The sequence below is a fragment of the Pogoniulus pusillus genome, chromosome 1 (genome assembly GCF_015220805.1).
Source record: "Pogoniulus pusillus isolate bPogPus1 chromosome 1, bPogPus1.pri, whole genome shotgun sequence".
Taxonomy (NCBI): Eukaryota; Metazoa; Chordata; class Aves; order Piciformes; family Lybiidae; genus Pogoniulus; species Pogoniulus pusillus.
This window is the reverse complement of record NC_087264.1, coordinates 45,918,946-46,053,647: the sequence shown is the minus strand read 5'-3', so window position 1 is coordinate 46,053,647 and position 134,702 is coordinate 45,918,946. Positions and strand designations below refer to the sequence as shown.

At 38.8% G+C, this 134,702-nt stretch overlaps 1 protein-coding gene and 4 long non-coding RNA genes across 7 annotated transcripts; 2 read left to right on the top strand and 3 right to left on the bottom strand.

Moving 5' to 3' along the window:
* Window positions 1–24,150: 24,150 nt before the first annotated feature.
* On the bottom strand, window positions 24,151–92,196 carry FLRT2 (fibronectin leucine rich transmembrane protein 2). The gene is made up of 2 exons (XM_064151204.1): window positions 92,111–92,196; window positions 24,151–33,815 (listed from the first exon to the last, which is right to left on the bottom strand). Exon 2 carries the CDS (start codon window positions 33,387–33,389, stop codon window positions 31,401–31,403), a length of 1,989 nt encoding a protein of 662 aa, XP_064007274.1. The 5' UTR covers window positions 33,390–33,815; window positions 92,111–92,196; the 3' UTR covers window positions 24,151–31,400.
* Window positions 43,093–49,656, bottom strand: LOC135180889 (uncharacterized). The gene is made up of 4 exons (XR_010304594.1): window positions 49,221–49,656; window positions 46,308–46,391; window positions 45,672–45,890; window positions 43,093–43,450 (listed from the first exon to the last, which is right to left on the bottom strand). It is a non-coding gene; the product is annotated as an uncharacterized LOC135180889 (long non-coding RNA).
* On the bottom strand, window positions 52,421–55,330 carry LOC135180888 (uncharacterized). The gene is made up of 3 exons (XR_010304593.1): window positions 55,277–55,330; window positions 54,944–54,994; window positions 52,421–52,953 (listed from the first exon to the last, which is right to left on the bottom strand). It is a non-coding gene; the product is annotated as an uncharacterized LOC135180888 (long non-coding RNA).
* LOC135180883 (uncharacterized) lies at window positions 70,333–87,368 on the top strand. The gene is made up of 2 exons (XR_010304592.1): window positions 70,333–70,436; window positions 86,571–87,368. It is a non-coding gene; the product is annotated as an uncharacterized LOC135180883 (long non-coding RNA).
* Window positions 92,197–92,544: 348 nt separating the features above from the next.
* On the top strand, window positions 92,545–94,984 carry LOC135179428 (uncharacterized). Of its 3 annotated transcripts, none has more exons than XR_010304004.1 (2): window positions 92,545–92,622; window positions 94,505–94,984. It is a non-coding gene; the product is annotated as an uncharacterized LOC135179428 (long non-coding RNA). The 3 variants fall into 3 exon arrangements; XR_010304002.1 differs by lacking the exon at window positions 92,545–92,622 and adding an exon at window positions 93,489–93,827; XR_010304003.1 differs by lacking the exon at window positions 92,545–92,622 and adding an exon at window positions 93,489–93,901.
* The last annotated feature ends 39,718 nt before the right edge of the window (window positions 94,985–134,702 follow it).

Sequence of the window (134,702 nt, the reverse complement as noted above, 5' to 3'; positions counted from 1 at the left end):
TACTAAGTGTTCTACAGTAACCATCTTCTCTGTTTTTGGTGGGTGCTTTCTCACTTTTTCTCTGTTCTTTGAAAACAGATCAGTTAAAAGTGGATTGTCCTAATGTACAACTTGTATTATTCCAAACAGTTTTATTCATACAACAGTAGAGCCGTATCTCATTGGCCACTAGCTATGTGACTCTCATCATCAGTACCATAACACTGTGTCATTGTCATAACTGGACATAGGTAGGGAAATACCTATATTTAGTGTCCAAACGTGGAGCTAGTTAGTGTAACTTGCAGAAAAGTGTTTAGGAAGAAAGAGTAATCATAGAATCATGGAATCATAGAATCAACCAGGTTGGAAGAGACCTCCAAGATCAGCCAGTCCAACCTAGCACCCAGCCCTAGCCAGTCAACTAGACCATGGCACTAAGTGCCTCAGCCAGTCTTTTCTTGAACACCCCCAGGGACGGTGCCTCCACCACCTCCCTGGGCAGCCCATTCCAATGGGAAATCACTCTCTCTGTGAAGAACTTCTTCCTAATATCCAGCCTATACCTACCCTGGCACAACTTGAGACTGTGTCCCCTTGTTCTATTGCTGGTTACCTGGGAGAAGAGGCCACCCCCCACCTGGCTACAATTTCCTTTCAGGTAGTTGTAGACAGTCAAAAACACTTCAGATCAATTTCTGTGGAAGTAAGTGTCAGGGATGGTCCTGACAAAAGATAACTCCAGCTAAAATAAAGTAGATGATGAAAATAATTCTGTTTGTTGGCTCAGTTGTTTCCAAACAGAATTTTTAGGTGTATTTTTCCTCTGAATGTAGGAAAAATCTTGACAAGTCTGTAAAACTCTGTCTTCTTTCTTTCACACACATATTCCCTGTTTGAAGGAAGAATTTTGATATAGTGGATTAAACAAAACCCCATACATAGACATTAAACTCAAAACAGACAAATACAGAAGAGAGTGGGGGAGACAATAGAAAACAGAAAAGCTACATAAATCTAAGAGTATTTGCATTTGAAATCTTATCTGTCTACATATACATGTGACAAACAACAAAACAGATGTAAAGAAGGGAGAGTAGTGCTCAAAAACACTTCAAAACTTAAGGCAGGAGACTGGATATTAGAATAGAATGATAGCGCTTTGGGCATGGCAGTCTCACCATTTAAAGCTCCTCTTCCTCTTTCATCTCTGTTCTTATTATAAAACCCAGTGAAATGGATCTTGGAAAATGTAAAGCTGAGTGCTAAATTGGTTTAGGGAGGAGGAGCCAGCAGTGTGCCCAGGTGGCCAAGAGAGCCAGGGGCATCCTGGCCTGCATCAGGAATGGTGTGGTCAGCAGGAGCAGGGAGGTCATTCTGCCCCTGTACTCTGCACTGGTTAGACCACACCTTGAGTACTGTGTTCAGTTCTGGGCCCCCCAGTTTAGCAGGGACATTGAGATGCTTGAGCATGTCCAGAGAAGGGCGATAAGGCTGGGGAGAGGCCTTGAGCACAGCCCTAGGAGGAGACGCTGAGGGAGCTGGGATTGGTTAGCCTGGAGAAGAGGAGGCTCAGGGGTGACCTTATTGCTGTCTACAACTACCTGAGGGGTGGTTGTGGCCAGGAGGAGGTTGCTCTCTTCTCTCAGGTGGCCAGCACCAGAACGAGAGGACACAGCCTCAGGGGAAATTTCGGCTCGAGGTGAGGAGAAAGTTCTTCACTGAGAGAGTCATTGGACACTGGAATGGGCTGCCCGGGGAAGTGGTGGAGTCGCCGTCCCTGGAGCTGTTCTAGGCAGGATTGGACGTGGCACTTGGTGCCATGGTCTAGCCTTGGGCTCTGTGGTAAAGGGTTGGACTTGATGATCTGTGAGGTCTCTTCCAACCTTGATGATACTGTGATACTGTGATACTGTGAATATTGTTACTGCTGCTCACTAATTCTCCCATCTTGCTCACTCAATGAGTCTTACATTTGGAATGTAAGAAAAACATTTCTCAGCCAGCATTAGATTGTATTTTTCACTAGCATTTGACTTTTTTGTGGCCTATGAACACAGTGGAATTTTCTCCTCAAAGAGATATCATCCCCACATAACGAAACCAGAGCTGAAAATCAGACTCAGGGAGAAGAACACCTAAACATATCTGACCACAGCTTTGCATCAGGAAGGGAGATGACCTGAGACTGCCAAACTAAAGGAGCAGGTCTACAAAGAAAGGACTCCCAACTGTGGTATAAATTACTTTGTTCACGATCTTTTATACAATTTGTGTGACCTCTAGTGGCCTTTGCTAACTTCTATGTCCCTGTGCTTTCAATTTGTGGAAGTCACCTGGACCTGCTGATGCAGCAGCACATGAATGTCATCTACCGCTGGATTTCTCTTGTGGAAGAGGTCGGTCAGGGATTATAGAGAGATATGCACACTTTTTTCCTCAGGTAAACACAGGAAAGAATAAATAAATGGAAACATGACATCTTTCTTTTCTACACAAGCAACATCTCCCAAGACAGAATTACAGAATGATTGAGTTTGGCTTAGTCCAACCCCCTGCTCAAAGAACTGTGTCTGATTGGGCTGTGAACATCCTAAAGCATAGAGACATCATAGCCTCTGAACAACCTGTTCAATCACCCTCACTGTAAAAACAAACCAAACCAAACCTCTCCTTTTTAATGTTTAAACAGGTTTGTTAATAAATTATCTCTTTTGCTTGTCTCACTGGATTCACCTGACAAGTCATAGTGCTTTTTCCCTTTTTTTTTGGTTAAGAATGTGAAGAACATATGATAATGCACAGTAGAGACAGATTTCAAAACTGTATGCACACAAATACCTTCTGCACAAGTATTTTTTTTCATCCTTTCTTTCTCTTACTGTAACATGATCCACACACTCCTATCTCCGTGTTTGACTACTCTCGGGAGTCTCCTCCTGCCTGCTCCTGCTGGATGTTCTCAGCTTGTCGTTCTTCTGCATTCCTGCTGACCTCTCACACTGTACCACTCACTTTCACAGGCATTTTTTCTCTTAAAAGGCATAAGGACACCCTCATGTCCAAAAGAGATCCATACTTTTGCAGCAAGGAGAAGTCAAACGGTTGATCTGTCACATTTCTTAATAGAACATAATAACATACTGTAGGAGAACAAATAAACCAGTACCTTCCATCACTGTTGTGTTTGCTGAGTGTTAGGTGTAGTTGGTAAATATCACTGCTAGCTTTCCAGCATGCTTGTGTGCTTAGATTAAACTGGGACTTTTTCCAAAACACCACATTAATTCAAATTAGAACAGTTTCTTTTACAGGGCTAGTACTGTATTATGCTGCAAGCAGCAGATAGTACAAGGTATACACAGACAGATGATGTAGTGAAGGTATATCCTTGGCCTAAAATAATTTGTGTTATAATTTAGATGTGAGTAAAGTTATATTGGCACTTGGTGCCATGGTCTAGCCTTGAGCTCTGTGGTAAAGGGTTGGACTTGATGATCTGTGAGGTCTCTCAACCCTGATGATACTGTGTGATACTGTGTGTGATATTTATAGGACTTTTACACTGCAAGTCACTGTTTCATCTCTATTTTGCAGAGGAAGTATCCAGTCAAAGACAATTAATAAAGACTGCTATGTGCTATTCCAGCAATACTTGATAATACACATAAATACTAGATTTTGTACTAGAGTAACAATTTGAGTCACTAAACCAACACAGGGTAAATGAAAAAGCAACAGGATCATAACCAAGCAAATTTTTTTTCCCTTTTACTTTTTATCTTGGTTTTAAACACCTGATCTGCATCTGTTAATAAAATATAGAAAAATTGAATCCATCCATGTACATTACTGTGCCATCAACCTTTATTGATTTTAAATAATGATGATGAAGGTGAGACAAGGATCCCTTTAAAACAACATCAGAAAAACTTAGATTAATTTATTTGGAATTGTAGAATCAACCAGGTTGGAAGAGACCTCCAAGATCATCCAGTCCAACCTAGCACCCAGCCCTAGCCAGTCAACTAGACCATGGCACTAAGTGCCTCATCCAGTCTCTTGAACACCTCCAGGGATGGTGCCTCCACCACCTCCCTGGGCAGCCCATTCCAATGGAAAGAATCATACTTTCCCCATGTGTATGAGCAGGAGAATTCCCTGTGTGCAGCAGTGTATCTGAAAGTAGAAAGTCATTTTCAATTACAGAAATGTTATACTAAAGCAATTAAAGAAATGGAAAAAAAAAACAACCAAATGTTCATCCTAATCATCAAAACATATTTCAAGCCACCAGCCATTGAGATAGCCTGGACATTTTTCAGCCTCAAGGGGTATTAGATTAGACCCTTTTGGCTTTTTAATTTAATAATTTTGTCATGATTGAATATTAATATTCAGGTGTCTGGAAGAGATAGCTAGTGCAGACCTGGCATTACTCAGGCTGAGTGAGTGGGATATGTTTTGTCTGGGAATAATTTGACTTTTCTTGCTAGTTATGTTTGCACTGTGCTGCAATGAAATAAACACAGTAAGTGTATACACCTAGAGGTTTTGTTTGTGTGTTTTGGTTTTTTTCTACTGGTGGTTTTCTTTTTCCTAAAGAAAGAATTGACTCTTCACGTGTTTGTGGGAGATAAGCTATAAAGTGCTGTTAAAATACAATTTTTATCTCTGCTCAGCAATAAAGATGGTTTATAAATGATATCTTTGCCATAAGGTAAGCAAAGATAATAGACCTGATTTGTACCCAGCATATGGGCCCTTATACCCAATTTTATATTATTGGATTTGCCTAAAGCCTGGGTCCTATTTGTTTACAGTTTAATCAAAAAATGAATTTTAAAGACATCTCTTCAAATTGTGTAGCCCCCTGGTTATTGACAAAATATAATCCAGGCATCTGTGAAATTTAAAGAGAGGGAGAAAACTAGCACAGTTCTAGCTAGTTGTGGTGTTAATCACACACTACAGAACTTCAGCATCTGCTCTTAATGGAAGTGTGTTCTTAATGACAAGTTTAAAAGTGGCTTCTAAAATTTAATCACTTACCTAGAGTGCAAATATGTTTTTGCTGTTACATAGACATTAAGCTGCATTTTGGATCACTTTGGCTTGCTGGGTTGTTTCATTTGTTTTGCTGTTTGTTTGTTGTTTGGGGTTTTGGGGGTTTTGTTTGTTTGTTTGTTTGGGATTTTGTTTGTTTTCTCATTTGGAGTTTGATTGCTTGCTTCTTTGGTTTTTTTTAATGACACTCTTTAATATGAATAAAGTTAAATTGGCATAGTTCAAAAAAACTACAAAATAGGCTCAAGTTCTGCTGGGGGAAGTATAGGCTGGATATTAGGAGGAAGTTATTCACAGAGAGAGTGATTGCCATTGGAATGGGCTGCCCAGGGAGGTGGTGGAGGCACCGTCCCTGGGGGTGTTCAAGAACAGACTGGATGAGGCACTGGGATACTTAAAATAATTTAAGCTGTAATGGCACTCAGGTACCTGTGAGAGGAGAAAAAAGGAATTAGAATTCCTCTTGGTAGATTCCTCTTGTGTTCAGTTCTGGGCCCCCCAGTTTAGGAGGGACATTGAGATGCTTGAGTGTGTCCAGAGAAGGGCAACGAGGCTGGAGAGAGGCCTTGAGCACAGCCCTACGAGGAGAGGCTGAGGGAGCTGGGATTGGTTAGCCTGGAGAAGAGGAGGCTCAGGGGTGACCTTATTGCTGTCTACAACTACCTGAGGGGTGGTTGTGGCCAGGAGGAGGTTGCTCTCTTCTCTCAGGTGGCCAGCGCCAGAACGAGAGGACACAGCCTCAGGCTGCGCCAGGGGAGATTTAGGCTTGAGGTGAGGAGAAAGTTCTTCACTGAGAGAGTCATTGGACACTGGAATGGGCTGCCCGGGGAGGTGGTGGAGTCGCCGTCTCTGGAGCTGTTCAAGGCAAGGTTGGACGTGGCACTTGGTGCCATGGTCTAGCCTTGAGCTCTGTGGTAAAGGGTTGGACTTGATGATCTGTGAGGTCTCTTCCAACCCTGATAATACTGTGATACTGTGATATATACTGTGGAAGTTGTACCTCATATTAAACTGATTCAATTCCACATATCTTCAAACTACAAGGTGGGAAAGGATAATTTGAGGATAGCAGAGCAATCAGTTTGCTTCCAATTACATTGATAGTGTGTCAGACAAATTAGATTTGTGAACACTTGGGGAAAACATTATGATGAATATTCACCAACTTTGGCCATCAAGCAGAAACAGTAACAAGACAATCTAATTTCTGTCTATGATATAGTAACACTCAATATAGATGGGGAAGCAGCAGAAGTCATGCAATTTGTTTTCTGTGGAGTTGTAGTCTTGCATGACATTTTCATTAACAAAGTAGGGAAATTTTGCATCTCTCTGTACAGGAAATGCACAACTGGCTTACACTCATAGTTATCAACAACTCACAGAGCACAAAAAATTATGAGGAACTTGCATGAATGCAATATTTCATTGTCTTATTCACATTTACAACAGAAAGATAAGAAGGATCAGAACATGTGAGTTCAGAAACTTCCTACAAACCACAAAACTTTCTTGAACTGAGCATTAAACTTGAGTTTTAGAATAAACAGATAAAATTAATATTAATAAATAGCCAATTCATGTAATATTAACTAATGAGAGAACAGCCAGGAAGAAAGGGACCTGGGGGTACTGGTAGATAGTAGGCTGAACGTGACCCAGTAGTGTGCCCAGGTGGCCAAGAGAGCCAATGGCTTTCTGGCGTGCATCAGGAACAGTGTGGCCAGTAGGACAAGGGAGGTTATTCTTCCCCTGTACTCAACACAGGTCAGGCCCACACCTTGAGTACTGTGTCCAGTTCTGGGCTCCTCAATTCAAGAGAGATGTTGAGGTGCTGGAACATGTCCAGAGAAGGGCAACAAGGCTGGTGAAAGGCCTGGAACACAAACCCTATGAGGAGAGGCTGAGGGAGCTGGAGTTGTTTAGCCTGGAGAAGAGGAGGCTCAGGGGTGACCTCAGTGCTGTCTACAACTACTTGAAGGGAGGTTGTAGCCAGGTGGGGGTTGGTCTCTTCTCTCAGGCAACCAGCAATAGAACAAGGGGACACAGTCTCAGGTTGTGCTGAGGGAAGTACAGGCTGGATGTTAGAAAGAAGTTCTTGGCAGAGAGAGTGATTTGCCCTTGGAATGGGCTGTCCAGGGAGGTGGTGGAGTCACCATCCCTGGAGGTGTTCAATAAAAGACTGGATGAGGCACTTAGTGCCATGGTCTAGGTGACTGGCTAGGGCTGGGTGCTAGGTTGGACTGGATGATCTTGGAGGTCTCTTCCAACCTGGTTGATTCTATGATTCTATGATTTTACAGAAGCACAGAAATCAAATTTCTGAAATGTAGTAAGAAGTCTAATATTTTTTAAAAGTGCTTCCCAGAGATGAATATAAATAGTTTTAAAAGGTATTTTTAGGTACTGCCACAGCAAAGCACCAACACATCTGGCTTCCATGCTGGAAGACAAAGTACAAAAATAAGGGAACTAATAGTGAATGTATTATCCATGAGAAGGTCAGTATAATTTCTGAAAATGAAATTCTGGGTCTCACAGAGCTGCCAGAGATCTTTTAAGGACTGCATAACATATGCATAGGGAGAGGATGTTATCACAAGCTGAACAAGAATCAAGAGCATAGTGATGTATTGTGAAAAACAAAATGCCAAACTGGAGAAACAGCTGTAAGAGTGGTATAATTCTGATTTCCTTTGGCACTGTTAGCATCTCAACATTATATATAGTTCTGTTGTGATGTACTTGAAAAAAAAAACAAACAAGTAGACTGCTTAGATGGATTCTTTAGGAAAGAAGGGAAAGAAAAGATCCTAGAAGCATGCATAATAGGAAATGACTCAAAGATGCAACCTTGTTTAGTCCAAAAAGACATAGCAGAGGTTAGAAAAACTGGTAGTTCTTAAAAATCACAAAGGTCATGTAGAAATAATAAAGGTTATTTCATTCTCCATGTCCAGAGCTAGTAGATTCATTGATAATGGCTTTAAATTTCTGGAAAAGCAGAGACAAGGTATTGTGAAACTTTAACTAAACTCCAGATGCTGTTCTCTGGACATAGCATTTACCATTAAACAGAAAGAGTTGAATAGACAACTATCAGGAATGCCATGAAGCAGAAGAGTGCAAAGAATTGCAGGGCTTAGAAAACCCTTCCCAGATCAATTTTCTATTATTCAAGAGTTATATCCACATGTTCCATGTTCTGTTTCAGGAATTTTAATCTAAGCATCTAATCTCTATAATTGTACAGTAGTTCAGTTATGACTTTAATTATAATCATTTCAACAAAACGTTTGTTTCATCATAGGAAAGCACTGATCCAGTGCTTGTTGAGAATTGCTATGGTATTTTGTTCTTCAAAGGCTAGTCTGGGCAACATTTATTCCAGGCCATTACAACTCCAAAGTTTAGTTAACGTCATACCTGTTCTCATTTAAGAGTCTGAAATGAATGGTAGGCAATTTTCCCATCTGTAACCTTGAATTAAGTATGTTTTCATGAGTTTACAGGTTGGTATCAAATGTGAAGTTTTGTACCTGAAGACATTTTACACTGGAATGCACACATTCAGAAATAAAATGGGGAAGAGAGCACCTTGCTACTAGAAGTCTCCAAGAAATGTTAACATGCAATTCTAGAACAGGTCACTTTGCATTTCCAAAGAATAAAAAACCCTCTGACTCATAATTTAATAGGAAGTATGTAAAAACTCATTACAGATGAACAAGCTTCAGGAAGAGAAAATTACTTGGGAAGGAAAGCCCTAGAGGATCCCAAGAAATTACAGACTTGAAGAGTTCTAAGGAAAGAGTTATGCTAAGAAAAGGAAAGCAAACAAGCTCAGCGTGGCTTAGAGAGAATGTCTGATTGTACAGGAGGAAGCCTTCAGAAAGTAGTTATGCAGTAAAATGGAGACCTATCTTGAATGAGAGATAGTCCATCTTAATACTGGTGACAAACAGAAAAACCTGATAGTATAGTTCATTAAAGTGGTGTCCTTTTGTTACCAGCCCTTCAAAGACTTCTGTAGCATTACTGTATATTTAAAGGTTTAAACAGCATTATTGGCACTTTACCATATAAAATACATAGTGTCAATAAAACTATTTATGGTCAAGTTTTAAATAGTTTTATTGGCACTTCACCATATAAAATATTATCAGTAAGTGATCTTAAATCAACAGACATGGTGATCCTCAAAATTGGATTCTCACAAGTTCACAATTTCCTAAATATTTATGCAAGAAATTAAAAAGGTTTTAAAAAAGTCTATTCTTCCATCTAAGATGCATGAATAAGAGGTATATCATAAGAGGTATATCATAAGAGTAAGAGAGAAAGAAATATTTTTCAGTAGTTATGACCCTGTAGTACACAGGGCAACTGAATCCTGAAGGTCTCAAGGGAATTCTTCAGAGTGCTGTAGCCCAGGTAGTTGTGTTCCTATTGTCCAGGCACTTGAATTTCAATCTATTAAACAAGCAAGGAGAACTGTTCTGAAAGTAATATCAGTGAAAGAGGCTCATTTTACTGAAAAGTAAGAGAAAAACAGTAAGGCTTAACCAATATATTTCTGCAGGAGTTTAAAAGATGATAAGGAATTTTCAGAAGAAAAATCCTTTCCATGACTAAGGCCTAAGAGAATGATCACAGACAGAGCTGTAACTGCACACAGAGGAAAAACTGATTCCATTTAATGGCAGGGAAGCAACACATAATGTGTCTATTGAGAAAATAGGCTGAGTATAGATTACAGGACTGTGAGGGGAAAAAAAGAAGAAAAAAAAAAAACTACAACAAGTTCCCCATGGCACAGCAATCACGGTATCACAGTATCACAGTATCATCAGGATTGGAAGAGACCTCACAGATCATCAAGTCCAACCCTTTACCACAGAGCTCAAGGCTAGACCATGGCACCAAGTGCCACATCCAACCTTGCCTTGAGCAGCTCCAGGGACAGCGACTCCACCACCTCCCCAGGCAGCCCATTCCAGTGTCCAATGACTCTCTCAGTGAAGAACTTTCACAATGTGCCCTTGTGGCCAAGGCCAATGGGATCCTGGGGTCTATTAGGAGGAGTGTGTCCAGTAGACCAAGGGAGGTTCTCCTCCCTCTCTACTCTGCTCTGCTGAGACCTCATCTGTGTTCAGTTTTGGGCTCTCCAGGTTAAGAGCGACAGGGAACTGTGGGAGAGGGTCCAGCAGAGGGCTATGAGGATGATTAGGGGACAGGAGGGCATGACTTATGTGGAGAGGCTGAGGGACGACCTGGGGCTGCTTAGTCTGGAGAAAAGAAGACTTAGAGGGGATTTGATGAACGTTTATAAGTATCTCAAGGGTGGCCAGGAAGGGGGGTGGGGGACGACATACAGGCTTTTTTCACTTGCTCCCTGTGATAGAACAAGGAGCCACAGGTGTAAGTTGCAGCAGAAGAGGTTGTGCCTCAACACAAGGGAGAAATTCTTTATTGTAAGGGTCCCAGAGCACTGGCACAGGCTGCCCAGAGAGGTCGTGGAGTCTCCTTCTCTGAAGACTTTCAAGGCCTGTCTGGATGTGTTCCTCTGTAATCTGTGCTAGATAGTATTGTCCTGCTCCAGCAGGGGAGTTGGACTCGATGATCTCTTTGGGTCCCTTCCAACTCCTAACATCCTATGATCCTATGATCCTGACGAAATATCCTGGAATATATAATAAAATACACAAGGAATGTTACTAAGACAATACACTTGGAGAAATCATCAATAGAAGAGTAGGAATTTATCCTTGAGTGAGAAAGTTCTTGGGTAAGATGGAGACCTCTCATTAGTAGGACTTGCTACTCATTTAAAGGCACAGTGAGCCAAATTATTATATTTCTTCTATCATAAATGTAGAATGGCTAAAACCAGAGAAGCTGTAGATGACAGCACAGACAAAGCCACAATTGCCAGCAAGCCAGAGGTAGCTAATGACTAGGATTCATGTACTGGCACAAATGATGGGAAGACAGAAGAGTTATAGGGTGAGGATCAGCTCTGCTGACTACCAGGGCCACACAATTTTATGTGTCAGAAAAGAAACTCACATAAAAGAACTTTTCTTTAAGTGTCATTACAAGCAAAACTTATGAAATAAATGCTTCATGGAAAATTGTGTCTATACAAAGAGATACCTCAAAGATGAGGGGCCTCATCTGAGACAGACCTATGCATTTAAAAGCACATCTTATACCTTTACATCTGGCATATTGCTATTCTCATTTAAAGCAAAAAATGTTCCCCAGGTGTTCATTAAACGATTCTTCTCCATCCAAACAGGCAGGGTGAGGTAAAAACTGCTGAGGCTTCTGTGACCAGACCTCAAAAGCAAAAAAGAATATTTGCTTCCAGGCAAATCCAACTAAGTTCCTTCTTTCAGAGGGTGGAATAGCCATTCTGAATGGCCTTTGTCACCATTGTGAGTGCACGTATGGATTAGGCTGGATGGAGAAAAATACTGTCTGTAATCTTGGTGAGAAATTTTGCTGCCTCATGTCTTAAAGCAAGAGCTTTGTCTTTTCAGATGACAATTGAAAACACAGCTTTTATCATCTTTTAAATAATTGCAAAAATGGTGGTGTTCATCTCCTGTTATCTAGAAATAAACTGTTTAATAGATGTTTTTGTCAAGTGCTTAAAGCTCTATTGAAAATAGGTGCAGCCAAAAAGATTGCAATGGCAGAATAGCATCACCTCGTTTACTCTCTGTCTACTACCACGTATTTAAGGACTCTGTGTGTTTCACCAGTTTATACAGAAATAAAAGAAGTAAATCTTCAGACCTCAATGAATATTTTTTGTGAGGTAGCAGTAGACTGAAGGAGGAACTTCATAAATTCAGAGTGCTACGTGGTAATTTAAAGTTCCCATTACATTTGATGAAATGAAACACGATCCAAGGACCTGGAAGAAGTTGTACAGCTGGAACAGTTGCAAGAACTCTTTTGAAGTGGAACACTTGGTGCTACTCTTAGACATTCAAAACTACATTTGGATGTGCATTTTTTCAGAGAGACATAATCAGCAAGATGAACAAATTAATGTATCTACCTGTAACGTCAGTAAATTACACAGGTTGTACCACAAACTGCATAAATTAATAGTTTGGAAGACTGTTGCAGATGTAAAAATGTCATAAACATGTTTTTTTATGAAAGATAAGATATTGCAAGACTATATATGTCTTCTGTGACATATATAGTTTGAGGCAAAAATTAAATAGCATTTGAGACACAGTAAGAATATTCTGAAAAATTGTTTTCTGTAAGACTGAGAAGAGTGACTACATTTGGGTTATTTTCTTTTTTTTCAAGGTAAATGGAAACTTTGAATTGTTTCAGCCAAATTTAAAATCATAGAATCATAGAATCAACCAGGTTGGAAGAGACCTCCAAGACCATCCAGTCCAACCTACCACCCAGCCCTATCCAGTCAACAAGACCATGGCACTAAGTGCCTCATCCAGTCTTTTATTGAACACCTCCAGGGATGGTGCCTCCACCACCTCCCTGGGCAGTCTGCAGGGCTCTCCTACCTTCCAACAGATCAACACCTGCTCCTAGCTCGGTGTCATCTGCAAATTTACTGATGCTGGACTCAATCCCCTCATCTAGATCATCAATACAGATGTTGAACAGGACTGGGCCCAGCACTGATCCCTGGGGAACACCACTAGTGACTGGATGCCAACTGGATGTGGCAGCATTCACCACCATTCTCTGGGCTCAGCCTTCCATCCAGTTCTTGACCCATATCAGAGTGAAAGTATTTGTGCAAAAAAAATCTGTCTAGTTCTCTCTAGTTACCAAATACTGCATAGCAAAAAGAAAACAAAGATCAAGCTAAATGTTGGTTGTTTTTTTTTAAAAAATTTCATTATCCCTATACTTATTTTGGATGTTTCATAGCTCAGTTCTTAAAATAAATGTGGCAACATTTCATTGAATCAGCTTATCCCATCCCAGATCAAGACACTCCAAGCTTTCTGATGCAATATAGTAGATATAAACTGCAATGTTGTTCCTTAAAACACATTAAAAAAAAAACAAACCATGATAAATTATATTATTAGATTGAAGTTTAAATACATTTTAAAAGAAAAACACAGATGTAAATGCATTCTGAAGCAGAGAAAGTGACCTTGCATTTAATGCAGTACAACACAATATAGCATAGTAAAGAGGCTTTCAGCAAAGCCTCAAATCAAGGCTTCCATTGAGAGGTCCCTTAAAGCATGAGTTAATTAAAACCTACATTTAAATCTTACTATTTGGGACATATCTGTTTTGTTTAACTTATGCTAAAGCACAGGCTATAATGTTTTTTTGCAGAGACACCATTTTAAATGCAAAAAGGTTTTCATGAATACTTTCTATCTCTTAGTGTTTTAACAAGAGAACAAGGTGATGCACTGACTAAATTACACTCTCTGATAGTACTTCATTTTATTCTCATCTTTTCTGGTTTTATAACTTTTTTTGTTTTGTCCCTAAGTGAGGCTTATGAAATCACCTTGTTTTTTTCTAAAACACAACTCTGAAATGTGTTTGATTTTGTTACTCTTTTATCATAGGAATATGTTGGTGTTCCCTATTCAGCTGGTCTACTATAATCTCTTCAATTATTTTCTTGTAGCATCACTTCATCATTTTTTTATTGCTTTATTTATGAAACAAACAGTCTGTATACTTTTTTGTCAGATTGTCAATGACATCTCTCTGGATTGGTTTGGGTTTTGTTTGTTTCATGTTGTGGGTTTGTTTTGTTTTGTTTATTTGTTGGTTGTTTTGAGCAAGTAGGAGAATAAAAGGTCTCAGAGGGTCTCAGAGACAGAGAGATGCTCTGAAATGTCTTTAAATTGCTGATGGATAAATTGCAAAGAGGTTGCAATTCATGTTCTCAGGAAAACCCAGACAGAGCTCAATCACCTGAGCAGCCCATAGCCCTGCACTGGCTTATCACTCCATGGCTGCATCACTACTCTTTCTCAGTCGCATATATCTTTTTCCTAATACCTAAATAGTACCACATTTAAGTGGGGATAATATGGAAGGAGTTGACAGCATTGTGCAGGCACAAATGGAGAGATAACATCAGAGATGGGCCCTGAGCCAAAAGAAGGGGCACAGTGGAAATGGAAGTGAAAAAGGAGGGAAGACAAGAATGGAGAATGATAAAGGCCATATGAAACAAATTCATAGATCAGTTTCATTACTTGCCTGTGCAATTATTTTATTGTGGAGGGAGATCCCTGAACGGGAACTATGCAGTAGCTTGAAGTACATTTTTGGGGAAGAAATCTGTGATGTGTTCACCTACAGAATCTAGAGAATCAGAATTAATTAAAAGCAATAAAGAACAAGTAAGATGAAGAATGAACAGAAGCATCCAGAGAAACTGGTAGACCGATAATACTTCTCTATACTTGGACTATCACATCTCACACATATAAACTGTATGAATGCAAAGCAGAAGGGAAATTATGGAACTGTTGAAAGGAAAACATCGCTAATAAACAGATTTTTCTTTGGAATGCTATGCAGTAACATAGCTGAAGACTAAGAAAAGCCTTAGAAAATAAACCACGAAATATCCTTGTCAGAAGAAACACTAAAATTATCTGATTGTGTGAGTGATCATATCAGCGTAGATTGGAAGAGCACAGAGGTGTGACTCTCACTAGTTAAATCAGAATTCTCCCCACTTAAAAATCCTGGGTTTGATCATATCTGGGCTGGAAAAGTAAGTCACATTCAAGAATGAAAGAGAAAAAGCTAATGAAGGACATCAGATGAGCAATGATCAGAGGCAAAACAACATATTCAGGAGATTGTTTTTGCTATGTTAAAAGTCTGTCTTGAAAACAACTTAGAATTGTTTTGTTTGATCATTTGAGCAATGAAAGTAACACTGTTAGGCTTTTCTATCTAATGATATTGGCTTTTTTTTATTCTTTAACTTTTGGGGGAAAAAAAAATCAACAGACAGAATTTTAGAGCTGAAGTACAAATATACCTTCAGATGTGTTAGCTGTTTGAAAATTCAACAGAAAATAGATGTTATGAAGGCTTGTTCATTTCAGCACTTTCTATTCAGTGATATTTTATTCAACAGCAGAAAGTCTGTGAATAAGTAGCAATAATGTAATAATATATAAAATGCTTTCTTTTGAGACAACTCCTATTCTATTCTATTCTATAAAAACTCAAACCAAAACAATAGAGAAACTATCCCGAAAAAACTCGAAGAAAAAGACTCAACAACCCAGGGCATGAGAACAACACCTTAGGATCTCATGAAAGTCTTAAAAGAAATGCAATCTCATTTGAGAAGTCAATCATCTTACTGAGAAGGATAGTGTCTTCTAAAGTGGAATTGACAGCTTATAAAGATTTCTCAGGAACAGATTTTCCCTGAGTTCAGGTTGCTGAATCACTGCAGAATCTATAGCCTGCTCTGACACAGGTTTCCACAGTGCATTCTTTTTCAGAAGGCTTTATTTAGACTACATCATAAACATTAAATTGTAGAGATGTAGAAGTGGAAAACTCAAAAACCCCCTCATTTTTTAACTTTAAGTACACAGGCCACTTTATAGTTACTCCTACATCTAAAATATTGCTTTTTACTCTTAAATAGATTCTCTCCTAAAAAACTCCATCTATTAGTCTCTAAATTAGGTAAGAGAGAATATACAGGAAGTCTATTACTACACTTTTAACATATGTGCTATCTGTTCTACCCTCAAGAATACAATATATTTGTACTGAGTTTATGGGAGCTCAGAACCACATTTTTTCAAGCATCTTTTATCTGATCTTGTCTTATTCTGCCTGGAACTTTGCTTTGACCTAGTTTAGCTCTAATGGTATTTTTCTCCCATAACCAGATAACCATTCTTAATGGGTTTTAACATCTCTTCTTATAGTATAAGCATAGTTATAGATATAATTGTAATAAATAGTTTTCTGTGTAGAATGAGATGTCTTATTTTACAAGCATAGTTATATATATAGTTGTAGTAAGTAGTTGTTCTGTGTAGCATGAGATGTTTGTGACTAATGTAACAAAGAATATCCACTCTAGTATGTTAGTGATGACACTGAGAGGAAGAGACACAGTACAGAGGAATGAAGGAATAAAAGATGGGTCACAGGCTGCACTGGAAAGCCCATGACTCACCGGTCAAAGAAATTGAGAGCTGGACAAAAATGGGTTTAGGGGTATCACAAGTACAGCATATGCAGTCAGTTTGGATCTAATGTGAACTTGCAGACCAATGGAGAAAAAGCAATATGTAGAAGACCATTAGCAGAATAAAGTTCACCCCAGCACACCCTAAAGTGTAGAAGATGCCAGCATCATAGTCTTTCTAGCAAGAGATTTGAGGTGTTAATGATTTACCACAACAGATGGAAGGATCCTGAGGGAGAGTGGAAGGATAAAAACAACACCAGAAAAAGAGCTAGCAGCCAAGATAGATTTGATACACTACTAAGTTCATTATTGAGGGAGATTTCTTGGCTCTGGGTTGGACTGGATTTTTTTGTGTGGTTTCTTATTTTCTTCTTTATTTTTTTTCTCATGTTACATTTAGATGTTAGCTAAGTATCTAATTAGACTGTTAAGATTTCAATTATACTAATAATGAACTTCTGGCTTATACATAATCATAATTTCATTTTCATTTGCAACTTTTTAAAGAGAAGTATGGCTATTATGATGATCTAATTGCATTGTATTTTGGATATCTTTATTGAAATCCATATACTAGTTTAAAGGAAGCTCTTCATTAAAATAATAAAGTATATTATTATTTTCTACTAAGATGCCTCTAGGTGAATCTACTGTTTTCAGTAGAGGTTGCAGATAATAAAACAATGCTTAGCTTTTCTATAGTGCTTATCCAAAGTAGGTCAGCAAAAGATTTATCATTTGTTCCATTGTAAGCAAAAAAGCAGCAGGCATGCAAACTTTGTATTGTTTGCATGTTGGTCTCAGAATTTCTATTCTCCATGCATTCTCTATGACACTGAATGTTAGGCATTTATTTGTGAGTCTACATGAGAAACCATAGCTTCCACAGTTATTATAATCTGACAGTGGATTTAGGTGTTTTGTTTTTTTTGCTAAATATATTCCTAAGGATTCAAAATTCAGTCCAGAACTTGTTGAAGTTGTTCCTGTGAAGTCTGCAAAAGCATCCAGCCATTTTAAACTCCCATGGACTCCACCTTTCACTAATATCTTTAACACTGCACTTGGGATGTGATTTAATGGCCATGGTGAAGTTCAGCTGGCTGTTGGACTTGATGAAAAGATCCATTTAAAAAAAGTATTACTCAATGATTCTGTGATTCTAAATAAAGAGGTATATTCAAGTACTCTTAAATGATGTGGTTCTCAAATTTAAAATATGAATGTCCATTATTCTACAATATGTAAAAGCTGGAGCTTTTGTCACTAGCTCTGAATTCACTGTAGGTTCCAAAATGTTGGGGTTTTGTCAGTTTGATTCATGGTCTCAACAATTTTCCAAGATTGTTGTGCATGTGGTTAATGAACAGAAACTGGAGAATATGGAACTAAACTCACAAACCAATCCCTTCTCTGCCACTCATGTTGCCCAAAGGACTCATAACACACTAGAGGTCATTTAGCAAAGATCCACTTGTTAGTGATGTAAGTACATTAGACTGAACGCTGGAGATGCGTGTAGCAAGTAGTCAGATGCAGTGAAGAGGTGACTGACATAGGGATAATCCATCACACTGTTGCTATCCTTCTACTTCCTAACACCTGCTGAGGGCTTTGTTTTATCTGTGCAGGTGGAACTGTCTGGCAAACTGCTCTTGGTTCACCATCAAAGGACTGAGAGAAGTTGTCCTATTTTGCCTTTTTCCTAGATGCCCTTAGGAAAACCTGCACATGGAAAAATATAGCATGCACTCCACATGCCTAACTATAGCCAGGGTAGTCACAGCAGGAAAAAACAAAGGGAAAAACCTGCAAGTGAATCCAAGAGAGCATTATGAAAGATCTGCCAGGGCTAGAAGCAGTTAATGCACGAGAGGACCGGTATCTACCATGGCTAAACTAACCTTCTGAAATGGATGGCTTCTGGAAAACTATTTTTTTAAATGATTGTGAGAAATATCCTGTGAATGAAATTTTGAAGGCTGTGACATTCATTAGAAAATAGGACTGGATTTTACAGCTAGTAGTACATTCTACCATAAGGAAACTCATGTTATTTCAGGCACATCATACTCCATACTCAACAAAGTAATGCTGTTACTTTTTATTCATAACTCTTGTATTTTCTATTCTTCATCAGCTGTCAAAATCTAAATCCAAATGAGTAGATGTCAACTTTTAGAATCAATGGAGAGAGGGCATGCATCTGACAGTGTATTTCTCTACGATTTCAAATTAAGATCAGCCTTTGAAACACACATAAATCTTGTCTACTGATCAAACTCTGTTTGCTGGATTATTGAGGCTTGCAGAAATTTATCTCTAAACAATTTGTCTTCTATAATAAGGTAAAGGAATGCTTGCTGCAAAGCTCTGTTTTCATTTGTTTTGTTTTAACTGACAAGCATGCAGCTTTCTAAATTCACTGCAACTTACCAGACATTGGTATCATGGGGCCGGGGGGGGTGGGGGTGGGGGGGAAAGTGGGGGGTAAAAAAATGGACTTATTCAAGTTTAAAAACCAAAACCAAACAAAAAAGTTGGCAAATGTATGTAACAGATATTTTTTCTCAACCTAGCTAAAAAAATTATCTGTGATCTATTAATTCAGACACTTAAAATAAGCAGGAGCCCTAATTAAATCCCCTAAATACAGAATTTTGTTCAGATAAAGCTTTGTATTTTTATATTTACAACAATTTTATCTATGTAACCCACATCTGAACAGAATTTTGATGGTTTTATTCATGTTTATTCAAATACATTTTATATTGCTACAATATCTGTCTTTGAATCCCTTTTTTTCCTCCATACCTGCCCCAAATAGTACATTAAGTGTGATGTTCAGAGCAGTCTGTTACAGAAACTTTAGAAACTAGAAGGAACTTCATTGTCTGCATCACTTAATTTTCTAGCAAAGATGAGCTCTAGCTGTAAAACAATATTTTACTAGAAAATTCTAGTGCAGTATGCTTTATGCTTTGGTATTTCTGAATATGAAAAGTATTTTCAGCAACGTGTACATAATACTATGTTTTAAAATCCATAATAGATCATGCTTTAAATTGCAAAGGAATGTATTTAAAAGAGGTCAATATCATGTTGATGAAAAAGTCTGCCCTGTTTCAATTCCATCCTAAACAATAAGGCAGAAGTCCTATAAATCATGGATTATGTGAACCAACAACTAAAAATGACAGTAACACAAAGGTACTGAATCTTTAAAACTGCATTACAGTGCTGGAGATGAGTAATTTCAAACTACAAAGCTAGGACATTTGGCAGAAGGAGAGTAGTTGCGGGTACTAGAAGGTGCTGAAGGTGTTACAAGGCATGAGGCCTGGTTAGCACAAGGGGTGAGCACATATTCAGTGGGACAGCCTGTTGCTACATTGTTCCATAGATGACTGTGCTGGTTTGAGACTAATTGGAACCTAGAACCTATAGAATCATAAAGTCGACCAGGTTGGAAGAGACCTCCAAGCTCATCCAGTCCAATCTAGCACCCAGCCCTAGCCAATCAACCAGACCATGGCACTAAGTGCCTCATCCAGTCTTTTCTTGAACACTTCCAGGTAATGACTTGCCCTTTTCTTGATAAATGGATGAAGAAATGTTTCTATTCCCCTCTTACTCACTTTGGGAGAAATAATATTATTACAATTCACAACCAGAGGTAGGGATGGATAGGTTTATAGATTTGAAAGCTGAGGACTTGGCTAGCAGGCTACCACTTGTCCAGGAACACATTTATGGTCGAGAGTTTCACAGGTCCTTCTCCAGGTCATTTAATTTGATGTACAATTATTTATGCATTTTAATTATGAAGTTGGGATACCTAAACCATGTATGAACAACAGAAGCAAATGGTGAGCTTTCTGTATTTCAGGTTGGCAACCAGATGCAAGTGGAATGTCAGGGAACAAAGGAAAAGACACTGCTGCAGCACTATTGATGTGACAGAGAAGGCTGCTGATGCATGTAAATTTCCTTGCATGTTAGTCACAAATAGAAAATCTTTAAAATAAAAAAATTAGATCAACTGTAATGTTACTGACATACAAGGACTTGATTTTTTCCATTCTTGTTTGTACTGAGCTTTACATGCTGTGTTTTCCAACATTCTCCTCTGTTTACAGTTTATTCAGCAAACACACAGAACAGTCCTGCTGTAACTCCTCAGATGTGCTTTGTGCACCGAATGGTGTATTTCAGAAGGTGTGTAGTTAATCTCTGTATTAGCCAAGTTTTAGTGCCCAGGCTGCCAAAGCACATGCATTATTGAAAAGATGTTCTCACCAGTAATGACAATACAGTTCTTTAACAAATAAGTCATGCTATTCTACATCATTTCTATCTTTCACCACCTTCAGTGGAACTGAAATAATGCATAAATCCAGAGCAAAAGAACAGTGTGGTACTCAGTCTAGACAAATCCAGATTTCTACACACAGATATATACAGTGTATGCTTACATATATGCTTATGTGTATGTTTGAGTCTCTCTCTCTCTCTGTGTCATTGTATATAAACACAGTGTACTTGTGTGTTTGTGTGCATGTCTTGTGCATGTGCAAAAATGGTGAGAAACAGGGCAGTAGACAGATACAGAATTACTTACTACAGCAACAGAAGAAGGGGACACAGTCTCAAGTTGTGCCAGTGGAGGTCTAGGCTGGATCTTAGGAGGAAGTTGTCAGAGGGAGTGATTTGCCATTGGAATGGGCTGCCCAGGGAGGTGGTGGAGTCACTCTCCCTGGAGGTGTTGAAGCAAAGCCTGGCTGAGGCACTTAGTGCCATGGTCTAGATGACTGGATAGGGCTGGGTGCTAGGTTGGACTGGATAATCTTGGAGGTCTCTTCCAACCTGCTTGATTCTGTGATTCTATGGCAACCCAAAAATGCAGGCAATCAGAAAATAACCTCTTCTTGTTTTAATCTTACATGTAAAAACTTATAAGTGAAGAAATGCTATTATGTGAGGCCAGAACCAATAATCTGTCCTCCAAGCCAATCATGCTACAGAATGTCGATGTGGCATAGAAAAAACCACTACAAATGCAGAAGAAGTTGTGAGACTGGTGCCTCTGCAATTTTCATAGTCTGGATATAAATTGAATTGATATCACAGCAATCTTCATCACAGTTTGCAAGTACATTGGTTTTGTAGGATCCTTTTCCTTGTATGTTGGCAAATAGTAAGTAGTATGAACTACTTAGTTTAATAACTAAATGGGCAAGGAATAATGGAAAAAAGAAACAGACACATAAGCTGAAGTAGGATTGTCAAGTCTGACCACTGCCACAAAGATCACATCTGCTGTGGTTTGAAATTCCATCTGCAAGTATCTCATTAATATTTGCATTGATATAAGGGCAGTCATCAAAAATGTGATCTTCCAGACTTGCCATTACACCCTCCTTTTTTAACATAGTGATGCACTTGAAATTCCAGACATTGCAGGAAGTGGTAATTAAAGGCCTGCAAAACAAAATGAATCTCTGGTCCTTCCTCACTTTTACAGGCATGGGTAGTGCCTTTTGTTACAGACCTCCAAGAGGATGTGGCACAGAAAAGGTATCTTATCAGGGCAATCATCCTAAAATGATACAGCTCTGCACCTGCCAGCTTCTGCAGTCAGCAAAGAGAAACGCCATGACTCATTACTTTCCCTCTGTTTTAAACAGTGAGATCTTTGTGAAGTATTGTCTTCATCCTTGATCACTACAGAAATGAGTCTGATGTACCTGAGGAAGCGGTAAGAAACATTTGTCCCCTTCTCTTTCTGCAGCTGGTAGAAGAGCTATAAAATTAAACTTCCCATAACCACAAACCTGCTCCCATAACCACTTCCCAGCTCCTAAGTTCCTAATGTGGATACTGTAACTTAAAATTGAAAAATAATTAATTCAACTTAAAATTTATAGCAAATTCTTTAAGATAATTTCTTTCTTAACTCAGTATTCTTGTTTTTATTCTGCTAAGAAGACAGTCATCATTGCTATAATTGTAGCAGAGAAGAATTTAAATCTCTTCTACTTTAAATTTCATTTTCCATTTGTTGATAATGTGAAATTGTAACAAGGAAATCAAAACCAAAGAGGAAATGTATAGAAATGTAGTTATTAAGTTGTTATGAAGGCAATTATCACACATGAAATAGCCTAACCTTCAAATTTGTCATAGATGATAAGGTAAACCAGTGCACGAACAGACTTCCAGATGAACATCAGGACCAATTAGATCTGAAAATATCATCAATTGGATGCTAGTTTTTTTAATCAGGAAACAAAGAAACAAACAAACAACCCCCAAAAAAACAAACCCACAAACCAAACCAAACCAAACCAACCTGAAAGTAAACAAAGCAGAATAGATTAACTATAATAATTTGCAATACTCCTTCCTCAGATTTCCATTTGTTTATTTTTAGAAGTATTTTTTTAATTTGCTTGATAAGCCATACTTGGTTTTTTGTCAGCTAGGATTAGTTTGTAAATCTGGTGAGAAAGGTTTTCTTGATATATAGTTAATGTACTTGCCTTTTCTTCTGTATTCCTCAAAAAGACATGAGAATTTGCTGCTTAAATAAATGGAAGATTATTATATACTACAGTACCTGACTTCAACTCTCAAATTTTGTTAACAAGATCCTTTAATGGAGAAAAGTTCTTAATAGAGAACTAAGAACTGCATATTAATTCTTGAACTGTGAATGCACAAGCCAATTTGTGAGTGTATATGAGGTCAGGCTTACAACATTGTCATTTAAATCCTTTGACTTTCAAGTCAGGACTTGAAGACCTAAGTAGAAATAGAGAGCTATTCTCTCTCTTTCTTTCTTTCTTTCTTTCTTTCTTTCTTTCTTTCTTTCTTTCTTTCTTTCTTTCTTTCTTTCTTTCTTTCTTTCTTTCTTTCTTTCTTTCTTTCTTTCTTTCTTTCTTTCTTTCTTTCTTTCTTTCTTTCTTTCTTTCTTTCTTTCTTTCTTTCTTTCTTTCTTTCTTTCTTTCTTTCTTTCTTTCTTTCTTTCTTTCTTTTTCTTTCTTTCTTTTTCTTTCTTTCTTTCTTTCTTTCTTTCTTTCTTTCTTTCTTTCTTTCTTTCTTTCTTTCTTTCTTTCTTTCTTTCTTTCTTTCTTTCTTTCTTTCTTTCTTTCTTTCGTTCTCTCTTTCTCTCTTTCTCTCTTTCTCTCTTTCTCTTTCTCTCTCTCTTTCTCTCTTTTTTTTTTTCTTCTCTTCCTTTCTTCCATTCTTTCCTCTTTCCCTTTCCTTCTCCTTCTTTTCCTTTCCCTCCCTTCCTTCCTTCCTTCCTTCCTTCCTTCCTTCCTTCCTTCCTTCCTTCCTTCCTTCCTTCCTTCCTTCCTTCCTCCCTTCCTCCCTTCCTCCCTTCCTTCCCTTCCTTCCCTTCCTTCTCTCCTACCTTCCCCTCTTCCTTCCTTCCAAGTGTCTTCCTTCCTTTCTTCTGAGTTCCTTTGTTCCAAGTTCCTTCCTTTCCCTTCCCTTTCCCTTTTCTTTCCTCTCTCATCTGAAGCTTTGAGAAAGCACTGCACACTTTCTGTAAACACTCATTTCACCACATTTTTGTGATTCTGCTAATGGAAAAGGATTGTGTTAATTTTTGAGACTGTAAACGTTTTGGAGTGTTTTGCAGGCTTTAGAAGCGGGTTTCAGCTGAAGAGTGAAAATTGCAAAGGAAGCTTATGCCACAGATGTATATGTATAAAGGATATCTGTGTCCTTCTCCACATCCTTCACGTGCCCTGAAAGAGGAGTATCTCTGTATTCTGTCCATCATTATTAGCATATTTCATCTCAACTGCCTCTTCTTCATTATAAGCAGGCTGTTTCAAACTATGAAAATGATAGCATTCCATTTTTAGACACATGGCTTCAATCCTCATTACAAAGAATTTTATTTATACTTGTGACCACTAGCTCAGAAAGTGTAGAGCAGTGGAAATGGTGCTTTCACTCAAAAAAATACACTATTTGAACAGAATCTTTCTGGCAATTGCACTTTTAAATGATGGTTGTGTTCAGCTTAGTACTCTTAACTAGCAGTCATCAGAGAAACTTCTCACTTTTCCATGGAGTGTGTTAAAGTTGTAAACACATATGTGCAGTCAAGTTGGATTTTACATGATCATTTATACACTGTCTCCATTCTTCAAGGCATTCTACACTTTGAAAAGCAGGATAATGCAATCAGCATGACTTTTCATTACTCTTTTGTTGCTTCTTCTGTATATGAAATCTTTCGATACAGAGGAAAATAAGTAACAGACCCAGCGTAAAGAGTCAGGATTCTTATTCTATAGAAGACAGCCCCTCCAAAGTGTTACTATTCTATAAACTCTTAATTCATGCATTTGTACTGTCACATATGTGAATCATGATACAGAGTGGTAAGCAGATAATGTGCATGTTTATTTATATTAAAAAAAATATGCTCTTGCTATGCTCAGCCTGTTTGCAGGCTTTACTTCAGACAGTGTTCACAGGATCACAGGATGTTAGGGGTTGGAAGGAACCCAAGGAGATGCTGAGTCCAACCCCTCTGCCAGATCAGGGCAATACTAACACAGATCACAGAGGAACACGTCCAGACAGGCCTTGAAAGGCTCCATAGAATGAGAGACCCCACAACTAGTGTTGCTCTCTAGGTGTTTTTTTTCTCCCTCATTTTCTGTGAAGTCTCTTTCATTGCTCATCTACCTTATCAAAAGGGAAACATAGACCTACTGCCTTGCTCAGTTGAGGTGTTTCACTTGGGGATACATAGTGTGACATGTTATGTATGCATCATGCTGCATGTTTTCAAGAATCCTTCCCACACACAACCTCTAAGGTCAGGATTTCACCAGATGCAAATAATTATTAAAAAAAATCCCCAGGTCTCTACTCATGTAATAAAAGTATTCTGAGCTTTCACTGACAGCTGGCACTTCAAGTAAAATTAAAGCTTTTGCTTCATATTTTCATAATGGAATCCAGTTTCTCCACGTGGCACTTTAACTCTTCTTAGATATAACTCTTCTGAAAGGAAAGGACTGAAAAATATTGACTGATCAATAATGAAAAATACTCTTTCACATTCTTGCTTTGGGAGTTCCTGTGAGGCTAAATGCTCTACATACAACCCCAGGAATTTATACACACATGCACATATGTGTGAACATCTCTAGATAGCTGATCTTGGGCTTATAAAAAATAAAGATTCATCTCTACCAAGATAAGTCATTTGTCATAACTAAAACTTTTCTGCTGAAATAGTCAGTGTTTGTCAATTTATTTTTTTTAAAAGATAAAATCAAATCATCAATTGAAAATGATGATTCCAACCTTTTTTTTTTTTTTTTTTTTCCCAGAAACACACAAATTATTTTAAGTGCTCTCAGGCAAGAAGGTTTAATTACCAGGGTCTAATTAGACTCAGAAGAAATGCCAAGTTCAGGGAAGCATACAAAAGGAGGGATCTAGATGTGGATGTACTGCACAGCAGCTCTTGGTAGTTTTTCTTGATATTCAGGGTTAAGACAGAGAATGAGACAAATTATAGAGGAACTGTGACACTCAGCAGTATTACATTTCTAAGCTTTGAAGTGGCACAGCTTGTGACATTCAATATTTCAGTTTCTGGCAAAAGCCAAAACTTAGTTCTTGTATATGAAATTAGAAGAGGAGTAATTTTAATTTCTAAGTAGATGAAGCATCTCTTTCTATGTAGTGTATATATTACCATATATGCTAGGTGTAAGATATACAAAATTTTATTAAGGCCTATATTCAAATGTTGTGCATTCTGAAAATTCAAGAACCATTTAAAAGGGAGAACTGGAGGGAAAAAAAAAAAATCACACTTTGCTTCCTGGTAACAGATTAAATAGATAGCAGGTAGAAGGCAGGTTTAAGATTGTCAGTGATTAATTTCAAATGCATTTATCAAATAACTGTGCATATAATGGGTCACAGCTTCCACATATATATTTTTTTTTGTTATAGACGTGGAGCTGCTTGAGTGTACTTATAAACTCCAAACACTGGAATACAATCTGTTCTTGGTTACAGTGCTTTCCTATACGCCTATCAGAATGAGGTAATCTTAAAGATAAGATTAAGTCTGAGAAATGGAAGGAACATACTGTGTAACTCAGAGATAGATGACAAAAATATTTGTCTTTCAGAATGTGAAGAGAGGGTGGACATACAGTAGAACATATGAAAATGTATCCAGCAACGAAAGTACAAAAGATTTTGATATTTTGTTTTTCTGTTTTCCCTTTCAGATATTCACATCCTTATTTTAATTAACTTACCCATATAAATACAGCAGGATTTTTGCATTTTTTGGAATAACTCTTTACTGAATATGTCAACAAGATAATATATAGTGTATAGTGAGGTTTTGAAGTTTAACAATGCGTGCAACATGGCAGATTGCAGAAAACAGATAATGCAGACTTCAAACCATCTATTTTTCCATGTTCAAGATAGAAAGTATACCAAACAGAACAGAACCAAGTGTGCATGTCTCAATTAAAATCAATTTTATGAAAGATCATCTCCAGATATTTGGGATCAAATCAATTTGTTTAGCAGTTTATCTGTTTCTGAGATCAGAATTCAGCTCTCTGTGAGGCACATTTCCACAGAGCCCCAGTACAATAAAAGCCTGCGAAAGCTCTTTTGCACTACTTTTCCAGATGGACTGCCAGCCAGAGCCCTTTTGAAAAGCAGGACATTCTCTGCCAAGTGTTTCAATATTGCCCACAGTATGATCTGAACAGAAGAGCTCAGGGAAGGAGTGATCATCAGCTTCCTAGGATTACCTCTGTGTTTAGAAGAAAGCATCAGGAAGAATTTGATGAGGCTTAGAACCAGTAACTTAGGGTTAAACTTTGGGCTGGACACTCATTTCTGTTTTGTTTTTCCACTGAGCTGGAAATATAAGTAATAAGTAAAGCCATTATATTCTCATGGTCTAAAGAAAAAAAAAAAACAAAACCAACTTCAATATCTCCATGTTAAATTTAAGATGAATACTATAAATAGAAAATTCAATGGGAATTAACCACTTCACTGTCAAAAGCTGAGACTGAACTTTCACTTCAATGCCAATAATAAAGTGCCTTAAAACCACAAGAACAATACAATATTCATTAAGTTCTATTGCTTGCAAAATTAAAATTTACATGTTGCTCAGGAGAAATCGACTCAGAAAAATAGAGTTGAACTACTCTAGTAGGAAACAGCATATGCTATTTCATTTTTCTGTATTACATGACATTCATTGTAGTCCTTCATGGGCTTACAGGGAGAATGGCTAGTATCTTTTCAGTCCGAAGTAACTCAATCTCTAAATATCCTTATGAAGGAATTCAGTAACAGTATCTCAAGTAAGAACCTGTAAATATAAAATCCATGCACTGATCAGGTGTTTGTTTCTGCCAGCAAGCTACATGCAAACATATTATAGTGACAGAATCTGTGGAAATGAGGACCTATTTGTAAATAAATGTGTCTTCAGAAGGAACCCAGTCACTGGACATAGCAGTGCTATGATACTGCTTCAACATAACTTCACTGAAAACTATTATTTTATTCCATTCACCTATTTTTTCTGTACATTTTTGTCAGCTATTAGAAGTATACAATGGAAGATGGGTGAGATTTTCTCTGTAAACCACTCATTTGCCCCCAGTTCTAATGAACCTGTTCAATTCAGGAACTGGAAGAGAACATTTTGGATGACTTGTCTATGCATACATTTGGGACTTCTGCTCTAAAGCCTTTAGTATCTGTGGCCAGATATTCACAGTGAGTGATGATAACCTTGGTAAAAGTGGGGACCCCATTTTCACTAAGCCCATGGGAAAAGCTACTAATCTTAAACTTCACATTTGCAGAAGATAACTGTCCACTTTTAATTCATTTTCTAATAAAAATTTGCCTATTATGTATTTGTCTAGATGTGATCAGAAATGAAGTCTCAGCTATTTATATGACTGGCACTAAGAAGAGTCCCAGACTCTGTTGCAGGTTGAATTATATTAACTCTTTTGTAGCTGGGTAGCAATTAGATCTGGGAGAAATATTCTTTAAATGAAACATTCACCCCTTCCTTTGGCTACAACTGTGATTTTTCTAAGATAATACTCTCAATTCTATCCACAAATTTTGGTAGAAGAGGCCTGCTATTTTCTCTTAAAAGAGCATTTAGAGAAAGGAAACTTTGTCAGTATCTCATATCAATATTTATATTAGTCTTCACACTGAAAGGAAGCACAAACTATGCTATTTTAATTATCATTTTGATTTTTGATCTAGGTAAATATATGTGTGTGTGCATATACACACATATATATATATACACATATATATACATATATATTTCATCACCTGAGACCAAAAACCACAGTTTGAGAATGCCTTCTAGTTTCACCCTGTTAGGACAGTAACCACATTTGTTGTCATCCTTTTGGGCTTAGGGATCATTCACCTGTAGTACAGACAAACTTCCTGAATAAGTAATTGGCTATAAATAAGGTGCCTGGCATCAAGAAATTATGGTATCCTGAGGCCTAGAAGATATCGATCAAGAAGGATAAAGATTCCTCCAGCATCAAATATTGAAGCATGAAAGTGTAGCACGAACATAATTTCAAAGGATGCCTTTTGAAATCAAAGCTACAACTAGTTATTTCAGTGAAATTAAATACGGTATCCACACCCAATGAGAATTTCTGACTCAACTATTTCAAACTCCAGCATGCAATGGAAGCGTGCAGAAGCACAACTAGCTGCTGCTTGTCTTGTGGACTTTGACATCTAAAGCATTAAATGAACAAAAGTATCAACCTTCTCATCATAATCTTTAGTAAATAGAGCACAGGAAAAAAAACCCAACACTTTGCATAGACATTTCTACCTAGAATTACACCATTTGAAATCATAAGGCAGAACTTTATTTAGCAAAATTTCAGTGACTTTAACATAACAGTAGCCACACAGGCTGCCTAAAATACCTGTTATAGCCAGAGAAAATAGAAAATATACAGAATATAGAATGGAATTTCAAAATGCAATTATAAAAGTTGTTGAAAGAAGGATGTCGTTCCTTATATGATTGTACTTTGCCACCAATAATAACTGGATTCATTTTGCCATAGCAGGAAATGAATGTTATGATGTGATTTGAATGTCAGAAACTGCACACCCATAGACTGCTGTATATCAAATTGGTTTGAGTGGAATGGGCAAAGGAAAGGATTAAAACCCTCTCTCCCAACATAAGTAGCCTCATAAAGTGAAAAGTCCAAGCATTCCACAGTGAAAATGTTTCAGCCTTTACTTCCAATCTACTTCCAACTACTTCTCCTTGTCTCTAGTTGGTCACTGTAAAATGTTTTCTTTTTGGTTCCCTACTCCCTCAGGAAAATGTTGTCTGTCTCTCTTTTTTTTTTTAGCTCTTTATTGTGAAGCTTTTTCTTTCTCCCAAGCTCAGGAGAAATTGAGCTGTGTCAAAACCCAAACAAACTCAAAGAAGGGAAGAATTAGAATCCAACCACTGGGCTGGCAAGAAATCCAGAGTTCTTGGCAGTCACCGAGTCAATGGACTGGCTGGAATACTATATCATTTTGAAAGCATCATCCTGGTCATAATAAAAGCATCATGATTCCTATAAAGCATGTAAAACATAAGGACTCAAAAGTTATTCCAGTTAAAGAATCTGAGGGAATAAAAAACCCACCCAAATTCTAAGCCTACCTACCGCTTATGAAGCGCAGTTCATTGTGGAAAACCTCCAAAAGCTCAAGGCAAAAGAAGGGTAATTCAGAGCAACAGTGTAGATTTATATTCTTAAAATTCCTCAACTGATCAGATCCTTAGTTAATATCTATCTCTGAACACTGTGTTATGCTGTATGTTATCAAAACACAACCAGGATTTACACATGATTTCCCCCAATGAATGTATTTCAGCTCATAACAGGAGGCCTTTCCAATAATGGATCCAATTTTAGAAAACCTTTTTTTGTTTTCTCTGATTGTCTTTTTTTCCCTGTACTTCTCCATACTGAACATAACTCAGAAACCTGAATCAAACTGTTCTTGATCTACATAAAAGTCAATAGCAACCCTTTCATTTGCACCATGTTTTGCATCATATTTTCAGCAATTTACACTTTCAGATTCCAAATTCTACATGAATACTGCAGAGCTGGGAGCACTCAGAATTTTCCTCATTCAAGCTTTACCTGAACATGCTGTGTCAACAAATGCTGCTCCATTAAAGAGAGGTGCAACTTAATGACAGCTATCTGTTACATACTGATAACCTTCATCTCCCAGTGAGAAGGGTCAAAGAATGCCTAAAGCTTCTTCATTGTAATGAAAAACAGGAACAGTTTCTATCATAAAAGTATATAGTATTAGAGGATATTTTCAGAGTAGCTTTTGCAAATAGGAATCAAGGTCACTTTAAATTTGACACTGAGCTCTGCCTACCTTTCCTGTTCCAAACATATTGAGAGAAAACTAATCAAAGAAGAAACTAGCCTTTTGGTAGCACTCAGAACTCTGGCTCTCAGTTGGAGGTAGGAAATGAAGAAGTGACAAAGGGGAAGGGAAATGTTTCTAATTGTTTGAAGCACAACAGCAACTGCTGTGCCCAAATCAGAAGGGTCGTACCCATTTTATCTGAATCACTTTTGTCCATTCCTAGTGACCCTGTTTTAATATGCACTTATTTTCCTGTACTGCAGGACACTGAGAAACTTAACATCCCTCAGACAGCTTCGACAGCAAAGTGGTTAATGTTTGAAGAATGAGTCATTCTTTCCTTTGCCATGACATTGGGTTCTTATTGTACAACCCTGTACAGTACTTAGCAATATTTTTTAAAGATTTAAAAAGCAAAGAGTTACAAAACCATTTGCAATTAACTTGAAATAGAAAAGATAGCACTTCTTTTTTAAATCCCGTTATATAGTACACCGTATAAATTACAGAGTATTCAAATGCATAAATGCATCTGTGTAACATTTATCAAATGTAATTTTTTTTCATTGTTTTTCAGGAGTTATCTTTTTTCAGAGTTCTTTCTCTTTGACCTAGACACCCCCAGCTGCCCACACTATCACGTATGACAGTGCTCCAGGTCTGAGACATTGCTGTTGCAGTATCGCATGTTGTTGGGGATGTGGCAGTCTGTGTAGTTAATGCCCCCGTTTGGGGTATAAATGGGCTGCAGTCTGAAATCTCCTTTAAGGAGCTGATCATTATTTAAGGAGACAATCTGGAAGCTGGTTTCTGTCATCTCCAGGATGGAGTTGTCCTTCTTGGTCCCTGCCTCGCAGTAGTCATCTTTCCGACGGCCTCGGTTATACTTCCACTTCTGGGAGGTGTAACGCCCTTTTTTGTGCATGTGCCAGCAAAAAATGCTGAGCAGGACCACAAGGACAAAAATCACTGCACCCCCAATCAACCCTGCCAGCAGAAATGGGGAGCCCAGGTTCTGAGAAGTTGTCTGCTCATGGCTGGAGGGGATGTTGCTGCCATTGCTCAAAAACGATGCCTTGGTTGTGGCTTCTGAACAGACAGTGTCTTCTCCAGTTCGGTAACTGTTGTAAGTATCCAGGGGAATTAAGCAAATCCGATAGGTGGATTTGGGCTCCAGATTTACCAAGCTTAAGTGTTGCTTATCACCACTAACTATTTCTTCCTGAACAATTCCTCCTACCAGACTATGGCCCATTTTAACCCATGTGAGTTTATATGCCATCACGGTAAAGACAGACATCCAATTAACTTGGATGCAAGTGTCATTCACAAAATGGATGGAGAGTTGAATCCGCTCAGATATCGGAGGAGTAACCTTTTCTCTGTCTTCCCTGTCAGGCACAGTGGGGAGTGTGGCTAAGGTAGGAATGAGAGGATTGTATTTGCTACCTGGGGGAGGAACCGATGAGATGGGAACTAATGTAGTTGGCATGGTTGTAGCTGGGACTGGGGTGACAATCAGTGGCAGACCAGGGGTAGTGGTGGGACATGACAACATATTCATATTGAGCTCCCTGACTGCCATACCTCGGACCTGCTCTGGTCCCTGGCACATAAAACCCCGTACATTGATGGAAGCGGGAATAAATTTGAGCCATTCGGTGACCCACTTGATACTGCAGTCACACAACCAGGGATTATTCCTTACAGTGAGTTGCCTCAGGTTGTGGAGGTTATCAAACACCCCCTTCACCAACATCCGAAGTTGATTGTTGGAAATATCAAGGCGTTCCAGTTTGCGGAGGTTAGAAAAAGTTGTAAGCGGTATATGAGTTATCTGGTTGTCCTGCAAGTAGAGCCTCAGCAGATGTGTACCTGGAAGATCAGGAGGAGGGTAGGTCAGTGAGTTCCGTACTATTGAGAATTCCTTGAGCTTGGAGAGGTGGCTGAAGGTGCCATCAGCTATGCCTTTATTTGTAAGGAGATTGCCATCCACAATCAGACGCTCCAGACTTGTCAGATTCTGGAAGGCCAGGTCTGAAATGACAGCAATTCTGTTCTCATCCACTCGAAGCTCTTGTAAGTCCACCGGAAGGCCTACTGGAACACTGCTTAAATGATTCTTGGACAAGAACAGAAGCTTGAGGCTGATGGCTTCCCGGAATGCTCCATCCTCGACACCAACAGTGGAGATGGAATTATCATCCAGGTGCAGCTCTTCCAGCTTCAAAAGCTGAGCAAGGGCTGCCCGAGAAATGGTCTGAATATTGTTTTCCTGCAGGTGGAGAACCCTGACATTCTTGGGCAGGTTCATGGGGAATTCATCTAATTGGTTGCCATACAGGTAGACTGTGTGCACAGACTGAACATTGTGCAACTCCGCAGGAAATCCAGCATTATTAATTTGGTTATTATGGAGGTAGAGGACAGTCACACCCTCTGGTATCCCAAGAGGCACTGAGGTCAAACTTCGCTCATTACAATAGACAAAGTTTCGATCACAGCGGCACACTTTTGGGCAGGCCAAAGTTTTGCAGACCTGCATGTAAAGCCCCAGGGAAAAGATCAGCCATGATTTCATGAGAACAGCCCAATCTTTGGGACACGTTCTAGTCCATGAACCCATTTCTAATTTAAAGAAATAAAGTACCAAAGTGTTAAAGAACTGATAACAATAATAAAGCACAGGTAGCAAAATTTCAGGTCATTAAAATTGCCTTCTATTTATGTCCAGTGTTCAGGCCAGAGTTAAAGTCCTGGAGAGTAAGTATGAAATAATCCTCTTATAATTGGCCTACCTCCTACGTTTGATAAGGAAGCCACAGTCTTATTAGCCAGGGTTACAAAGTTTGTTGCCTTCCTCCATGTGTGCTGAACAAAATAACAGTTGTGCCTTCGCAGATGAGCAACAGGTTAATTTAAAGCCACCAAAAGCCGTCTGTATGAGTCGCTTGGAGGGATAATGTTTCTTTTCCCTGAAGTCTCAGTGTTACACTCAGCTCTCTGAAGTCCACGAAGTCCTCATATCATCTATCTGTCCGATCCGGCCTTCCTGTAAGAGGCAAGAGAAACAAAAAAGGTGAATAGTATGAAATGTTTAATAAGGAAGATGAAGCTCACTTTGAAGACTATTCTAAGGCAGTACTTTTTGTCATATTCTGGAGGAAAAGGCATAAATATTAAACATTACCTCAATAGTACTGCTAAATACTCGTGAAATAGATTTGATGTAGTCATTGAAATGAGTGAAGAACTTTCAGTGACTTTGGCGAAGGCTAAATCCATCACTTGTGTGTTTCTGACCTCTTTGTTTCTAATCCTAAAATTAAAATATTTTACAAACCTGAAACTAAACCAATTAATAGGAAATCTTCCACTCAGGTATTATTTTCTTTTGCAGAACTACTGACTGCAATGAATGTTATTCGCTGACGTTTGACAGAGTAGACCCTGGACCACATTATTTAATCATATTTAACATTTCCTACTAGACTCTGGAATGTTCTGCTTCTATTTTTGTAATGCCATTATGTATATTCTCCATCTTAATGCACACAGCCAGATTATTGCCGCTCACTACAGTGAATTAGCTACTTAAGAGCAAAGTCTCTTTAAAACAGTGCAGTAATTCACAAATACAAGATATCCTGCTGTAAGGTACACATTTGTTAGAACTATCACCTTAGTACTGTTTCTTAAGTGGACTGTGCTGTCAATACACTTCAGAGCTACTCTACCACTAAATGAAACTGGCTCACATTTGCTAAGTTGTTGCTTTAGGATATCAGCTCAAACTACAGCAGTTTTGCAGAGCTGCTTCCTCAAAACCTTTTAATTCTGCAACAGAGCTGTCTATGAATGGCCACATAAACAAATGTGCTAGCTTTCATACAGGTGAGTTCTTTAATGCATATTTTCAGCTTTTAAGTGTATTTTTAACTTTCACTTTCCCAGATACTACATATTATTCAGATGTATAATCAGTCAACCTTTTAAAGCATGTAATGAAAGGTACTTCATTGTATGATGTTATCTTGTCTTGTTATATGTTGGTTACAGCAGCTGAAAAAATACCTTGCATTTTCCAGACTTGAACCTAATGAAGCACATAAACCTTGCAAAGTACCAGACACATAGACATCAGGACCTTAAACTAGTTACAGAAGCACAGTTTTTTACAAGATTTTATTTACTCAAATTGTCTGGGATTTCAGGAAAATAGGATTTCAGTGATTTCAGAATTTCTGTTTGTCTTCATACCTTTATCTAAGCAGTTTAAACACCATTAGGATAACTTGATAACAGTGTAATTCAGGAATACATGTTGTTTTGCTACAGCTGTACTGCTTATTACATGTCCCAAATGCTGCTTTTGGGAACCTAAAGGGCTGAGTGTACAAAGTTTCTTTAGGAGTCAAGCTCTGTAACCTTGCACTTCTAGGTCACCATATTTACATGGAGCAGGATCAAGCATCAACCTCAAGGCCAAAACAGTTGAGATAAAAAGCGAGATCCTGAGAAGTCCTGTATCTTAGTGTTATGGATTCAAATGGTAAATGTATATATACTGTAATGCAACCTGTAATGTGTCTTGTCCTTTTCTAGAAACCTTAAGATGGTTACCCCACTATTCAAAGTTTTCTCCTCGCAGGTATGATTCAGTCAGGAGTGCTTCTTTTCAATTATGTAAGATGACGTGATATTGTAGAGAAACCCTAACAGGATTACATTTTAACATGAGCTGAAATATGACAGTTTATCTGCCTTTAATATGGCCTGGCTCCCATCTAGATGATACCGCCCTGATCCGTCATGACACTGGCTTTTTAACATAAGAAAGGACATGCAGAGCCTCTTCTGAGATGCTTGGGACCACATGGAGTAATAATAGTGAATCTCTCCCTCCCTTTACATCATCACAGAGACACAGCAACAGTGCCAATATCCTGCATTGAGCTCTCTTTCAGTGGTAAGTTTGATTACTGATTAGGTTTTAATTGACTCCCAGGTATGATAGGAAGTCCAGCTGAGGACATGCAGCCACAGGCAACTGCAGCTCCTGGGAATCTCCTAAGAGGGAATGTCATATTAAAACCGATTTATGCATTCACCTTATTCTAGGACTCTGCTCAGAGCAGCTCTCACCTAGGTAAATGTGGCACAGAATAAAAGACTTCAGCAATTACTCTAGCAAATTGGGTCAAACATACAGCACTTCTCATTACAAGTAAGAGAGCTTCAACCGGACAGTCACTTAAGCATATCAGCACTTTGGAAGCTGACACGTTCTCACTGTTACATGAATTTGTCCTTAAAAATCTGTTAAAACTTTTCTACTGCTTTCATTCCTTATGATGGTGAGAAAGGGGGTCCTTTTATTAATGCTATTATCCTGATCTTCAGCTATCAATCTTTAACAAACTGATACTATGTAAGTCGGTACAAAAAACATGCATCGATAGCAGCTGTTGGCTGTACTAAGCAAGAGCACAAGGACAAATACAGATCTTTATGACTTTATGATTTGTTGTGGTGTGACAGAAGGAATGAGGAAGCAAGGATACAAATGAATGCGTTTAGATAAACATTTAGGGCAAAGCTTTACCTCAGCAGTCTTTTAGAACTAAATAACAGCAACTCATAGTAGTGGTCATAGATGCAGTATTTTTAGTGAATCTCAAGGACCCTAATGCTAAAGGGAGTTGTGTCCCTGTGTTAGAAAGCTTTACCCTAAAGACACTAAACAGACTGAAAATGTGAACAATTCACTCAATATAAAAAAAAAAAAACAAAAACAAACCACTGCTGAAGAAAAGCATCCTCTACAAATTCCAGAATGCTGGAAAAGCTGAAACAGTTTGCTCTTTTGCAATTGCCAAAACTGAGGGTAGGTAGAGTAACTGCACTTTCCCTTCATCCCTGCCATGCTGGCTGCCTAAAGCAAGCCCTATGTTTTCAATATTCGAACATGAGCTTAGCTGAGCCTCTCTGTGAATGAACTGATCATTTGCAGCAAGAAGCAAATGCTTCAATAGTAACACCTCTGCCCATCATCACCTTGGTTATTTTTTGTCTATATTTCTTTACCCTGTACACTCCATTTCTATTATTTCTCACTATATCCCTCTTGGAGCACAAGTCACATCTTCCAAGTGTCTAGGACATTTCCTGTCTGTAGCCAGGATCTTAAATCCCATTAGGATTTAAGGAATGTTATAATAAAGTTGAGAAAAGAACATTGGAACAGATGAGAACAAATGCACACATTTTAGGTAGTCATGTCTGAAAATTTGGCTTGGAGGCCTGACGTGCTGATATTAATGTTCCCTTTCATATCTTAAGAGGACTTTGTGATTAATATTTTTAGCTCACTCTCTTTTTTCAAACCTGTTTTACTTAAATTACCTTTGTCACAAATAACACTATCTGGAGAAGAACAATTCTGTCTTTGTGCACTGGATAAAAAAAAAAATCCAGATTAGCTTTTACAGTTCTTTAAGATATTTTTGATTAACTTTATTCAAAGGCTGAAACATCTGGCTGCAAGTTGGAAAGGTGAGAGTTTATTAGTTTCCCCTGATCAGAATTATCAACACAAATTTAAGCTTTAATTACACTACTCTGCATAGTCATGAAATAATTTCATTTCAATAAACAAGCATGTTTCAGTAAATAATACAGTACTGAAAATGCTACTCTTATTTGTGGCATCTAGGGGAAAAAAACAAACCCAAACAAACAAAAACCCTAGAAACAATCAACCAAACCAGAACAGCAATAACAACAACAAGAATAAAACCAAAATCAAACTAAATGAACCTACTAGCAGCCTGTTTAGAGAACTCTTTCCTACCTCCCTGGCCAGTACTTCCCCAGTGGCAGTGTCTATGGCGTCTAAAGGGGCTCCAAAGCTGACCCCAGAGCCATCCTCCCCACCTTTCATGCTGCACTCTTCCAAACATGCAGTCCTATGCACGATAGTCAAGGTCCCTGTGGCTGCCTGAGAACCTATTAATGTTCAAGGCAGATTAGAGGGACAAGAGATAGCATATGGAGCACAGCCTGCATATGAATACTTACAACTTGACGTTATAGGCACATGAGTTTTGTTGTGCTCCTGAAATCAGGTTGTCTGTTTTCATTACTCTTCCCATGTTTTATATTAAGGCTAATAATTTTTGGGGGGAGCTAATGACACTTGTCTCTTTTTATCACAGTATCATCAGGATTGGAAGAGACCTCACAGATCATCAAGTCCAACCCTTTATCCTGAAAAAAAAAAATAGCATGTCGTAGGAATCCATTCTTTTTTTCTCTGCATTTCTCACAACTCAGCAACACTTTTCCAAGCAGTACACTCATTTATTGGAACCTAAGTGCCATGCAACATAAACTGAATACTTGGTAAAATTTTCTTGGCTTTACTGCAGACAAAGGTCATAATCAAGTAATAGGTTTACTCTACATCATTATAATATACAGTAAGTACAAAGTTGTTATGTCTGGAACTGAACGAGAAGCAGAAAGTAAATCTAATTCTATTCATCTGAAGCCTAGTACAGTGCCTCTAGTGCTTAAGAAAAATGTCCCTGTATTTCAACCATCTGATAGCAAAAAATAATTATGGAATAATAGATGACAAATCCTTTTTTTTTTTTCCTCCATGCAAGTACTGTTCACATCTACACATTAGTGCATATCTTGTTCTTTCTTTAGCTAATTAGAAGCTTTAGATGAAGATTTATTCTGTATTTTTTGCTATGAGTTATTTGGGTTTGAACTTTGTGTTCAAAATTTAAGGCTATAATCTCTGTATCAAAGGTGTAGAGAAAATGACCTAAAGCAACTAAAATACCTTTTTGTGTGCTTGCTGCTGTAGCTGCTTTGTAGTTATGAGCATGTATTTTTATGTTAGAAGACGTAAAGAGAAAGAAAAAGAGGTGAAAAGTATCAGAAGAAACCATCCTTGATGTCTTCTTCTGAAGTGAATATTGATGTCAGGATAAAGATCAGTAGCTAGTGCTGGAATCAAACATTAAAGTGTCTCAGTACACTGCTAGAGACCCTATGAATTCTATAAGGACAGATTTTGATAGAGGAAGACATTATCGTCTTTGCGATACTATTAGCAAAATGATTCAGCAAACACACTAATGAGCTTTTCACTCATCTCTTCTGCTCTGATTGGGACACTTCTGGTTTTGTCTCTCAACTTGCACTTAATTATCCTCAAAAGCTCAGATCAAGCAGCCTGTTGGAGACAAGTGAAATGAATTTGGATCTGCCTTTGTGGAGGCAGGAGACAATTTAGTGAGTTGTGCATCTTGCAGCAATGGGTGTAAAGACACCATCTGCCATCATTTCCATTACTTGTCTCTAACCTTCTGCTCCTTCAAGGCTTTTATCTCTTACCAGCTACGTTCCTGCAAGCAGACAAATTCCTCAGAAGGACGTAGGCTTCAGGAAATCCCTTTTTAAAATGAATGATATTATAATCAACAAAAACTTTGTCTTCAGAAATTTGGGTTGTCTATGGGTTCCAGGCATAGCCTTGAGCTCTGTGGTAAAGGGTTGGACTTGACGATCTGTGAGGTCTCTTCCAATCCTAATAATACTGTGATACTATGATTCCAATTCCTGAGCACCAGGAGGGAAAGCTAAGACAGCAGGAAGCTTTCTCTATCTTGAATAAACAAGTAAATTAATAAATCCATGACTAGTTTTCATACCACTTGGTGCATCTACACACACATGTGCACACATCACCTTCTTGACATTATTCTGGGCTTGCCAGTGATGGCTGCTTTGTTTCAGTGTCTCTGTTATATACCTGACAAAGTGAGCAGTGTACCACTTTGGGTAAATTAGTATGTCTATATTCTGATAATGAGGATTATTCACAATTTGAAGTGTATGTGCTTCATAGTTTGACTGTTTTTAACTTGTGGGTTACTACAGAGTGCACTTACTGTATAGGTATGAAGAGGTATGCAAGAAGAAGTGTGGAAAAGAGTTAGAAATGGAAAAAAAAAAAAGAGAGAAATTTGTGAGGGCTACTGCTGAAATACAGAAGTTTTTTTTCTCTTTTTACAGCTTAGTAGGAACTAGTGACAGGTCAAAAGAGACAAGAAACTCCAAGACACGATCACTAGAGTGACCATGGTACTCTATGAACCAGGGTTGATATAGTTACAAGAACAACGGCAGTAATGTCTCAGGAGTTGTAGGGCCCCATGCATCCTGCTGGGAAGTGTGCATTGCCACACATTCTAATCAGCTTCTCAGACCTGCCTGTAAGCGGACACTAAAGTGCTGAAGTTCAGATGTATAGAATACAGCCTGCCTAGGCTAACATCCCTTCAAGCCTATGCTTATTTCAGCATTTCTTTATGACAGAAGGAAGTAATTCTCAAAATTTGATGTTGCATAACTTCATCGTGACCATATCACCTGTGATAATTAATGTACCCCTGAGTCCAAAACCATCTGTGTTTCCACCAAAAAAGCATCTCTGTTAGTGCACACAGCTCCCCTATAGGTCAATATACTTTTTACCATAGACAATGTATGTTAACTAATATGACTATTTTTAGCAAGCAAACACAGAAATGAAAGACTATCAGCCATCTAATGGAAAGCATCAGACAAACAGCACATATGCTTCGCCAGGCTGAATTAGTTGACATTGTTCTGCTACCTATCCAAAATTATCTTCTGGTTTGTCACACCACTCAGTCCCATTTTAATGCCTGTCTACACTGATTAATCTTGTATAGACCTCTGCTACTGATCATTTCATCTTCAGGCAGAACCAGGAGAGTTCTAGAGCTGGAAAACTACTACTAAGTATTCCCACCCATGGAGTCTTTAATTCTTAAGTAGGAATCACTGGAAACTATTTCAAGCTAATTGCAACTGTCAGTGTAAATGGGAATGAGGATACACACGGCAAATTAAAAAGCAAAACCTTTAATTGCTTGTGTACAAACAGGTAGGACTCTAACACACAACACAAGGGAGAAAGAAATGTGCAAAACTCCAGGTTTTTAACTAACATAAGCTTCTGAATATGTAGGACTCCATCACAGCCCCAAGTCATCAATAGCCCAAGCATCTGTTTATAAGGAATTATCGCTGATTTCATTATAAAAGCACTAATTGTTGAAACCTTACTCCAGATGGTGACCATCATGGTATTTTCACTCTAGTGGTCAAAAAGGAACAGATGATCACCTCCAGGACTTATATTTAATAGAGTATTGCACCTACCAGCAAAGGGCTGTTGGTGTCTTTATTAACCTTCCCCCAAGGCCTAGACTAATTTTCACCAGTCTAGTGCTGCACTGCTCAAAAGACAACAAATCTGATTTGTAGGGTAGCAAATTAATTCTCCAGTATTTTATCTTCAAACAACTGAACTCTTATCTTAGTTGCAGTAGTTTTGGTGGATTTCATGCAGGACTCCATAAACTGAGTAGTGTAGGATGTGATGGTGTAAAGCTGGATTGAGAGAGTTTTGAAATAGTAGATTAAAAGAATCTTACATGAGGAGCTATATGCACTATTTCAACACAAATATGCTTTCATTAAAATATATGATTTCACTGCAGTCAAAACCTTTCATGAAGATTTGTTGGGTTTGATTATGTTTTCAATAGGAAATGTGCCTGGGTTCAGTGCTTTCTGATCATTTACGACCAGAGGCAGGGAGGGAAAAAACGGATAGAGACAGAGTATAAATTGACCTTTTTACCCCAAATGGTAAGTTCTGACTCAATTTCATTTCACGAAAGCCTTCATAAAACAGTGTTTACATTCCACATTTTAAAATAATGAAAGTCATTGTAGAATTCTCTGCCTCTGGACAGCTGCACTTAGCACAGTAGAAGAAAGATACTTTTTTGTTGTTTTGTGGTTTGGTTTTTTTTTTTTTTGCTTTTTTGACCCCTTTTCAGAGGACTTCAAGCTTACCACGGTGAAAACTCAACATATTTATTTGAGAAAAACTAATAATACTAAGGTAATTTAAAATAATTTTGCCTCTGGAACACAAATGTTCTGTACTGTGTTTAGCATAATGTGTTGTGTAGTAAGAAGAAATGAAGGCAACCTGCTGTTTCTCTGCGAGCAAATTGGTCTCTACCTATAAATTATTCTACACTGTGAAGCAAACAGTTTGCTTTTATCTAGAGATACGTGGGCAGCCTGGCAAAATGTCTGCAAATAATTTGGAAAAGCTGTTTTTAGTGACCCAAGTGACTATACATTGCTTCTGTGGAGACAACATCTTGGCATCTTTTACATGTGTTTCATGGGGCGACGTTGTTGCTGTGATTCTGCACTATTTTTTGGACGATTATTCATTTAGGGTCTTAAGAACATATCCGTCCACACTCATTTGCCTATCTTCCTTATTTGTAGCATATGGACCAGGAAGAAAATATGTCTCTAGCTGCCCCTCAACACCATAGGCACCTTGATATAAATTTAGCTCAAAGTGTCACTATGCACTCATCTTTCCAGCACAGACAGATGGAGATCTCTCCTTTCTCTTTTAGAATCACTTACCATACTGTTCTTCACAGTAATAAGAACTACTCCATAAACACTGCTAAGGAGCTATCAAGAAAGATTAATAAAGTTGTTTGCACTTTAACTGCTTCAGAGAACCTGTCATATATGACGAGAGTCATTGGACACTGGAATGGGCTGCCCGGGGAGGTGGTGGAGTCGCTGTCCCTGGAGCTGTTCAAGGCAGGATTGGACGTGGCACTTGGTGCCATGGTCTAGCCTTGAGCTCTGTGGTAAAGGGTTGGACTTGATGATCTATGAGGTCTCTTCCAACCTTGGTGATACTGTGATATATGTGATATAAGGTGTAGTCATTTATGAGGCCACTGAAAAAAATGATGTTTCCCAGCTAGAGACCAAATCTTGCTTATATGATGCAACTCCTGTGGCAGGCAAATGGAAGGCTATCAAACGTTCTATATTTTTTTAATCATTGCCATCAGATGGCCAGTTAAGACAAAAGGGGAAAGATGAAAATGATGGATGAAGAGTGTACAACTAATCCTGTGAAATCCCCATGCAGCCTAATAGCTGAATTATTTATCAACTGTACAATATCTCAGCATCAATAGTGCCTGACAAGGGTCTGGGGATCTGGATTTGTTATCATTCTCAGTGATCTAATTACACTTTTCTGTATGCACAGGTGGAGAAAGCACAATGTTCTCACAACTCCAGGAATGATACTAGAACAGTTCAAATAGGAAATATCTTGTGCTCCCACACATAATCAGAATCAAAAGTTTAATTTTACAGTAATACAAAAAAATACAGACATAGCAGTAACTATTTTATAGCTCTACAAAAACATCCTGCATGTGATGGCTTTCTTTAAAAATCCAGTTTACCTGGATGCCAGTAAATCCAACTATTTCTCTTAGAGTACAGAGAAAAAGGAGACATCAGTGCAACAGGGAAGAACACTTGCAAAGTATATGGACCATATACATGTAATTTTTTTCTTCAGTTGCTTTTATCTGGTTTTACCCTTTTTTTCCCCCCTTTTTTGCTCAGGCTTCTGGTAACTCAGAAGGATAATAAGCACTTTCAGAGAGAGGGTCCTGTTGTCGCTTTTCTGTGTTGACGGCTAAACACACCTCCTAAGAATGTACACACCTGAGAAACAAAACAACTGAGGAAAACATAACAAGTGGTAGAATTAAAGAATCTGCTTGGTGCAACAGGGATGGATGTCTTCAGGTCCTGATTCTGACAGAGTTGTTCACACTTTGGTCAAGTTTGGTTCTACTTTGGTGAAAAGGCACAATACTACCTTCACCCAGCAGTCAGTTCAGACTTCTCATTTAACTTCAAAGTTCTTTAAGAAAGAGATGATGCATGGGACTGCACAGAACTTAACACAGGGCAGCTTCATTTTCAGGTACAGGTAGAAATACCAGCTAGCTAGAAATAGCAAGTAGACATTTCTAACCTAATTATTCACAGCCATGAATTAAAACCACAAGAGGATCATGAGAGGTCTTAAAGGATCACAAAGTAATAAATAAAGGCAGTGTCAGCCAGCAAGAGCACTGCTCTTGAAAGATGAAGGAGAGCAGATTACATGTTTAAACACTGGCTGCAGCAGTTTACATCAACCGGGGAGCTACTTACTAGCTGCCTTTAATTTCTGGCAGCAGCTCAGTTCCCTGGAGAAGACAAGACAGAAGGGAAGGGGGGGAAATGGTGTTTACATCTGCAGCTATGATTAAAGTCACTTCTCAGACTTCCTCCTGCTCTACTCTTTCCTTGAAGGAGCAGACATGATGCCAGCACATAGGGTGCACAAAGACAAAGCAGAGCTAAGTGGACATCATATTTCCAGAAGCTGGAAAAGTGCTGCTCCAGCCAAAATTCTGTGCCATGTTGATGGCTTCAAGACACAGTATTCTGTGTGAACAGTTTCACATGCTATACAGCATCACAAGCCTTCTGACTATGATCAGAGGAAAGAGGACAAAGTAATGGTAATGTCTAATTTTCTCCACAGTGCATAGAATGACAGGAAAGAGCCTGGCATGTTTGTTTATGAAGAAGTTCACTGTAGAATGAACCTCTGATATTCTGTCCGAAAGTTTCTGTCCTTGTTTTCTCACTAACTGCTCTAAACCCCTTTTTTGAGTTCTTCTAAGCTTGTTTCATTTAGGAAGTTCAAAGGCTTCATGTTGAGTGAATCCTGACAAACACAGAAGAGAGCACAAAAAGCTGCTCAGCTTTCTCACTTTTCACTTCTCTTTGCCTTTGAGGTCTATGTGAGGTTGCACCAGTGAGATCAAAATTGCCAGCAGGAGCATAAATGACACCTACCAGCAGCAATGCAAAAAACATAGTCCTCTAGTATTAATCCTTCACAGCGAGTGATCTTTAGCCCTGTGAAAACAGCCAACAAGTTTCAGTGTTTTGTGAGTCTCTAATACTTTTTAAGTGGGTTCCAAAAGGTGCAAAAGGTCTGAGTTGGCCTTCAGCCCCAGAGCAAACTCCACATGCCAGAGTATTTCAGGCAATGGACTCCTTATCAACATGTGTCCTTATGCTACTTTTGAGCACAGTCATTATTGCAAGGAATCAAAGCAGTATTCTTGCAAGCATTTTGTGCCTATACAAAACCAGACATCTCAAATGAGTTCAGGAAGGCAGAGAGGCAGTGCACAATAAAACTTGAGAGAGGGCCAGAGGGAGAAATATGGTTTGTTTTTTTGAAAGTGAGATAGACTTTTACGTTATTCTTCGTGCAGCAAAATATGCCTGCTAAAAATGCAATTATTGTTTTCTTCTCTTTGCAGAGTGCTCTATCTATTCAGGTCACTGCATTAATTAAATAAGACCCTCTTTTATGTTTTCTGTGTAGACTTCTAGCTACTTTAAATGGACTTCATTAATATCTGCTAAGGGAACTGGAGGTTTTCTGATGGTTTTCTTGCTTGGACTGAAAACTGAAGTAGTTCCCTTACACATGTATTTTTGTAAGCTTGGGAAATCTTGGATCTTAACCTATGTCTGCATTGCCATTTGGAGTGCTAGAGCCACAGGTTCTTTACTTGTACACTTTTTCTAATAAGGCATATATGTGCTGTAACCTACTGTGTTAACACTGAAGACAGTGTTCACTTCATATTCAATGCACGCGTTAGCAGAAGTTTTACCTTTGCTTGTCTGTTCTCACCTCCACACAATCCTTTTATATAGGGGGATGCAAAATGAGGGAAATAAGAAATAAATCAGCTTTAATGCCCAGAGAAATATTCCTATTGCCTACACACATTAACAGCAGGAACAGGCTTGCACTTTCCTGTTGTTTTTTCATATTGCATACATCTATGCAGACATGAAAGGATACCTATGAGCAGATGAGGTAGAAAATCAAAATCTTCTGCCTTATGGATGGATGAATGGCAGCAGAGCCCATAAGCAGCCTGTGAAAAGGATTCTGAGAATCTGAGTAGCTGCAGATGTTGCTTTGGTTACACAAAGGAAATTTTCTTGTTGTGCAAATACATCTTTACTCCATTCCTGTCTTTGGGCTACTGCTTATGCTATGCTGTTCAAGGCATTCAGCCTAGAAAATAGAAATGGTGTCAATGATAGAATGCATATGAAGTGAGGAAGTTACCTTAGCTTTCACACATACACATACTCTATCTCAATTTGATTTGGCAGGAATTTATCAGGCATTTCACTCCAGATCTATCTAGAGATCTCTGACCCATTATACTAGATAGCTGACCTTAATTCAAAAAGTGGTGTAAAATAATAAAGAACAAAAAATGAAACAATTATTCCTAAGTACAACAGACTTACTGACTTCTAACAACTTGAATGAGCTCAGCCTGCAGCAGTGGAGTCTGTTTACAGTATAGTATTATTTTAGAAATCCTTTCCTTGCTAGTTCAATCAAAATGAACTGCATTTCCTAATACCATACATCCTGAGAGACACTGCCACATGCTCTATCCAAACACAGGCTTAAACTAACCCATCCTTGCAGCAATTATCTTCAAGGCCTTTCAGCTTCTAGGGGAATATTGTCTTCCACTGTTCCAGTGAAGCAGAAAACCATCTTATATTCAAGAGAAAAATAAAATAAATCTGTTTACACATTGACTGCTAATATTGTAAGCATTAACCCTCACCCCTCCCTCCCCCCCAGATTGACTCCAATGTTATATGTAGGTCTTACCTGAAACATAATGTAAATTTCATACTTTTTACAAATAAAGTCACAGAATACAGTGACAAAAAAGGAACAAAGCAGAGCATATCCACACACACTCTTGCTTCTGATCCTGCACTCAATTTCATCCCATCACCATCAGTAGTATCTCAACATCCATCCTGATTAATTCCCCTTCATTTTTGTGTGGATGAACACTCCAAAAGCTTCCACACTTCTCTAGTATTGTTAATCTAAGTAACAACAATTACAATTTTCAAAAGAATCACTATTTTCTGCTGTTTGAATGTGGCAAACAAGACAAATTCCCAAGATGGCCTCTTGATAGCTATAGTACTGGCAGTCAAATGCTTGATAACAGCAATCAAAGCTTGCCTATTTTCTCCTTCTCTAAAACTTAACATTACAAATTTGCTATCAAAAATGATAATCTCCTTTCCTTGCTGTCTTTGCAGTTTCCCTCTGAAAGAATCGGCTCACCTTTTACATCAGCTACTTCAGAATACCGTGAATATGATTTTACAGTGTTAGTAAGGCCATGAAGGTTCAAACAGTTTTATTGCTAATGGATAATTATATCCTGCAATCTGTTGCTCACAGTCATGCCTGTAATTGTACCTTCTGATTGTCCTTTCTAATCCAGCTTAAGTCAGTGGTATCCAGCCATCAGCATGGGTGATGACTATGGTGAAAAATGAGGTGGCAACTTAAGGCTATTCCTTAGAGGTAGAGTCTGAAATGGTGTCAAGACAAGCCAGCTGCATATATGATAGTCCTATTTCTCTTTCCTGACTCCAGCACCAAACCTTTGATTAAGTACTGACCCAGAAGCAGTCAAGCACACCTCTAAAAGAGGTGCTTGGAGAGAGTACAGTCACTTCACTGACAGAAACAAAATTTACTCTCTTTGCTCTTTTTGTAGACACTGTTTCTTCTCTGAAAAAACTCTGGGTGAAAATTGCCTTAGGGTAAGAGGCAGCAGATGAAGACAGGATTGAAAATAAAATGATCTGCCTAATGCAGAATACAGTAGAATACTCCTGCACCCAGACAAGCTCTAAATAGTATTGTTTAACTGCGGAAATACTTAGTATTTCTAAGAAATGCTGTGGTGGCCTCCATCAAGCTGTATGGGTAGGCTGTCCCAGGTATCATACCACCTAAGTGATGAAAATAAACAAGATAAAGTGTCCTCTGATGGTTTATGTTCAAAAGGCAAAGAAATAGGATTCATGGCAGTTCCACAGGTTTCACTGAGCCAGAGCCATGGCAGAAATAAAGGAAATTCTCTTTTTCTGATACTTAAAAAAAAAGACACACCACTTTTCAGCTTTTGGATTGCCACCCTCAACATCAAGGACACTAAAGGCCAGGCCTCATATGCGCAGGTAATACAAGTTACAGTAGATTATATTGACCCCAGTGAGTGCTCTGCCCTGGAAGGGCAATACAGCCTGTATTTCTGACCAGATGGCTGCCAGCAGGAGACTGCCTAATTCCCTGGGTCATTTGTATGTTATGGGAACTTGGGCCTGGGACTGACCTCCTGGGTCATGAAGTCCAGACCTCTGCTATCACAATCAGCTCTGTCACTGAAAGCAATATGTTTACTGGGAGCTGATGCATGGTTTATTCTTCCTGCCATGTCTCCTTTCATTGCCCTTCCCATTTTCTCCTGGGAGATAAAGCCTTGTGCTTCAGCTGCTTTCATTCCAAGGGATAGCTAATGATCCCTTCCAAAACCATGGCATGGTAAGCATTATTAGCCTCCTTCTGGAATTCATAAAGCATTTTTATTATTTGGTTTAGATTGATAAACTGAGACATAATGGTTCTGTGCATGGACAGGGACTGCATGCAATGTTATGGCAGAATATAGGAACTACAAAAAACTTTTAGCCTCCTCAGAGGAAACTGCTCTGACACAGCCAATAGCAAAGTCTGTCAGACTTTCTCAAGCATTTCATATATATTGGGTCTTATCATTATATAAAAGAGCAAGGCTGAGGACTATAGGATCTTACTTAAGCATTCCGCATTGGGAGTATTATTCTGAGTTCTTTTCAGGAGGCCCTCTTGAACTCTTAGAGCAATCCAGAATGAGGAGAACACAAAGCATGTCTCAGGTTGCACTTGGTCTATGGGACTGGTGCTGCAATGCTAAAAAAGACAATGCTAGGTCTTCCTCAGAGTTAAAAAAAGAAGTTGATTAAGGGTTGCAAAGTGAGATGCGAAGTAAAATTAAAAGTCACAAGCTCCTGTCTCCTAGTCTGCATTCAATCAATGAAACCACAGGCTCTCTCTGCTTAAACATCCAGCTTTGAAGACGTGGCCCTTAATAGCCTGAGGTTTAACTGTTTCAGCTTTGTTATTTTGGTTTATTTTTTAATGCCTTCAACCTTTACTGCCAACCACAGACAGTCATTCAATGCAAGTCTAAGGAAGAAGACTGGTGTCACAGTGGGGAATTCAATGTAATGAAAGCAGTTGCAGAAATTCTTTTGTTTACTGAAAGCATGTAAATGGACAGTATGATTTACAAGGCTACAAGGAAACAAGTACACGGCTTCCCCTGATGCTGTGGTTAAGACAGCTTGGAAACTATTGTGCTGTGTGACAGAACAGCACAAACACAAACTGCTGAAAGCTGGAGCAACTATTCAAATCCATTCTCGTTTTAAGCATCAACTATTAAAGTGACTATGCTGGTTTTACCTTGTTCTATGTGACAACGGGTGACAGAAGTCCTCTGAAATACTGAAAAGTTGCCAATCTGCCTTTTCTGAATTGCAGAAGAATCTGTCTTTGTGGTTTTTGAATGGCAGCAAGGAGCCAATGCTGAAAAGAATAGTTGTACATACTGTGTCAACTATATGTAGTAGAAACCAGATATAAACCTGGAATGTGGAGACCCACATGAATTATGTAACATGATTGTACAACATCCAGGTTTTAATGTAGGCTCCTCAACCAGATGTGGTGGAAGTCATTGCAGTTATTCTATTTCATGAGGAAAAAAATATACCTCATGTTGTAATTCCATGATATTCCACACAGGCAGATTACTCCAATCTCTTGATTCAATTATATAATGCTAAGAACTTTATGCCAGAATTAATCTTTGTGTCTTTCACCACTTCTCGCACTTCTGTTGACCTAGGATTTAATGAGCCATATTATTCTTCAAACTGAGATGAAAAAAATTGCAATAGATAACTGAAAATGTCAACTCTTACCCTGTTCTTACAGTGCTTTTGATTAAATATTATGATTTCCTAAAATACATTAATTATTTGTAACCACACAATGAAGTATTTTGCAAATTACAGCAATGAGATGGGTTATTATTGGAGGTGTCCTTTTTATTTGCATTTGGTGACAAGTCATGTGAAGAGTTTCTGGTTTCATGTTCAGTGCTCATAATTCCTGTGATTGTTTTTCTGTTGGAAACGATCATAGAAAGATAAGTAACAACAAATTCGACACAACAGCTTACATTTCCCTGTTGACTGAACAGAGCTGGGTGATAGGTTGGACTGGATGATCTTGGAGGTCTCTTCCAACTTGGTTGATTCTATGATTCACACAAATATGCTCAAACACCATGAAAAAAATTAATTGAAATGTATCTCTCCAGCTCTCAGGAATTTCTGCTTCTAGGGTCTAATTCTTCATTGAAGAAAACAAGCCATTTTATTGCGCTTGTCTGGCACAGAACACACTCTGCAATGTTTTGTTATTTCAAACCAAAGTCTGACTGAGAGATTATATGGACATTGAGAAATGTGTGAAAAGGAGTCGTATCATTGGTAGCACTGTACAAAAGGGTTTTTCACTATGTTTGGCTCTAAACGTATCTAAGATTTGTAGAGAAATATCTATTTTTTTAAATCAGTGCTACAATTTGGTAATGAAATTTAAGAATGGGAATGTTCTTCCCCTCATAATGAACCAAAAAAAAAAAACAGATAAAAAAACCTCACCATTTTGATCTTCCATTTTCAAGTCCCCATGATTTAACCTTGAGTGTGATCTTAAAAGAATTTTTATGCATATAAACAGATAGCATTACAGAAGCCAATGGGCTTGGAGGTCTGGGCTAAACACCACCACGTACAGGGCTACATTCTGTTAACTGCACAGAATGTCAACCACGTCGCTTTGATTTCTCCATCCCACTTCATCATTCAAGATACAGAGCTCTGCAGTTTATGCAGTAGTTATATTGCTAACAATGGCATCTCACTAGAAAAACTACAGTTAATACTTTGTGGAATGAGGTGAACATAAAATGGCAAAAGAATGCTCTCAGTCCATGAAAAAATAAAATGGAAAAAAAAGTTATTTTATCCAAGTTTGTTGGGGCTATTCTGAATGATGTTAAGTGTAAAAGGCTTGAGACCAATATTTTGAAGAAAGCATCTGAAACTTTGTTTTGCACAGTCAGTTGATTCAGGCATGCAGTTATTGCTGCACCAAGGGATTTTTTTAAAGACCTGAGCAACAAACACGATAATGGGCTTCATCAGTTTCATAGCCTATTTCAGTGCCTAATTCACTTTACAAAATGAAAATTTATCCCAAAATTTCATCTGGCACTGCAATGCACCATCATGTACTGTGTAAAATCTAACAGCCATGGCTTGATTTAATTGGAAATATAAAAACAGCAGTGCGTGTTACAGTAGCTTTGCTAATGACCGTCAGCCAAAACTCTAATTTATTCCAGGCATTCTTCTTTTTCACTTTTATCCTCACATCCTTTAGAAAAAAAATCAATGCTATTTTACTTGCTATCAGCTAAATTCATTAAAATGCATTTTCTTCTTCTCCTCCCTCTACCCCCTGGTCTAAATGAAGATACTGGTATCAGTAATGCTGAGAAAGACCCTAACTGGAAGCATTTACTGGAGATTCTTTTCTCTGTTCTGTAAAGATGAACTAAGTTCACACAAACACATCTGTATTTCCTCCATTTCTTTCTCCTTGGTGTTTGTTCTACGTTCTTTCTCCCTCACTCTCCCTGCTTCTCAGGGTGAGGCACAATCCATTCCAGGAGGTTTCTGAGGCTTCAGCAAGGGTGTACTGACTTCTGACTGATACTCTTCTACTCTCTTGACACACCTAAATTAAATGGTATCTAGACATTATACAGGAGCTGGCAGGCAGGGTCAGGAAGCAGAGCAGACTCCCTATAGAATCACAGAATCAACCAGGTTGGAAGAATCCTCCAAAATCATCCAGTCCAACCTAGCACCCAGCCCCATCCAATCAACTAGACCATGGCACTTAGTGCCTCATCCAGTCTTGAACACCTCCAGGCATGGTGACTCCACCACCTCCCTGGGCAGCCCATCCCAATGGCTGATTCCTCCTAATTTCAAGTCTACACCTTCCCCAGCAGAACTTGAGACTGTGTCCCCTTGTTCTGTTCTTTACACTTTGGCCACAACAACCCCAGGCAGCACTACAGGCTGGGGACAGAGTGGCTGGAGAACAGATAGGAAGAAAGGGACCTCTCAAGTGTAATAGAAACTCTAAGCAATCAAGACTCAGTCCATTTGAAAACTGACAGTCAGGTAATTAAGAAAAAAAAAATCAACATCAGAATACCTACAAAACCTCAAACAGGCAGCTAGGTAAGATCTTTAGGTTCAGTCTAACTTGACTATAACTATAATAATACCCAGCAGACATCATGCTATTGAGAGCTGAATGTGCAAAGAATCTCTTTAACTAGCATCAATAAATCACTTTTTTCAGTTGCTTCTTTTTAATTAAATGTCTAAGTTTGGGGATACCAGGTACCAAAGAAATAATATTGGGTACCCAGAAATTAGACACTATGTATTTGAGTAATTTGTTTATAATAAGATGAATAAAAAAACTATTAACGTTTCTATTAAACATCAGTAAGTGACCTTTTATTGGGAAAAGACTGCAAAAGGGGAGTTCAGAAATCAGCAGTAAAAGAGTGATCAAGGAGTCAAAAAGTATAGAAAGACTACATCATGAAACATCTACAGTTAAAAGCAAAATATCTACAAGTAGACTTCACCACACAATTGTAATGGGACCAATGGCAAAATACAAAAACCAGAGAAAAATAATTGTACATCAATAAGGCTTTTAACCACAGTACATAAATTCTAAACATAAACAATATAAACCTGTATTAAGAGTCCTGGATTACCTAATATGTTACTACTTCCACAGGTTCAAAAAGATTAAATACATTTCTTGATCACACTGTATTTGTTTCAGGGTTTTGATGGTGTCCTGTGGAAGATATTTTTTCTCCTGCTTTGATGAATATTTCAGAGTCTGGGACATTTTCTTCTCTTGCCTGTGGGACAATACTTGCAAAGCGGAGAAGCAGTGGATGCACCCTGTCCTCTTTTCCTGGCACTGTTCTCCCCTATTCCTGACAGCAGCATGCCTGATACGGCTGAAAGACACATGCTTTCAGTTAAAACATTTGTCAGGTTTAGGTTTAAAACAAACATTTTCTCACTGCCAAACACTTTTGGAAAGAGATCATTATTTGTTGTCCTACCTTGTGTGGGTAGTATTCTACTTTCTATGTTCACATGAGGAGTTTCCTTCAATAAATTCACAAGTGGTTGCTCTTATGTGTGCTCTTATGTTATTCCTACTGCTAGGGCTGTTCTGACTTATCATCTGAAACTGGGCTTTTAAAGATTTTTTCTGGCCTGTAACATATGGTAGTAGACAAAGCAGATTATGTCAATGATTGCAAAGCTCCCTCCAATACTTTTGTAACATTACTAAGGATACTGGTGCAGAATCAGTATTCTCCTCACATCTCTGCTGAACATACCAGACATGCAATGCTGTCATAAGGGGTTTGAAAATCCCAGGTTCTCAGATGATCTATGCTCTGGTGATCTCTCCTTTATGATAATGCCTGCTCTGCTGCTTTAATGTAGCTCTGGTACTTGTAAAAGTTAGAGGCACTTTAGATGGCTTTAAACCCCTCTGGCTGGTAGCAGTCTCTGCACAGCCATTTGCCATCTGAGAGCAATTGTAAGTAGATGCCAAGTGGTTGCCTCTGGTAAATGGTTGGCTCTGGCCCATTTGACCCAGTGAGTAACCAATTTTTTTGTGGCCAGGCTAGTGACAGAATTATCTGGGAATAAAGCTGTACTAGTTATTCTTCTAGTTTGTTCTGCCAGAGCAAAACCATACCGCAAGACAAGTTCTGAACATTCCTCTGTAGGACAAAAAATATATGCAGCCACAGTTTGTCAAGTATTTAGCATTTTGAATATTAAGAACTGCTCAAAAATACTACACTGCTGTCTAGAAATTAATCTTTGAGGCTATCCAAACTTTCCCCACAGACAATGAAGAGAGAGTTTTCTTTGTTCCACATTCACTTTTTACTTCCCCTATAAGAAGAGGTGATGGGACTACTGGTGAAAGTACTGGGGCTCTGGGTCATGTGAGTCCCCTAGAAAGGGTGATACGCTACTGACAGCTTCTTCCCAGCCCATGTGTCTTGCTGTGTGAGATTTACTCTCAGCTCTTGGCTACTGAGACTTCAGCTATTCTGCTGTTAGAGCTGTGCATCTCACTGGCTTCAGCAGAGTAGAACAAGGCGAAGATGGGGATTTATTGGAAGAGTATGTCCTATTCTTGGTGCTGGGGTGTTCAGCATACTTGCCTCCTCTGAGACTAACAGAGAAGAAAGGAGAGTATACATGTTAAGTCCCCACCCCAACTATTTATGCCACTGTCAAAAATAAAAGATCCTCAGAACACTGTCAGCAGCTTCTAATAGATTGGAAAAACTTCAGTCCCTACTTCATCTGAGAATACTGATTATAGACTCACAAGCAAGAGAACAGTAATGAAAATGTTTAACACTATGCTATGAACAAATCAGAAACTGAATTGTTTGGAAAAAAGCTATGGGGCTATCTCTTGACCAACGTCAAATGACTGTTGTAGGTAAGACAGATGTGAAAGCATCAGAAAGAAGAGCTCACAGTAAACCTTGGTAAAGGAATTCCTAGCCAATCTAAATATAAATGTTTGCAATTAGATCCCACTCTAATAACCGAGTTTAAAAAAAAAAATAGCTCTAATTCTGTTTAACAAAAATTGAGAGGCAGTTAATACCAGGAGTCTGATCCAAAAACCAAGTGTTTGACTAGAACAGTTAAGTACTCCATTTTCAATCAAATAACTACAAAAATGTTAACATCTGAGTGTTTTCTAAATGCCAATTACTATTCTTAGCATTTACTATTTAGGGATTATACAAAGAAAATAAAATTTCAATCTCAGGAAGGACTGTCAAAAATTAACAAATCTTAGAGGGATGGCAATTAAGCCATGAGTGACATCAGGAAGTTTTTCAGACTAAGCACTGTTAGCAGTGCATTCATCACAGTGACACTTGATTTACATACCTTTTCTTATTTAAAGGCATGTTGTAAACTTGAACAAGTCACCAAAATTTTCTGTGGAGGAGATAATGTAGATAAACGAACTGAAGCAGAAAGCTGACCTGTACTTTGGAAATTCTGAGTAATCACAGATAGCTTGATTTCTAATAGAATTGTAGATGATTAATACTAGACTGGTATTTACTTTTGATCAGTGCATGGTTTTTGGTAGAAACTCCTGAATCAGTGTCAGTATTCTAGGACTGAATTTTTAATTTAAAAATTAATTTAAAAAAATATTTAGACATCAGTGATACTATCATTGTTCATACAAGACAGAATATTCCTACTGCTGACCTGGCACCAGAAGACTGAGTGTTGATTCCAACCAGCTTCAATGTTTTTTTTTTTTTTTAAGAGGGAACAGAAAATCACTTCTCCTCTTGGCCAGGTTCCCATTGCCCACTCAGGCAGGCTCTCTACAGCCATGAATGGAGAAGAGGTGGAATTAGATGCATGTAGATGTAGATTCAGTCTTCCTTCCAGGCATGTATTCTGAGAACAGGATGCCATAGCCATGTCCACATAGCCAGGTCACAGTTATCAATGTCAGACAACGTTGCTTTAACTAACTAGTAAGTCTGAAAAAATACATGTTATTAAGGCTGGAGTGAGATGCCTCAGATAATCTCAAGAGTTCTACTTATCATTACTATTAAAGGAGAAAACATCTCAAAATCATAAAATTCAACATCTGATTTTTAGAGATTTTTCTTTTGAGGGATAAAATAACCAGGATTTAGAGCTAGGACAGCATGGGTTTGCCTCAAAGTTATAGGAGTCAAATACAATTAGCCCTATCTTCTACATCAAAGTCAGACAGATATGTAACAGTTTTTGCATGACCTGCTCCTAGTTTCAGGCTACAGAAGTTTAAACCAGAAATACTGTCATGAAAATATTGCAGACATGGTTGCTTTAGATTAATATCATTACAAGGAGTTATTTTGCTGAAGAACACTCAAGCTTTAGCCTGGTATTTCAGATCAATCTCAGCTAGACTCAAGAGTTGTTGCCAGCTGATGGCAGTTCTGTATGAAACAAATAGAATCCAGCACACTTATCATTGGGCTAGTGTGCACAGCAAAAATAATGATGTCTATTTGCAGGAACTGTCCCCTTGTGAGGCCAAATAAGAAAGTAAGCATGAAGATGAAATTATTCACTTATTCACTGAAAGGTCCCTCTGGCCTAAGCAAAGGAGTAGTGAGACAATGTGTCTATGTGAAAGGAGGATAAAAACATGACTCGTGTTTTCACAGTGCTTGTGAAGTATTGGTTCAAAGCTTTCAGTCTGATAAACCAGCACTACAATAATTAATGTTGAAAATAAATCTTTTCTACTCCCTAAAATTACATGATGGGTAAACAAAGAACAATGTATGGACATCTTAATATGGTTTGTATTAAAATAAAAAGCCATTTAATTGTCTTTATTCTTATCCTTCTTAATAAGGTATCCAAGAAAAATTAATCACACTCATATCACCCTTCATCAAAAGAACTGAAGGGAAGGATTTGCCTATGCTGCACAGAGATTTATGTACGATCTCCATTAACACTAATGGGAGCCTTCAACTAAATCCCCAAGCCCTGCAGTAGGCATCTACCCTTTATGATTTAGGGAAGAACCAAAAAAAATGGTGGAGTAAGACTTAGCAAACATTTAAAAAAAAAGCAAACAACCGAACTAAAACATAGCAGAAGTCAAATAGTAACTGAAATGGCAACAGAGGACAGCAAAAGACACTGCAGAGTTTTGTGGCTTTTAAAGAAATGGAGTTGTAGGATTACAGTGGGGTCCTGAGAAGGTAAAAATAGAGCTGGTGTGTGAAAAGGTGTGACAGAAAAAGTCAAGCAGCTTAGGATGCTCTGTAGCCTATCATCACCTCCAGAAATAGTGGCATACGCCTCCATGATGATGCAGAATGGAAGATATGGTATTATTTTCCAGGGGTGAATCAAAGTGATATTTTTAGTTTATAAGTTGTGTTTTGTTAATAAAGAACTGGCTTTTTGAAAAGAAATTTATCTGTTCCTTTTTTTTTCCAGCAAAGGGAACAGAGAAGAAGAACAACTGTGTTTTTCCAAGCAACTAAAGTTAAAATAATATTTTCAATCAGATGTGATCTTGTTATAGCTGGCTGCATATTAAATACAATTTTGCAGTGTAAAAGTTCATTATTTCAGTTCTCCTCTTTCTTCATGCTTTATGTGCACCGAAAGAAAATGACACATCGAGGGTTGAAAATGTCAGCCTTGGCAATCTAAGCTATTTCATCTTACAACAACTTCTGTTCTTTTATCCCACAATGTGTATGTTAAATCCCACACTGAATCAAACGCCCTACATGAAAGCAGAGTTTGATGTAAACAGAAAGCAAGACTTAACAGAATTATGCCAAGGAAAGTTTTGGGCCAAATTACATGTAAAAGATTTTCTGACAGTGAATTGAGTGACCAGTCAAAAATGTAATAAAATATTATTAAGTTTAGACAAATAAATATCAGAATGTGTTGCTTCAGTGCTGAGGGCCATAAAAAAAGAGATTTAAACCGAAATAGCTATTACAAAGACAGAAAATAAGGTTCATTTAAGCAATCTGACCCAGTGTGGCTGGGGATCTCCTGTGTATGATGTGAGAACCAGTTTGGTTCTGGAAGAGTTGTTGTGCAGAGCAGGGTATTCAGGCAGAGCAAAGGTGAGACAATGCACTCTAAACCACCACCACCCATAAACAAAACCAAACAAAAACCCCAGCTTCTTAAGGACTTGAACAGGAAGAATTTAGTTCAAGCATTATTTTAACAGGTAAGAGACTGTTCTGAGTTGTGATTAGTGTTGTGATTCTAGATTAAGAAACTCTAGTGTCAACATTTGCACTACAGGTTATCTGTGCTGCCTGCTTCCAACAAATGTGCAAGACACTTCTGCAGTTACTCCCATCCCTGACCACAGCTTGTATTTAACATTTCTTTCAGCTTTAGTGAAGCCCACATATGTATCCATAATTTGTAAACTGACACTGCAAACAATTTGACCCTCTCACAAACCAAGAATTCTTGGTTTAATCTGCACACATTTTAACTGTATTCTTTCTTCGTATTCAGTCTACATCTCTAGTTAGATGTATTTATTTATGAATCAATTAATCCAAAGGGTAAAATGGCTACAAAAAAAAAAACCCCAAACCACTAAAAAAAGCCAAACAAAACCAACTCCTCCCCCGAAAAAAAACCACACCAACAAAGACTATTTCACAGTTACAATGCAAAAGCTGCATAGAATTAGAGAAGAACTGTGATTTAGGACTGAGATAGGAAAAAATAAATAGACATCAAAATAAAAGAAAAAAATACTGGGACAGGTAAGGAGTTTCTCTCCTTCATCTCCATTAACCTGTGCTGTTACTGAAATTAATACCTCAATATAGATGAACTCTGTAACAAATTTCTGAAGGCTGACATTTTAAATATGTAGGATATAATTTTTCTTTCATTTACAATTGCAAAGTAAAGAATGATCATAATTAATGTCATCATTTTTAAAAGTGGTGAGAGTTCTACATATAAAAATCTGAATTCTGTGTTCTGAATTTTGTCTGCAAGAAATACAGTGTATGTATGCATATATTTATATTTCCCTGTGAAGTTTTTTTTTGACACAGACTTACCCAGAGAAATGGTACTGAAGGGGTTAAAGACAGTTTTAACGTTGTACTACACTTCTGTCAGCAATTTATGACAGGATGGTGGGTTCCAGTGCCAATAGCTATGGCACAGTAGAGAATGTTATTTTAACAGCATGATTCTCTGTGAAAGCCTGTCATCTTCTGTTCTTGAACCTTTGCTAATGTACTAAAGTGACATGTCCAGATAGAAAAAGAATGTTTTTCAGCAGTTATGTGGTGGCTATTAATATAGTTACTACTACACAACGAATATGCTGCCACTACTTGCCATCATTTTAAACTGACAAAGACATAAAAATCTCTTGGGACACCATTGTTTCTAGAGGGCCACATCCTTCATTCCTTATTCAGATGAAACTCTTAATAACTTAGATCAGGAGAAACTTTCCTTTTAAGAATTTTAAACCCTTGAGACTGTCTGGGTACAAATACCATGCCGTGTCAGGCCACATTCACTGTAGCTGACAGGGCATAATGCAACACACAAGTTCAAATTTTTCTGCATTACTGCTCTCATACTCCTTTGATATTTTTCTACCATGCCTGACAATGACACAGCCAGATCCAGCACATGAACAGTAGCAGAAAGACAGAGATGCAATTCTGAACATAATAATTGATCTTCAATTTTGTCTAACAGTCCTCAGAACGAACTTTTCTTTCTGCTACCACTTTCTCAAACCACTCAACTGTATTCCAAATATTCCCTGAGTGTCTTTTCAACAAGAAATGAAAAGCAAAGAGACTTTCTGTATAGTAAAGATATTTTTTCACATATGACATTAGACCAGTTGTAAATGGTTTCCTTTTGGTAAGGAAGTTCTTGCAATATCATGGCCACTCTATTGAGTAGCTGCTAAAACTCTTTAAATGATTACAAGCCATTTCTCATGGAACAGAACATCAATTCAACAGAAAGCCAGGTGTAAGCACTTAACTTGTAATCAGGTTGCTAGTTTTGACCTTAATGTGAAGTCCTACAAGCCACCTAGAGGGGATATATTCCTTTCCTTCCTGCTCACACCACAAATACAACATGGGTACTGAGAGAAGATGGACCTCAAAGCCAGACAAGAAATACTATAGAGGAAATTGGAATCTAAGCAAGTATGTCTTAGTACTATGCATAATTTTGATTCAGTGCTGCATGTTATTTTTCAGCAAAGCCATGTAAAAAGAACTTTGAATTTAAACAGTCTAAAGAAAGTTGGTAGAAGCAGGTGTCAGTGGTTGCATGTGTGTTTTACCATATAGACCATTTACCATTCTGATTGTTCTTTGAGAAACTGAAAATCATGATGCTTGTCTCACTGCTGGAATATCATGTTTGCTCTTTTAGCATTTGTCTCAAGTAAGCAAAACATCAGGAAATTTCTCTAAAAGCAAAAATGACAATCTCCAAGAAATTACAGAAGCATTAATTTTAGGCACAAAATTAGCTTTGACAAAGTGCTGATGTATTAGTGACAGGACTGGTGTAGCTGGCATAAAGAAACTTCCTTGTCACTTAAGATAAATTAAATCAGTTTAGTCATTTTAATAGCAGAAAGATATGATCAGTGTTGTATACTGCCATAGTGTTCGTGTCTTCTTTCATGCTAAACCATGTCCCTTTGCACCACATGGTGATTCAACAACCTTCCTGGGGAGTCTATTCCAGTGTTCAATAACCCTTTCTCTGAACACATGGCATTAAAATAACAGCAGCAGTCTATTGAATGCTGGCAGGGTTTCTGTCCAGCCTCCTATTCATAAGATCTGTTAGGTATATATTGAAGTGCTTGTATCCACAGGCCAAATTTACTAAACTATTACAAATGCCTAAGTTTCCTTTCACTTCAGGAAATCACATCGCATGAGTACATATGCTGCATCAACAGTTAAAATCACAGACTCTAGAAAGAAAATATGATCATTTATGTTACTGAACTGTGCATTCATCCACTTCTCCTTTCTTTTCCTGGTCCTGTCTTATGCCTATTGTGCACCTCCTCAAGCTCCTCCTCCTCCTAATGGACTTCAGTGCAGTTCAAAATAAAGCTCATTGCAACAGAGGTAATGCTTTGCTGACATAAACTGCTACGGTGCACACAAGATATGGAGTTATATTTTATACCTGGATACTTTAGGTGGCTTAATAACATCAATATTTATATGGCCATAAACTGAGCTTGAAGTAAAATGTTTATATACTGTTATGTTTCCTGCAAGTGTTCTTCTGTCACATTCATTTATGGCATTTTTAAGGTAAGCATACAGCAGAACAAATCCATGTGTATGGAGTTTCCAGTATTTTATAAAATTATAGCTCTAAAAGTAAGGACCTTTATGTAGCCATCTGCAGCTTTAGGCAGTGTCTTCAAACTCAGAGGTTCTTTGAGATTATTAATAGCAATAATATTATCACAGTAATGCGAGAACTGTAGCTGTCCAGATTGAATGTCACTGGTAAAACTGCACTGCAAAAAATGCCCATCTGTATTGGCTAAAAAGATAATACCCTCCCCTTCAGGGAATTCTCAAGAATTTTGAGCAAAATTATAGAAAGTTGGTAGAATCATAGACTCATTCATGTTGGAAAAGACCACTGCGATCATGAAGTGCAACCGCTGACCCTACAACAACCTGTTCCTACGCCTGACAACTCTTTCTGTGGAAAGAGAAAATTCCTAATGCCCAGTCTGAACCTACCCTCCTGTAGTTTGAGGCCATTCTTTCTTGTTCTATCACTAATCCCTGTGAGAAGACCAGCACCAGCCTCCTTACAGGGCCCTTTTAGGGAGTTGTAGAAGCAATGAGGTCTCCCTTAGCCTCCTCTTCTTCAAACTAAATAGCCCCAGCTCCTTCAGAGACTCCTCATAAGATTTTTTTCTCCAGGTCCTTCACCAGCTTCATTGCCAGTACATTTAAGAAGTGTATTTTTAATCTGTTTACAGAGAAGCATAGCAATATGCTACAGTTTTGAACCAAGCAATTGGCACACATTGGTAGTTTCACACCAAACAATTGCAGCTTCTAACAGGTTTTCACTTATTTCCAGTGCATTACAGTCTAGCACCTTAAATTAGAAAAAAAACCAAACCAACAACCAACCAACAACAAACCAGTATGAATGAGCATAGATCACAGAATGCCAGGCTGGAAGGGACACCAAGGGTAATCTGTTCCAACCTCTCTGGGTAACAGCAGTGTCAAAACGAGCTGGCCCAGAACCCTGTCAAGCTGAGTCTTAAAGCTATCCAGTGTAGAGGGCTTCACTGCTTCCCCTGGGAGAGGATTCCAATGTCTGACTGTGCTCACGGGGAAACATTTTCTTCTGCAGTGCAATGGGAGCATGCCCAGCGGTGACCTTTCCCCATCACCCCTTATCCTTTCCATGGGAGTCCATATCAAAAGGGAGTCTCCACCATCCCAGGAGCCACTCTTTATGTACTGGTCCAAGGTCTTGTCTCAGCCTTCTCTTCTCCAAGCTGAACAAACCCAGCCTCTCCTCTCATGGCTGCATTTCCAGTCCTCTGATCATTCCTGTGGCCTTTCTCTGGACACTTTCCAACCTATCCACATCTTTTCTTGTGCAATGGCTTTATCTTTGCTGTTGATGCCCTTATTGAGGCAGCCCAGTATCCTGTTGGCTTTCTTTGCCACTAAAAGAGTTTTCTGCTCTAGTGAACAGACTTTTGCCACTGTATTCAGAGTCCAGATACCTGAGTTCCTTGCCTTAGAAGATAAAAAATAAATTATATTTTACATAAGACCAAATCCCTTCAAGTGGAGACAAAATATAAATATATGTTAAAGTGTAGAATAAGGGAGAAAAAGAGACAAGAAAAAGAAACACTGTTATGATCCATGGAAGCAGAGAACGATACACTCTGCACTTGTCTTTCCAAAATGCTTAAAGGTGGAATGAAATTTATTACGCTCCTTTACAGGCTAGCTTCCCCCGCACAGATTGACCTCGCTAGATGCATGGTTTCAGGGGTAGTAGGCTGTGGAAACACCAGTTGCAAGCTATAGTGCATTTCTCTATTGGCAACATGACATTTTCAGTGGGAAAATGCGAACTTTAAGACAGTTAAATACATAAGTTTGGACTGATGTTAACAGGCCCCTTGGAACAAGCCTTATTCTGCAGAAAAGAATAGTCTCTTCCAAGGAGAATGGCATTGCCGGTGCCAGCCTGAATTTAGGCAAGTGGCTCTACCCAGGCTACAGCCAAGAGAAGGTCTTGCCTAGTGGTCTTCATTAAGCACCTCACATTTGTTGTTGCTACTCCTTTGGAATATTAAGTCATAAACCTCTGAATCTTACGGGGTGCATTAGAGTGCTGAAAAAGAGAGGCTTTGGCATATGATCTGTTCAGTAGCTTTATACCTTTAGCCACCAGGGAACAAATCAATAAACTTTCCAATTTACACAAAACACCAGAAGAAACGCAGCTTGCAGTAATGCTCTGAAATGAGGTTGCTTAGTCCATGTGAAAATTAGTACAGTTTGAAGCAGAAACACACATGCTTTGAGACAACAAATTGTAAAAACCTTTGGCTGTCAAGCAACTTAATTCCATTTTCCTTGTTAGGGATTCTCAGACATTTCCTCCATGCTAATTCAGTTATTCCCAGGCATTGGAATGGGCTGCCCAAGAAGATGGTGGAGTCACCAATCCTGGCTGTCTTTAAAAGCCATTGGGATGCAGTGCTTGGGGATATAATTTAGGTTGAACCTTGCAGAGTAGGATTATTTACTGGACTTGATGATCCTGAAGGTCTTTTCCAACCTGAACATTTCTGTGATTCTGTCTCACAGTTTCACAAGTGAGCAGAAGGAAGCAGCTAAACAGAGAGGAGCTCAGCCAAAACAAGAAGGCACAGCCAGCACCCGTGGGCTATGTTAGAGCAATCATTGAGTCTCTGTCCTAACTAACAGGGGGGCCACCAGGCCCCCCGGCCTTTTTGTCACCACCACCAATCACCCAGTGTGTGCACCATGGGTACTCACCAGCAGTGACAGGAGGAGGATCCCTCTGCCCAGTTGGGCAAACTTCGGGCTTCTGCCTCTCCTGGGGCTGATTAAATAGGGGAGTGGCAGGGAGGGCAAAGTGGTCACACCTGGGGTGGGAGGAGACTCCAGCAGAACCCAGGTGCTCTGGGTTTAGAGGAAAACAGGGGAAAATGGGGAGTGGGCTGGGAAAGGCTCAGATATGGTGGAAAAGGGGAATGAGCTGGTGCTGAAAGGAGGGAGATGGAGAAGAAAAGGATGGAGATGAGAAGAGTAAGATGGAGAGAAACTGGAGAGGAAAGGAGAGAGATGGGGGGGGAAGTGTGATAGAGAAAAAGGAAAGTGAACTGGACTGTAGTGCTTGCATTGAAACCATCCTTTTCATGACCAACTAACCAACCCTTTCGCAGAATCACAGAGTCATTCAACTTGGATAAGACCCTCAGAATCAACAAATGACCAGGGGACTGTCCCCAGGAGACAGTTTTACATAGTTGTTGATAGCTTACACATATGTACTTCAAGGCAAATTATTAACAAGGCTTGGTTTTGAAAAGATAATTCTATCTACCCTCTTTATTGAGGAATATATGGGAGTCATCAAGATGAACAAAATGTACCTTGACCAACCTAGTCACATAACCCTACTACTTCTCCTGAGCCAGTGTGGCAACTGTGCCATCAGATCTCTCACAGAATCAACTTGGTCACCTGAGAGAGCAGGAAAAGTCTGTGGAATCAGTGGAGCTTACACAAAGAAATTTCTACCGAGAAATATTTACAACTCTGTAAAAACAACATAATTCTTTAATGCTAAACCAAAGCAGCTGTTAATGCCCTTTATAACAAAATTAAAATGTAACATACATGTAGACATTACTGCTCATATCTGAAGTAATGCTGTAGTAGATGTAAAACTGGTTGTTGTTCATACTTACTAATACATAATTTAGGCCCATACAATTTTGATATACTTTGTTTCCATCATTCATCCTGATCTGCTTTTCTGCCAAAAATTCATTAAACAATATTTGAAAATTCACTGGGAAATACAGGAGTATTTAATTATTTCCCCTGTATGTAGAAGACAGAGAAAAGAGGGAGAAGTAAATGAAAAAGGTAAAGAAGCAAGCTGAAAATTGTCTTCCAGTGACTGCATCGCTACTGGAAACAAAAACTGAAGAGACTTCAGATGGTGTTGGACAAAATCTCCACAAAGAAAGTAAGTGGGAGCAGAAATAAATCTACTGGTTTGAGCGCAGAACTGCAGTGTATGAGCACATGCGGTAGAACTAGAGGAGGCATCCTGGGTCAGTGAATTCAATCCCCTGCTATCATAAATAATCATGTCATATAATCCCATTCATCTCATTTGAGCTCCATCTTAAAACCCTTTTTATGAATTTGCAGAATAAATGCATTCATAGCTAGTTTATAGTCATTTGTTCTTGTGTAACCTTGTACTTCAGCAAAAATAGCTCATCCTCCTCCTGCACCATGTTTATTTATAGAAAGCAATCATGCTTTTTCTCAGCTATTATTTTGCCAGGCTAAGTCCAGCTCTTTCAGTCTCCTCATGTAAAATAGCTTCTTTATTCTTTTAATTATCAAAGCAGCCTGTGTACCTGCTTCAGTTCAAGCATCCTGTTTTAAATTCTCTCTATGATCTTCTAAATAGTTTTAACCACTCCTGCTATTAGCCATCAAGTTCTCATTATATGCTGGAAATACTTCATACATGGGAAGACATTTTTATCTTCTCATTCTCTTTTTCTTTCATTTCTTTTCTTGCTCTCTCTCTGTCATGTCCAAGTCACAAAAATGTTTTCTGATTCAAGATTCTCTACCCATCTGTTGTTTTCCTATCTTACAAGCTAAACTTTTTTGTTAATTAACAGTATAAATGTACCAATACTTTTTTTGTTTGCTATGCTTAATTTCAATATAAATCTGTTATTTCTGTGTCTGAGAACGGTGAAAGCTTTTCTTAATATATAATTGCAGCACTCCAGTGAGAGTTCATCTCAGACTTGTGCCATTGGTTGATTTCCTTTCCTAGCAAACTAAACTCTTAAATGAAAATGCTAATAATTGTCAGTGTCAAAAAAAAAAAAAAAAGGCAAAAAAAAAAAGCTAAAGAAATTCTGATAATATCACAGGATTACAGGATGTCAGGGATTGGAAGTGACCCAAAGAGATCATCACGTGCAACCTCCCTGCCAGAGCAGGACCATGCAATCTAGCTCAGTTCACAGACGAACACATCCAGATACGCCTTGAAAGTCTCCAGAGAAGGAGACTCTTGAATTACTCCTTAGCTGTCTTCTCTTTAGTTGTTTTACTAATTTTTTTCTAAGTCTCATAAATCTCTAAGTGTCTTCCTTAGATTAAAAAAAAAAAAATCACATATCAAATACTCGCTTGAAGTCTTAGTTGGAAAACATGAACTATAATTTTCTTCTAGAAAACCAGTGATCTTGTTAAATACACTTATCAGGCTAGTCTGCTTCTATCATTGCCTAGAGCAAACTGTACTTTTTCACAAATATCACTATGTTCTTAAACATTTGTCCCCAAAATGTCTTTTCAATTATTATTAATTTTGATTATGACCAAGACAAAAACACATTAGCCATGATAACAAAGATAATCATTTGCTTCTTTTTTTCTCCAGCTTCTGTACATGCTTCCCAGTTATAAAGGATATTTCAAATCTTCTGTATTTCCAGGATGAAAATGAATATGCTCTTAACTCTTGCTGCATTCTCAGATAAAGGAATACCAGTGCTTAATACATGATTCTATTAGACTTTGCGATTTCGCATGTTTTTTTTATATCAGCTTTGCCAAAAACTCAGAGTTCTAACCTGGGAGAAGTTATAAAAACTCTCTTCATCTGTTTCCCTAGAATAGAGATAATGAAATATTGGCACTCAAAGCAAGGTTAGAAAGTTTGATTTGCTTATGTGTTGCTTTAGGAATAAAACACATTTTCTGTGCCTCATCGTATTCCCAGTAAATGACACTATGATCTCATAACGCAAGTGTCTGAATGCTAACCTTCTTGGGTTTGTTGCAAGTTCTGCTGGACAAAACCCCCTCATATCAGATATTTTCTATCAGTGTATCTAGATAAAGACACTGTAGTCTGCCTTTTTTTTTTTGCTGCAGTGCTATCATAATAAGTTATTCTACTCTTAGCGTTGTTGCAGAATAATCCTATGGTTGCTACAGTTTTATTACAATACCTTCATAATTCAAGAAAACAAATGAGAAACAGAAAATGCTGCATAGGCTGAAAATTCTAATAAATATATGCATCATAGATACTATTCATATACTGGTGCATATATATATGCATGAAATACATGCTCAGCAATGCAAACTGGTAACTTAGATAAATGCATTTCAATCAGTACTAAATCTGGTAAATAGACACTGCAAAGGCTACATGGTATTAGAGAGACTGAGATCATTATGATAAGAATATATGAAGAAGAAGACAGTGTAACTTTTTAAACAATATGTTAAGTGGTAAGGTCCAAACTAGAAAAAATAATAGTTCAATATGGAAAACATTTGCTCTATATTACAGAAGGGAAACGAAAAAGCAAGACTGGTTGAATTGCAGAATCAAAGAATCAACCAGGTTGGAAGAGACCTCCAAGATCATCCAGTCCAACCTATCCCCCAGCCCTATCCAGTCAACTAGACTATGGCACCGAGTGCCTCATCCAGTCTTTTAGTGGCCATCACCAGACACATTAAAAAATCCGTAAGACTAAGACATTAAAGAGATCCTAAATTCTAATTGTTCTCATATTCACAAAGAACTTTTTAAGCTCCTGAAGGGTAACAGGCTATTTTGTCCACTCTCCTACAATGGCACATACCCTCATACATAAAAGGTTTTTATTTTGTAATTAAGAATTTCCCATTTTCCATACAAATAGCTGATATTTGCCTTGATCATAAGTTTTTGTCATTATGGACATTCTGTGGCACAATAGCTTATAACTACAGTGAATACAATCACTTCAGTAAGTTTTTGTCTGGTTTTGCAGTATTACTTACACGGAGTCTTGATTTGATATAATGAAAAAGCCACTTTAAAATATTCTATTTCTCTGTATCTGCCTAATAGCTTTTGTATTACAATATCAAATCCTTTGGGGCATCTCCCTTATGAACTAAATATTTCAATTTAATGTAATGTCTCTTAATAATATTAATAAATTTTCTTGTGGACAATGTATTTCCTTTGAAAAAGAAAAAAAGCAGCAAAATCAAACACAGGAAACACTCTTTTGCTATTGACTTCAGTTTTGAAGAAACTGAGATGTCTCAATTTTTATGGGACATTTCATAAAAAGATCATCTTTCATTGCATCATCTTTAAGTGTTCTGCAGACAAAAGATGATTCACCAAAACAGTGCTGAATAAACTTTCTGGGACAGGTCAGAATTTTTAGCCAGATAGGACCAAAGGTCAAATGACTTGACCTAGTAAACTCAGTGAGTCAGCAGCAGTCAGAAGGAATTAGACACAGGAATGAAATCTTATCTTTTTGAAGCTGATGTAAATTTCCCAATATCTTCCACAAATCCAGGAATTCACTTCTGTTTACTTCTGTTTCTGTAATATGCTTCTCCTTCCTCTAATCATTAAAGCTAAATTGCATAAAGTGGCTTTTCAGATGCTACATTTGTAAAGGCAAATTTCTTGGTGATGTTGGTGATATTTTTTTGCCCATTTATGTACTTGATTTCTCATGATTTCACAAAAGCGCTCAGTATGCATTCTTTTTGTAATGTAAACTTAGGCAAGTAGCATGACTTAAAATTTACTGACACTATAATCACTTTAAATAGTTTCAGCATACCATTAGCTTTTTATGGCAATTAAAATGACAGTATAATATCAAAATTAAATCAAGTAAACTATAAATATTTTTTTAAGCAAGACACATCTCATTTCAGGCTATTTGCACCTATGAATGTGATGATAATATATAGTATTTGTATACTTGATCCAGAAACACTTTAACATTTTTGTTTGTATATATGGGACTCATACTAATAAACAGTGATAACATTTTCTGTCCCAAATCTTTGGAAACTCTGAACCATTGTAAAGGAAGAAACTTGAATAGTCCAGCAGGTTTACATCTTCTTTGACAGTAAAAGAGATGTTCAGATATCTGATTAAAACAATTATTTTTTCTTCTTTCTTGTTTATTATTACTATACTTGATAAGATTATCAGAAAATTTTGAAAGCATCAAATTAATTTTAATGTTTTTATATCAACACACAAGAATAGTAGAAGTTTAGCTCAGACATCTTCAATACTTTCTTAATAATCCTAACAATTTTCGGGTAATAACTTTCTGATGGTTACAAGTGGTGTTCCATAAGGATCAGTGCTGGAACCACTTCTGTTTAACATCTTTGTTAATAGTTTTGATAAGGACATAGAGTGTATCATCAGTAAGTTTGCAGGCAACACAAAGTTAGCTATTGATCTGCACAAGGGTAGAAAGGCTCTACAGAGAGACTTGGATAGATTGGATCAATGGGACAATATTAATGATATAAGCTTCAACAAGGCCAATTCCTGCACTCGATCCACACCCCCATACAATGCTACAGGCTTGTCTGGCTGGAAAGCCATCTCGCAGAAATTAGAACCTGGGGGGTCTAACTGACACACAGATGAATATGAGTCAGCAGTGTGCCCCGGTGACCAAAAAAAGCCAAAGGCATCCTGGCTTGTACTAGAAATACTGTGCCCAGCAGCAGTAGGGAGGTGATTGTCCCCCTGTACTCAGCACTGGTGAGGCCACACCTCAAGTATTGTGTACAGTTTGGGGCACTTTAATACAAGACAGACATTGAGGTGCTGGAGCAAGTGCAGAGGAAGGCAATGAAGCTGGTGAAGGGCTTGGAGAATAATTATATGAGAAGTAACTGAAGGAGCTGGGGCTGTTTAGTTTGAAAAAGAGGAGGCTTAGGGGAGATTTCATTGCTGTCTACAGCTACCTGAAAGGATGTTGTGGAGAGGCTGCTGCTGGTCTTTTCTCACAGGTAATTAGACATAGAGCAAAAGGGAATGGCCTCTAGCTGTGACTGGGTAGGTGAAGACTAGATATTAAGAAAAAAATTTCACAGAAAGAGTGGTCAGGCTTTGGAATGGGCTGCCCAGGGGAGGTGGCTGAGTCACCAACCCTCGATGAGTTTAAAAGTTGTTTGGGTGTGGTGCTTACAGATATGGTTTAGGGTGTACCTTACAAAGTAGGACTATCAGTTGGATTTGTTGATCCTGAGGGTCTTATCCAAGTTGAACAACTCTGTGATTCTGTGAAAGGGTTGGTCGATTGGTCATGAAAAGGGTGGTTTCAATACAAGCACTACAGTCCAGTTCTCTTTCCTTTTTCTCTATCACACTTTCCCCCCATCTCTCTCCTTTCCTCTCCAATTTCTCTCCATCTTACTCTTCTCATCTCCATCCTTTTCTTCTCCATCTCCCTCCTTTCAGCACCAGCTCATTCCCCTTTTCCACCATATCTGAACCTTTCCCGCCCCACTCCCCATTTTCCCCTGTTTTCCTCTAAACCCAGAGCACCTGGGTTCTGCTGGAGTCTCCTCCCACCCCAGGTGTGACCACTTTGCCCTCCCTGCCACTCCCCTATTTAATCAGCCCCAGGAGAGGCAGAAGCCCCAAGTTTGCCCAACTGGGCAGAGGGATCCTCCTCCTGTCACTGCTGGTGAGTACCCATGGTGCACACACTGGGTGATTGGTGGTGGTGACAAAAAGGCCGGGGGGCCTGGTGGCCCCCCGGTTAGTTAGGACAGAGACTCAATGATTGCTCTAACATAGCCCACGGGTGCTGGCTGTGCCTTCTTGTTTTGGTTGAGCTCCTCTCTGTTTAGCTGCTTCCTTCTGCTCACTTGTGAAACTGTGAGACAGAATCACAGAAATGTTCAGGTTGGAAAAGACCTTCAGGATCATCAAGTCCAGTAAATAATCCTACTCTGCAAGGTTCAACCTAAGCTATATCCCCAAGCACCACATCCAAATGGCTTTTAAAGACAGCCAGGATTGGTGACTCCACCATCTTCTTGGGCAGCCAATTCCAATGCCTGGGAAAAACTGAATTAGCATGGAGGAAATGTCTGAGAATCCCTAACAAGGAAAATGGAATCAAACTCAAATCTCATTGACACTTGTTTGTGTTAGTGTGGTCAAAACTCTGTCTTGTTTTGTAAACAAGATAAAACTACAGAATAAGGTGAAATCCTGGCTGTGTTAAGCCAGGTCAGGCTATGCTGTGGTTCAGGATGTTATTTTATTAAGTTGCTTGACAGCCAAAGGTTTTTGCAATTTATTATCTCAAAGCATGTGTGTTTCTGCTTCAAACTGTCCTAATTTTCACATGGACTAAGCAACCTCATTTCACAGCATTACTGCAAGCTGCATTTCTTCAGGTGTTTTGTGTAAATTGGAAAGTTTATTGATTTGTTCCCTCGTGGCTAAAGGTATAAAGCTACTGAACAGATCATACACCAAAGCCTCTCTTTTTCAGCACTCTAATGCACCCCATAAGATTCAGAGGTTTATGACTTAAAATTCCAAAGGAGTAACAACAACAAATGTGAGGTGCTTAATGAAGACCACTAGGCAAGACCTTCTCTTGGCTGTAGCCTGGGTAGAGCCACTTGCCTAAATTCAGGCTGGCACAGGCAATGCCATTCTCCTTGGAAGAGACTATTCTTTTCTGCAGAGTAAGGCTTGTTCCAAGGGGCCTGTTAACATCAGTCCAAACTTATGTATTTAACTGTCTTAAAGTTAGCATTTTCCCACTGAAAATGTCATGTTGCCAATAGAGAAATGCACTATAGCTTGCAATTGGTGTTTCCACAGCACACTACTCCTGAAACGATGTATCCAGGGAGGTCAATCTGTGTGGGGGAAGCTAGCCTGTAGAGGAAGATGGGAACATAATAAATTTCATTCCAGCTTTAAGCATTTTGGAAAGACAAGTGCAGAGTGTTTCATTCTCTACTTCCATGGATCATAACAGTATTTCTTTTTCTTGTCCTTTTTCTCCCTTCTTCTACACTTCAACATATCTTTATATTTTGTCTCTACTTGAAGGGATTTGGTCTTATGTAAAATATAATTTATTTTTTATCTTCTAAGGCAAGGAACTCAGGTATCTGGACTCTGGATACAGTGGCAAAAGTCTGTTCACTAGAGCAGAAACCTCTTTTAGTGGCAAAGAAAGCCAACAGGATACTGGGCTTCCTCAATAAGGGCATCACCAGCAAAGATAAAGAAGTCATTGCACAAGAAAAGATGTGGAGAGGTTGGAAAGTGTCCAGCGAAAGGCCACGGGAATGATCAGAGGACTGGAAACTCGGCCATGAGAGGAGAGGCTGGGTTTGTTCAGCTTGGAGAAGAGAAGGCTGAGAGAAGGCCTTGGACCGTACATAAAGGGTGTTGGTCCGTACATAAAGGGCTCCTGGGATGGTGGAGACTCCCTTTTGATATGGACTCCCATGGAAAGGATAAGGGGTGATGGGGAAAGGTCACTGCTGGGGACGCTCCCACTGCACTCCAGAAGAATATGTTTCCCCATGAGCACAGTCAGACATTGGAATCCTCTCCCAAGGGAAGCAGTGAAGCCCTCTGCACTGGATAGCTTTAAGACTCAGCTTGACAGGGTTCTGGGCCAGTTCATTTTCACACTGCTGTTACCTAGAAAGGTTGGAACAGATTATCCTTGGTGTCCCTTCCAGCCTGGCATTCTGTGATTCTGTGATCTATGCTCATTCATAGTGGTTTGTTGTTGGTTTGGGTTTTTTTTTTTTTTTTAATTTAAGGTGCTAGACTGTAATGCACTGGAAATTAAGTGAAAACCTGTTAGAAGCTGCAATTGTTTGGTGTGAAACTACCAATGTGTGCCAATCGCTTGGTTCAAAACTGTAGCATATTGCTATGCTTCTCTATAAACAGATAAAAATACACTTCTTAACTGTACTGGCAATGAAGCTGGTGAAGGACCTGGAGAATAAATCTTATGAGGAGTCTCTGAAGGAGCTGGGGCTGTTTAGTTTGAAGAAGAGGAGGCTAAGGGAGACCTCATTGCTTCTACAACTCCCTAAAAGGGCACTGTAAGGAGGCTGGTGCTGGTCTTCTCACAGGGATTAGTGATAGAACAAGAAAGAATGGCCTCAAAGTACAGGAGGGTAGGTTCAGACTGGGCATTAGGAATTTTCTTTTTCCACAGAAAGAGTTGTCAGGCATAGGAACAGGTTGTTGTAGGGTCAGCGATTTGACTTCATGATTGCAGCGGTCTTTTCCAACCTGAATGAGTCTATGATTCTACCAACTTTCTATAATTTTGCTCAAAATTCTTGAGAATGCCTTGAAAGGGAGGGAATTATTTTTCCTTTTAATATTTATCTTTTTAGCCAATACAGATGGGCATTTCTTGCAGTGCAGTTTTACCAGTGACATTCAATCTGGACAGCTACAGTTCTCACATTACTGTGATAATATTATTGCTATTAATAATCTCAAAGAACCTCTGAGTTTGAAGACACTGCCTAAAGCTGCAGATGGCTACATAAAGGTCCTTACTTTTAGAGCTATAATTTTATAAAATACTGGAAACTCCATCCACATGGATTTGTTCTGCTGTATGCTTACCTTAAAAATGCCATAAATGAATGTGACAGAAGAACACTTGCAGGAAACATAACAGTATATAAACATTTTGCTTCAAGCTCAGTTTATGGCCATATAAATATTGATGTTATTAAGCCACCTAAAGTATCCAGGTATAAAATATAACTCCATGTCTTGTGTGCACCGTAGCAGTTTATGTCAGCCAAGCATTACCTCTGTTGCTATGAGCTTTATTTTGAACTGCACTGAAGTCCATTAGGAAGAGAAGGAGCTTGAGGAGGTGCACAATAGGCACAAGACAGGACCAGGAAAAGAAAGGAGAAGTGGATGAATGCACAGTTCAGTATCATAAATGATCATATTTTCTTTCTAGAGTCTGTGATTTTAACTGTTGATGCAGCATATGTACTCATGCGATGTGATTTCCTGAAGTGAAAGGAAACTTAGGCATTTGTAATAGTTTAGCAAATTTGGCCTGTGGATACAAGCACTTCAATATATACCTAACAGATCTTATGAATAGGTGGCTGGACAGAAACCCTGCCAGCATTCAATAGACTGCTGCTGTTATTTTAATGCCATGTGTTCAGAGAAAGGGTTATTGAACACTGGAATAGACTCCCCAGGAAGGTTGTTGAATCACCATGTGGTGCAAAGAGACATGGTTTAGCATCCGAGTTAGCAGAGTCAGATAATTGTTGGACTCAATCATCTTAAGGTATTTTCCAATTAAAATGACTCTGAGTCTATGACTACCTTCTAATCTAAGCACCTATAGCTCCCACTGAAGTCAATGAAGTTGTAGTCAGTGCAGCAGTCAGTTCTCTGTGAAAGAAGACACGAACACTATGGCAGTATACAACACTGATCATTTCTTTCTGCTATTAAAATGACTAAACTGATTTAATTTATCTTAAGTGACAAGGAAGTTTCTTTATGCCAGCTACACCAGTCCTGTCACTAGTACCTCAGCCCTTTGTCAAAGCTAATTTTGTTTGTGCCTGAAATTAATGCTTCCGTAATTTCTTGGAGATTGTCATCTTTGCTTTTAGAGAAATTTCCTGATGTTTTGCTTACTTGAGACAAATGCTAAAAGAGCAAACATGATATTCCAGCAGTGAGACAAGCATCATGATTTTCAGTTTCTCAAAGAACAATCAGAATGGTAAATGGTCTATATGGTAAAACACACATGCAACCACTGACACCTGCTTCTTCCAACTTTCTTTAGACTGTTTAAATTCAAAGTTCTTTTTACATGGCTTTGCTGAAAAATAACATGCAGTACTGAATCAAAATTATAGTACTAAGACATACTTGCTTAGATTCCTATTTCCTCTATCGTATTTCTTGTCTGGCTTTGAGGTCCATCTTCTCTCAGTACCCATGTTGTATTTGTGGTGTGAGCAGGAAGGAAAGGAATATATCCCTTCTAGGTGGCTTGTAGGACTTCACATTAAGGTCAAAACTAACAATCTGATCACAAGTGCTTACACCTGGCTTTCTGTTGAATTGATGTTCTGTTCCATGAGAAATGGCTTGTAACCGTTTTGAAAGTTTTAGCAGCTACTCAATGGAGTGCTTGACTGAAGCACTAAGTAGGCACAAATGATATGGAACCTGTAGTCAGAGGAAGTTACTCCATTCCTTTGATGACAATGGGAAGTCTTTCTATTGACTTTTTGCAAGGCCAACATTTCACCTAGGTCTTTGAGTACAAGAACTTCAGTCACTTATGTTAAATACCCAGCTATTTTGATTAGAAATATGAGTCCCTAAAAATAGACTAAATCCAGATTAATAAAAAATAACATGGGGCTGGTTACGTAACAGGGAGTAATGTAAATCAAAGTAGCTTTTAAAGTGGCAAATAAGTAAGTCTTCATCACTTTAGATGCCCTCTTTCATGAAATAAAATTGTTTTGTTTTTTTTAAATATTTCTAAAATGCTAAGCAAATTATGAACATAGCATCAAAGAAAATTCATAACTTGATGTTAAATTTAAATGATCATTAATATCTGATGTTCCCTTTAGTTTTTTACTCCTCTAGAAAGCCAGTTATCTAGAGATCAAACCATCTAGGTGGGAGTTGACTCCTTGGTTCAAATCCTAAGATAATCCATCTAATGATGAGATGATTATAAGGCAAGAAAATTATATTGATACAAACCAATTGAGGAACAGATCTATATGTTCAAATTAGAGTCCGATATGCTCAACAGTAAAACAGTAACCGGATGATATGCTTTCAACCCACTGGCGTCACACTCATTACAATATTATGTTAGTTTCTCTCCAGAAAACAATAGAGAAGAAAAAGTTCAGATATTGTAAAAAAAAAAATCATAAAACTGGTCCTCCATTTGGGAAATTAGTTTGGGAAGTTTTAGTACCAAGGTAAGTTGTGCAATTCAAGCAAGCAAAGATGTTGCAACGCATAAAAGCTTTCCTTTGAAATAAATTTTAATTCCTCACATGTCTCTAGAAGTAAACTGCTTTTGACAGACTGTATTTTGCCACTATTTCATTTAATAATTCATATCAACATTCACCAAAGGAAACTGGTCTTTGCTTTAATTCTCATTGTATGCCAGCCAACATGCTACCCATTTTTTCTGACTTTTATAGCTTATTACTATTGTTTTGTGGACTATGCTACAACTGATCCAAAGCATCTGTATGAGAAAATTTTATCTCCAGAAATGGCTTTTATTTCAAACTGTCTCAAATTTCTATTTTAGGTCATAGTATATTTTGAAATTAAATCTTTGTCACTCAAAATCTAGCAGTATTAGGTGATGCTTCTTGATTTGTCAAATGGAGGTAGGTAAGAGCCAATTCTGTGGGTTTAAATATGTAGAGGGACTCTGAAAAATGTTTACAATGTGCAAAACCTATTGATTTCTATTGGAATTGAAAGTATACAGGATTTTTAATAACCTGGCCTCAGCTGTGGAAAGGGGACTCTTCACAAATTTATTTTTGATCAAGCTGAAAATAGAAGGAGCCAGTGTCATGTGCAATATCAAATGGAGGCCTGCAGCTCACAGGAATAATAATTTAGGCACTTTGTGGGGAGAGGGGGAAAGACAGAAGAAAAAAAATCAAAGAAATTTCTATTGTTTTGGCATGGCATAACTGCAAAACAAGTACAGTGACCTCATTCTAAGCTTTGAGAACTAAAAACAGTCTCGGATATTCTTAAATTCAAGTGATGTGGAGATAGTTCTCTCTGGATCAATACTCTATATGTGCTGAAATACTCATGAGAAAATACTCCTGACTTACATTGCTATAATGGAGAGCAAAAGCCTTGGAAATCAATCATGGCTGCCTAAATCTCTCTGCTAAAGGTGATATATACAGAAGTTGTAAGAGTAATAGTCACTTTTTTACAGTATTCTTCAGATTTTTGCTGTAGTTTCTGGACAACATTGTGATGTCTTCCCCCTATTTGCTCCATATCCAGTTTATATATGGAAAAATTATTTATTGTGAAGCTGTAGTTTTGCTAGGAGTATTTAACTATGGTAACAATTTTAATGATTGCATGAGGTCTGAAGTAGGCAATTGTTTGGCTGGACCTTTTTGTTTTTAGGGTTTTTTGTGGTTCTCCTGAGAATCACCAACTCAAGTGGCAAAATAGTCACCTACTAAGATACTAAGTATGTGTGTGAGTTTCACTACAGGATTGAATACTAATCATGAAAATAAACCAAGAAACTTGACTCAGGCAATGTGAAAACTTTATTTTTTCTTGAATGCAAATTTTTTTCACGATTTATATTGAAAAGTAAAGAATTCTCTTTTCGTTTCACTATTACTTGGTATTTTTAATGAAAATTTAACATGTTTCAGAAAAAAAGGGGGGAATTTTTAGAAATTCTCTTTGGCCTCAATGTTTAGCTTCTGTTCTAAAAAAATGGTGCAGATTTTTGCATCTGCTTTGTAAATTTCACTAGAGATATGATGTACAAATAGGCAGTTCTCTGTAGTTAGCCATTTTATTTGTCAGTGCATTGATGTTTTTGCATTGATTCATAAACCCTCTACTTCAGACATTTCATGAAGTCCTGCACATGCATTGCATTTTTATTAAAATACAGCCCTATATATGTTTTGCAGTGAGACTGTGAAATGGTTTAAGAATGCTCATCTTCTTTCTCTTTTACTCTGTGGATGAAAGTTTGAACCATGGAGTAAATCTCTTCATTGTCAGTTATATAAATGTAAAGTAGTTCTAGATAGCAGAAGAATAAATCTAAATTTACACTGGAAAAAATCAGTGGTGAATGTGTAGCTAGTCACACATTAGCTCTCGATATTTTATCAGGTTTTATACTTATTTTTTCCTTATTAATAGTGGTCTACCATGAGAAGATTTAAATAATGAAATTTTATCAGAAAAATTGTCCTGTTTCAGACCAGTAATATGAGATATGGAGTTATTTAGTTTTATTTGCAGCATTGCAGTACATGGAAAGGAAAGAAATAAGGGTCCCCATATGACCATAAGCAATTATATAGCACACATCCTTATTTATGACAAAAAGTTTTCATACAGAAGCTGCCTGAAAAGCAAGCAGTACACTGAGCTGATGAATTTAACTTTTATAATTACCTGGAAGAAATGAACTAGGGTGAAAGAACAGGAGATTTGCTTCTCATCAGATCAGCTCTAATCTCATTTCCGCACAGTTTAAAAGGACAGCTTTGTATCTATATCTATTAGTGAACCTGTAGACTCCTTCATAAAGTACCTTCTTTCAGATAAAAGATGTTAAAATAGATAGAATCATACGACCATGAAAGTACAACCCTTTAATCTTGATGGCAAGATCTAGGTTTTAATGTATCTAGGGTTTTAAGCATTGGAGGTTACGGTAGTAGCTAGAAAGACAGAGAGCAAAGGTGACAGATATTTTGTATCGCATTTCTAATCCATGGGAAGTAAATTTTGCAACATTGTTATTTGTAGATGGAATATGAAGCAGAATTTATATCATTTTGTGAACTGCTTATCTAGGTTGTTCCTATGTTTAAAGTCAGTGGAGCTGTAACTATGATCCATGCACTTATAATTAGTTGTGGGTACAAACCACTGCCCTGAATTTCATGTTCAGAAAGGAATTTAAAGCTTATCAGTTCTAAGTGGCCAGGTCTCACATTGCTTATTATTAACTATCTGCATGAAATAATGTCATTTTATATTATCAAATATCACAGAAGCATTTTGTAAAAACATCTTTCACTGAAGTTTTACAGGTTGGTATTGGGCTACTACAGTGATGAACAAAATGTATGATCAAATAGAACAGGACATAATATTGCTCACTATTATTCAGATTGTTTTATATCTAGCTGTAAATCACTGCAGTAGTTTTTAGGAAGGAAACAATTACTGACAAAATGCATTTTTAAACATTTATTTTTAGACATTCACTAGTAGCACAGAAGCAGTTATAATTGCACAAGTAAAGGGCTGCTAAACTGTGCATTTAAAGACACCACCAGTTACTAGCTACCAAAACTCCACACACCTTGCTGCCTGTATATCTTTGGAGACAGAAGTATAAAATCTCACTACAGATTATGGAGGTAAATATTCACCTGCAAAGCAGCAGTACTTAATTATCTCCAGTAACATTAATTTCCTCACACTGTTCTTATCTTTCTTAAACAATGTGTCCATCAAAATATGAACAACTATAGGCTTAACTGATTTTTTTTTAATGGCAAATTAGTATTATTCTCCCCAGTCTTGCAGTAGAGATTTCCCACAGCAAGAGAATTTATTTAATTTGCTAAAACCTATCAGTTTGAAACTTAACACAAGTGTCAAAAGCCCAGAGTTGCATTGATAAAACTACTATGTCTGTAGTCCTATGGAAACAGGAAATGAAGTTTAGTCTGCTAAAATCTTTAGTCATACTGCATGCCCACGATAGTCATGTGCATGTGAAAAATCAAGCTTCATCTAATATAGCAATAGCGGAATGTGTGGAAAGTGTCATAGAAAATATATCAGTCACAAGGGACATAGCAATTGCTATGAGACAGATATAATATAACTGAAGTATAAATAGATGCTTCAATAAATTACATAACCATGTCCACATATGAATCTGGTACTCCAAGTTGTGCAGCAAGTAACTAGAAACATACTTTAAACCTGACCTTTGGCAATTCTATGCCCAAGCATTTCCTTAAATCATTGATTCAGAGTCAGCCAGGGCACAAACAGCAGTGTCAGCTCCCAGAATAAAAGCCTTTCCCTTTAAAGCAACAGAAGGAAGACTGGCCTCCAGTCATGGCTCTAACAAGGAACTCAATAGAGAAGTCTGTTGTTCTATATTGTGGATATTCAGCTGCTGTAAACTTGCCCAGCCCCGATTTATGTGAGCACTACATAGCCAATATCAAGAGCCTTTCTGAATCTGCCTGTGTATCAGTGCTTCTTTGATCAAATGTTGTTATTAACTTTTCCTTCTATTCTTTGCTGGTGCTACCTCTTTTTGTGTCAAAAAAAATAATGCAGTTTGTTTCTCTTAATGTGCTTTTTACAAGGACTTCTACAACATAACTTTGGCTTAATTCTACTTTGTAAGAACAGAGGTAGAAGAGAATGTGGAGGTGAAAGAGTAGTTCATTCTTCTTACCTAATAAACCCTTTCACTTCTGACAGCGTCTGGAAAAATGAGACACTATTAATAGTGGTGGGCTTACCTGAGTCCACCTTTCATTTATTCTACATCACTGTCTGGATTTCAAACAGAAACACAAAAAAAGTACTCAACAGGAGAAACTGTGTCTTTCTGTTTCTTCTTTTACTTCAAAAATATTACACTTTGTTATTTGTCTTAAACTGTTAAGAAAGATTCATCAGAAGCCACCACATTAGTCCTGTTCCCAAGAATTAAATGTTGGCTAGTAAGAAATAATTCAGAGAATTTTAATTTTCACTTGTATCTTTTTTTTCCTCCAACTCTCTGAAAACAATTACTTGAAAAACACATTTGGCTAAATTGCAGTGCTCATGAAAAGGAAAGACAGATATCACTGAGTGAAGCACACACACAAGCTCCCTGGAGCAGTTTTGACAATGCAGTTCAGTCCCATACCTGTCTTGGAGCTATTCACAAACTAATCTACGCAGCAGCTAGTCCTATGTGGGTGAAAATCCATGCAATGACAGACTGTGACCAGTCAAATTGTTTTTTGCTAGTCACAGGAAGCTTGAGCTGAAAGAATGAAGGTCATTGTTTAGCCTGGAGAAGAGAAGGCTCAGGGGTGACCTAATTGCTGTCTACAACTACCTGAAGGCAGGCTGTAGCCAGGTGGGGTTGGTCTCTTCTGCCAGGCAACCAGCAACAGAACAAGGGGACACAGTCTCAAGTTGTGCTGGGGGAGGTCTAGGCTGGATGTTAGGAGGAAGTTCTTGCCAAAGGAGTGATTTGCCATTGGAATGGGCTGCCCAGGGAGGTGGTGGTGTCACCGTCCCTAAAGGTGTTGAAGAAAAGCCTGGATGAGGCATGTAGTGCCATGATCTAGTTGACTGGATTGGGCTGGGTGACAGGTTGGCCTGGATGATCTTGGAGGTCTCTTCCAACCTGGTTGATTCTATGATAACGTTAACCCAAACAGCCCTATCTTTTCACTATGGGTTTTTTCTCTCATTTACAGTTGTGGTAACTGAATTATAGCCAGGCTCTTCACCAGGCTTTCTGCAAGACTGCAAGTAAGCAAAGAAGTAGAATTACATATGACAATATGTATGCCAAATATTATTGCTACCAAAAAACTTGTAGAGAATGTTGAAATAATTAAAACATTACACACCCTCTCAAAGCAAGGACATAAATCTCTAGTATTAGCTCTCCCATAAATTATCTCCTTCCTTAAGTGCCTAGTTTGGTGCTGCTGACCACTGTGGTATTTTGGTAAGACCTTCCCATATGTACAACCATGCAGGGAGTTTCTGCAACTAGTACCAGTTCACTTCTCAGTGTGCACTACTTCTTGTCAGTCTTTAGAACTCAATGTTGAATTTGCCTTGCCTACATCTGCAAGAGAAAAGAATATACTGCAGGCCTCTGCAAGAGAAAAGAATATACTGCAGGTCCACACACAGTTTGATTAATGTTTGATAAAGACAATGATTTAATTAACAGGACAGCCTGAAAGTGCTGGTGATACAGAAGTAACATCACAATTCTTTCTACTGTAGAAATGACCCCTTCCTCCAGCCTGTTTCTTATAAGAAAGAATAATAAAGTATTAGTTCAATGCCATTTGCCCTTACTGCATTTTCCACAGTGCTCCCCTAATTGAGATGTGGATTTATTTACTTAAAGGATCTCTAAGCTTTCAGGTGAGAGGTCTGAAGACATGATAAATATAAGCAACATAAAAGCTGCCAGAATCTGTTTAATTTCAAATAACAAATACAGTTAGTTACCTGCTCTCAATTTGTCTATGTAGAGTGGACTTTCTATGTATACACACATGCCTGAGAGGAAAACTTGAGACTGGTTGCTCACTAATTGCTTTGTCCATCTCATCTTTTTTTCTGTATGTACTTCTTTTTGTTTTTATGGCTAACATGCACAGTTTCTAGGGTCACAACATAAAGGAGTACACCAAAGCTCACCAAACCAGACTCACTGCACCAATAAGGGTTCTGTTTTAAAGCTAACACAGTCAGAGATAGCAGTAACTCTAATGATTCACATGTGCTATGCCCACCACAGAAAGAACTGAGAGAACTTCACAGATAGTTTCCTCTGCCCCACAGCTCCTCCTAGATTGTGCATTGCACTACCCTTCCTTCTCATGGCAGTTTAGAGTCTTCCTTGCAGACGACTAACAGCTTAGGTGGTTAAAACTGTGATCATTAGGAAACTCTGATTTCCTGTTGCACAGAAAGTTAAGTGCATATCTCTGCATTTCATTCTGTCTGGATAATTTTGATTACTCACTTTCATCCTGTTTTTCCCTCAGTTATTTTCTAGTCACTTTCCCTTCCTGTTTTTATCTTCCCTCTGCAAAATACTGCAATACTTGAACTGCAAAAATAATAAGGCAGGTGTTTAAATACAAACAAAAGCTTCCATCAGAATTACTGCTTATTTTAGTTTTGAAAGTGTCTTTAGAATACTTTGTATCCTTGGTGCACCTGACAGTCAAAACAGAATGAATTCCAACTTGAAAGAGATTCTTCTTAGCTGAAGATGTAACTAAGAATTCTGATTCAGCCTATACTGCTGTATGTATTTTTGTATTAAAAAAAAAAAATGTGAGAGAAAGAAACAGGAGAGACTATAAGTACATGTCAATAAAAGTACCCCAGATAGTGGAAGGGATTTTAAATTCTATAGCCAGGCTACAAGTCTTTGCATTCCAGTAAGCAGGTGAATGCTGTTTTAGCATAACACTGAACAAGTTCAAAAGAATGCCTTTCTTTCAAACATGGCTATCATTAAACACAGGAGAATATACAGGGTTATATTTAAAGACCTCTTCCCAAAATCATCAAGTATTTCTTAAGGAGATCTAAATAGCTCATGTACTGATATTGATGGTATCTAAAATGTAAAGATTTATTCTTCTAATGCTTAGAAGATCATCTTTCTGCAGCTGGTTGGCTAGACTGTAGGATGCCTTCTCTCAGTCAGCATATGTATAACAAGACAATCGTTCAGCAGCTTGTAAAATATGATTGCATATGAGATACTGATGGCCTAAGGGAAGCTCTAAATACCAGAAGTTCATAATTAGAATACCTATGTATTTTATCCAATAGAGTTTCCATCACTGTCACCGAGATGAGTGGTTATGAATTTCAGAGTAAGTTCTGTCCATAAAGACTGATTTACAGACTTTCAACTTCGGACAAGCGAAGGGCAAAGAAGTAAAGCCAAACCCTTCTACCTAGAGAGTTCTTTATCCTTATAAGGATTTTAAAATTTATAATCGTCTCTCCTGGCACTCAAGTTCAAGCCTCACAGTTGGTAACTTATGACCTATTTATGCACATATCATCCATCCGCTTTCAGTCATTCTGTCCCTCTATCTGCAGAACCACAGTCACACCATGTACGATGTACGGAACAGCTGATAAGAAATTTCAGCAGGAAAAAGAATATAAGCAGATCAACAGTTCTGTTGCCAGAGCTGCTGGCAGCAAGTTTAACATCTCATTTATTCCAGATTTATAAAGAGTCACTGTACTGATCTGAGCATAGAGCTGTGTGTTTGACTACTGTGGCAATAGACTGTCTAAATGAAACCTATATTTGGTACTAAATATTATGTTAAACTGATACTGATAACATTATCCAGGGTGGGAGAGAAAACAGTCATCTTACTAGCAAGGAGATTTCCATAGTTCCTGGGCTGTGGGTTTGTATTTCCTTCGGTTTTGCTTTTGGGTTTGTTTTGGTTGGATTTGCCAGCTTGTTTTGGTTTTGCTGCTTGTTGAGAGCTTTTTTGTGTGTGTTTATTTGGTTGTTTGGTTGGTTGGTTGGGTTTGGGTTTTGGTTGTTTGAGTTTGGTTGTTTCTTTTGGGTTTTGGTCTGATTTTGTTTTTTATCTGTTTTTCAATCACTGCATTTTACTGGAATTACGTGTAACTAAAAAGTAGTGTCAAGGCAGGGGTTCGGTACCCTGTAGCCAACATTCAAAAAAAGAGAAAAATTAGAAATCCTATTGCACTATTCTTTTAAAAACTATATTAAACAGAGTACTCTTTGAGAGAACAGTTCTTATTGTCTGTGAGGAGAAAGCACAAGGGGACAAAAGAAAACTACCAAACTAGAAAATCTCATATATAGTTTCCATTTCAAAAGGCTACAATATCACAGAATGCTCTGCTATTCAGTTGTATAACAATAAAAAATACGTTAACTAAGCTTCAGAAGGTAACAAATTTTGCTGAATTATCTTTTGTTGTTCTCCTTCTCTCCATTTTTTGTGTATGTGTCTCTGCATGCATGTGTGGATGCTTACCATTAAGAACACACAATATCACATGAATTAAAAAGACGTTTTGATTACAGCATAAAATGAACAAATCAATTAGAATAATCTTACTTTCAGATGCTCTGCCATGGAGGCTTAGGCATCTCTGGGCAAATATAAAGGACTTGCCTGAGACACTCAAGGTGCACGTTTGTTTGTTGTTTTTTTTTTCCAAGAAGTATCTATTTTGCATCTTCCTTTCAAAGTATTCTCAAAGCGATGGTTGTAGACAATTTTCTCTGAGTTAAGACTGTTATTCTGCTGCACAACTACTAAAGAGTAAGATTCTGAAGTTAATTTTGTCACTCGGTGAAAGTAATTTCTCAAATAAAACCAGAAAAGCCTTCTACTGACAAAACACATTTTACAATTTACTGCTGAACCTCTTCAGGAAGAACTTCTTCACTGAGAAGCATGGCACAGGGCCAGAATGAGCTATTTCAAAAACTGCTGTTGGGCATATACCGATTTGATACACAGAATTTAGCAACACAGCTGGGAATTACTCTGTATGTGTGTGTTTATACTCTGTTAAATTTTAGCAGTCTCTTACTGTATACTCATCTTCAGTATGAGGTAGTTTGTTGTTAGACTGGTAAACTTGTTTTAAAGAAGGAGAAATTTATCATGTGGGTAATATTCCTTTCTACTTGTTTAATTATTTTCTGTTGGAAACTACTTTTCTATAGGTAGTTCAAAGAATAAAATGTTTCAGATTAAATCTTTGATAATATTTAAAACAAGAATGAAAATGTGATGTGTATTAGAAAAGTGACTGTGAGCTGCTGGTTAACCTTATATGTCTTACAGTATCTCCAGATTTTCTCCTTCAATGAATAACATGAGGGCTTACAGTAATGGATTGTTACAACATGATACAATATACATATAGAGCACTAACATAAAATTGAAGTATTCCAACCATCCCATTCCAGTTCATGTCAATTAAGGCAACAAAGTGATTTGATTTTTTTTACATAATTCTAACAAATTATTAAATAAGCAGTAAATTTTCAACTGATACGGGCCAAGAAATAATGCTTAGGGTAGGAGCATTTGCAACTAACTCCAAAGCTAAATGGTTAAAAGAAAAGAACAAGGTTAAACCAAGATCAGTCAATGAGGTGGCCTGTGAAACCAGGCAGACAAGATTGCTAAATGGAGTACATTTAGTTGGATGCAAATCTCTCAATGATACAAGAAGCATCACCTAAGCAAAATCTTCTAGATCACAAATTAAATTATAAAGTACTGCTAACAAATATTCATTTAGAGACACTTCACATGGTTTCAGTGTTTCAGGCATGTAACAGCCTCATTAAAACCATCTCACTTAGCAAAAGTGTATTCACTAAATGATATACACACCCAATGCCTGGTCTATGGATAGCTTTCAGAGAAGCATCCTTATGTAGGCTGCATCTACTTCCTATGCACTGTAACAATCCTAATACAGATACAGTCCTAGTCACCTAAATAACTTGTACCTATGTAGCTTGTTTTTCCATAGACACATGAAGAAACTACTGATCAAAGCATATATGCATTAGCATAACCAGAGACATGCTGCTGAGTTTGTATCATCTTCAATTATGGCTAAATGACATCACTTTGGCATATTCAAATTATTACTCACATGAGTAATCTCTAATCATGAGAAGAGTGTCTGTGAAATTAACTTGCCAGTGAAAGAGAAGGACTGAGTCTGGAATCAAATATATAAATTTAAAAAGCAGTTTTTCAGCTGTGAAGTTCTATTTCATAAGCACAAGTTTGCTATACAGTCTTTCCATTGACCTTGGGAGCAACACCTCTTGGGAGCACCTTGAGTGTTTTACCTAACAGAGAAACTTCCAACTCAATGGAGGAAAAATATCAGGATCTATCCTCAATTTGATTCCAGTTCATCAATAAAATTAATTTTGAATGAAAATGAATTGTATATGCTTTGAATGGTATCACAGAGACCTCTGCAATTATATACAAAATCACAGTCACCTGCATATGTAATACCAAATATATACATATATAAAATAAACCCTTCATTTCTGTATGTTAAATCTCTTGTTCTGTAAGATGTTGGTATAAAGTAATTCCTTGTTTTTGTTGCAATAACTTTCAGTGACATTGTGAATGCCATGGTTATCTTGAAACAGTTGTAATGCTGCATTTCTTTTTCTCTGTAGCAGAAACACACAGGAACTCTCAAGAGAAATACTTGTAACTCTGAATTTACAATCATGTGGCTGATGATCTTTGGTTTGGCCATGATATGGTCCTCTGCAGTCAGTGTGAAGATTGAAGACTGTATAAGAATCACTGAAGGCTCTTACTAGTGCTAAGACACACTGCAGAACCACTGCATCCTTTCCTCAACGGAAACTCTTTTTCGCTTATTTCTTGGCTAACTTTATGGAACAGCTCAGTGAGGTATGAGCTACTTGTGCTGCTATGTGGAGTAGGATTGGACACACTTTTGAGAAAAAGCTCTTCTCTTCAGTTCAATTTTCCCTTATGGCTTTGATAAAGAAATGAAAAATGTGCCAGCAGCAACTGGGAGTGACACTGGCATGCACTGATTTCAGATCTCCGAAGGTGCTGGTGAGGCTTTTCATTTAGAGCTCTGACCTTTCCTGCTCTTAAGTCATGTAGTACTTCCATATGGTCTACAATATTTACTAGATGTGTCTAGCATCAGCCTGCCCAGACCATGCTGGATACAGAAGTACATGACAGTGAACAACTAATGGATCAGTGAGATGAAATTTCACAATCTTTTGCCTGTAATTCTCCCTCAAGATCCCTGACATTAAACAATGTCAATTTTGCCTGAATAAATGTTATGGAATAGCTTCAGATAAATCCAGTCATAGATAACATGTTTTCAGGAAGGAACCAATTTGTTGTTATGATTTTGCATTTTTAAGGAAATTAGATTACCTATGACAACTTGGCCACAATAAAGAATTTTGACCAAAGAAAAAGACTTCAGCCCCTTCATCGAAAAATTTTCACTGTGATACATTCACAAATACAGGATGATAAAAGGAACTAATGCCCTCTTCTGTATTCTGTGGGTCAAAATATCTCCCTGTCTGGGCCAGTAACATCATGATGTAGACCATTACATTCATTCACTGATTACTGTGTAAACTATCTTTCAAAATTACTCTTTTCCTCAAAAATATTTTACTGCAGTCTTTAATCCACAGCTGTGGTAGCAAATTATAATGTTTTACCTTGTGAATAGGTAGCTGGTGATTAAGTGTTATGAAAGTGGCCTGTTGACTTGAAGGCCAAGCCAGAAGAATATTATCTGTGACCTTTAATATTCTGCTTTGCAAAGGCCATAGCCTACAAAACACTGACCAGGGCCACTGAAAGCAAGCCATGTATCACCTGGGGCCAAAGCAAAACTGTCACTTTGCAGGACTAATTCTAGCAACTATCTGATCCTGTACATCAAAAGCCTATTGAGTTTTGTTTCAAAGGGCTAGAGGATCAGTTTCAATGACAGTGTGCCATTACATGATCAACAGTTCTCTGTATGGTATACTTTTATAAATACATCTTTGCATTAAACTAGACTACAAAAAGGTTTCTTTTACAACAAATTAATAAAGAAGCTACAGCTTGAACTAAAATATACAGGAGGTATGTCTGAGGAAAAGCTGTTAGAACAATACTTCTTTTTAGAAGGGGCATTTTACCAAACTCTTTATGTATCATTAAGTTTTCAGGAATGCTAAATTGATGAATTTGATTTAAGTTGTAGCCAGTATTTAATTTTGATTCATTTCAAAGGGTGATGTCAGAAGAAGGAATTCATCAGGGCTGGGAGGAAGTTGTTAGCTTGGTAAACCATCAGTTAAAAACAAAAGAAGTTATAGGAAGATGCCAACACCTGTCACTACTGGCTGAAAAATATCTAAATAGCACTATTTCTGGCACATACTGTTTGATGTGATTGCAATGATTTGTAAAACAGAAAATAATTTTTATTTCAAGTGTTTCTTCCCTGACTATTACCTATGTTTTAAGGCTTGGCTTGCTTTAAATTAAAGAATAATGCACACATGTCAAGAGACATGTTTTAATGATGACTTTTTTTGTGGTTGTTTCTCTTTAAAAAAATATGTCAGTTACTTGAAGATGTAGGCTGCACATAACTGTAGAGGACCTAAAACTCCTATCTTCAGTGTATGTTAAATTAGCCTTCTTTATAATAATAAGTATCTATTATTCTTTTTTATTTTAATAACCAAAACACAACAAAACCCACATTGACTCTATCAAAAGAAAAAGCAATTTTTATACCTCGAAGGCAAGTTCCAGCCTTTTTGGTTTCTTGAGAAAATAAATAAAAGAATTGGCAGAAAGACTTCTAAAAAGACTGCCCAAGGGGGAGGGAAGGAAACACCTTAAAACATCATATTACCAAGTGCTGAGGTAATCAGCTGCAATCTGGGAAATGTCAAACAATGGTATTCACCTACCCAAAGATATTGCTGATCAAGTCTTCAACTGCCATTTACAATCACTAACTAAAACATGGAATATAGCTGAGGATATAAACAAGAGACAAATTAGTATTGGGAAGCTGGGTTTAATAATCCCCTAAAAGAGACCATCTGTTTATAAAGACCTCCTTTTCCTTGATCTCTGACATGTAGTCCTAATATAGACACAGATGGATTTTTTTTTTGTACATTTTTTAAACACCCTGCTACTATAAAGTCTACTTAAAGTATATCTGGTCTGAGTGTTTGTCTCAAGTTTCAGTTATTATGTAAGCACTCGGGGGCAATAAAATTTCACATTGAGTTAGCCTGCTTCAGAGCAAGTACTAAACCATCAGACAAACACAAATGTAATTCCTTTATTATTGATGTTCAATGCTATAGCATACTTTCACACTTTCATGATTTTTGCAAATGTTCATCATATTATTACTAGAATAGCTGGAATAGTTTTGGAGTTCTTTTCGAGTTCTTTTCAAGTTCTGGATTCATGTTTGGAACCAAAGATGAGTTTTCTCGTTTCCCTCTTTTAAAAGCACTGGGAAATCACATTATCTGCAATGGATATGACACTGATAACCTGACCAGCTAAGTGATTTGCAGGAATGAAAAACCAAAACCGTTTACAGCCTGTGTGTCCAATCTGCTACCGTGATGAAGAAAAAGGGAGTAGAACACTGTTGACTACATACTTTTCACAGATAGAGGTCACTAATGGACTGGATTTGAATCCCTCTGGTAAAAGTCTGAAGTAGCATGCAAGTAATGTAGTGAAAAGAGAGCTTATTTTGAGACTAAAGAGGTAGCATAAATGATTAAGAAATTAAGCTCTCGCCTTCGTGGAAGCAATATTATCTTAAGTATACCTTCTTTCTAGTCCTTTAAACAGAAAGTGCAGTGCAGGAAAAGTCTGATAGTGATATTTATTTGAAGTCCTTTTTGCTTTCTTGACTTGGCAAAACTGTATCTTTCTTTTCTGCACGAAAGGTAGGTAAGTCAGCCCTAATGACCTACTACACTTCAGATACAGCTATTTTAAGCAGCTAAAAGCAAGTACATTCCTGACTTTTGAAGGAAACCATAGCCTGTGCAATGCAGATTCCAACTGTGAGGGTGTAGGGTTGCGCAAAGGAGGTATGTCTACATCCTAAATCAAGCTATCCATCAGGCCAAGATACAAATGTGACTTGTAACAGTGGTTCAAATTAAATCCAGACTCTCAAAGCCAAACATAGATAACATCACATTATACAAAATATAGGGTGTATGTGGAGTGATTCTTGTAAGAACACTGAGTGCATTCCAGAACCACTTCTTGTTACAGCCCTAGACTTCAGGAAACACTGATGACTGTCCTAGTCACAGGTAGTTTTCCAGACACTGCATTTATACTTCACCTATAGTACTCCAGGCCTACACGCTCTTGCTTTTAAGTGCCTCACTACTGTATCAGAATAGAGAACAACCATTTAAATAGATCTTTGACAAACAGAAATGATATTTGAAGTCTTACTTTTGACATAACCTTAAGGAAAAAGATCAGCACTAACATTTTAACATCCCTTTTGTCACTTAAAAGTGGCAACTTTTAAATGACATCTGTAGCATGGGGTTGATTATGCAAAAACTATGTCTCAGTGATAACACTGCATACATTGACTCTTTAAAGGAAGAAAGGAACAAAAGGTGGATAGAGGTATAGGTAGGGTACCTTTTAAATTTTCTTTAAAAATGCCAGCATAGAGTTTTCTCCTTCCAAAAATGCATATATCTGAAATGAAGCTATGAAGTTCAACTACAAATATATAAAGGTGGTTCAGCAGAAAGAACATGTCAATAAATCAAGCAAGGAATGAACTCCGTGGAAGTTTGTGGGGTTTTTTCTCATTGTTTTGGTGTTTTGTTTTGTGGTTTGGGGGGGGTTGTTTGTTTGTTGGGGGTTATTTTGTCTGATTGGTTGGGTGTTTTAAACACAAGTAATGATCAATCTCAACTTGGTGAACTGTTTTCATTTTCCTGCAAGCGCAGTAGAGTTTGATGCAGTAAACAAATCTCTCTTTAACACACACCCTGTCTTTCTGTGCACATATAGACATCTGTGTGTGTGTGAAGAGAGGTCTGACTTGCTTTAATATCTTTTCCTGTTCGTCATGTAAGGAACCTCTCCCCTTCTGTTTAACTCGGCTCCGCATTGCAAAAAGCAGCATCTGAAGAAACCTAGACAGTATCTTACACGCAGAGTACAGGAATTTGGATTTATTAGCTTATTGTAAGCTTTAAAAGAGATTTCCTCCATTAAAATTAATGAAAAGCTCCTGTTAACCAATTCCCACTCCTAAAAGAACATGGAGAGTCTTACTCTCTAAGTTCACTTCTGATTTCTTTACCTTTTGTGTTTTTTTACCTCATGCTCTGAAGAGGTCTTTTCAGCTGTTAATTTTTGCAATCTGTCATTTTTTGTCTACACACACACACCCTTCGTAATATTCGTTGCTGTTTTCCCAGAAACCACCGCCTAATTTATCAGCTCTATGAGGGGTTCCTTTGTATTCCCCAGACTAGATCTAATTCTCTTAACCTCACCTCCACCCTCCTGCCACCAGTCCCATTCCGAAGGCTGCTCATGCGATCTGGATCTGATGGATCCTGGTGCCAGGCTCAGCACCTCGCTTTCTTTTAGCACTTGCCAGCGCCAAGGTAAGCCGACTGCTGCTTCCAAGCAAGATTCACCTTCAAAGATTCACCACGTCCCAAATAATACTAACAGTGGTGTTAAGACAGGACCTCTGCCGGCTCCCCCACAGCAGGGGTAGCTCTCGGATCTCCCTTCCTCGCCCGGCGCTGTGTGGGGGCCACGGGGTGAGGGCCAGGTTCGGCACCCGCCCACTCCGCACTGAAACGCGACCGAGGGTCCGGGACCCCGCTGCAGCTGCGAGTTTCAAGTCCTAACCAGCAAGCCGGCGTGAAATAACCTAGGGAACCTCCTAACGCTTGTCCCGGCCATTCATAAATCCGTGCGTGTGTGTGCCCGGGGCCGCACACTCTCTGACATGGGGCTCTAATGAGGCAGAGGCGGTATTTCTGGCACACAACCTAATCCCGGATCCTCAAGTTCGACTTCTCTGAGAAAGCATACGGCATCTCTACTTAAAATCGCCCAGGGCTAGCATTGAGGGGAAGAAAGAGAAATTAAATCCCAACTGTACCTGGCGATATCTGGGAGTCCCTCGCCGGCACGAATCATAATCCCTCTCCGCACCTCTGGCCCCCCACACCAAAACTTTTCCGCTGCCGCCGCCGCTCCTCGGTATGGCCTCCGCCCTCCGCGCCGCGCAGCGCTGCCGCCCAGCGCCGCTTTCGGCCGGCCCCGCGGGTCCACTCCCCGCCGGCCGCCGCCTCTCCGGAGCGACCCCCGTGCCTTCCTCCGCCCTTACGAGGCAGCGGCATCGTCCTCCCCCCTTCTCCGCCACCTCCTTCTCCGGCGCGCAGCCCGCAGCTCTGGCATCCCCAACGCACTTTCTCTGCTCGATTCGCTCGCTCTTCCCCCCGCCGCTCCTCCTTCTCCAGTGAAAAATAAACGAGAATGGACCGCGGGTACGCCTGGTCTTGGGGTTTCTTTCTTTCTGTCCTCTGGAAATGATGAAAGGATCACATGAGGAGTAGGCACGGAGGAGACTCAAGACCCTTGGAAGTCGGAGAAGGCATCGGACACTTATATGTGAGTGTATGTGCGAGTGTGTGTGTCTGGCTCTCTCCAAGTCCTGCGCCTGCCTTTAGCAGCGACTGCAGGCTGATCTTAGCAGTAACGATGTCTCAGATCTGACTATTCCCTGCTAATGTAAGTCGTGCCTTTTTTTCCTCCCTGCCTGACACCCCAGGGAGATGTTTACAGTAATGAATTCAGTTGATAGCCATCTCTCTCGCTCCTGGAGTCCCTCCCACATTTCTAGTTTAAAGAATGCTTGGAAGGCAGGGCAGCAACCTAAAGCTTTCCAAGAGGCAAAGTCAGGCTAGGTTGAGGGGGGTTTTTTTGTGATGTTGCTTTTTCGGTGTGGTTTTTTTTTTTTCCCTCCTTCTGCCCCCTCCTCCCCCCCGCCCCGCTTTTTAACCCATTGCTTGCTGACGGCAATTTAGCAAGCTCAATCGCTTTGGACTTGCCCTCCTCCCCAGCTCTCTGGGAACGGAACCAAGCGGGCGGCGCTGTCCGAGGACGTGTTGGGCTGTGTTGGGCTATTCAGTGCCCGGGACTCCCACCGCTCCTCACCGCGGAGCCTGCGGGCCTGGGGCTTGCAGGAAAAAGAGGTTAGGATGTCGCTACCGTTAGCGGGGGGCTCTGCCTTGGCCCCGCTGCTCCGGAGACTTTTGGGGTCTATCGAAAGGGAGGCTGGGGTGTGAGTTCTACCCGAGCTGCTGTCCTAACTGGGAGAAGTCCTCTAGCAATTCAGCCGTGCTTTCCACCAACATGGCGATATTTTATGTGCAGCCGACGACAAGCCCGCCTCCCCCACCCCTTCTCTCCTCCCCCCGGCGAACTTTTAGGTAGGCAATAGCAATATGAAATAAATATAACAGAATAAAAGAAAGTCCAGCCCTCAGGGAACGGACAGACCTCCTTTAGTATTCCATCTGATTTCCATCATCAGTCAGAAGGACTTTAAAACCACTGGAGAAACCGCCTTTTGCCCTAAAGCTCTAACAACGCCCCCCTCGCTCCCCACCCCCGCAATGTCTCCTGTGCACATTCAGTGCGTGTTCGTGTTTGTGCGTGTGTATGTGTGAGCATCCTGAGCTGCCTGCGCTTGTTTCAGAGAAACCCTTCCCCCGCCGCCCAGTTCTCTAGCAAACTATTACCTTGTTCTGACAAGTCGACTTAAGACTATTTAATGCCGAAAAGCACTTGAGCGATAGGATACAGCCGTCAAGGTAGGACGTGGAGCTTGCGAAGACAATTTGGCTCAAATTCCTCCATTAGGAAAATGCACGATACGGCTTTGGCTGTGAGTTACTTTAAGAGAGGGGCTGGAGAGGGATGGGAGAGAGGAGAGCTGATCAATGCCATGTGTCGAGGAAACTGAAAAGGCAACTGGAATGCCTCGGGGATTGCTTTTCCCTCACCCCTGACTGCTTACTACTTGCAATTTCTGCTCAGCCGTACCTCAAAAGCTGAATCACTCGCCATTGTCTCCGGACCTCCTTCGCCCTTCGCTGGGGGGGGGGGCTAAATTATTCACGACTTCAAAGGCTTTAATAAGCAGTACCGAGAAGACCAGCGCGGAGCCGCGAGAGGAGTGCGGTGATAGCCCAGCAGCAGTGTGCCTGGCGGGGCTCCTGCTGCATCGCACCCATCCTGCTGTCCACTTCGTGCCCTCCAAGGACAGTCCGCGTGTGTGATAGCCCCGAGACGTGCTGCCTGCACGCTTGGAGAAGAGGTTGTGCCCTAGTCTACGCAGATGAGCGTAATGATGGGGGAGGGGGTACGGAAGGGGGAGCGCAGGTAGAACTGCCATTTCTCAGGGGACTTGGGAGAGGGAAAAGGAGTTGAGGACTAGACCCAGCTTCTCTCCCGGTGGCAATGCCTCGGACACCCTGGTCTCTTTTAGGCCCTCGGGATCCGGGCTGAAAGGGAAAGAGCCCGAGGCCCTCCGCTGGGCTTAGCTGGCTGGAAAGGAGCAAGTCTGGCACGGGTCGGACCCTCGGGAGGAACCTATATCCCCGGTTCGGAGACTGGGCTGCTTTGAAGTCCACTCTGCCTGCAGCTTCCAGATGGTCCCGAGGGATGGAAGTATCTGGTGCACCGTAGGATCCAAAGGCGAATGAATAACCTTATTTTCAAATGCTGTTCTGGGCCGGTTTTTGACTTTTTAAGACCTATCTTTTTGTGGTTTGGGTTTTTTGTTGTTTTGGTTTTGTTGTGGGGTTTATGTTTGGTTGGTTGTTTGTTTTATTCTTCCAGCGTCTGCATACTTTTCAGAGCACTTATTTGAGCATAACTTATATTTTTCCTGAAGCAGATAGGGAAATGGTGTGTTTTCTCATGGAAAAAAAATAAAATTAAATAATCTGCTAAGTCTGCTTTTGTACACCCATCCCTTCTTTCTTCACGTCCCCAATGTTAGCAACCTGTTGACATCACATAAAGCAAAGCAGATCTTTGTTGGTCACAGGTATTTATTTCTCCCTCTGTGCCCCCAGTCGCAGAGGAAAGTGGGAATGCTTTAAAATTCTGCAAAGCTACAGGCTGCTGCACTGCCCCCAAGGCTCGGGATGGTTAGGAGGAATTATACCTGTCCCATTCCCCACCCCTCTGCCCTGGGCCCCTCAAGCAGCCCCCACTTCAAAACAGAGAAAGATATTCATGACACATTTTTGTCGAATAGAGATCGTCTTATTCCAGAAAGTGACTTAACTAGCCATTACCTGCTGCTGCAGAGGTGGATCCTTCTTGGTAGGTCACCCAAAGCCCACCGGGTCCGGCAGGTTGAAAGGGAAGAAAGTGGTAGAAAAGCTGGACTCCGGCATGGTATTATTTTAAAGATGACCATCAATGTCTGTGTTTCCCATAGCTGCCAATGGTCACCACCACCCAGGATTTCTCTCCAGGAAATGAGGAAGGAAATTCTCTTTTCAAGCTGCTGTCCAGCCAGTCATTTGACCCTGACACTCACCGATGACACCGAAGAACACCCTGCTAAAGCAGTTAAGCGCCTTGTAATTTCCTTTCTTCTCTTTCCCTCGGCGGCTCCGGCGCAACGCCGCGGAGTGATCTTATCTCTGTGTGATCATTATTCACCGGTGACAACCAGAGATGCAGAGCTCCAAAGCGAGGGTGACAGATTTCAAAGAGGGCCTGCTTCGTAGTCAGCATCAGACATACTCTTCCTCAAACTTTGCCTAGCAAAGCAAGTCAACGGCTTAACCCTTTTCAGCCCTTTCAGTTGCCCGAGTACCGAGACCTGAGCCTACGGGGGAATTGCTTACTTGAGAGGAAGCAGAGCATGCACGGCTACTTGGCTGGGGTCATTTTATTATCTGTCATTTTCTAGTCTTGGTTATTTTCAGTGGAAATACATCAGAACCTCCAGATCTGAGGAGCAGTTGGGGAGCTGAATATGTCTCCTCTGTGGTCAGGAGCTGGAAAAATCTCCTGAGCAGTCACCTGTGGTCCCTACTTTGAGACGAGTTTGATGTGCAAACTGTCATATACATTGCTTGAATCCCTCTCGCACAGGCATATGTAGAACTTCTGCACTTTCTTCAGCATGGTGTGGCTGAAAGCACAGGTCTAAAAGTGTTATTTTACTCAGTCCTCCAGATTCAGCTCATTTGCAGCTTATTAAAAACAGCAGAGAAACAGCAAGCAAGAAAGAAACATATTTCAAACACCATCTCCCCCCCGCCCACCAAAAAAAAAAAAAAAAAAAAAAAAAAAAAAAAAAAAAAAAAAAAAGTCCAAACCAAACCCACAAAGTCTTTTTCACACATGCACTTTGTAGTGAAAGGAAATATTTTCCACCAGCAAACTCCAGCATGTCAGAACATGTTTCATCCAAAGTAGAAGAGAGCCTTAAAAATGAGAGGGAAAAGCTTGTGAAATTCAAAGATGAAAATAAATGCACGAAAGGCTTTTCGAATTCAGTACTACCAGCCCAGAGCCTGATGTCAAGACAATGCTGTAACATGCAGATGTGGAGAGGGAAACATGAACATTAGTAAACTCCATTGCTTTTCTTATACTATTTTTTTTTCATTAAATTATCATAGTTCTCTAACCCTTCTCTGCCTCTCTTCCTCTCTGAAAAGAAAATGAGGATACCTCTAACTGCAGCTGAATGACACTGAAAGCCTCGATGTGGATGTAGGCTGTCGGGAGCTCCTTCCCAAGCTCCTTCCAGATCCCCAGTGGTCACAACATAGGAAGGACACGGATGCAGGTTGATACGTTTGAAGAGAAATTTGAGTGCTCTCATCATTAAATGAACAAGATAAGGGTGGACAAGAAAGAAGAATCCTCCAGCAAGAAAAAGGGCAGGAAAAAAAAATCTCCTCCCGCACATATTTCTAAGTTTTGCATTTAAACACAACAGATGCATAAACTTCCTTGGAGGACAACTCCCAGCTCCTGAGGCTGCTCAGCCAGGAGGCGGCGGCTGCAGGTGCCCCGCGAGAGCTCCGCAAGCGCGGCCACAGAGCAGCGCCGCCTGCACGTCCGGCGGCGCGGCCCAGGTGGCAGCAGAGCACAGCGCTGGGATGCTGACAGCAGCCGGGGCGCGCACCCGCTCTTCCTCCAACGCTCTGCTGCTTCCCTCCCTCCTTTTTAATCTTGGTTATAGTCTGATTACTTGCACTTTGAACATTTCTCCACTACACTATAAATGTGTGAAGCATGTATTTATTTATTAGCAAACTGATTGAAAGGCAATAAACTGAGAGTACAGAAATGTATTATCTTCAAATTGCCTGAGATCACGTAAGATTGCTAGCCTGGAGTGGTGGTCCACTGGTCCATAATACAACCTCCCTTATTTTAAAGCGAATGTGCAATGGATTAGCATTAAAAAAGAGTATAAAAATGGAAGTGTATTTTCTTTTCTGGGTTTTGTTTTGTTTTGTTTTTTAATTCTCAGCTGTATTTTTAGAATGATTTCTGCCACTTGCAAGAGAGAGAATCAAAAAGAACTGGAAATAGTTCTGTAACTGGGAGACAGGTCTAAAACGTATTGAATACTCTTAGTCTTTGCCAATAATGTCAAATTTCACTTCAGGCCTTGAATTTTTGCAGATGACAGAGGGAAAAATATCACAAAGTGAATTCTTTATCAGACTTGGAAAAAAACAGTATCCAGGGTTCAGCTGCTTTAACAAATATTTTGAGGAAGGTAAAGGACCTTTAGAACAGCAGATCAATGAGTTATTAAGATCTTGTATTGAATTCTAGATGAAGTTATGTATATGTTTCTTTCCATTTTAATTAAACAAATGAAAATGTTTCATATTAGATTGGAAAATGCAGACCCATCTTGTGTTTTGTCTAAGTGATCACTTCTGTGGTGAACTTGAAATGAAAAAAAAAAACCCACACTGGTTCTGAAACAGACTTTAACAGAGTCTGTGATGTCACTCTCCTGGTAAATGTCTACCATCTTGGAGGGTAGGGATTGGATTTTATTTCCAACTAGAATTGATAATAAAACTTATGTATGCCATTTGACTGTCCTTGTTTTGCTTCTCATCAGCTCTTTCTTTCTTTTCCCTTTCCCATCACACCACTGTTACCTTCTCTCTCTCTCTCTTTTTTTTTTTTTTTGACTTGTGTATGTTGTTAAGTATCACCTTGAAATATGCATGATGCCTTGGGTTGCTGCACTTTGTAGTCTTCACCTAGTGGAGGTTCTCCCTTTTTAGTTCAAGGGGGTTTTGCATTTAATTTTTGACATTATCATGGTAAACTGTTTCTATAGATTGTCTTTGATCATCCTTCACTGGCTTGTCCTAGGAGACAGGAATTTAGGTGTCTTATGGATACTTTTCTTTAAGACTGAGGAGTATGTTCCAAGTTTTTCTGGTTACAGTCTCATTGTCAGGTTAATTTCCAATAAAACCAAGTAAAAATCTGATTACAAACATCATCTTTTTTTTTTTTTTTGACCCTTCCCTTCTAACACCTTAGAGATTTATGTCAAATTTTGTTCAAATATAAAGGAATCTACCCAGATGTCATTGGGTAGACACATTGGAAATAGATAATAAATAGATAAGACAGGAAGATGGGATTGTAACATTTTATTGCATTTGAAACAGTAAAAAGCATATTTTTCTGACCACATTTTGTGACCAAAGTAAACTATGACAAATTGCATCATGTGTCATTCCAGCTCATTTCAAGCAGAAAGTCTATAGGGAAGACAGAATTCTGTATATAATTTTTGATTGCTCACCTTAATGTTCATGCAGAAAAGAAGTTGCAGAAATACAGATTACTCTGTATTCAACAGTAGTCAGCACAAATGATTAATTGCGTCTGATCAAATGTAGGTAATTTAAATGGCTAAATCATAATTGGTATAAGAATCTGACATTCATGAAACTGTCGTGCATTAGTGCTTCGTTCTTTTTGTGTATGCACAACTTAAAGGAAAACCAGAATAATGAGAAAAAACAATTGGTTGAAGTGAACACACATATGAAACAAACAAACAAAAATCATTTAAAATTGACCTAACAACTTATCATGGTGGGAATGGAAGGCATAAGAAAAACCTTGTGAGTAGCATGCAAATGGCCCATGTAATTTGTTTTTAAAGCAAACAAAAAAATTCCATCTCTGGATTCTGTCACTGAATGTTTACAACTGTGGAAAAAGTATCCATGCAGTTCTATCAGGCATACCTCTAGCTATGCTATGTAGAATTTGAAACATCGTCTTGTGAAAGTCACACAACTATTCTTTAAGTTGCCCATTACACATTCATCACTCCTCTTGTATTCTAGGTGCAGAAGACTAGAAGGCAGACTATCAACCTACTATAGAAAAAGGGTCACTTTCTGATCACAAGGCCATCTGCCTTGTCTCCTACAGAACCTCAAGAGCTTGCGCATTCTATTTTTTTACTGATTAAAGCCCCATTCATTTGTACTTCCTTATCAGGTTTGCCAAGCTAAAATACTTTATGTAATTTTTTGTCTCTCTCAAGTCCATTTCTGTAACTTCTTGTAGTTGAAGGAGATGATTACAATTATGGAAAAGTGCCTCTAAACAATCCAGGAGGACCCAGTTTTCTTTTGGCTCAATAAACATGAGAGGACAGTTTTTAGAATTTCTAAATATATATGTTGGACAGGATAAAAATATACCAGAACAACAATTGGCCCAATCAAAGTCTCTCAATATTACTTAGATAACATGAAAAAATAAAAGTTAACATTTATAATATGATCCCCAGAGGTCATAGCATGGCTCTTGTAGCTTTACAGCTGCTTGATTTCCATGCAGCACTTTATGCAAGGCTGGCAACCTTTGTTCTATGATGTTTTGAAAAACCTTGAGCTCTGTCTTACAACTGTTGTTAATTCCCTTTCAATTCCAGGATAAGCTAATTATGTGTAATAGGATACAAAGGAGAATGTAGATTTCTATTGAAATTTATTGATTTCTGCTTTTTCTGGATTAATCCCTTGATTGTGATAAAGAGGTAATGCCATTTTGTGAAGTCCTTTCTAATCCTTCCTGTTTATTTAATTAAGAGCATATTATTTTAAATGGGTTAGGTGAAAAGGAAAATTTGTTTCAGTTACCTGACGAAGAATGCATCAAGCCATTACCCTGGCCAGCAAGGTCAACAATAAGAGGTTACATAATTGCACCTCTAAACTCAGATATAAATGAGCAATAATCTCTGTATTCTGCTACCACAGAAGTTCTTCTCTCCAAGGGCTATTGCTAGAGGGTAATGTCACCATGGACACCATCATGGTACAGACTGGTCATCATAAAAAATAATAATATTTTGTTTAAAGGCAGAATGACTAGGCAGGTGGTATCTGTTTTGAATCCTGATAATCTGGCAGTTAAGCTTTCACGACTTTGAGAGGATGCAAGTGCAAGTATCTTTTGAAATCATTCACCTTGGTCTTCAGCAATGCAGTGTACCCACATCACAGATTTGTGGACTGTGTAGGATAGGAAGGTTGTCAGAGCAGTCAACAGCTCTTAGTCAATTTTGAAGCATAGGACACCAGCTTAATTTTGTTCAGGTCTAAAGTTTTTCCTAAGATCTTGTGTAAGAGAGCTTTTGCCATGCCAATAATCTCTTTCCGAACAGGAAGGTATTATCTTTTAGACATAAGGGAAATGTTATCAGAAGGAAAAAGGATCTCTGATGAGATCTGCTGAAATAGTGAAATGTTCAGCATCCAACCAGGTAACCATAGCCTGCTGGCAGAAAAATAGAAAGGATGTGTTATGTAGAAGCAGAAATGCAATGCTGAAAGGTGTAAGACTACTTTCTACATTGTTCCTATGAAGAATATTTAGTCATTAGTATCAGTAGATTTTTTTTTTCTTAATTTCATTCCCATACTATCATGGGTCTGGGGAAGATTATGAATTTATTTCTTCAATGGGATACTGAAGGAATCTGCTAGTGAGAAAAGCCATGAGTGGAATTGCACCAGGATTACAAGTTTAGGGTGATCTAGTTCATCTAGGTGTCATTGTTAGGAAATTCCACTCCTATTGGTTTTCAGTTTCGCAGTCATCACAATTCTCAAGTCCTTGAACAATCCCTAGAGAGTCTACATGTACTATATTTATTTAGCCTGAGAAATAGATGACTATTTTGTATTAAGAAAAAGCCCCAAACAACTATATGCAAAGGTGACAGCCCATTGGAAGCTTTTTTTCTGGATTTATTTTTTCAAATTATCTTGCATAATTGATGTTTACTCCCTCTTTACTTTCAAATCAAGCCTTTTCTCAATTCATGATGACTTTTGAGTTAATTCTGCTTACTTGGTTATGAAAAAATTCACTTGAAATAACCCATGGACATATCTAGTTAAGCACACCACAGAAGCAATGTCTTGGGTGCAGCAGTTACGAAGAAGAGTCAGGATTATTCCCCCAGGAGAAATAGAATTTTTTACTTGGATCATAAAATGATCTTCCTTTTTCTGCCTCAAGAAAAAGCATGCTAAGAAGTTAAGCTATTCTTTGGGTAGGGTTAGAGAAGGCAGTGAAATCCTCCCTGAACAGAGTGAAGCAGCTTGAATGTAATTGTTTGTTGGTGACATTCAGTGAGTTCAAAGAAAATGAGTTAAGGAGAAGGAGACTTTTCAGGATTTAAGTCATTCAATTTATTTTTGAAGCATATGCAGGGTAGTCTGCATTTGTTCAGCAGAGAGACAGATTTCCTCAATTCAAGAGGCATGTTAAGATGCTGGAACATGTCCAGAGAAGGGCAATGCAGCTGGTGAGGGGCCTAGAACACAAGGCCTATGAGGAGAGGCTGAGGGAGCTGGGGGTGTTTCGCCTGGAGAAGAGGAGGCTCAGGGGTGACCTAATTGCTGTCTACAACTACCTGAAGGGAGGCTGTAGCCAGATGGGGGTCAGTCTCTTCTCCCAAGCAACAGAACAAGGGGGGACATAGTCTCAAGTTGTGCTGGGGCGAAGTATAGGCTGGATGTTAGGAGGAAGTTCTTGACAGAGAGAGTTTGCCATTGAAATGGGCTGCCCAGGGAGGTGGTGGAGTCACTGTTCCTGGAGGCGTTAAAAAAAAAGCCTGGATGAGGCACTTAGTGCCATGGTCTAGTTGACTGGCTAGGGCTGGGTGCTAGGTTGGACTGGATGATCTTGCAAGTCTCTTCCAACCTGGCTGATTCTATGATTCTGCAAACTCAGAGACAAGATGGGTTTTCACTATAGAAGCATCTTTGGAGTTTGTCTCATGCATTTGCTCTACACAATTTACCTCAACCACTGGCAAACAAAATATTCTAATTACATGCTTCGGATTTCATTGTTCTTGAATTTTTCTGGTCTCTGACTCATTGTCTATTGAACATTGTTATGTTCAGCCTTGGCATTCTCATGGTTATTGGCTTATTGCTGGACTCATAGTCAAGGAGCCACAAAAGAAAGGCTGCTCCACAAGGGAGGATGAGCTGGAAGTTGAGGGTGACCCCAGGCAGAGGCAGTGTCCTCAGCAAGTCCTATAGCAGGGAAGTAGGGTGGGTAAAACAGGGCAATGGTGACTGGGTCTGTTAACATTTCCTGACATGGCAAGGTGGAAAGTCAGGATTGGAAACCATTCAGGAAAGAGGACTGAAAAGAAGGCTGTCACTTAAGTCCAAGATACATTCAGAAGACAGGAAAGGATACCTGCTGTGCTAGTTTGAAGCAGGCTAGAATGTTTTGGTGAGAGAAAGTAGATAATTGGCTATGAAAGGTAAACATGGTTATGTCTCTTCTCTCACAGTCCCACTGAGAAGTATGGAAACAAGAAGTAAACATTAGATAACATTCTCCATTTTGTCTCTCACTCTGCTTTTGGCTTCACACTGAGCAACATCTCATTAACCTCACTGCCACTAACCTTCCTTCTTAACCTCTTCGCTGCACCTCTATTCTTTCTCAGGATTTGGGATAAGGTTGAGAGGGGCAGGGGGGAAGGTGCAGGGGTGGTTGAGAGCCCCTCCTGGGGACTCAGGTTTCTGGGAGGGGAGTTGTGTTTCTGTATTACTTTTCCTTTGTATATTTCTGTATATAACTGTATATACTGTAAATATCTGCTTGTATATTGTGCTGCTGTAAATAAATAGCTTCATTTATATTTCCAGAGTCTGTCTGAGTTAGCTGGGGCAATTTCTAAAGTGTGTGGGGGGGGGCGGGTTACAACCAAACCACCACACCTGCATACCTCCATCAGCCATCAGACCAGGTCTGGGTGCCAGTCTCAAGCTGACATGGAGTCCCTGTACTGGAGCAAGGAGTGTGTAGGGGCTCCTAGGAGAAAATGAGCCCAGTTAGGGCCTGTAAGTATACCCAGGACTCTGGGCAGTTATGATATAAACCATCAGCAACTGTATGCTTGACTTACTGAAAACATAACTCTCTGAAGAGCTGTTTCATTAGCCCCATTAAAAGTTCCAGATCTTTTCTCAGACAATATATTATTTTATCAATCCATCCTGGATAATCTATTACATTAAATATTTGAAAGATTTAAAGGACTTTGTTTAGTCTCTCATTGCTGTAAGTGAGATTTAACAGTCTTACAGAGGAGCTGCACTACTACCATTATCAGCAGTTGTATTATGATTTTCCTCATTATTGATGATAATTTGACAGAACTATCTTCAAAAGCAAAACAATGGCTTGAGACACTCAGACTTTTGTAGTCATCTAAACTAATGGTGTTTGAGCAATTATTGCTCAAAACCTTTGCTGTGCTCCTGCAGGTACTTTTGCACAGCAGTTATTACTGAAATGTATTCTTGAACTGTTGCAGCTGACAGCAAACACAGTGCTAGCACTGACCAGGGTCAATTTTCAGTTTGCTCTTTTATGCTAGGTTGCAAATTGGTAGCTATCATGAGTTATTGCCAGTCTAAGAAAGCTCTTCCTGTTGAAGGAAAATGAAGGAAATGAACACATAGCTGGGGGAGGTAACAACTTTAACCAGCCTTACTTGATCCTCCACTGCAAATGAGTCAATAGTCAGAGGTCTAATAAAAAAAGTCTATTTTTCAAGAATGCAAATCCTCAAACTTACAAAAAAAAAAGAAAAGAAAAGAAAAAAGCTAAAAACTCCAATAAATCTATCAAGCAACTAATATGAAGTGAATATGATAATTACTGGCAAAAAAATCCAAATCAATATTAGTTTAGATTTCCATTATATGTTGTAGATTACTGTCATGATTTCCACTAGAAATGCAGGTTTTCAATGTCATGATTTTCAGCTGTGTGGCTGAGAAAGGATTGGAGCTAGCAGGTCTGGTCTTATCTCACCTCTTGCTGCTGCTGTGATTGTATGTACTTGTTTTGTACTGTTTTGCTTTTCTGTTAATTGTTTTCTCCTGATATTTTTTCCCTTCTTTCCATATTCTAAACTGATTAGAAATAATGAGTCACATTTGTGTCATGTGATATCTAACTTAACTGTCCACATTTAGTTACCCATATTCTCAGGGCCTGGTCTACAATGACTGCTAGTTTGAAGCTAACTAGAATGTTTTGGTGAGAAGGATTAGGTCACAGGCTGTGAAAGAGAAACAGTGGTGATGTCTACTTCACTCATAGGCTTGCTGAGATGTATAAGAGCAAGCATCCAAACATAGATAAGGGAGACGCTCTTTGTCCAGGCTGTGGGCTGCATCTCTCTAACCTCACCCTCCATCTCTCTGATTAATCCACTTGCTTTCTAACCCCCTTGGCTGACCCTCCATTCTTCCTTGGGGCACAAGACAACGTCTGGGGTAAGGTAGAGGAGTGGGAGAAGGTGAAAGGGTGGTTGGGAGCCCCTCCTGGGGACTCAGTTTTCTGGGAGGGCTTTTGTATTTCTGTATTACCTTTTACCTTATATATTTCTGTATATAACTGTATAGACTGTAAATATCTGCTTGTATATTCTGCTAAGCTGCAAATAAATAGCTTCATTCAATTTCCGGAGCCGGCTGAGTCTAGTCTGGGTGATTTCCAGAGTGTGGGGGGGCAAGTAACACCCAAGCCACTACATATGACTTACTTTATGTTGTCATGGAATTGATTGAATTTAGGCTTATTTTAGATTAGCAAGGGACAATATTGAGAAATTTATCATCTGCTAGGAAATTTGTGAGATATTGGGAGTAGATCCTTTGCAAATATTTCTTCTATAGTTGCATTAGAAGAGAGGGCATAAAATGGTTTCCTATGTATTTGACTATTGTTAATACAGATCTCGAGTTCTCTACTTCTGAGAGATGGAGAAAAATTTCTCTTACTTTTGCAAGGCGAACTCCATTAGAGTCAGCTAAGTCAAATCATGCTGACTGCACAGCTTCTGGTGGCATGAATCAAAGAATTGGTATAGCTATGACAACACCCTGCTACTTCTAGCTATGCCATTGTTTGACACATTAGAGAAATGTGCAAAAAACCCATAAACCACCTGGTCAATTGCTCAACTTACATATCTTGATTTAAAAAGTTATGGATGAAGAAGCAGAAGTCAGGGAAACTGATGATCTTTTCCTAGCTCAGTGCACAGAGAGACACCTTGTATGTGAAGAAGCTTCCTTTTGTTTCTCACTATTTTCCTGAATGCTCATATTTTATGAATCATATGCATGCTAATCCACAACTAAACTATTAAGACTCACTAAATGCATTGATTTATCTTTCTCATTTTTTTTCTTCTTCTTTTTGTTTCTTATAAATTATTAATGACTTGTGTCCCAATTTTTCCTTTTTTCATCTATATTCCTCATATTTAGTCTCAAACAGAGTAGTTTTATGCCATGAATGCTTATCAAAGTCATAATTACATTTCATTTGTCTAGATTGAACTCTCAGTCATCTCTTATCATTTGGAATGGTCTACTGTTATTTTCACACTTTCCTGTGTTCTTCCTTATTATTTACTCCTCCTCAGCCATCTATCATTGGCTGTCATTTTAATTATCAGCTGTATTTATAACTTTCAATTTCAACTCAGAAATATTGGTAAAGTTTTTTTTCCCCCATATTTAGCAAGTGTTTATATTTTTCACAGTAATATTTACCTACATGACCAATGTGCCAAAGCAATCTGGATAAATCTCAGTGCTGAGATTCTGTTATATCCCACAGCTGTCTACTCAAGTTTTTTGTGGTCTACCTTTTATGCCCTGGACATTGTCCCTGACATAATCTGAAACCTAAAAGCACTCGAAATTCCCTGTTGCAAGTAATGTCTTTTTTGACATAAAATTGTCAACTAATAATAACCATATTGGTGGCCAGGAGGAGGTGAGAACTTCAATTGATGGTTTTCACTCTTTATTGGGTTTATTATGCATCATGTTTTATTTTTATTTAATTAAAATATTTGGTTCTTTTTCTTTATGTGAATGACTATGTTTGTGCTTGAGATCTTTTTCCACCCAGGTACCTGATCAGAATCACAGAATATTAGGGATTGGAAGGGACCAAATGAGATCATTGAATCCAATTCCTCTTCGAGAGCAGGACAATACAATCTAGCTCAGGTCACAGAGGAACGCATCCAGACAGGCCTTGAAAGTCCCCAGGGAAGGAGACTCCACAACCTCTCTGGGGATCCTGTTCCAGTGCTCTGTGACCCTTACAGTAAAGAAGTTCCCCCTTGTGTTGAGGTGGAACCTCTTATGCTGCAACTTACACCCATTGCTCCTAGTCCTATCACAGGGAGCAAGTGAGAAGAGTCTGTCCCCCCACCTCCCTGACCAGCCCTCAGATGTTTAGAAACAGTTATTAAATCCTGTCCCAGTCTTCTCTTCTCCAGACTAAAAAGTCCTAGGTCACTCAGCCTCTCCTCATAAGGTGGTGCTCCAGTCCCCTAATCATCCTTGTAGCCCTCTGCTGGACCCTCTCCAGCAGATCCCTGTCCCACTCAAACTGGGGATCCCAAAATTGAATGCAGTGTTCAAGATGAGGTTTCACCAGGCAGAGTAGAGGGGGAGGAGAACCTCCCTTAATCTTCTGGACACACTCTTCTAATACACCCCAGGATCCCGTTGGCCTTCTTGGCCACAAGGGCACAAATACTTCCTTGTAAAGAAAGAACTGTTAAACATATTTCTTATGGGTCATACAGATACTGTATTTCTTATCTGTAAAACAAGACAAATGAGCTTCACTTTCTTCACAAGGAAATCCTTCTCATGATTTTGTGAAGCTTATGAGACAGAAGTCTCCTGTAGGAATAGAATATGTTCTTTATGGTTCAGATTCTTAACTGATACTCATTAGTGTAATGGAGACAATAGTGGTTTGTATACAATGAAAATATGAATGTGCTTGAGTTAGTTCAGTTGGTTTTTGCTTTTAACAGCGATTCAGGCAGATCTAACTCTGGTATCATTACATCATTATGGCTGGTTTCAGAGGCCTAGGAACATTATTTACTTGAGTTCAGATGAGGTGAAAAAAAGCATGATATAGTGTTCAGTCACAGGCCACAAGAAGGCTGCTAAGGCTCACTATACTTTCATATCTCTGCAACTAACTTACTTAATTTCGCTAAAACAATTTTCTGTTAGTGTGTGAAAAATAGATCTCATTAGAAAGAGCAACAGCCATAACAAAAGTGAAAAAATACTTCACCAATCTTAACTTTTCATATAACTGGCTTAATTCCAATTATTTTTTTGTAAGTATCAGGAATGCTTTATATCATTACACACTCTGTACCATGAAATGAAACTAAATAAACTTTAATGGGTGTTGTATTTTTAAGGTAGTAATGCAATCATATAATTGATCTATGGAGCATTGCTAGTGTATGCATAATTTAATGTGTATGTACTAATCTCATAAGTTTTAACAGAGAACAACATACAGCTTAGGATAACCAAACTCTCAATAATCCATCCTGATGATTAATTGCCTTCAATGGCAAGCACATATTTGAGTTGTCTGTCTTGAATTATCAGCCATCGATCCCAAATTAATACTTTCTTCATGTGACTACTTGTAAGTGATGATCAAATGACATCTGAACCTTCTCTTCAGAAAAAAAATGGAGTCAGCTCCTTAACTCTCTTAAGTAATGAAATATTTTTTTCTTTGTTTTCCATTTTTTTGTTGGTTACCAGTTCCTTGTGAACTACAGCATCACCCACCCACACATCCCAGCTGCCATGTCCTTATTTTCCATCTGAAACAGCAGAATGCATCACGTGTTATCAATATTGTCTTTCATTCTCAAGAAGCAGTCAAGAAATAGATACTCATGAATGATTCCTAGCAGCTATTAATGTTTGAACTATTGAGGAATTCTGTTTTTAGTCTATTTTCAAAAGCATAGAGCATAACATGGCTCTGAAGAAATACCTGAATTTCCCCTAGAGACACCTGGTTACACAATGGGAATGGAACAAGTTTATGGTATTTCCTAGGGAACCAGTAAAAAATTATTTTCCAGCTGCAGCAGCCAGAAATATCTCCATTCTCCTGGCCCTCAGGGCCACACACAAGACTTTTCTTCCCTGCTGTTCTGTCACAAATACTGCCCTTTTTGTTGTTGTCATTTGGCTGGGTTTTTGATTTGTCTTATTTTACCATGTTTTGATCATGTGTTGAGGGAAGATTATGAGTATGAGGCACCCTCACCCAGATAGTTTGCATTTGTATTTTCGGCATATCTGTGACCTCTCTCTCTCTCCTGATCAGCTCCTCCTTCCAGAATGTAAGAGTGACAAGATGGTCGGTGGCACCACACTTGATTTGAAAGCTATTAATAACATGAATTCTCCAAAGAAAAATGTGCAGGGAACAGTCTGCATTTTACACTATTTGTGCAACCTTCAATGACAGTTTGGGAAGGATTCAAGGAAAATTAAAGGTACGAAACTAAGAGATGTGAGGTAGGGATGGAGGAAAGTTTGCTAACAGTGGGTATCTGGAAGTTGTTTCATATTCATTTAGATTCAGTGTATTTTTAATCATATTGTTTTGTTTGTGGTTTTTTTTTTTGTTGTTTTGCTTTCATTTTTTATTTTGTTGAGGTTCTTTTTTGTTTGGGGGAGAGTTGTGGGTTTGGGTTGGTTTTTTTTTGTTTGTTTGTTTTTTGAGGGTTTGGTTTGAGGGGGGTTTTGTTGTTGATGGTTTTGTGTTCTTTTATTTTTTTTCTATTATTCAGGTCTACTTCTCCAACCATGAAACAGCAAAAAAGCAATCACTTTTCAGTGTCAAATGCAAATCAAGGGTGTTTGCTTTATTACCTTTTTCAACAAGGTATTCTGTGAAAGCAGCTTCTTTAGTTCTTTCTGGCATAGTCAAGGACCTTCATCCATACATATGTATCTGTTTTCAAATGAATGTACAGACAAATAAATATATTTATGTAGCTAGGGGTCTGCCTATACTGGAACAATCTTTAAGCCAAATTAAATGTTTATACAATTTGTCTCTCTGTATTATCCTCATGTTTACATTAAGCAAGTTTGTAGCTTTCCAGTAAAATGCCACAAACACTGCCTTTCTCACCTTGCATAGCCAGTACTGCCAGGAGCTGATTTTGGAAATACTAAGAGGAAAGCTCACTTTCTGGCATGTGTCCTACATCAGCTGAACACGACAGGAGGCTCTTTTCCATTGCTCACCTCTTGTTAGTGATGTATGAAGGCATCCCATCACCACAGCACTCTCTCCTACATGGGTTAGTAAATATTGTTGAATTATAAATTAGCCTGCTACCAATTCCAAGTCCAGATGGACAGTGGTGAAAGAGCGATGCCCTTTTTGAGACAGTGTGAATCAGAGAGCATCTACGCTGTAAGTCTTGCTCTGTGATGTATCACTGAATGCTGAATGGGGAAAGAGTCTTTTGGTATTGTAAGGATGGAAAATCCTGCTCTCCTATCTTCTCGAAAGACAATGACTAGCTGAAGGAGAAACCTCGTGGACTCTTTCAAAAGGACCCACAAAAGTCATAAATCATCATGGTTTGCAGTAAATACCTCGTTGTACCAAAACTTCAAAGTTTTATTGCAGGTTCTGAAGTTTCAAATCATAAAAGGCACATCAGTCTGATGGCTTGCTTTCCCCCTGTGTTATGTTTCTAGCCTAAAAGCAGTAGTTATTTTTAGAGCCAATATAATCTCTGAAAAGCCTTGAAATGAGGTTGCAAAGGTTTGATATTTTCTCAGGGGTGGCCAAAGCCATGCTGTTTCCTTCAACCTCCCATTCTGATTTTCCATAAAGAAATTGTTCTTACTGATTTACTCTTCAGTTCCAGTTATGCCTCTTACAAAGTTAACAGAAAACGTTTTGCATCCTCCACATCTCAGAAATAAGTTTACATTGATGTCAACTCTATTACTTTTTAGATTTCATAACAACATGTAGATGAGTCAGCATGCCTATCTTTTGGGGGCTTATAAGTAAAAAGTTGAATTATGAATAAGTCGCTGCTGTGATCTTAACAGATCCAGTGATTAATTGTATACCTAGTGGAAATTTGTGCACATTTCTTGAGGTTTGTAGCAATATTGAGGTTTAGAACTGTTTTTCATAGGTATGCTTGATGTGTAGCTGAAGGGTGAATGGAATTTTTCAAACTTGTAAAATATATAATGTGGGAAAATAAAAGAATATGAATATGTGATTAGGTATGTCTGGACAAAATGGTTCCAAAGTTTTCTGGCATATTGGGTGAATAAAATTCTTTTCTCAAAACATTTTAGCAATATTTTCATAGTATTAAGGGAGCAATAGCTTAATTACTACTAAGGATTTTTGAATGGGCTTCATGTGTATATTTACCTGGGAGACTCATGCTGCTTGGTAGGAATTTTCAGAGATTCATATCTAACTTATCCAGCCCCTAACTATGCCATATTGGTGCCCCCTGCAGAATTCTTCTTTATCAGTGTTTTTACTGTATTGAGTGAGCCAAAATTGGACAAAGTAGTCTTGCAGTGGTCTAGTGTGGCATGTAAATGGGAATAAACACTTCTCTGGGTTTCCTGAATGTGCTCTCTTCCTGTGCTTACAGCTCAGGATGCAGTTTGCCTTTGCTATAGTGGTTGCATGCTGCTGGCTTATGGTCAACTTCCTGCCCACTATGAACCTCAGGACCTTTTCAGCATAACTACCCACAACTGGTTTATTCCCAGCCTGTAACACTGCAAGAAGCATTTCTGTCCATGTGCAGGACTTTATCTTTTCTATATTTGATAAGGTTCCTGTTGGCCTCATTCCTTCAACTATCAACTATCAACTGTTTCCCTCTTTCTTGGTATCACCTGCAAACTTGAAGAAAGAGGGTTTCATCACCTCCTTCAGGTTATTGTCAGAGTTGCTAAAGAGGACAGATATCTGTTGCAAGATTTCAAGTATTTCATTGGATCTTTGCAATTCTGAGACTCTGAAAGTCTCATGACTATTTTTAACTCTGACCAGCTGAAGTGATTTGAACTAAGAGAAAATTGATGGATTGTATTATAGGGCCAGAAAATGTCTTTATTTCTTTGAAAATGTCTGAATGAAGAGTGAAGGATTCTGTGGTTAATAATATTGGGCAGGCTATCAACAAAGGGATTTCAAGAAAATCACTGGTTCAGCAAACGCATAAAAGCAAGGCTTTTGACTATCATAGCTGTACAGTGTGGTGCTGGCAGGGTGTGCTTGATGTATAATTATAATTTCTAAGAATGAATTCTATTAAAATGGAAATAAAAGATCTTTGTGAGGAAATAGGAACTCTAAAATTGCCATTATTTTGAGTCTTAAAATACATGTTTCCAGAAGCAAACACAGGCTATTCAGATGCCAAATTCTTCTGTTTTCCTAAGTGTCCCTTTGGATGCTTTGAATCCAGCATTTAACACTTGGCATTTAATTAATTTGTTATTAGAGAGGGGGTCATGGAGTGATGAATTCCCCATTCTCATAAGTACCAAAGCCTGTTTTTAAAATTGTGAAGGTAGAGTACTAATAATAACAGGTTTCTCAGCCTAAATGGTTTTGCCCTTCCAGCTCCACATCATACCTTAAAGAAACTTTCCTCCAAGCTCAGAGTAAAAAAAACAAAGCATCAAAACAAACAAACAAATCCCCCAAAACTCCTCCTTAGTGAAAAACCAATACTCTTTTTTTTTGTTGTTTGTTTGTTTGTTTGTTTTTTCTTTTTTTCCTTGCCATTAGTAAAGATGCACCAAGGACTTTATGTATTTTCTTTAACCTTTCAAAAAAGGAATTAATTTTAACTGGAATGATGGAGAGATAGTTCTGTTATTCAACTTTTCAACTAAGTACAGAAGAGGTCTCATTTTTACTGAGTAGGCTTGTCAGGTTTACATCACCATTTAATTAAATGTTTGTAGCAATAACTACTATCAGAAGTAAGTCATCTGATAACAAGTAGATTCCACTGTTTCTAAATAGCATTTTGCTGACTCTGAGATATCTAGTTGGTTGGACAGGGCTAGGTGCTAGGTTGGACTGGATGATCTTGGAGGTCTCTTCCAACCTGGTTGATTCTATGATTCTATGATTTCTGCATATAGTCCAAAACAGAAAATAGCATGCATTTCTCTGAAACTTTCATTTTCAAGGATAGATCTAAAATGAGACAGGAAAAAGAAAGAAAGAAAGAAAGAAAGAAAGAAAGAAAGAAAGAAAGAAAGAAAGAAAGAAAGAAAGAAAGAAAGAAAGAAAGAAAGAAAGAAAGAAAGAAAGAAAGAAAGAAAGAAAGAAAGAAAGAAAGAAAGGAAAGAAAGAAAGGAAGGAAGGAAAGAAAAGAAAGAAAAGAAAGAAAGATGACCATCCCAAGCCCTGATTTATTTGGTGTCTTCATCTTTTGCTGTTTTTCTTGCCTGCTGAAATAATTGCTGAAAGACTTTTGCTCACATCTCGAGTTCAGTAATGTTTCAAGTAAAAAGACAGGAGCTTCTTATTAGTTTTGATAAAATACAGTGATAACCTCAAGAAACCAAAATGGACATCTATTTAATGTTCTTCCTCCTCCAAAGTCTTGATTTATTACTCTGCTTTTGTTTAAAATATTTAAGCTAAACGCAGAGGTGATGTGTAAAGTGTGCAATTTAGAGCCCTTTATGCTCAGTTAGACACCTTAAGACATACTTACACTCACTTACTAGAGTATAAGTCAGTGAAGTGGAGTGTAAATTGATGTGATTTATGTTTGAAGGAGCTGGAAGAGTTATATTACTTATAGGAAGTAACAGACTTTTGACAAGTACAGTATTCAGCTGGTTTTCTTGTTGCATGTCTGTGCTTTTGAGTAAAGAAACACATTTGCATTTGCCTGCTTACATTCTTGTGCATTCAATGACACTTTCTGGGCCAGAGTCACTGGTGATGTGTAAGAAATATGATAGAAATTGTGTGGAGTGAATATGAGGTTTATAAGCCAGTAAAGCTTCTGATTCATGCTCCTCTTTGTAGTTAGCTACAAATCCAGCAGATTTCAGTTGCTTGTAATGACTGAAGATTTTTCTCATCTAAGATGCTTGCTCTGCCTTCTACTGGGGAGATTTTTTTACATCCCATTCAAGCTGCATGTTGTGCCCTGGTGCCTTGTTTGACAAGCTGGCAGGTAAAGAGTAAGCTCCTTTGCGTTTTCTGTGGGATAGGAACGTGCACCTGGCAGCTACCACATTGCTGTAATTTCACACTCTTACACTGTGGTAAGTTGCTCTTTTGCCAAGTGAGCTATGTAAAGCTCTGTCAGCTCCCTGAATTCTGCCACTTAAAACATGTCTATTGAAGTACTACCAGTACAGAGGCAATTCCTGAAAGATAACGAGCCATAAATGTATTAATGTTAATTTCTACTACCTTTAAAAAATTCTGCTGGTAATGTATGAATTTTATTATTATTAAAAATATCCTGACCAAAAAGCTTACTTTAAGATCATCATTATACATAAGGAAAATTCAAGATTAAAATTAATTTAAATCATAATGGACATTTCTCAGATAAAGAAAGGAGAGGTGTAAGGTGTCCCCACAGGAGCAATTTCACCCGCTGTGATCAGCAGGACCACTTGGAACAAGGTGAGACTGGAGCCACCCACAGGGTATCCCTGGTTGACCTGGGAGTTTGTCATAGCCGCCACATGTGTGGAAGTGTTCATTTAGCAGCATCACTTTGACATTTGAAAAGTCTGACTATAGCTATCATTTCACGCACAGAAGTTTTGGAATCAACTAAAGGGAATATAATTATCTCTGATATTTATGAGTCTCCAGTTACTGTACTATTTTGGTGTCAACTATAAAGCCAGGATAATGGCACAGACCCAAGGAGATTCTTTGCTTGCGATGATTCTGCTGAGTGCACAAGGAGAAGCTTTTATATTCCCTCATCTTTGTGCATTTTTGCTTTTTATAGGTACTTGAGGACATCACATTGTGCCCCTAAGACTCACAATTAAGATGGGAGAAGACAGAATATAAATCAGGATGATGGATTTTTTTAATAGAGTCATTGGAGATATAAATCCACCTCGGCACAGTCTAAAGCAGGAGTTCAGGAAGTGGGTTGAGACTGTGAACTCTTGTAAGGCAAAGCTCAAAAAATACTTCATAAAGAATTTATGGTCTGGATTCAGTCTTCTTTTTGTTTTGTTTTGTTTTGTTTTGTTTTGTTTTGTTTTGTTTTGTTTTTTCCCTGCTATTGAGTTTGGTCTGTTTTCTTGGAAATTTTTGGGCTGAAACTTTATTTAAATTTAAGAGGTTTGGTGCTTTTTTCGTTCTGTTTGACAGGCTTTTGGCAATTAAATTTGCACATACCAGAATTCATCAAATCAAATTAAAAACTATTTGCCTACACTTTCAGTAAACATCTTAACATCTGTTTTACCAAATTCTTCAACACTGGTTTCAGGTATAGGAAGAAGTATAAACCTATATAACTGTTTCTAAGCAGTTGCCAATGCTGTGCAATTTAAATGCAAGATTTTGAGTGTATTAACTAATATTTTGCTTTGTAGAGGCCTTAATAGCCTTTGCATCAGCAAATGAGGCATTTTCATCAAACATTACCCTTATAACTAAGCATTTCCTATATATGTGTAAAACATGCAGCATTAGCCAAATTTATCTGCATGCAAGCCAAAATTCTTCTTTGTTTTTTCTTTTGATATAGGGGATGTATAGCTATTTGTAGCATTTTATTGTGTAGTTGCTTATTGACCACGATCCTGACTTACTTGGGAACAGGTTTTAAAAGGTATATTGTTGTGTTAAAAAGTGAATAGATTGCTAGTGGAATTTTCAAGGGTACCTTATCTTTCTAAGGTAGTTCTGAACATTTAAGAGTTGAAACGTTGTATAAAGTCTGATGCCTGAGGTTTATACATCCACATAATTCCCAATCTTTTATCTGTGTTGTTTTGTTTCGGTAGATTAGTGTGCAAAGTTTTGGTTTTGGAATGCATAATTTTGGGGTGCAGAAAAATACACCTTCAACACAGTCAGACTAAAGTCAAGGAACTACCTTCTGCTATGACTGAACCATTGTATCTTCACTGAAGCTCCAGATTGTGAAATGAGAACAGGTTCTTTCCCTAACACAAATCACTGCAAATTTTAACAGCATACATATGTCTATAATGCAAAGAAATTCATATCTATATTTGACTTTGGAAGCATATGAAATTTGAATGAGCAGTTTTCTCAAACAAGAAGAATTAAAAATAATGGACTGGACAGGGCTGGGTGCTAGGTTGGACTGGATGATCTTGGAGGTCTCTTCCAGCCTGGTTGATTCTATGATTCTATGAATGGTTAAAGGTACCTAATGCAGATCAAAATCAGATCAAAATGGCACATGAAACACTAAACAGCTCAGTCTATGACCTCTTTGATTGATTCAGCAGAGTTATTGATGATTTTATGGTGACCCCTACATTGAAAACAACATATTCCCTGATCATTGACAAGTTTCTGTTGGGTCAGATTTTTGATGTTGTGTTCATCAAACAAATTCACATTTGATATTATAGAATGAGAAAAAGCAATTCATAGTATTAATGTTATACCTCACCAGCTATATTTCAGCTTCATCTGTAAAGGTTGCTATTAGTATTATTGAAAGAGAAGAGTGTGAAGCAATGAGTTAAGTAATGCCTAGTCTGGAGTCACAGGAAGCCAGGAAGAGTCTCTCTCTTTATACTGAACATGACATATAAGGAATGGAATATCTTGTTGGTCAGTTTGGGCTATCCACTACTCCCTGTGGGTATGGACTTTTCATTCTGCACCCCTATGTAGAGCATAAGATTTAGCAGTGACCTTGGTTTACATACTAATCCTCAGTACTAACTAGAAATATTGAGTGTTATTTCTGCTAGAAGCTGACACTGTCTGAAAACATGCTGTTTACTGCAGAAAAAGCAGTTACTTAGAAGAGACTAAGCTGAAAAATAAAATCACTGAACTGATTTAGTTCTCTAACTCAGGCCAGGACAGTCACTTACAATCTTATTGAAACTTCCTCCACTGGATCTGATATCTTGATGTGCTAGTAAGAAAAGCATAGTTCAACAATCCCAGAATACTCCCCATCTATTTTTTCCTTCTGCCTTTAATGTTTGCTCAAAAGATGTGTCATAGTTCACAGGAAAGGCACATTTACTATATGCATTAGTAAAGCCCATTAAAAACTATAGAGGATTTTTTACTTGAGTATGCAGAAGAGCAAGTTTGAAGTGCTCCATCTGCATAATTTAATTAAACAGTCTATGAAACAAACATGTTCCATTGTCAAAGTACTTTTGATGGAGGATCCTAGGCATGTATAGGTCAGTTTTCTGCTTCCTGGTTTCACAACAAAGAAAGTGATGGCAGCTGGACCTTTTCTCAGTGAGGAGTAGCTGATCTTCAGTTGAACTTTGTATCAAATGGACAGGATCCTGACCAAATCAGTTTTTCAAAGCTGAATCTGGTTTAGATAGTTACAAAAATCTTCCTTGACCTAATCCAGTAACTTGCATGCGCAGGAATAACTGAGTCGGTCAGTAAAAGAGAAGGTGATGCCATTCTTCAAAACAAAGTGCATTACATTTCACCATCAAGACTCACCTCCTTCTCCTTGGGATTCCCCCTAAAGATAATTAGATAGATAGCTAAGTAAACTGGATTTCAAGCCATGGCTAGAGCCTCAAAACTCACAGACTACAACCTGCCTTTTGGGGTAGCCTGATACCCCAGCGGGTATGCTGAGGAATTGGAAATTGTCCATTTATCCAGTATGTTCTTACTGTTTCCAGAGTGTATTGCTGGATTTAACTGGCTAAGCAGTGACAAGTAGCATTTCGCTGTCCCTCCCTCCCTAACTGTTCAAGTAGATTCAAATAGGGCAAAATGAATGATAATAGTGGCATATTTCATTGTTTGTCTACTTTGGGTAGATCAGAGTTTGGCTTGACTTGGATTTGAACTCTGATTATCACCTCTCGGTATGTTATGAGCTGCCTCAAAAAGATGACTGGATAAGCATAAAATATTCCTGCTGAGGACAGGAGCATAAGACAGCTATCACAAGACATATGCTGTGGCAGGAACAGCTGCACTAAAAGCTGTCTCTGTTTGGGATGGAGCTAATGAGAATTAACTCAGAGAGGGAAGGAGATACTACACTGTTGCAGCAGGGATTTTCCTCATTATGTTTTAAAGACCAAACTGCATTAGTCATCTCACCAGGGTTTGCATTTGGGGAAAATGGAGAAATAATACATGAGTTCCAGGAAGAAGTTAGAAATACATTTATAAGTGTGTTCACTGGAATTATTCTACAGAGAGCTTATAAGTGAATGTTGAAGACTTGACACATTCATAAAACTCCTGAAAGGTTCATTTTTTAGTATTTCTGATGTTATTTCTGCTGTTGTTATATCTTCTGAGTACATCACTTTTGTAAGCTGCTTAAAGAAACTGTGGCTGTAAATCCAAGTTTTTGTTTTGCTGCTGTGTCTTTAAGCAAGGTTTAGTGTCACTACACACAGCAATTATGAGCAGAGCAACATCAGTTTCTGGGTTTAGGGACAATTAAAAATGGTATCTGCTGTAAGGTATATAAACTATACATAGGTGGAAACAGTGCTTTGCCCTCACAAGAAATGGCTCCACTCTTATGTCAAGTTCTTGTGATGTTAAGTACTGAGAGACTGAAATAAGCTCAGAATTTCGATGTAGCAAAAGCTGTGTCTCAAGGTTTGCTCTAAACTTCTGATCCTATAGGCACAATGCTCCTCTCTGCAGTCTTCTTCTCAAGAGAAGACTTTCTATGTTCTGCCCATGAGTGCACAGGATCACAGGATGTCAGGGGTTGGAAGGAACCCAAAGAGATCATTGAGTCCAACTCTCCTGCCAGAGCAGGACCATACAATCTAGCTCAGGTCACAGAGAAATGCATCCAGACAGGCCTTGAAAGTCCCCAGGGAAGGAGACTCCACAGCCTCTCTGGGGATCCTGTTCCAGTGCTCTGTGGCCCTTACAGTAAAAAAGTTCCCCCTTGTGTTGAGGTAGAACCTCTTATGCTGCTACTTACATCCATTGCTCCTTGTCCTGTCACAGGGAGCAAGTGAGAAGAGCCTGTCCCCCTCATCCTGACACCCAGCCCTCAGATATTTTGAAACAGTTATTAAATCCTCTCTCAGTCTTCTCCAGACTAAAAAGTCCTAGGTCACTCAGCCTCTCCTCATAAGGCAGTGCTCCAGTCCCCTGATCATCCTTGTAGCCCTCCTCTGGACCCTCTCCAGCAGATCCCTGTCCCTCTTAAACTGGGAAACCCAAAACTGAATGCAGTGTTCAAAATGAGGTCGCACCAGGCAGAGTAGAGGGGGAGGAGAACCTCCCTTAATCTTCTGGACACTCTTCAGGACACACCTCAGGATCCTATTTGCTTTCTTGGTCACAAGGGCACATTGCTGTCCCATGGATAACTTATTCACCAGGACTCCCAGGTTCCTCTACACAGGACTACCCTCCTGCACTTGTCCTTGTTGAACCTCATTTGGTTCCTCTGTGCCCAGCTCTGCAGACTGTCCAAGCCTTGCTGGATGGCCACACAGCCTTCATCTGTGTCAGCCAAGCCTCCCAGTTTGGTGTTATCAGCAAACTTGCTGAGAAGACTTTGTCCCCTCATCAGTGTCATTGATGAAGATGTTGAACAGGACTGGACCCAGCACTGATGCCTGGGAGACTTCACTAATTACAGCTCTCCAGCTGGACCTGGCACCATTGATTACCACTCTTTGAACTCTGCCTTGTAACCAGTTCCTAATCTACCTCACTGTCTGCTCTTCCATCCCACACTTCCTGAGCTTGCTCACTAGGATGTCATGGGAGACAGTGTCAAAGGCCTTGCTAAGGTCAAGGTAGACTACATCTACTGGTCTCCCCATTCAGTTATGGCATGATAGAATGCTATCAGGTTAGTCAAACATTATTTCTCCTTGGTGAATCCATGCTGACTACTCCTGATAACCTCAAGTGCCTTGAAATATCCTCCAGAAGTAGCTGCTCCATCATTTTTCCAGGGATGGAGGTGAAGCTGACTGGTTGATAGTTCCCTGGAACCTCTTTCTTGCCCTTTTTGAAGACTGGAGTGCCATTGGCTCTTCTCCAGTCCTCAGGCACCTCTCCTGTCTGCCACGATTTGGCAAAAATGATGGAGTGTGTCGGAGTGATAACATCAGCCAGTTCTCTCAGCACTCTTGAGTGCATCTCTTCAGGACTCACGGATTTGTGAATGTTCAATTTGTGTAACTGATCCCTAACCAGGTCTGCACTGACCGATGGGGAGCATTCCCTTCTCCATGCTTCCTCTCCTTCATCCAGGGTTTGGAGTACATAGGCGAGTTCAGCCTTAGGTGTAAAGACTGAAGCAAAGAAGCCATTCAGCAACTCTGCCTTCTCTGCATCCACAGGTAGGATCTGAGTACTACTTTTAAATAAGGATTAGGAATTAACCACTCTGCTTATCTACATATCTGACTATAACCTGAAGGGCAGAAGAAAATCGCTTAAGTACCTTTGAGGAGATTGCTTTTAGACACTAATGTTACTCCTCGTGGCTCAATGACATAGATATCAGCAAATATCAGTTTATCAGGGATGTCAGCAGAAAGGTATATTTATATACAACACATCTATATAAATCATTTCATCTCCTTGCTTCAGTTTCCCTGTCTGTTACATAGCTCTGGTTACTCTCATGAACCGTGCCAGTACACATTCAACATAAGCTCAGGTATTTAGTAACTGATAACACTGTAATTTCATAATTGTGATTGCAAAAATGTGGAGATTTATCATTCACAAAAAATACAGCAGAGAGATTTTTTACAGTTATCTGAATGTATGACTTCTGAAAGTTATGTGCTTTTTCATCGTTGTTCAGTCCCTATGAAGTCATGGATTTCCTAAGAAGATCCCTATTGCTCAAAGGGAGGATCATACAACCTCATCCTGCAAATATCCTCTCCTCTAAGCCAAGAAATTTTGACCCATGTGGAATTCAGATCAGTTTAATACTCAGGACAGTTGCTTCACTGGACAGCTGGTTGTGTGTAGTTGTCTCAAATCAGTTTTCACTTTAGTTTGTCTTAAAGCTCTCTCCTGTGTGATAACTCATTAATAGACTAGTCAATAAAACCCTTTCGGTTTGCCATATTTTTTAAATAGATATGGTCAGAAATAAGGATTAAATTTCCTGAAATAAATTGTAGCAGAAAACCTGCAAAAGACAGTAGCTGGTTTGTGGCATAATTCTGTTCTCATGAATTGTTGATCATGATGACAGCAAGAGCAAGACCAGAGCTTTCATATACATTGCCACTTTTCTCTCTCACCTTAATTTTGCTCTTTTTTTTTTCCCCTTGAATTTTGTTGTAAGGCTTGGAAAAAAAAAACAGTATATTGAGACCTTTAAAAATCAAGACAGGCACGCTACTGGCAGGGGAACTCTAATACTTTGGTATATTTCATCCATTAAAGAGAAGCAAGAAATTCTGTTGGCGATTAATGAGAATTCTTTACCTATTTTTAGCCTGAATATCATGGCTGTAAGTGTAATATTAGGAGCTTAGTGACTGATTAAATTAAAGCACTTCAAGCCTTTCTTTATTAAGATATCTTTTGCATAGCTTTTCTAACAATTTGTGAGCATGTAATCTCCTGGATGATGCATACCATTGCGTATGCAATGCAAAATAGTTTCAGTTAAACAGAAAGCATGAACCACTGCAATGTGGAGCTTACTGTTTCAAACCTCTAGATTTATAGCCTCTTTGGACAGAGTTACCAAGATTCTTTTCCCATAAGAAAAATATATACTATGCATATCAGATTTCCTTTCAGGGTGAGGTTTCTAAATAGCATCACCTTGTTTTTTGCATAACTAAAACTCTGGAAGTGACTTTCTTCTGTGCTCTTTGATACTGGCATACTGGCTTCACTAGATTACCTTCTAATTTGAAGACATTTTGGTAAGAAGAGATTCAGATCTGTTGTGATGGAGATTTTCATGAGCAGCTATTCATTCCATATGCAAAACTGTGATTTAACTTCTGATAGGAAAGTAGAACTTATGGTGTCTGACCTATTCATCTGTTTTTTTTTTTTTTCATTCTGCTTTATAAGACACCAGTGCCGTATAGATAAATTGCAGACAGCAGAGTATGTGTTTGGTTACTGTCTCACTTTTGGTAAATCAGATAGAAAAATCTTCTGTAATCAGCTAGCCTTTAACTTAATAACATTTTTGATAAATTGCTTGTATACAGTAGGTTATCAAATGCAAACACTGAAGACTTCAGTGTGACATTGCAGGAATGAATCAGACACAGGAGGCCAAATTTCTGATTCCTTATCTGGAGTAAAGTACAAGAAAAAAAAAAAAAAACATATTGATTTCAAGACCTGCACTAATTGCTGAATGAATGATTTTAGAACTGGTCTAAGGAAGTTAAAGATGTGCTTGAAGTGTAATTGTTCATTGCAATAGAATTTCCAATTCCTTGACCAGTGAGTTTTAGTAGTCTGTGGATCATTGTTCTGTAGTTTATTGTATGACATCATTAGGAGAGTCCTCCTTATATTCTTTTCTTTCCTCATTGTTTTTCTTAATTTGTTCCCATTTCTTGTACCTTTTCAACTTCCCACACACACTTCCCATAGTGGAGCTGCCACGCTCCAAAATATGTGAGTGACAACAGATTTGACAGTCTCTGGGGTGGTGAAGGATCTGGCAGGAGCAAGCTTCCTCAGCAGGCTCCTCGGGTTAGTAGGGATAGTGTCATGGATGGCAGTGCCATACACACTTGTCAGCCAAAAGTGTAAAGTGATTGCAGCCAAAGCTTTCCTCAAAACAAAAGGAACAAAGACTGAGAAAACCTTCATGAGAAAGCAAGTTGAAAGATTATAATGCTTTCCAGTTTATAAAACAAGGCTCCCTTCGAAGTACTTTGCAAATGTGCCTGCTTCTAATTTCTGTCACTTTCACATTGTAAAGAGGCCTTACATTGGCTGTAAATATAATTTATTTGAATTTTATAGTCCTTTATGCTGCTGGAACAGTGTGCTGAGGCCTCAGTGTAAACATGAATTAAAAGCCGGCTTGTGCCATTAAGGACTTTGTTGGCCTAATTTAGAAATTCCCCTCTCAAAAATGAGGTCATGGAGGCAAAACAACTTCATAGTATAACCCTGACTGTGTAAGAGAGTGAATGCTGGCTGTAGTACGGTGGCAGGCATAAGGGAGCCTGAATCCATCTGAAGGTCAGATTCTCAGCAGCAAAAATCTATCAGCAATTTTGTTTTATGCTAATATGGCAGAACAAAAACACACTGTGTCTCATTTTATTTTGCATTAAAATGTTCTGGTTTACTTGCTGCTTAGGTAATAACCATAATAAGCATTGACAAATGAGCAGGTTAAAGTGTAGCGACCACTTATCGTATTCTACCCACTGTTTCACACCACCAAATGTCACTAAATATCCTGAGAGTAAGAGAAAAAGACAGTATATATCCACTCCCATTGCACACTCTTGTAATAGTTCAGTAAAACATCATTTTCAGAAGCAAATTTTGATACAGGTAAAAGCAAGCACAGCCTATTTGAGTCTGGTAGGTGAAAGACTCAAATTCAGTGACATTTTTTAGGTCAGAAAGAGAATAAGCATCTCTATTTACAATAAGGTAGTGGAGCCATACCTTCACTAAATAGCATATCACAGCAGCATATAGTGAACAGTGATATTGAAGGTACTATGAAATTTGCTTTGAAAAACAAATATTTAACTTTCTACTGAGCACTGAAGACCTGATAAAACTCTGAAGAGTCACCTAATAAATTTCCTTTTCTTTTAAATTGAAAATTCTTTTTATTCTTTTAATCTAAATGTATGGTTCAAATAAATTAGAAAAGTAAATTACAGTTATTTTCAAATATCATTCAGGCAAATAAGCTTCACAAAGTCAGAACGTTCAAAGTGAGACTTTGAAGGAAGAATTCCTGTTAAAAACATGTTATTTAAGAAATAGGAATCCTCTTTGCAATTAGTCAAGAGGGCAAATACGTTCTTTTTTTTGAGGTGTGGAGAGGCAAATGGTCAAGAAGGATGAGGGGTGACATGCACTGTGTTAGCAGTTTGGCCAGTGTTCCCCTCCACACACGCTTGTGGTGCAAATTCCACAATCAGAAAAGGCAGACCAGGTGCCAAACAAGCACTTCAGAGAGCAAAACAGCTAGATAGTTTGGTTGCAGCAAAGACATGGGAGTGTTGGCACAAGCTAGTAATTCATTCAGCTCCAATATCCAGAATGGGAGACTAAAAGCATGAAAGGCATTCAGCATATGACAGGAGAGGGCTGGGATTTTCTTTTTAATTGTTTAGTTCTTGTTGTAAGTTCTGAGAATTGAAGAGTTCCCTATGCTTGGGCAGAAAATCAAAGGCAGCACAGATACTGAAAAATACATACAAATACAACACTGGTAGGAAAGCCACTGTGAAAATACCAGTGCGATGGAAGGATTTTGTGCAGGCCAATTTAAACAGTAGTTCAGCCATGTTCAAGATTCCAGTTTCACTTTGGTGTTTTTTTTTTAAAGTTTAACATCTTAAAGATTTAAACTTTAAATATCTCATATCAAACATTATTCCTCCTTCATTCTTCCCTTGAAAGCAAAGGAAGCCTTATAGAAGTGTTGACATATTTGATCTTGTCAAGTTCTTATATTAAAATAAATGCTTACGAAATAAAGCGATTGAGGTTTAAGAAGTGTAAGGAAAGGGACCAAGTATGAAGTGGAAAACATCACTGTGTTACCACATATGTTGGTGGAGTGCTCGTAGGTTCAACACTGAATTAATTTCTGATCCTTTTATTCTAAAATGGGACACAGTATAACAAGATAAGGTGCACTGAAAGGAGAGAAGGCTGATTAAAGAGACAGATATCTTCTGTGTTAAGCACATACAAATCAGGATAATACAGGACAAGGAAGACACAAATAAAAGGGAAAGTTTTAGAGATATAAAGCAGCATTATTTGTCTTGGAAAGACATGTTTATATGCAATAACTATTCATTGAGGATACAGGAAGTAATGAAAATCAAATTACATTTTCATATAGTAGGTTCAAACCAAAGAAAATGTTTTGTCTGTGTATTTTTCTACACACACACACATGCACGCAAGTATTAATCTGTGCAACTTCTTGCTACAGTTTGTTGCCAATGCCAAAAATTTACATAGATTTAAAAACTCATTAAGCAGTCTCAGAGAAGAATAAGCTATCAAAAGCTAATAAACATAAGATACAACCTGCTGCTCAGGAGGGCCTTGAACTTCAGAAAGCACCTGTTGAATAAAGCTTGTCATGTTTCTCTGCTGTTCTGTAGAGCATGCTATTCTTCTTGCACCTTCCTTGATCAGCACTTAAGAAAAGAAACAGGACTACGCATATATTTTGTTCTACCAGCCTTTTCTGGAGAACAAAAATCTGAACAGACCTCCAAAATTTAGCAAAACTAAATATTTTGATTGTCAGAAAAAAATGTTTGTCATGTTCCCATGACTTCAGGTTAAAAAAGGAAATAACAGAAAAGCAAACTATCTATTTACAAGACAGAAAATCTTATTTTCCACCTGCACCGATTCATATCTACTTGCAGTCACTACAGGTAAGTATATACTGCTGATAAGGATACTTAAACATATAATTATATTAAAGATACATCTAGTAAAGTAGCAAACCAGGCAGAATCAATAATAAAAATGTAAGGCTATTTTACATTGGCCATTTAAATGTATATATTATATATATATATAGATATATATATTTAAAATGAAATTTTATTATCATTCTTTGAAACAGCTCCATTGAAAAGACTAAAGATTTGGTTTTTTCTTTTTTTTGGTGACATTTTACTTTTGGATTATTTTGTTATCCTGCTTGCCTCTGTCAGTTTACCTAACTTGCACCCTTTATTCATCTAAAAGAACAATTTAGAAGACAAATATTTTAACAAAACAAATGAGTATTTGTTTTGCTCTCTTTTGCAATGAAATGATCTCTTCTGCTCTTGCTTTGCAGCGAATATTAGTCTCATTCAAATTCTTAGTAAGCATAAATCTGCTTTATTTGGTGATTGATAGGAAACTACCCTGATTTTTTAAACTAGGGAACACCTAATGCTAATAGCACATACAAAAAGGAATTGAGTAAGAAAACAAAATTAAAAAGAACATATCTTCCAAATGTGAGGAACAAAACTGACTTTATTGCCTCTAAATATGGTGTTCTAAATGTGCAAATTTGGCTCCACATCGTTACATCTAGAATATCTTTGCTATTATCAGATTTATACTACTATTATCACTTTAATTTCAGGAATTCTGATGTTGCATAAGAATTTTTGTTAAACTGACTCAAACTAAACTAGCTGTAGCTGTGTAAAGCAGAGAAGCTTTTACACATAAATTATCATATTGGCTTTAAGAAGAAGATTCTTTTCTACTTCAGAAAGCTGAACTAATTTTTCAGTTATCACTCACTTCAATGACAAATATTCCCTCTTCCTAAAAAATCTGAATATCTCCAAGACTTAAGCAATCACATCTGCGATAATGCTACTGAAATAAAGAGTTACCAAAGGACTAGCAGACTGAAAGGTGACTAAGAAAAGGTTGGAACCATGACTGTTTAGGAACAGATATCCTTCTGTACCTGGTATGGAGAGACAGTGATAACCTATCACAGTCAGAACTGGATGTGCTTACTCTGAACGGCTGGGAGAATAAAAGTTAAGCACTTGATATTTAGTGTAATTCCATATGTTAGAAAAATCCAGTCATGAGGTTGGTTCATTAGACTAGTCCTCCTGTGCTACAGATTAAACTTGAGTCTGAATTTGCTCAGTGTTTGAGATATGGAAAGACATTGAGTCTTTCTAAAATCCCTTAAGAAATCAGACACCTGAATTGCAAACAGATGACATAAACAGCAGTAGTCAATAATTTAGAAGTTTATCTCTCTTTTGTACAATTCAGTGAGTGTTTGAACATTGATTTCTTGAAAACAAGATCAGGCTCCCAGCTTCTAAGTTAATTTTTAACTAATGTACAGAAAGAAATGCTTCATTGAATTGCTGCTACTTTATTATATGTCACAACACCAGTACCACTTTTTGCTGTCACATAGGTCTCCATTCAGCAGCTTTATCCTCACTGCAGTGAAATAAAATAAAAAAACAAACAACCCTTTTTTTTTTTTAATCCCTCCCTGCATAATTTGCATAAAAACCAGTCTCTGGTTCATGACTTGTTTCAATTATGTTTAATTTAAATAAATCCATAATTTGAGATAATTATGTTTAGAAGTTCAAATGAGCAAAATGAACAGAGGAAAACTGCTTCTAATCTTGATATTGTTTTAGGTTGAACACATTTTGTTGTGGACATTTGATTGTGTTAGTGGTTCAAATTACAATCATGGGGGCACTTTTGTTTCAGGTTTACCTTTCTTTTTGCTTTAATATAACTGTCAAGTCGTGAAAAAAGTCAGCTTTAAATAGAAAAAAAGATATTTTATAAGGCAGTTAAATTTCATTTGTCTTAGCTTCAGAGAAGAAAAGGTTATTTCAAAATTGCAAAGTCACTAGCAATGAGTTTTGTATCAGACTTGCTTCATTTGTAAAGGTAAGCTGAAGCAAGCAATTTCCTGGCAATACTCGCAGTAAACACCCCCCCCCCTTTCACAAATCGTCAGAGATATTAGGATCTAAAAGCTAATCTGAAATACCTGATGAATAAAGATATATTCTTCTAGTTGTCTGTCTCATCTAATAATCTTTCTAAATGCTCTGACACTTAGCAGGTTTAAATGTAAATTCTGTGTCTGTTAAGAATGAATCTCTTACAAGAGTTAAGAAATGGACTAAAACAAAGGAATCCTAAGGTAGTCACATTCTGTTGAAACATGATTCTGTCAAAAGTGCATTTCTCATACTAGGTGCAATTTGCAAAGTTTCTTTTGTTTTCTTGGAGAGGGTGGAGGAAATCACCACACTTCAAAATTCTCATTTTACTGCTTTCACAGCAATGCAGTTTTGCTTTTGGATTTCACAGTATCACAGTACCACATTATCATCAGGGTTGGAAGAGACCTCACAGATCATCAAGTCCAACCCTTTACCACAGAGCTCAAGGCTAGACCATGGCACCAAGTGCCACATCCAATCCTGCCTTGAACAGCCCCAGGGACGGCGACTCCACCACCTCCCCGGGCAGCCCATTCCAGTGTCCAACGACTCTCTCAGTGAAGAACTTTCTCCTCACCTCCAGCCTAAATTTCCCCTGGTGCAGCCTGAGGCTGTGTCCTCTCATTCTGGTGCTGGTTACCTGAGAGAAGAGAGCAACCTCCCCCTGGCCACAACCACCCCTCAGGTAGCTGTAGACAGCAATAAGGTCACCCCTGAGCCTCCTCTTCTCCAGGCTAAACAATCCCAGCTCCCTCAGCCTCTCCTCGTAGGGCTGTGCTCGAGGCCTCTCACCAGCCTCGTCGCCCTTCTCTGGACATGCTCAAGCATCTCAATGTCCCTCCTAAACTGGGGGGCCCAGAACTGAACACAGTACTCAAGGTGTGGTCTAAGCAGTGCAGAGTACAGGGGCAGAATGACCTCCCTGCTCCTGCTGACCACACCATTCCTGATGCAGGCCAGGATGCCACTGGCTCTCTTGGCCACCTGGGCACGCTGCTGGCTCATGTTCAGGTGGGTATCAATCAGCACCCCCAGATCCCTCTCTGTTTGGCTGCTCTCCAGCCACTCCGATCCCAGCCTGTATCTCTGCATGGGGTTGTTGTGGCCAAAGTGCAGCACCTGGCACTTCAATAGGATTTACCACTCACATTTTAGTTTCTATTTCTGTTGTGTTTTATCCCACTCTGTAAAACTACAACACTTTAACAGCTTAATCAGACATAGTAACTTGTGTCATTCTTGCTAAAATTCACCTTCCTGGATAATTTTTCACATGTTGAAAATTATTCATAGAACAGAAAGTCTGGGTCCTGCCCAGCTGTAAGGGCTGTCTCTAGTCTGTACAAATTTCCTAAAAGGTCTTTATTGTTGTGTGAGATTTAATGTATAAGAGCAATAATACTACAGGAGGTCACTTGCAAAGTATGCATTGTTGAGTGCGTCTGAAGTAGAGGTGAGCAGATGAATCGAGGAGGTCATAGAGGTAATCTGAGGTAATTCATGACAGACTTGGCTGTCAAAATGAAAAAGCCACCCTTCCACAGTGATGACCTAGGCCTGTGGGCTATTTTTAAAGCAAAATATGAAGTCTGACCACTGCAGTGCAAAGAAAAGAGCAAACACAAGTTCTCCCTCCAGGAGTGTGCTAGTTTGAAGCAGGCTAGAATGTTTTGGTGAGAGAAAGTAGATAATTTAGCTGTGAAATTAAAACAATTGTGATGTCTCCTTCCCTCATCAGTCTCGCTGAGAAGTCTGGGAACAAGAAGTAACATTAGATAACATTTCCCTTTTGCTCTCTGCTTTTGGCTTCACACTGAGCCACATCTCCTTAACCTCACTGCCACTAACCTTCCTTCTTAACCTCTTGGCTGCACCTCTATTCTTTCTCAGGATTTGGGGTAAGGTTGAGAGGGGCAGGGGGAGGTGTTGGGGTGGTTTGAGAACCCCTCCTGGGGACTCAGGTTTCTGGGAGGGGAGTTGTGCTTCTGTATTACTTTTCCTTTGTATATTTCTGTATATAACTGTATATACTGTAAATATCTGCTCGTATATTGTGCTGCTGTAAATAAATAGCTTCATTTCCTGGAGCCCATCTGAGTTAGCTGGGGCAAATTTAAAAGTGTGGGAGGGGGCAGATAATATCCAAACTACCACAAGGAGGATGTTCTGAGCTGAACATCAGGAACGTCAAGTGCTCATGTGTCACTGGGATCCAGACCTAAGGAGGGTTGAGTGACTTTTCTGATGTGCTTCAGACCACAGAATGTCCCTGTGGGCTAATTCTCATCTAGTGATTGCTGAGCTGGCTTCAGGCATCCTCAGCTACCTTATGCTGCTGTGACGGGCCTGGGTCTCTGTATGCACTCAACAGGAAGCCTGTGCACTCACTGCAGAGATTTCTGGGCCCAGTTTTCTTTAGTCATCTAAATTCTTCATAAGATCTGGTCATTTCTAAAAATAAAGCTGCAACTGCATGAGAGGATATTTAGGACAGAGCTGTGTATATATTAAAAACAACAACAAAAAAAAGGTATTTAACACATATCACCTATTGTTCAGATATCACAGTACACTATTTTGCAGTGAAAAAATATTTACTGAATTTTAATCACTTGGTAAATCTGAAGAAGAAAATACTGCTGGCTTAGTTTTCAAAGTTGTGTGTATTTGTAGCTAGCTTCCGTTGGCTTCAGTGTTTGTGTTGTCTGTACTGCTGAATTACATATTCTCCACTGTTGCTACACTCACATTGTTTGCATAGTCACTGTGGGGTTTTTGTTTCCTTTTCTTTCCTGCAGAGGTATATAGTTTCTTACTTTTGTCCCTTAGTTAAAAAAAAGCAAGCAAACACAAAACAAAATAAACCAAAAAACTCAACAAACTGTGGTGGATTGGCTGGTACCCACCCACCCCCCACACTTTTAGAAGTACACAAACTAGACTCATCCAGTTCTGGAAATATAAATGAAGCTATTTATTTACAGCTAGCACAATATACAAGCAGATATTTACAGTATATACAGTTATAGACAGAAATAGACAAGGTAAAAGGTAATACAGAAACACAACTCCCCTCCCAGAAACCTGAGTCTCCAGGAGGGGCTCTCAACCACCCCTGCACCTTCCCCCTGCCCCTCTCAACCTTACCCCAGTCCTAAGGAAGAAAAGAGGTTTAGCCAAGAGGTTAAGAAGGAAGGTTAGTGGCAGTGAGGTTAGGGAGATGTAGCTCAGTCTGAAGCCAGAAGCAGAGTGAGTAAAAAATGGCCAAAGTGTTATCTAATGTTCACTTGTTCCCATACCTCTCAACGAGACTGTGAGGGAAGGAGACATCACCATTGTTTTCCTTTTCACAGCTAATTATCTACTTTTTCTCACCAAAACATTCTAGCCTGCTTCAAACTAGCACACAAACATCTATGTCTTGGATGCACACAGGTCACTGTCTTGACTTGTTTTGTATTTCTGACAACAAACAGAAGTTTTTGGAAAGTGTTGGTGTAACTGCTGCCAGCATCAGAAAGAGCACTTTGGGACTAGTGCTTGAAATATATTGAATTTCTCCAGGACAGTTGAATAATGAACACAAGTTTCATTTATTTCCCACCTCTCAAATGGTATACAGTGTAGTTAACTATGATATGCATTTCCCAGCTAATTAGAGAAAAGCATAGCACCAAGCTAATTGGACTCGAGTGCCTCTGAAGAGCAATAAAACAAGTTTATCACTTCCTGTGATTGTCATAAAAGTAGTATGAATAGAGTATGTAAAACAAAATTAGGAAAGCTCTGAAGATAGCAAGATGAATTCCTAGCTGGCAGTTCATTTCAGAATCGAGTATATCTTTGCCTTATTTCATTCAAACCTCATTTCTTTCAAGTATAACTGCTCAGCGTCATGCTGGCCCTCACCTCTCACAACTCCTTATGCTGCCTTCTGCTTACACAGGAAAATCTTAGAATCATAGAATCAGTCAGGATTGGAAGGGACCACAAGGATCATTCAGTTCCAACCCCCCTGCCATGGGCACGAACACTCTATCCTAGATCAGGCTGGCCAGAGCCTCATCCAGCCTGGCCTTGAACACCTCCAGGGATGGGGCCAAAACCACCTCCCTGGGCAACCCATTCCAGGCTCTCACCACTCTCATGCTGAACAACTTTCTCCTCATGTCCAGCCTGAACCTACCCATCTCCAGCTTTGCTCCATTCCCCCTAGTCCTGTCACTCCCTGATAGCCTGAAAAGTCCCTCCCCAGCTTTTTTGTAGGCCTCGTTCAGATACTGAAAGGCCACAATGAGGACACCTGGGAGCCTCCTCTTCTCCAGACTGAGCAGCCCCAAGTCTTTCAGTCTGTCCGCATAGGAGAGGTGCTCCTCTATAAATACTTGGATCTCCATGAATCCATTGTCAAAAACTCAGGATTTTATGACATGGCTCACTGACATTTACTATTTCACAGTACCACAGTATCACAGTATCACCAAGGTTGGAAGAGATCTCATAGATCAAGTCCAACCCTTTACCACAGAGCTCAAGTGCCTAGGTGGCCAAGAGAGCCAGTGGCATCCTGGCCTGCATCAGGAATGGTGTGGTCAGCAGGAGCAGGGAGGTCATTCTGCCCCTGTACTCTGCACTGGTTAGACCACACCTTGAGTACTGTGTTCAGTTCTGGGCCCCCCAGTTTAGGAGGGACACTGAGATGCTTGAGCATGTCCAGAGAAGGGCGACGAGGCTGGTGAGAGGCCTTGAGCACAAGCCCTACGAGGAGAGGCTGAGGGAGCTGGGATTGGTTAGCCTGGAGAAGAGGAGGCTCAGGGGAGACCTTATTGCTGTCTACAACTACCTGAGGGGTGGTTGTGGCCAGGGGGAGGTTGCTCTCTTCTCTCAGGTGGCCAGCACCAGAACGAGAGGACACAGCCTCAGGCTGCGCCAGGGGAGATTTAGGCTGGAGGTGAGGAGAAAGTTCTTCACTGAGAGAGTCATTGGACACTGGAATGGACTGCCCTGGGAGGTGGTGGAGTCGCCGTCCCTGGGGCTGTTCAAGGCAAGATTGGACATGGCACTTGGTGCCATGGTCTAGCCTTGAGCTCTGTGGTAAAGCTCATGATCTGTGAGGTCTCTTCCAACCCTGATGATACTGTGATACTGTGATACCAAGTGCCACGTCCAGCTTAGCTTCTGGAGTTATCATGATTTTTAGGAATTTCAGCCTTTAGGGAGTGCAAAACCATCTATAGAATGTCTAAGAATGGATTCTGCCATGGGCTAAAAGATTTAAAAATAAATTATGAAAACAAAACCAACAACAACAACAAACCACATCAATGATATAATCATGTTCATCTGGAGGATTTAAAACTAGTTTTGTTGCATTGGTGAAGTCAGCCTCCAGCTCCTAAGTCTTGGCTGTCTGAGATTAAATTATTATCTGAAGCTCCATTTCATCTGCATCTGAGAAAGTGTGGAGAGCATTCTTTGGGTTCTGGAAAGGAAAAAAGAATTCAGAAAGAAGGAATTCAAAAGGAATTTGTAAGGAAGGCATTTGGAATTCAGAATTTAGAATTTGGAAGGAAGGCATGTTGATTCTCCCTACCAAACACAAGTATTTCAATCTTAATCACTTTTTTCTTAATTTCACATTCTTATTTTTATTTCTATATTTATTTAACATTTCAAATAATTGTCATCTTCATCTTAGCAGACAGGAAATTTTTCTCCTCCCGCCCCAGATTCGAATGGGGATGAGTATAAAATGGCAAATGAACACTTTGTCTAGAAAAGCATAAATAGAGCAAGGGAGAAGGCACAGGGGGTTCCTACCTTGAAAGAGTTCCTGTCTTGAAAGAGTTCCCAACAGGACAGGTTCCTGCCATGACAGAATTGCTGTTTTGGACCATCCCCCCTTTTGGAAGGCTCCTACCTTTTGCACAGCTCTTGGATTTACACCATCCCTGCCTTTGGATGGTTCTCCACACTTTTGCACCAGTCTGTGCAAACTTGCAAGCTTGGCAAGTCCTGGGCTCTTGAGAGAGCTGCTGGTGGCACTCACACCTGGCTACCCTCGGGCCACATCAGAGTGGATTTGCAGGCTGCCATTCCAAACTGGGGAGAGCCTAGCGGTTTGGCTCTCCCCTGCCACTGCTGCAAATCCCTGTCTTGTGGAAGCCATGTCATGAGATATTTCTGAGTTTGGCAGCTTTGCCACTTGCCTTGGGCTTCTGCCACGTGGATCCAGACTATTGGATATTGTGTCAGAAGGCAGTCAAGCAATAGAGAAATCCAGCAAGGGGTCATTGTCAAATTCCTGTCTCATCTCCATGAGTAAAGACTGCTGTTCCCTTAATTCTCTGCTCAGCCTGATAGATAGTGGGGTAAAGCTGTGTTTGTAGCTTAGCCTTTTCCATTTCCTGACTTCCTAAATCTCTAAATTTGTCCATAACATCCTTTGAAGAATTCCTGATCAAATTAGAATCTGTAAATAAACCTAAACTAGATTTGTATATAGCTTGGGGGCAGGATTTTCAGGAAAATAAAATATTTCTCATTTTATAATTCCTGACTTGGCCACATTAATTCCCTGTGTCCATAACATCTCCTTCTGTGAAGTATTTAGGAGGCTGACTTCTGACAGACAATACACAGCAATCAAGAAAAATTCAGCTGTGCTTAGTGCCAAAGCAAAGATGATTTTAACTGCAGAAGTGGGAAAATGGCAGGGATTTTTTTGTTATCCACAGAATGGCTGCAAGATAGGCAAGTTACTTGCCTCATTGTGCATGCCAAAATCCTAGAAGTAAAGATGGTAAATTTGGTGTTGCCATTCTTTACTTCACTACCAACCAAACTATGAGTTGAGATCATCAGGGGAAGTGGCAGATGCTTCTGCTGCCTACCCTCTCCTCGGCAAAGGAGATTTGGAAAAGCTGCATCTGTCTTAAGAGCTCCCTGGCCAGGGATCTAGTGTCATGCAGTTGACCTTCACTGGGAGAATATGAAACTACATGAAAATCCCTCCTTTAAAAGGTACAATCCTTCTATTTGTTTCTTTGATTACAAATCTGGGTTATGGTCAGTACTTTCTCATCTGATCTGGGATATAAATGGAGTGTTAGAAATGGACAGTGCATCAGAACCAAAATACAGATGAAAAGTTCTTTGAAATCTGAACACCTGTGACAGTATCAGTGTCGCGGTGGCGCACGCCTGTAGTCCCAGCTGCTAGGGAGGCTGAGCTCGTTGGATCGCTTGAGCCCAGGAGTTCTGGGCTGCACTGCGCTATGCCGAGCGGGCGTCCGCGCTAAGGCCGCCATCAATATGGTGAGCCCCGGGGAGCTG

Bases quoted from the DNA above. Each gene is read 5' to 3' on its own strand.
- FLRT2 (XM_064151204.1), bottom strand. From the start codon at position 33,389: ATGGGTTCATGGACTAGAACGTGTCCCAAAGATTGGGCTGTTCTCATG.